This window comes from Micropterus salmoides, unplaced genomic scaffold, assembly GCF_014851395.1.
Source record: "Micropterus salmoides isolate LMB-PRFRI ecotype aquatic unplaced genomic scaffold, ASM1485139v1 Ms_hic_scaffold_4, whole genome shotgun sequence".
Classification (NCBI taxonomy): Eukaryota; Metazoa; Chordata; class Actinopteri; order Centrarchiformes; family Centrarchidae; genus Micropterus; species Micropterus salmoides.
Genome location: NW_024043372.1, coordinates 15,105,440 through 15,226,870, shown reverse-complemented (window position 1 = coordinate 15,226,870; position 121,431 = coordinate 15,105,440). Strand labels below are relative to the sequence as shown.

At 39.3% G+C, this 121,431-nt stretch overlaps 4 protein-coding genes across 7 annotated transcripts; 2 read left to right on the top strand and 2 right to left on the bottom strand.

The window, feature by feature from the left end:
* Positions 1 to 13,276: 13,276 nt before the first annotated feature.
* necab3 (N-terminal EF-hand calcium binding protein 3) lies at positions 13,277 to 61,150 on the bottom strand. The gene is made up of 13 exons (XM_038697377.1): positions 60,856 to 61,150; positions 55,369 to 55,393; positions 40,180 to 40,288; positions 35,653 to 35,678; positions 33,958 to 34,055; positions 32,118 to 32,254; positions 28,634 to 28,755; positions 27,309 to 27,388; positions 25,901 to 25,954; positions 20,027 to 20,139; positions 19,576 to 19,653; positions 18,896 to 18,987; positions 13,277 to 14,418 (listed from the first exon to the last, which is right to left on the bottom strand). Exons 1-13 carry the CDS (start codon positions 60,979 to 60,981, stop codon positions 14,390 to 14,392), a joined length of 1,089 nt encoding a protein of 362 aa, XP_038553305.1. The 5' UTR covers positions 60,982 to 61,150; the 3' UTR covers positions 13,277 to 14,389.
* Positions 61,151 to 63,688: 2,538 nt separating this feature from the next.
* rbck1 (RanBP-type and C3HC4-type zinc finger containing 1) lies at positions 63,689 to 71,912 on the top strand. 3 transcript variants are annotated; one of them, XM_038697374.1, is made up of 13 exons: positions 63,689 to 63,895; positions 63,985 to 64,032; positions 64,383 to 64,527; positions 64,804 to 64,900; positions 65,285 to 65,447; positions 65,695 to 65,858; positions 65,963 to 66,136; positions 67,385 to 67,545; positions 67,732 to 67,828; positions 68,711 to 68,890; positions 68,983 to 69,081; positions 70,050 to 70,193; positions 70,306 to 71,912. In XM_038697374.1, exons 2-13 carry the CDS (start codon positions 63,993 to 63,995, stop codon positions 70,384 to 70,386), a joined length of 1,545 nt encoding a protein of 514 aa, XP_038553302.1. In that variant the 5' UTR covers positions 63,689 to 63,895; positions 63,985 to 63,992; the 3' UTR covers positions 70,387 to 71,912. The 3 variants fall into 3 exon arrangements, with proteins under 3 accessions (XP_038553302.1, XP_038553301.1, XP_038553300.1); XM_038697373.1 differs by having other exon boundaries at positions 63,690 to 63,883; positions 65,249 to 65,447; XM_038697372.1 differs by having other exon boundaries at positions 63,690 to 63,895; positions 65,249 to 65,447.
* Positions 71,913 to 72,536: 624 nt separating this feature from the next.
* On the bottom strand, positions 72,537 to 80,738 carry tbc1d20 (TBC1 domain family, member 20). 2 transcript variants are annotated; one of them, XM_038697375.1, is made up of 8 exons: positions 80,305 to 80,738; positions 79,856 to 80,041; positions 79,597 to 79,677; positions 77,584 to 77,770; positions 77,256 to 77,357; positions 76,610 to 76,751; positions 74,946 to 75,124; positions 72,537 to 74,707 (listed from the first exon to the last, which is right to left on the bottom strand). In XM_038697375.1, exons 1-8 carry the CDS (start codon positions 80,366 to 80,368, stop codon positions 74,449 to 74,451), a joined length of 1,200 nt encoding a protein of 399 aa, XP_038553303.1. In that variant the 5' UTR covers positions 80,369 to 80,738; the 3' UTR covers positions 72,537 to 74,448. The 2 variants fall into 2 exon arrangements, with proteins under 2 accessions (XP_038553303.1, XP_038553304.1); XM_038697376.1 differs by having other exon boundaries at positions 80,317 to 80,738.
* Positions 80,739 to 81,536: 798 nt separating this feature from the next.
* Positions 81,537 to 97,136, top strand: znfx1 (zinc finger, NFX1-type containing 1). Its single transcript, XM_038697371.1, is given in 20 exon segments — positions 81,537 to 81,693; positions 82,558 to 82,644; positions 82,726 to 83,579; positions 83,834 to 84,059; positions 84,198 to 84,553; positions 84,702 to 84,881; positions 85,267 to 85,373; positions 86,267 to 86,505; positions 86,678 to 86,809; positions 87,102 to 87,250; positions 87,540 to 87,683; positions 87,789 to 87,906; positions 88,501 to 88,739; positions 89,563 to 89,702; positions 90,274 to 90,406; positions 91,491 to 91,658; positions 93,388 to 93,498; positions 93,668 to 93,763; positions 93,985 to 94,291; positions 94,294 to 97,136. Coding segments are annotated over 19 exon segments (5,889 nt in total). The 5' UTR covers positions 81,537 to 81,693; positions 82,558 to 82,598; the 3' UTR covers positions 96,438 to 97,136.
* The last annotated feature ends 24,295 nt before the right edge of the window (positions 97,137 to 121,431 follow it).

Genomic DNA, 121,431 nt, shown 5'->3' with positions numbered 1-121,431 from the left:
ATTGAATTTACTGCACAAATTGTAATTAGGGGTTCCTCTCAGAAGCAAAACAAGTCTCTAATTTTGGCATCCTCTTTGTCTCTTAATGTTGTGAATCATTGAGTGACTCCTGATAAAATATGCAAGAGGTATCTTTGAATTCAGGTATGAAGTAATGAGGAGGCTCTCCTAGAGACTGAATTATTCTGAAGTGGGTGGGAGTTCATGTATAATGTATAATGTTTTCCACCTCTGAAGTTAATTAATATGCAAGTCACTTCATATTGAAGCTCTATATTAAAAGGAACAGGGATTGTAGGAGATGATTGACTTCAGTAGTTTCTTTAGTCGTCGTTGTCTTTTACATCAAAAAAGCAAAATATTACTTCAAAGGCTAACATGCAGTAGAAAGATGCAATGACATGTGTGACCACGAGGTGGCAGTATAAGCTATATTTTAGTGTCATTGCTTTACGCCTACATGGAATGTTAGAAGCTCCCACAGTAGTTGAGGTGACTTGTTGCAAACAAATTTATGCGATAAAAAGTAGGTGCTCACTGTAAATTTGTCCACAATTCTTTATATATGAAATAATTTCAGTTGTACAGAAAAATCCAAAACATTACTTTTTTTTTTAAATGTGAAGAGCTTTCTGTCTCACAAAGCCGAGCTGAACAGGACTCAAACTAAGTTATTCTGAAATATCTTCATAGAAATAGTCCAATGTTTATTTTAATGTTACAGCTGATCCACATGGTCCTGAGTGACACCAGCTTTAACACTATTTGGAATCTAAATTTATAGCAATGCATTATATTTTATTTATTTGAATAATATATTGATCTACAGCTGCCAAATAAATGTATGAACAAAAAAGTTAAATTTTAGTCACACCAAATGAAAACACTTAAGTACCAGTAATGTAGCGGTACTTACTACCTGTGCCTTACTTGAGAAAATGTACTTACTTTATAGGTGGGCAGCTGTGAAAGTAATCAGATCCTTTACTTTAGTGAAAGCTGTGAAAAGTAAAAGTCCTGCAAAATTACTTAAGTAAGTATTGAAGTATTATTAGCTAAATGTACTTTAAGTAGAAAGTAAATTAAAAAAAGTTTTAAAAAGGTTTTAAAAAAGTAAAAGCAATCACAATCAGAAAAAATATATTATTGATAATATTGGATTATTATCACTAATGCATTCACGTTTAAAGAGTATTTTACGGCTGTAGTTGGCAGAGGTGGAGCTAGTTTTAACTACCATGTACTGTTGGCTAGCATGTATAACAGTGTATAAAACCTAATAAACCTTAGATACATATAACAGATGTTTGTATCATATGAAAAATCTTAATCTGAAAACAAGTAAGAAAGTGCAATATTACCTAAGAGTAAATATACACCACTGTAGGTATACAGGTATATAGTTCCCAGTTGCTTGTAATAAAACCTGACCAGTTGTGCCATGATTCTTTAAAGCATCCATCTATAAAAGACCGTGATTAAAAAGGGTATTTACTGATCATTGATCTAAAAATGAAGCATGACTCATCTGTTGTCTAGAGATAATTACGTGTGTCAGCGCGTGTGCCAGAATCAGTGTTGTTATTTATTTCGGTGCCTGTGTAGTAGCAGGATCGTGACGCTTGCTTTGTGCTGAAGATAAGTGTTGAGTGCTTTCATGCTGTGGCTCAGATGTTACACGGACACAGCAAAATTCTGAAACAAGCATGTAGGTTTTCTATCTGGTTATAAATATGGATCTGTACATGCAATTCTTTACACAGTATATATATATACATATATACATACACACACACACACACACACATAAACACACACTAGCTTTCGAGTGTTTCATTTTGTTCTGTTCTGCATTTAAACCCCTTTTTTTGTTATAATTTGATGAGTTGGTTGCTGTTGGGCCAGAAGACAATCTGAAAAGCAGCTTCAGTTGTTTTTGTGCGTGAGTTGGTCTGTGTTTATCGGGGACAGAGGGGTTTCTCAGTTTGTGGTGAGCTACTCCTGCTTGTTCCTTGGAAAAAATGCTTCTACACAATGTTGTAATAATTGAGACTGATTAATTGTGCCTGGTTTCTATCCGGGCCTCTTGCTGGAGGCAGAGTAATGGAAGTCACTTTAGATTCTGCCCTTGTTTCTCACGATGCCAACAAAACAAGCTACAGTATGCAAAGCGTTGAAACAGAAAACATGTTTTTCTCCTTCATTCACTCCCTAGCCTTACTCTCTTTTCAGTCATCTCTTCTTTTCTCATTATTTTCTCACTTCTGTAGTTTCTTACATCATCTACCTTGATAACAACAGGAGTGAATCATTCATGTAACAAACACTAAAAAAAATTTTATATCCTATCTGACGTTCTCATCACCAGCTTTATATCTTCTTCATTGTGGTTTGTTATTTGATAAAATCTAATGGTTTTACTTTATGAATCATCAGTCTCCCACACAGTTGAGAGACTGCATTTGACAATTTCTACGATGACATTTAATGATGTCACAACAATTATGTCACAACAACAAAATTACACTGAACCTTTAAACAAGTTAATTACCTGTTTGTCTCTCCAAGTGTGGAATACTTGGCAACAGCTCATCATGTCAAAGAAATGTTCAACTCTTGGTTGTATTTGACACTATTTAGTCGAAAAGGAAATCTTGCATCATGGATAGAAACATATAATTGTTTTAAATGGCTTTTGAGAGATATGTGTATGTGTTTTATGTGTATGTATATGTGTTCTTGGGTCCTACAGCATCATGTGAAAGTCTTCAGTTTGAGTTGCTCACAATCTAGATATATTTCTCAAAAAACAAAATTTGTTCTAGATAATAAATGAGATACAGATACAAAGGTTGCAGCAGAGTAATGTGAATTAGTGCAGAAGTAGATGATACAGTAGCTGCACTGGAAAACAGGATTAGTACCAAGTAGAGTACTTGTACATTTATTGCTGGCCAATACTGTATAGCTGCTATCCTATAAAGCAGAGTGTTCAAAGGGTTTCACAGAAAGGCATAAAACCAACATAAGGCCTATGCATCATGAGGAGATGAGAACCATACACATTAGAAACAACATATACAGCCATGCTAGCAGATCTTTGAGGCTGCACATCATGCTGATGTAAATAATAATACTAATACTAAAGTAATACACATTATTTATATAGTGCCTTTCAAAATACAGTTCAGTGCTTTCAAATAAAAAACAGAATACATTTAAAACAAAAAGAGAAAAAAAAACACATTATAAACAGAGTAAAATGAACTGAAATGTCATAAAACATAAATTAAATCATCTCCTCAGGCCACAGTCTCGGAGCTCTAACCTCAAATGTTAAGTTTGAACTTGGACCAAGGAACAACCAGGAACAATGCATCCGAGGATCTCAGGCAGCAGGAAGGAACATACGACACTAAAAGATTTGCTAAATAACTTTGGGTCTCTCAGGATTTTGTAAGTAATCAATAATTTATATAGAAATCAATTCTAAAACAACAGGGCAGCCAGTGTAGAAGAATTCGGCTTGGTGTGATGTGATTCTTGGAGTCAGATGTTTCTTAGATTCAAAATCCTGGCTGGAGACAGAGCAGAGGTATTTCTTACTGATGCCAGAGAGCAAGGAATTACAGTAATCTAACTGGCTAGTTATGAAAGATAATGAGATGATGAAAGCAGGATTGAACCATTGATTTAACCTGTTTGTCTAAATTGAGGTTCTGATTAAAAATGACACCAAGATTTCTGCAATGTTGAGTGATTGAACAGAGAACCGAGACTAGAGTATTTGCACAATCTTTCCCTGTGTTCAATATCTCTGTCTTCCCAGCATTTCGCTGCAGAAACCTTTGTGACATATCCACTTTTGGATGTCATGAAGGCAGTTTAGCAGGTTGACAGTGTTCTGTTTTGCAGGGTCACAGCTTAGGTGGATGATCGAGTATTGTCTGTGTAAAAATGGAAACTGATATCATGTCTACGTATAAGGTGGTTGTAAATGGAAAAGAAGGTTGCCCTGGGGCACCCCACAGTGCACACCTGTAGCAGCTGACCTGGCCATCATGCCGCTGACAAAAATGTCTGTCTTTAAGGTAGGACCCATACACACCATTGCAGAACAGTGTCACAGATACCCAATCCCAGATTTCAAGAAAAGTCCCGGAGGATTTCAAGGCCAATGGTATTGACTGCTGCACATAGATCCAATAATAGATCATACATACATAGATCCAGGCATAATGTATACCTTTTCACCATCTAGCATGTTAGCATGCTAACATTTGCAAAAGATCACAATGGAATATCATTAGTTTTACAGGTATTTGATTATTAACCAAAGCAATGAACAAATAAAAATTCTAACCCAACCAGGCCCTATGAAAACTCAAGGGTTCCCCAAAGTTGGTCATCCTGGGAGGAACACTGATATCGGTCAGTTTCATGGCTGAAAGTGAAAGATGTCATCTTCAATGTGGTGCTAGAGGAAAACTCTCACCAAAGTCAGCAGGATTCATCTTCTGAGGAACATGTACCTAATGTCATGTCAGGCCATCCAATAGCTATTTAGATATTTTAGTCTGGAATTAAGTGGTGGAGTAACCGGCCGACCGACCAAAGGACCGTCATTACCATCTCTAGGGTTATGCCGCTAGCATGGCTAAAAAAAACTTACAGTAGGTTAATAGATTAATGAATTTATCTGAACAAACAAGAAACACCATGACCACACGAGTTGAAAAAAGTAGAAAGTGGCAGACCTAACACCACCACTCAATGACAGCACAGTAAAGCGAGAATATAATGTCCCCAAAATACAGTCTAAATTACAGAGACACCACACAAATCCAGTGCACTCAGCAAACAAACTCAGTAAAATGTAGCGACACATTAGGAGCTAACGTTGTGTCTGTCACCTCTGCTCAGCATGATGCTTAAATTATATGATCGGGTTGGAGGATCTGTCACAGTACATCATCACAGAGATGCAAAGAGGACATTGGAGCTGTAGCTTCCTTCCATGCTGGACCAGACAACCTTTTTGATGATAAAACTCTCCACCCCCATCTGTCTTTTTCATATCTTTACATCTCAACTTACAAACATTTTTCTTTCTTTCCCTTCTCTCTCTCACCCTATCTGACCCCCTGTAAAATTAGCAAGTGGCTTTTGACAGAGTGCTATTACGAACACTTATTGTTCTTCAAAGTCAGGAGTGATTGATTTTGAGTCCAGGACCCACATCGAAACAAAGACATGATATGTAGCTTTCGTATCGGCCGCATAACGCAGCACTTACAATACTGTTACACAATTAATACAGAAGAAAGCTGTTAAATCACTATAGCTTCGGATAATAAATTGTGTAGTTTAGCAAAATCCAAGTCAGTATGTGGAGTCTCTAAGTCAACGAGGACAAGTGACTCAGTCTTTCAGAGACGAGACGCCCTCTGAACATGTTATACCTCCCACACATTCAGGTTTCCAGGGTGAAAGAAATGGAGATACTGAGCCATGAAATAGGACAACAGCTGTTGCTTTGTCACCTTTGCCCCCGGTCTTTGGATTTCTGTGGAAATAAGTTGCAGCTGAACATGTCAGAACCACAAGAAACAATTTATTATCTGGTGCCCCCCTTTAATTTGTTGTACAATCTTTAAATCTGTTGCTTCATTTATGCATCATATATGATATATTGCTTCTCTGACCTCAAAATATATCAGTGAGCTGACTTTGACACATTGATTACGTTTTAAAATATCTAAAATACCTTTGTGTTGACATTCTTCAAGGTATTCTGTCCTCCCCTACATTCACAACTTTTATTCCTCCAACACAAACACATGCTTTGACTTTGGATGCCTTCTGTGTGTTGCCTTCTGCACAATAAAGTAACCAAGGTGGAGAAAATGGCAATAGGGAGGAATGAAACAGGACAACAGATGTCTTTCGGCCCCCTTAGCCCTGGCCCTTGGCTCTCTGAAGTGATGAGATGTGTTTGCACACATCAGAGCCAAGGGCACCAGCCTCAAAGAGTGAATTAAAAAAAGGCCTCTATTTTTTATTCTCTCCTGCTAACGGAGAGGTGCGCAAAGAGTGCTGTATGATGTGAAATGCTTGCACAAGGTTTTAACCTTGATTTTGGCTATTCAGTGGTGTCCCACAGTACTTTCAACACAAAGTAAAGTGTGTTTCACAACCATGAAATAAATAATAGGAAAACATAACTTAATAAAAAAAGATTATGGAAATGTACCAGGGCTTAATGTCAACCTTTTAACTTATTTTAACCTATGTACTGAATACATCAGTGCTTATGTTGTTGCAGTATCATGTTGGAATATATAACTGCAAGATGAAATTTCCTGAGAATCCTGGGTTGTATTTTGAGATGATAATACATATACACATTTCTCATCCAGCAGCAGCAGCGCAGAATATACATTGTCTGGAAAAATGGAACAGGGACTAGGCGAGTTAATCCCTGTTGTATCTCCAAGATGTACAATAAATCAGTTAGAACACTGTCTCCACACTGTTTGGAGTGGGGAACAAAAGCGGGAGATGAATTTATATCTTGTGTATAGCAGGACGTCTATAGGTGCTGGATATATTTAGTTTTAGTTTAGGTTCATGATTTTATTTGGTTTATTTCTTTCTTTGTCAAACTGCACATTGCTGCTGCAACTCTTATCATCGCGTGTGTTACACGATCTGTTTTAGCTACCGAGTGTTTGTTGGGAGTTGCACATGCATAGTACCTAGTTAAGGACTACTAGCCAATCAGAGGCAGAGTAAGGCAGGTCCCTTCAAACCAGGTAGTGTGATCCAAATCAAAGCTGCTTCAGCAAGTTCAGCCATACATGTTTGAGCCCAAGTCGGATCCCGAAACACAGGTAGAAGAACCTCAACCAGCTTCGCAACCTAGACTGGAGCAAGAAGTTTCAGAGAGGTAAATTATTCATTTGTAACAAATTTATCTTTCATAGGTAACGATTTAACTGTGCACTGTCTCTACATCACAGTAACAACTTTATGTCCACTGACTGTCTGTTATGACGCGTGTTACACAGTGATGGGTTACATAAATAAAGGCTGGACTACAATTGAGCTGTTTTCAAGCAGTTCTGGAGCAGTATTTTTTTGTGGGAGATGGTAACTCCCTTTGGGATGGACTTTTTTCAACAATAGCTAAACAATGTCTTTACATTTTCTAAATAACTCTGGAGGCTAGGGTTAGAGGCACAAGAGCACAAGGGTTTCACAGGAAGGAAAATTGCTGTCTGTAGCCTTATATTTAAAGGAGACCTACCATAAAACTTCAATTAATAATAATTAATAATCCTACCTCCTTTACTGGCCTGGTGTGGGAACACATTTTGACAAATAAACGCCTGCCTTAATTAAATGCCTGGTCTGGTTTTTATAGAAGTTCTTTGGATGTATAAAACCTCTTAAACCCCGCGGGGTTGCCTGCTTTAGCTGCTTCTAAGCTGCTCAGATTGTTCATACAAATATTAATGTTTAAACGTATTGTTAATATGGACATCAAAAGAATCAAACAGCTTTTCAGAAACATTTATCCAAGTTGTGAATCCTGTCATGTGAAGTCCATTGCTCTCTGTCTGCTAACATCTCTCATCCTGCACCTTGTTGTTGTTTTCGTGACTTTGCTGCCTTCAAAATAAAAGCGCATAAGATGTCTGTCGGAGCTAGATCAAATGAATGACGTGTAATTTGACATTATTTGATAACTTTTACACAAGTATTATTTTGTTTGAAATAAATAAACTGTTTCATAGTAGTTTCAGTTTTGTGTAAAAAGAATTAAAGGCCTGTCCCATATGGACAAAGGCAGGGTCAATTCATTGGGCTATTATTCAAAGTTTTACAGTATTATGCTTTTCCAAATTTTATGACTTATCTACAATGTTACAATGTGGGATGTTCATGTTAAACATGACCAAAGGTTCAAATAATTAGGTTAAAGTATATAAAAGAAATCCTTGTGAGCAAAAACCTCAGATTTCATCCTGTTCTGAACACTCTGTTTTGAACTGCTTTTTCTACCAACAGCTCCGTTCTATGACACATGGAGCTACACGGAGCCGATATTCCATGTATGGTCATTTGCTCTGCACAGCTAGCTCAGTCTGTCTGTACCGCTCAGCGACAACAACAGCCTGGTAACCTGCTTCAGGTCTTGGCCAGTCAGAAGACAGTGGGCTTGGGGGTCATGTGATGGCAGTGGGCTGAGCAGATGCTTTTGCCAGAGCTCTGTGCCACTCAGTGCTAATTTTCAAATCAAATTCTGACAGAAAAGCTACATAATGAAATTTAACTGAAACATGTTGTTTGGTGGGTCAAAAATGCACTATAATGAATTATGTTTATGATCCTAAATCTGGTTGTTTTTGTGCGCTGCAAATGAACTTAAATAATCTTTTTTTTGCCCACTTCAAGGAAAAGCACTCAAAAGGGTGTTTGTTTATTCAGAAAGGCTTTAAGCCTATAATACTTAGACGTGATATTTTAATTTATTTTACAGAATCGGAGGCCTATTGTTTTCAAACCATTTCATCCTTCTGCCATGTGAGTCGCTGTTTTTCATTTCTCCAGTTTATGTGGGTACGCATGGTTCAGAGAATACTTACAGGGCCACACATTCTCCTGTCAAATTTCTTTTTTATAGATCACAGCCTTTGCTTGGGAAGTGGCGTACGCACGTTTCCAGCCCTGTTTTGTACTTACCCATCGTTTATAAATGAGACCCCATGGCTTTAAAGTGTGGAGCACTCAAGGGCTAAAGAAAATAGGGTATCTATTTAAAGGCAAGATTTTGCTATCCTTTCAGCAGTTGCATCAGTAATTTGGCTTATTTAATCAAGGTGACTACAGATATTTACAGATTGGAGATTTCATAGTTAAAGACACCACCTTAATGACTAATAACACCACTTCATGTGGGGAGAAGGCCCTGTCTCTACAGATTAGTAAGAAATCCATTACTGTTTTTTACAGAGCTCTGAACTCTAATTCTCCTCTTACACAAGCATGCTTGGGAGAAAGATTTAGGCGTTGCTATAGATGATGCTGACTGGCAGGAGGTCTGGTCTCAGGCCATGAACATTTCTGTGTGTAATCGCATCAGATCCATACAGTTCAGAATTGTACATCGTATGCATATAACACCTGTTGTCAGGAACAAAATAGACGCTAATATTTCCCCCCTTTGCTGGAAATGCAATCCTGAGACAGGTAATTATTTTCACTGCCTCTGGTCATGTGTGATTGGTCTAGCACTGTGAATGTGCTATCTTTGGTGTCTCAGTACGGAGGACCCTATGTGCCTGATACTTGGTCTCCCAGATGATTGGATCACTGACAGTAAACACTTTTCAATATATTGACTTTTGTTGCTAGAAACTCTTCTGGATCAAAAATGTTGCTCCAACAAAAAAATCATGGCACAATATTGTTATAGACTGCATTCTTAGTGAATACATCACATGCTTCACTCCAAAATAGATACTTTCTATAAGGTCTGGGACCCTTACTTGCAGCATATTGGGCCCACGCTGTCATCGTCATTGCTTTGCGGACTTCCTAGATCAGCCTAGCTTGTCTTTGTGACTTAGTTTTAAGTGCCCGCTACCTAACAAGCACCTTGTAGCCTTGCTGTTTTGTATGCTCTGTATTGATTGGCATCTGGATACTGCTTTTTCTTGCTGCAGGAGATTGAAAGGGAGGAGACTGGATAGAAAATGTCCCCACTGATGTTTTATTTTTACAGTACCCACATGCCCACATTATGCGTTTTTTCCCCTTTCTGTTGTGTCTGAGCAGTTCTGGGTGTTTTGCATTGTGGAGAAACTATGTTCTATATAATGTAACATGTACATTTTATAATCTTCATCCTTCATCATCTGTCTGTGACATCTTATGTCCACTTTATTTTTAGTTACTTTTGCTGTAATTTAGGCCCTTCTCTCCAGTTGTGGTAATAGACGTAGTGGTGACCCTTGCCCCTCAAGCATTTTGAGGAATAGATAAGGAACAGGAGGTGTGGGTCCACATCCTCTGAGCTGCATCTACATGACTGCCCTAATCGCCACTACAAATTCATTCTGCATCACCAGCAGACAGCCTCTCTAACAGGAGGCTCAAGATGAGAGGGCTTCAATTCTCCAGCCTCAATCATGCAATCAAATATTTCAGGCCCAGCAATCAGTGCAATAATGTGCCAGCCTCTGCGCCTGTGTATGCATGTGTGACTTCCAAATTTGGCATATATAATTTCAGCAATTTCAGCGATGTATCTGTCATAACATGATACTGATTACAAGGAGGAATCTGGACTTTTCATGGCTATTCAGAGTTTGTAATGGTAAGTATTTGACTCAAACTATTCTCATTGTAAAAGGAAAAAGGAAACACGCACACGGACTTCTCTTGAGCTCTCTGTGCAGCCTTCGTTCAGTTCACAATACATTAGATGCATCTCGAGTCCCAGCTCGTTTGCCGCAGTGCACTGCTGCTACAATTGTATTGCAGTCCTTCTGGTGCACCATTGAATAGATGAAACCCTGCAGTTGTATGATGGTGCAATGCAGCGACTCCCATCCTGGGATTGCAAGGTCATTTAGTAGCGTAGGAAATAACGAGAAACTAAATTCTGCAACACAAATATATATTTTAGCTTTACCTTCTCAGGCCTCTAAAATCTAGGGATGCACCGATCCCACTCTTTCTGCCCCGAGACCGATGCCTAAGTATCAGCTAAAGCTGAGTACTTATATGATACCAGTGTAAAATTAATAAACTGTATTATTCACTGTGAGGAAGAGACTTGGAATCATTCTTTTATGTGTAAGACAATATTATAAAAGACTTGGTGCCTCTACCATTTCAAAGTGTAATTCACCACTGTCTAAATAAGGACAGCTTTACACAGGCGTTATGATTACATTACAATCAAAAATCAGCAAATGGCCAACTTTGCTAACACAGCCAAACATCAAGCAAGCGTGACAACATAGACATAGCAACTTTACTTACTAATCCAACTGTGTCCACAGAAAGAATGCCAGCTTGGCGTCTGTCTTGCAGCATTTTATTTCACAATGCTCATGTCTTATCATGTCATAACTTCCTCTGTCACAACCTCTTCCGTCTGTTTGCCTCTGCCAATAGCTAATGTTATGTCCATATGAGCCCAGTTATACTGCCTGCTCGACCGGCTCCGACTTGACACCCCTGCCGCTCTCCCACAGCAGCAGCATAATGTTGCTTGAACTTGGGTGGTAAGCTAGCCAACAAAGCTAGACAGCACCCGACACAAGATCACTTGCAGTAAAGACACCAATGTCCGAGTGTGTTATCTAGTAAGTTTGGCAACATCAACTCGAGTTTTATAGCTGCTAAACCTGTGTCTGTGGAACCTCTGGCTGAATTTGGTCGAGTATGCTAACACAAGCAAACATAAAGCAAGCACAACAACACAAGACATAGCAAGCCAGCTAATAAGTAATGACTTACTAGTCCAACAGAAAGAAGGCCATCTCAGCATCTGTCCTGCATCCTTTCAGCTTTTAGCTCACACCAACGAGTAAAAGCCAGTCTGATATTTACTCTTGTGTGGTCATTTGTTCTCTCTTTTGTCTCTTCACAGCCTCTGCCGTAATATTCATACTGAGAATACCGAGCTAGCTTCTTCCAAAGAACAAAGAATGTTGTACATTATAAACTTTTTGCTTCTTTCTATAGTTAGTTAGTATTCCAAAAATGCTATGTTAGCTCTCCTAGCCGAATGTTCACATCACATAGTACACATGCCATAGTATGCACGTAATTAAATTGAAAAGATCGGGCTGCTTGTCACCAATACCCGATCCAGCTATTTTGAGTCAGTATTGGGCTGATATATTAGTATAGGATTGGTGCCATCCCTACTAAAATCACTGTTTGATTGAACTGCTCATAATGATTGCACGATTCAATGACATTTTATATACATTTCAAGCGTTGTGCTGCTGTTCATATTTAAAGGCACTGTGGAGAATTTGTAGCCCTCACAACACTGATGGATACAATTATTGACAGAATTGAAGTGACTCCTTGCTTTGATCTCTAATTGTGAGCCAGACTTCAGGCATTTTTGGATTATTTGGATTTCTACATCTTACTCCAATTAAGTTCAGGCTTACCTTGTATACCTATGCTATCAACTTAGATACAATGGCGCATCCAATCAAAGCAGCACCAATTGTCATCAACACGTCATTGTAATATATACAAAATGACTGAATGGCCTTCTCTACCTTATCGACAAGGCAATTGTGCACAAATTACCCAATTACCTTTGGATCCTCCTTAACTTTGCTGTCAGTAGTTACCAAACATGGTCTAGAAGCCTACTGCTTTTAAAAAAGTCCCCAGGATTGTTTCCAAGAAATTCTGCCTTTTCATATTGGAACACCTTTCAAAAGATTCTCCACTCCGAGGTGCTGGTACCACTTTGGAAGTTCAAGTCCCTGTATAGCAGAGGCCCTTAAGGAGGAGTGTAGATGTTTCCCATAAGCTGCATTTTTTTAAAATGTATGTAGGTGTCTTAATGTATTGTATTGTCATATGTGTGTCAATGTAACTTTTAAATGCTGTTTTGTTGACTTCTTGGCCAGGTCTATCATGAAAAAAAAGATTATATATTAATGGATTTATTCCTGGTTAAATAAGGATTAAATTAAATTAAATAAACTTCGTATTTGCAGTGAATCAAATGAGCATGTGTAATGTGAAAGCAGCTGCTTATGATGTACCCAGAATCATCACCCAACTTTTTACCCTTTTTAAATTGTTCAGATTTTTTGCTTATTACATGACTGAGTCTGAGCTGCTTTACCATCTGCTTTACTAGCTCTGATAAACCTATTGTAAATTACCCCTTAACACCAAATAACAGAGAGAGAGGTGAATAAAATCAGAGTGAAACCAATGCTAAAAAAGACAATGAATATTTAATTTCCGGTCAACTGACGACCGGAAATGTTACCCCACCGATGTTACTTTTTGTCTGCTGGATGCCTATGTTTGCTAACATGCTGTAATAAGTTGATAATATGTCAGTGAGTGCTGTGTCTGTCAGCTTGTTTGGAATTATCCTACTCATTGGTGACAGAAGATTCATGCAGCTTTACATTTTTGTGTGACAAGGAATCTTGGAATAGGCATTATCAGAGGAAAAGATAGTGTCTCTGTAAAAACAGAAGATTCAGAGGCATTTTCACATGTCAAAACAAATAATTATTAGCTTTAATTATTTTATTAAAGTTGCTTTTGTTCACAATTGGTGTTGTACATTACTGAACCAAAACACAACAGAAATATGAATATATCTCAGTTCCATATGTACAGATGGAATAAACTGATACATTAAATACATTATTTCTTTATAACTTAGTGATGTAATGAAATCTCCTCACAAAGTGTTCATTTCCTTAGACACACATTTTTTGAGATGTTTTTACATTTGAGACCAAGATTGTGTCTCAGACTGAAGATTGAGGAGACGTAACTAATATAAATAACTGACCACTAGTATATCTAGCAATAGATAGATGTCAGGGCGGTTTTGTTTTTTGTTTTGTTTTTTGCATTCTGTGCACATGACAGTAGGATAGCTAAATGAAAGAAAAACAGTGGTACAGTATCATATAGCATGTGCAACCAGGATTTAAAGGAACTATTCCTGAAAGCTCTTGGCCACCAGTCATCAGCATGCATGTTTAGGCTGCAGTGACCCTTAATCTCCTTATCTTCACTGCTTTCCCCTCCTATTTGAATTGTATTCAACATTAAACAACTCCCCCAAAGCACAAAACACTACTGCCATTACTGCCACACACTACTGTCATTTTCATTCCAATTGGATTTGCTCAAATAGCCTATACTAGGGTCTTACAGTAGGTTGTTCTCCACTGGCATAATATCAGACAAACAGTGCAAGAAAGAGGAGGCTATAGCACAAGTGAGAGACAGAGTAAACAGAGACAGAGAGAAAAAAAACAACAATAAAAAGGCTTTTGCATTGCAGAGAATCAGTTACGTTCAAGTCTATAGATTGGCTATGGGGTGCGACTCTCCCTTTTAATATAAGCAGCACAATAATAAGCAGTCCAAGACAGAAGAACAATAAAATATGCTGCTGGAGAATGCTGGATGACACCATTGTCTCTGTCTCCTGTTGCTTGTTTGCCTTTTGAATTCCTCTGGGTGTGTGTGTTTTGTGTATGTATGTGTGTGTGTGTGCGTGTGTGTGGGTGGGTTGATGTGCCAATGCGTCTTTGTCCGTGTGACAGTGTAGGCAGTAGATGTGACATTCTGGGTTCAGTTGTTAGTTGTTAGTCATAATCCACCAGGAAGCTGAGGAAACACATATTGAGAGAGAGAGAGAGAGAGAGAGAGAGTTAGGTCACCACACACCAATCTACTGTATACCTCAGCGCAATTTATGATTCTTTAGGGAAATGTCAGGGTACATTTAAAAGTCATTCGTTTAATATATAATAAGGTCCAGTTTTTCCAAGAGACCAGCTAAACGTTTCCATCAGCAAAATGTGTAAATGATTTATGTAATTTGGGGATGGTGGCAAACAATTTAATTGCAGGAAAATCACAGCTTTATAGATACAGATCATAAGGTCAAAATGTTGTGTGCACACTATTCTGCTGTTCATCATCCAGCAAACACAACGCAGATACAAAGCAAATTCTTTTAAAGACTGTTTAACCTGGTGTCTTTTTTAGTCATAGAGTAGGACTCCCTTGTGCTGTGAACAGATTCTTAGTTGTAATCAAACAAAGTTTGACTAAATAAGCATTTCCTTGAATCACCTGGTTGCTAGTGCAAAGCTCCTTCTGGGAAAAATATGAAGGCAGTGTCCGGTGACTGTCAGTGGCACAGACAATAATAGTCGCTGCTAGGAGCAGCAGAATTTTGTGTTTCATTTATTTTTCTATTGATTCCAGAGTTGACTCCTTCCTGTGCTGCACTTTGGAAATTATCCTCCCTCTTCCTCCCAATCAGTGCCCTGGGGCTTCACTAGTATCCTCAGCAGCCCAACTCATCTGAATCTCAGAGCAAAGTAACCTACTAATGATGTCTCTCTGAGAAAAACTTGCAATGTCTCAATGCAAAGATGTAAGTTGTTCAATAAGAAGCAGCTTAACAGCTGCTTTACTGACAATACTGCACCAAGAAAAAAAACATTGAAACAGAGCATGCAAGCTCCCTCAATGCCATGACCTTCAGTAATGGTGAGTACAATCTCCTACTGGTCTCACATTTTCAAACAAGTTTCACTTTGTGGTTATGATTTCATGTTATTTTCAGTTTTGTCTGTTTAAATGTGTAATTTTCAGGCTTATTTGAATAAGTTTTTATTTTAAAAAGCTGTTTTAGCTTCTAGATTTATCATACACACACAAGTTGAATTACTGCAGTTATCCTCCAGAAGCACTTAAAGTGCAACACCTACTTCAGGTTCAGGTTGTTTTTCTTTTGCGTCCAATCTCTTTTCCAATATATTTTGTTTGTACTGCATGTTTACACGTGACCCATATCTGATTTGTTTGTTTACATAGGAACTGTTCTGTCTGAAACACTCAACTAACATACAGATGTGGAACTAAACAACCCCATACAGTAACCTAGCAACGAGCGCAACCCGTGCAGCCCACACAGCTAAACCACCATCTACAATGGACGCAAAGAGGCAGAGATAATAATTAATGCTATTGCTGTCTGAAGCATATTTAGAGGTCTGCAACAAATTAATCAAATGTCAAGATGAGAGAGAGGAGTCATGATTTTTAACCTGAGCTGGAGTGGCAGTGAGTCATGCTACTCTGCCATGTGTTGATCCTTCAAAGGAGTCAATGAAGAGAAAAATAAGATATGTGCTTCAGATGGAAGTCACAATGCCAAATATGTTGGGTTTGTTGGGTTTCTGTAAATAACATCCCAGAGTGTGGTCTAGACCTGCTCTTTTATGAAAAGTGCAATGAGATAACTGTTGTTGTGATTTGGCGCTATATAAATAAAATTGAATTGAAAATATAAGTTGTCCTGCTGGACGTATTTTCCCATGCAAATGTGTCTAAAAGAGGGCATGACAATATTTGATATTCTTTGTTTTTTTTCTTCCTGTTTATACCTTTATAATACACCCATATGTGTTTTGGGCCATGTAAGCAAAACATCAGAACCGGCTCAGTTCAACAGGCAGTGTTAACATAGCCCAGAATGTTTGAGAATATTCCCTCTTGGATAGTTATTTATTAAGAAACATCCAATATTTGTACAGTAAATGCCTGATTTGAAAATATTTTCTACCTTTAGGCTCAATAAACAAATTCTCAAAGTGAGTTATTGTCATGAGGCTTAAGAAGTCTGAATGAACCTCAGATTTCCACAGATGGGAGGTCCCCCCCCCATATTCATTAAACTCTCATATAAAGTGTATCACTACCATAGGCCTTATATTAACTGTGGGTTACCGGCTTTACCGGAGAAGAATGTGGCAAACAGTGGGTATAAATAAATGGGAGATTTACAGGGAAATATTTTAATGGGAGGACACTGAGGGTTGACAGGTATGCACATTACAGTGATAGCTAGCTAAATCCGCAGTGGTGGCCCATAAGTTAGAAAAGCGAGCTTGTGACCAGGAAGTTGCCGGTTCAATCCCCAGACCAGCAGGATAAAATCTGGGTGTAGAAAGTAAATCAAGCAGTCCTTGCCCTCCCTCATTTACCACCACAGTGCCCACAAGGCCCACAACTCAAACTGCTTCCAAGACTGAATGTGTAATGTGATCAGGGCCTTCCTGCAAAATAATAAATTAATAAATAAAGGTAAAAAAAATGCTAAAAACACTCCATGTACTCCAAGCATGACTTGACAGCTCCTGACTCCAGTCCACTAACCTTTAGAAATCTACGCCAATCAAACACAAGTAATCTGAACAACCTAATCCATGTATTACACAATTTTAGATCCCTTGGTACAGTTGGGGACCTATTTAAGTGCGACACACAACTAAAAAATAATGCTGATCGCTATTAGCTACCGTCATAGCGATGTATTACCGAATACGCCTGCAAGAGCCTTCCCACATTTAGCTGCCAAACGGAAAATCTACCCGCATTTGGCGGTTGGAGGGTGTTAATTTATAGCCCTGGCTGTAACATTAGGACATTAGGACAAATTCCATATTACACACTACTTCTAAGGAAGTTTTAAAAATGCAATGTGTTGAGAAGTGATAAAAGTCCTCTCAAAAAGGTATTTAAGTATGAATGCTTAAAAAAACACTTGAATATTAAGTGTTTTTATATACAATATTGTCCAAAATGCAATGCAAAGAGGAAATGAAGGACAGAGCCTGTCCTCCACAGAAAAACAACAATATAGGTCATTAAAGTCACACAAAATTACAACACATTGTGTTTATTTTTTCACCCAGGAGGCCGGCGTTTGGTTCCCATGTGAAACAAGATTGATTTCTTACGTAAGGTTACGTAAGTTATGTTGCAGTATTAGGTACGTTAGCTCAGTAGAGTTACCTAGCTATGTTAGCTACTTAGGCACTGACAGCCCACATAGCCCCTTACCCTAACCCTAATCTTCACAGGGGTGTGTGCCTAGTGATTGGATGCATGTTGACCGGTGAACCCTACAGCTACACACATAGTGTTCACCACGTTGTGTTGCTGCGGTTTCCACGTGTTTATGTCACGTGATTTCCAGGAAACAGAGTTTGAAATTGCCATTTTGGGAGGCATGGACACCACCGGTAGGGACACTGTTGCATTGTTGAAGGATACGCTCATATGACTCGTATTTGGAAGTTGGTTAAAACAAACTATGTTCTATGTTTAGGTTAGAGGACTTCTTGGAAGGACACAGAGCATACAGATGCAAAAAAAAGAAAAGTAAATAAATTTCAGATAGTGGTTAACAGCTCCAGAAAGATTCTGGCAAACACAGCAACAGCAAAAATGCATTAAATGTAAAACCAATGCACCATTTCCCATTAGTAACACTGTTAACCACATTAATTTACTACATGCAGCCGGTTTGACAGTTAGTACTGACATTTGAAAATTAGTACTGACGTATTCAGTATGGAATGGAGAAACAGCACATGTCATCCAGGCTACACTGGATGATTGGTAGGTAACTGATGGCGTGAGCAGATATAAATATTTTGCAGCATAGCCTAAGATGGCCAAAGATAGGCTGAATAGCAAGTCATTGGCCAATTTCAAAGCCATACAATGTGCGGTGAACATGAGCTTATCCCTGACATGGATACTTGTGGCAAACTCAGTATATCATTTTCAGTTCTACTATCTAGCCAGACGATTTTTCTAAATATATTATTTGCTGTTGACAGAGGCGAGAACCAGCACAGTATGACCACAAATGAGTCTGAAACAGCAAGGAAATGACAGATCACAGAGACAATGAGCAACTGAGGGAACAGGAAAGTACAAATTTCTCAGCACGCAAGAAGTTTGGGTCAAATGTGCCATCACTGTGCCAAAAACTGGTTGTGTGTCATATATGAACACACTAATAACAAAAACAAACAAGTCACAGTGTCTGTTCCTCAACACTTAACTAACGGACAAATATCAGGTTATTTTTCTGGACAGACATTCACACGTGAAGAAGCTAAAGGAAGTGACAAGACCCCACGTAAACACATGAAATTGTACACAACAATATAGGTCTGAAGGTAAATGTCACATCACTGTATACTACAAGGAGATCACACAGTTCACTACTACTATATACATATTTGAATGCACTCAGAGACTGACATATACAAACCTGGAAGCAACATAGTAGAAACTACTTCAGCATCCTCCAACATGTCAATGATGCAGCGCTGGAAATCTTTACTGCTGTTGGACTGCAGGTAGCTAGGTAAAAAGAGACAGATTAGAAGCAATCAGCGTTGAGCATCACCTATAGCAACAAAATGTCCATTATTGTTTTTGTTTAAATAGAGTTTTGTCACTGCATTTTAAAATGACTATTTTGAAGATGCAGATATTAGACAGTCAAAACTGACTTTGGACTATTAGTGAGTTGTTATACAAAGAGTAAATTATTTTGTTTTATACTAATACTATACTAATATATACATTATAATATATACGGTATAAATGTTCATACTTGTTATTAACATCTTTATTATTTAAATCACATTATCAACAGGTCTGTGCAAAATGTTCTGAATGATAGATTAGTATATTTATATTATATTATATTTATATTTATATATTTATTTATTGATATGTGTATAGCATAGATACCATTTTAAACCATTTAAGCAACATCCGTGTGTGTGTGTGTGTGTGAACTGAGAGGTGGGCCATCTGCTCATCTTCACTGGTTGGGAACATTTCCATCAAAATGTGAAGAGTTCCAAACAATCTGCCAATATCTGACACACAGAACACACAGACACACACAGACACACACACACACGCACACACCATACTGACCTCATCCAGGAGATGCGGTCTTGCCAGAACTCATACATTATGTAACACGACTTTCCCGGGAGCTTCTGAACGGACACACTGACAGCAGGATAGAAATGAAAAGTAGAGTGGGGCAAGAAGAGGATTCAAAGTGAAACAGAGTTTGCACTCAGCAAGGATGAATTACATGAAAAAGTTTGTATCTTTTGAGAGATGTCAGTTAGAAATATGCAGGGAGCAAAGCTTCCTGCACATCAGTACATTTCAATATAATAAATTTGTGAGAACTTCATTGATGATGAGATGCTAATTTTTTTTTTCATTCATATCCAGTTTACTCATGAACATTTTAGCACAATTTAGCCCCCGATTCAACATTGCCTCAGTATTCAAAAAGTTACCTCTGCAGCCAAGCCTGACACAATGTTTAATTGCATTCATTGCTTTGCCTGGAAACAAGCAAGACACTCACTGCAGATTGTCAGAGTGGGCTGAGGTGGCATCGACGTAGCCCTTCAGAACTTTCCGGAAGTTGTCCAGATCTTCTCCAGTCACCGACATTTGCCTCTGAACCAGCAGGATGTTCTGTTGGCAACGAGACAACAGACAGAGAGAGGAACAAGATAAGATAACGCATCAATCAACTGACTACCTAGAAAAGCAACATGTTCCTGTCTGTCTGTGCGTGTGTGCATATGTGTATGTGTGTGTGAGGAGGCATCAAACTCTTGTCACCCCCCCGAGGTCCAGGCGTGTGTGCAGATATTGTCAAGATGGATACTTTTGAAGCATTTGATGAGGATACCTTCCTAAGGGTACATATTTCGCTATCCTAACAACAGATGAGATATAAATAATCAAATGTTATGTCGCATGGTTGTTTGTCACTGTAGCTGAAAGCCTGAGTGGAAACAATCAGTAACACGTGGAAAGTAAGATGGAGGCACTAACTAATAAACCAAGTGAAATTTACGCACCTTTCTAAATTCTAAGCTGTGATTACATAACTGAATGCTGACACTCTACCAGCACTATAATAACTGTATTGCCATGATATCTCATCAGTGTCTTTTATATGGAGGACCGATCCTGACACAGGCAGAAATAAATACAGAAATAAATAAATGCTCAATAAATAAACAAGCATCCAATTAAATACACAAAAAAATAAAGTAAATAAATAAATGTAGGTAGTAATTAAATTATACAAGGAGACATAAATGTATATATTTTAATTACTGCCTTTACTTATTCACCTTTGTTATAATTACCTTATTTATTTATTCTCCGTTATAATCTTCAAATGTATTTATTAATTACTAATTTTTTTGATGTATTTATTTATGTGTGTTTTAATATTTTTGTCTGTTTTATTCCTCCTTTGTATTTTTTTACCTTATTTATTTTCACCCATGATATTTATTTCTGCCTGTCCTTTTTACATTTCTGTATGCATTTCTGCCTAATTATGCAAATGAGGAGGGGCTGTGTCTCAAGGGGTCAACTTCTGCCCATTGGTGGACCAGTCAGACAGGAGAGCTCTAGGCCTTCTCTGCCTGCAGACATCAACGAGCTGCTCTTTACACAGTCAGATGACTTCCTCCAGTGCGCTGAGGTGTTTAGCAACTCTGTTTGAAGACACTACCAGCCATGTCTTCCTTCTCTTTTCATGTGGACACTCTGACCTACAGAGTTTTCAATTAGCGACTTATACGTACACAGAACTGCAGGAAAGTGAGCTGTTTCTGAGAGCCACATCAGTTAGCCGCAGCTAAATTTGGAGTGCACTCCTATTTGAGTATTTACGGTAAATGCTCCCAAAATATTAAAACACACACATAAATAAATACATCAAAAAAATTAGTAATTAATAAATACATTTGAAGATTATAACGGAGAATAAATAAATAAGGTAATTATAACAAAGGTGAATAAGTAAAGGCAGTAATTAAAATATATACATTTATGTCTCCTTGTATAATTTAATTACTACCTACATTTATTTATTTACTTTATTTTTTTGTGTATTTAATTGGATGCTTATTTATTTATTGAGCATTTATTTATTTCTGTATTTATTTCTGTCTGTGTCAGGATCGGTCCTCCATACTTTCAGAGCAGTTTCTTTATGTAATATGATGACAGCAGCAGCAGCTGGTAGGCTGATCAACTAAATGTGCCATGAAAATATTCATAAAACTTGTGTCTCTCAACATGGACCTCCTGACCAAGGAAAAGGAACGACACTTAATAATAATAATAATAATATAAGTTGTTTTTTTTATATCGATCGATGTTACCAGTTAACGAGCAACATCTCTGGCAGCCATTCAGTGTCCTCAAGAAAACTGGTCTAGAACTAAGGTCCTCTGTCTGGCATGTGGTCTCCCCATGCACCGCGTCAACCTGCTGTCCTCTTTTCTTTCTCAACAATTCAGTGTTTTCAGTGTTCAGGGTTTTTTGGTTGTATGTCATGTTGTTTTTGTTCTGAAAGATTGTTTTCACCAGCTCAGGACAATGGAGGACGGAATTAAATTTATAATGCTCATAACATTTCAATATGACATTTAAAGACTGAATAAGCCACAGACCTCTCTGTGAAGACCTTGTTATGATTACTTTCCACCAAACAAAATGTACTTATTAAAACTGCAGTTTTTCAGTTTTCTGAAGAGCAAACTCAATTATATTTAGCTTAATTGTATCACCATGACAGAAACGTTACAGGTGGATACCTCAATACCTCAGCATATAAATTCTAAACAATCTGCATGACCATTCTCAACTAAAGGTGAAAATATGCAATTTGTAATTTGGGTTAAAAAAAGAAAAATTTAGATATTGTGATTAATACTGTGCATGGAAATACACAGTAAAAAGGGACAAGGATGTATCCATTGACATTGCTTGTATTTTTTTGTTGGTCACTCATAAGGATTATTTATTTAAATTTAGTTTGCTTTTTGCAGTGTTGCAGTATTGTTACTGCTGCATTACTGCTGCATTACTGTGCACGTCCTTATACCAAAACAAAATATATTACTGGTCCCCAAAACAACATATATAGCTATTGGAAAGAAAAGCTTGGTTAGGGGTAGGCAACAAAACTACTTGGTTAGGTTCACAACTTCCATCCACCTCCTTACGTGTACTTTCCCATCTCCACTTTCTCCCTATTTACTCTATTTCACCCGAATTCCTCTTTTGCTACCGTCATATGGCCACTAGAGCTCTCGGCCTACCAATAAACGTAAATCTACAGCAATGCATCATATTCTTTAAGATCCTAGTATTTTTTTTGGTGTTGCTGACCTGTAAGAACAACATATCTCTAAAGTCATCTTTTCAAGAGCTCAGAAAAACAGCCCTCCAAGGGGGGTTAAAATCTCACAAAGGGATACTTTATTAACTTTTTATCACAAACATTCAAAATCACCACATCAGGAGAAATGAAGGGTTTACATTTGTAATCTGAAAAGAAACTAGATACTGAACCTGTTAGATAAATGTAGTGGAGTAAAAAGTACAACATTTGCCTCTGATAGGAAGTGGAATAGAAAAACAGTTACTATAAATACTACATTTATTCATTTAGCTGACGCTTTTATCCAAAGCGACTTACAATTGCTATACATGTCAGAGGTCACACGCCTCTGGAGCAACTAGGGGTTAAGTGTCTTGCTCAGGGACACAGTGGTGGATGTCTCACGGTGGGAATTGAACCCAGATCTCCCACACCAAAGGCAAGCATCTTATCTATGCGAAATCACCACAACAACTACTACTACTAGACTACTGTGTACTTCACATTCTTTACAAATGTTCACCATGAGGCTGTTATAGATTGTCATAGCTGGAACGAGCTACAATGAGCCTACGTGTGCCCAAAACACAGACATTAGAATTGCTGGTACAGACGACTGTGCTATCATTTGGTTTGAGGAGGAAATGGGTGTGCTGCGTAACATTTAGAATGAGGACAGTGAACAAACTGGATGAGTAAAATGCATTTTCTAGAGAAAACGATTGCTGAGTGCAGCTGAAAAGAGTTGAAATAATATCTTGTCAGCTTTTTGGAACATACTATAACTACTGGCAGTGCACGCATTCAGAAAGAGTAAAAATAAGAGTAACTGGGGTAGAATCACAAGTTAAGCATGTAATTGGAAAGGAATTATGCTAGCAATAGTGAAATGTTTTGAATAAATTAATCTTTTTTAGACAGTGTCAGAGGTATTGAGTCAACTGTTTGTGCACTCCTTGTATTTTATGTAGAAATATGTTAAATTAATGTTAAATGAAAAAGAGCTGAGTTTAGTTTCTTTTCAAAACATTTTGTTGTTCATGATAATGAGCAATTATTCACTAAAGTGAGTCCTTTGTTTGTTTGGACTGCATGTCGCAATCAAGCCACTGGACAGTCTGCCAAAGAGAGAGGTATTCTGTGTAATAATTCTGCTGTGCAGTAGACTCAGGCAGAGAAGTGACACATTACAATACAAAGGTCTTACCATAAGCTCAACTTTGAGTGTTTGGTTGCTGTGAAATGCTGTCAGTAAAATTTTAGTTTGGTTTATATGGACAAAAAAATGTGACATGAGCCTTTCTGGAGTAGTTCCTGTCACATTGCTAACAGGTGCACTATGTTGCATGTCAGACAAACTCACAAAGGTTTTTGCGTTTCTCTGAGTAATGTTAAGTGTATATGCATAGTAAGCACATGTAGGTAGCTAACCTGCAATTTTGTATACATTGTTAATAAAAAAACACCCAGCGCATTTATTTATTAATCCCATTCAAATTAATCTGTTATTTATATTAGAGGTGACCCCGAAACAAGGATCATGTCATTTTGGAGGACTCAACCTCTGATTTTACATAGAACTACCAGTTTTCTCCCAATAAGTTAATATACAGCCTATTATAATATACATTTCAATGTTTAATGCTGTAAATAAACATGCAAAAAGAATAAAACTTTCAATAAATGTTTTTGAAGAGGTGAATAAATCCAAAATTGTAACCTTAACCCTGGGTCGTCAGTGCGCATGTGTAAGCTTAGCATGTATGCAGTGGCAGTGGAGGAACACTTGCTGAAGAGACAGAGCTCCAGCTTCACTGGTGTTGTGCCGAGTTGTCCGCAACTCGCGGGACTTTCGGATAATTTATCACCGTTGATGAACCACGCAAAGAATATTTTATCGTTTTTAAATAGCCGGCTACTTGAAATAGACCCGCAAGGAACTGTGACGTGCATGTAGTTGTCGGCAGCAGTAGTGCACGTAAAACTCTGCACAAGACCATTGTATGACAGGCGAGAGAGAGAGAGAGCGCCTCAGTTTAGCTGGAAATTTACAGTGTAAGTTGAATGAATAGAGACTGCAGCTCTGTAGCTTTTCGAGATTAAAGCGGAGGTACCGTGAGTAAACCCCCCCCACCCCCCCGGAATCACCGCGCCCCAAAAAAAACACATCTGATTCATTGACTATAGGCAGGACTTGACGATTCTGATTCGACTATGTAAATCCTTAGTCGGGGACAGCCTTAATTTATATTATATGTCAACTTTATTTCGCCAAAATGTTTATTAATGACTTGCGATGCATATTACCCGCTGTTCACAGGTCTAAACTGCCAAACCAAAGTTAGGGCATTAATAACAAACCACTGAAACTCTTGCTCCAGTCCATGTTGCCAAGCTGGTCAGCAACATGTAGCCTACAGCTGAATCGAAGCTGTTTACCGTCTTCTCGCTGCAGCAATGTGCAGTATGACAAAAATACGGTGTTCTTTGAAAATTAAACCACGTAAACCACCGTTCTGGTACAACCCCTAAATAAGATTTTGAACCTGAAAATGAGCATATTACCACCTCTTTAATATTTCTTTGTTACATTTAGAATTATTAGAAATTGTTTTGTTGTTTCTACATTCTATTAGATTGTCTTATTTGATAAGAAACACCTCTGGTTTGTCTGTAAGGGGTAGAAGCATTTCCTTTTTTTTTTAAAGGTTCAGTGCAGGTACAGCCCCCCAGCCCCCAATGTTCTTATGTTCTCTTGAAAGGTTTTTGTTGTATGTCAATGGCTAAGCAACATGAATGTCAAATGTCAACTTAAAATTTTACTACTGCTTTTTTTTTTTTACACTTGGTTTAATTACTACCCTGTGTGTGGCAGCCTGTGGTACAACCCATAGACCACAGAAGTAATCAGTAACAAATGATTCTACGTCAATGGTGAAAAGTGCTCGATAAAAGCTACCTGCCTAAAACAAAATGTTTACTGAGTGCTTCTTTACTCAGGTGAGTATTACAGGGAAATGTTTTGTATAAGTGCTGACTTACAGACTTGTACGTGCTGGCCAGTGTGTCCTCTTTCAGTGGCTCCAACTTGGGACCCTGAAACAAGAAGGTAATAAATGAGAAGAAGCTCTTGGCTCATTTCATTTTTCATTTTCGAAATAAGTAGCCAACATCACCTCATGATACCAACACAGAATGATAAAAGTACAGACTACTGATGGCTTGAGCACATTTACACATGGTCATTTGCACCCTGTGGGCAAATAGCACCTATTTGCAGGCTGCAGGCAAAATGCTCTTTTGCTCTGTTGGTATATTATATCTGATATTTTTATGTGTGTGGTTTAACATTTTCAAAGGCCTTTGTGAAAGACAAATTCCCTACAGGGCTATAAAGGTTACATCCATTAATTCAATAATGCCATTGTGTTAAAAATGAGCAGATGGTGAGATAAAGTCAGTCAAAGCCACACTACCAAGAGTAGATTAAAATTGTACTGCAAAAACAAATCGAAAATTCACCACACATTATTTTTTGTAACCCTCTGATATATACAGTATGTATTCTATAAATATATGATATTATGAATAATGAAATACAGACGTTTAGTAACACAGAATGAGCTTTCTCACTTAAAGGTTACAGTTCTTGTGTGCATGTGTGTACACAGGGAACATAACCTTTGAGGCAGACAAGGCAAACTCATTCTATTGCATTTAAGAGAGCAGAGAAAGGAAGCCAGATGGACAGAACGTGTGTGTGATGGTGGTGGAGTTGAGGTGTGGGGATGGATATTGCACTCAGAACATCCTGCAGGTTATGAATTGCTTTGATATTGCACTCTGAGTCTCTCTGGGTTGGCAAAAATCGAGGACTAGAGAGAGAAAAATGCTTCGAGAGAGACTGAAAGGATGGGAAAAATGAACATCAAAAGATGGGAATAACAGGAGTTAATAAAGAAAAGAACAGACAGAGAGAAAATGAGATGGCGCAGAAGCTGGGGCAGGAGAGCGTGAAAGAGACTATGAGATGTGGTAGTGAGAATAGGTCATAGGATACAGAATGAGAGGTAGAGAGGTGACTTCGTGTTTGATAGACACACAGATCTGCAGAAGAAGCGTAATTTTTTACATGCTGTGAGTGCACCCATTGTTATTTTTGATCATCACAAACACACACCATTATGCTGTCAGTTCAAAGTTGAATAGACGTGTACAATATATAACATGATACACAGCTTATAAGACTGAAAACACGCAATAGGTCTGTCGTTTTACATCGCAGCTAAAACCATTCAACCATGCCACACACTGTATTAACATTTGTATTAATCGGAATGTTAAGCATTAATTTTATCTATGGGACATCACCAGGAGTGTCAAAATATTTACTCATATTTGCTTAACCTTTCAGATCCTGTTTGTTCATGAAGACAGAGCTGTTTCATACCTGACACTCCAGTTTATCCAGCAGTTGCTGCAGCCTGTTGATTTGAGAGCACCAGTTTTCTCCATCTTCCATGCTCACACCTGGAGACAACATGATACTAAATCATCAGAATGACCAAAGAAATGTAAATCTGTGTCCCAGTTCCATTGTGAAACACAGCTGAGAGTTTCCTTTCTGTGTTAATTCATTTGATTGATGACAGGAGACCCCATTCAGTCATGTTCAATGGTGTTAGTGATGGTTTCCATCAGCAGATAAGGGCAAAAACAGAAGTTGTTTCATGCCCTGTGTAAAAAAGCTTCCTTGTCGACATGGTAAAGAAATATCTTACATATATCAATTCCCACTTTGAAAAATCTAAAGAATTGTCTCTTAAAAATGTCAATATGATCTCTGTGGTTGAAATAGTCCCCAGAGAAAGCTTCCGGCCGGCTCTAATTATGCACAATACTAGTGATGACAGTGATGAGAATCATCCATGTGTACGCCACTGAACACGATTCCCCCAGTGGCTAACAAAAAGTGCATCTTAGTATAGATGTGCTTTGCTGGGAATGTTAAACTAATTATTATAATGTTTGAAATGTTCATTTATGGTATTGTGGAATTTGCCCCAGTATGCAGGCTTGGACGTAATGCTGCATGTATTTACAGGTCAAGGACATTATATAGAACAGAAAGCTAGCGTGGGTTGTTGTTCAGAGTATGCGGCTCTGGTTTTGTGTACCTGCTGTCGGGCTGCTATATGCAAGATTTGATTTGCTGTATAGAAATAAGGTCTCCATCTACAAATGAATGTAAAACCAGGGGCTTTAAAAACACATAAATGAGACACACCGTTGCACTGGGTGACATGTTTCTGGGTTATGATGAAAATGTGTATATTATTTTGATTCAGTCCTACTTAAACTATCCTACTGCCATAAATTGACACTAGAAAACAGTCTGCAGGAAATGACTATTTGCCCTTTAGAGAAATGTATCCATCTAAAAAAAACTATATATTTGTGCTCCGTGTTTAAAGATTACATGTTTAGCAGGAACCAATGGGCTTGGGATTTAGAGCTGCAAACAGAGGAGGGAAGTGAGAAATATTGACAGATTGAATCATTAGATTTTGGGTTTTGGTCTTTTGATATTGGAAATAAATAAAGCAAGAATATCAACAACTTTATCTTTTAAGCACTCATCATAATGTAAACATGCTAAACATGCTTCTTAAATCAACAGAAATTTTTGTTTAATGGGGAGTGCTGAGGATAAAAATGATCACCAGCTATCTCCTTTAGCAGTTTTATAATATGGTAATATGATGTTCCACTTACCGGTGGTCAGGATGCCAGAGCAGGGATCTGATGGGGACATGCACAGGTTATTATGGACTCTGCGACCACACCGCCTGCCATTTCTCTGTAGTGCTGTCAGCTCCGGTGCCTTTACCTCTCTCCTGCCATGACAGTGGTGGGAACCCAGGGAAACAAACATCAGAGAGAAAGACAGCAACTGTCAGAGGGGTTTGAGAAAAAAATAGAACAGAAATTGAATATATGGCAGACAGAGGTAGTCACCAGTGGAATAAAACTAAGGAGAAAAGAGAGAAGATACAGAGAAAGAGCGCAAGAGATTGACAGAGGGAAGCAAGGAGAAGGGTAAGGAAGGATGCATTAAAGGTAAATTGTAACTTTTCTGCATTAAAATGTCTATAAAATAAATAGACCTATAGTTACTTGAGGTTTGTACTTGTAAACCCAGAGATTTCTGTAACTTTCATCAAGGTAGCATTTCATTTGGTCACCTGTCAATGGCGTTGTATCTCCCTTACGCATGCTTCAGTGTTGTGGTTGTCTGCCAGAAGCTGCCATAAAGCCACATTTTTACAGTACATGTTTTAGATCTTGGTTGATTTTAACTATAGATTTTAACTGGAAGAAGCATTTTTGGAAGTCAGGATCTTAAGTTATCAGAGAAACAAGCTCAACAAGCTTTAGCAGCAGCTATGGCTCACAGCGTTCAGTGTCCACCAAACAGCATCAGAGAAACACTTATTGTTTGTGTGAAGCTGCTTTATTCAGTGTTTTTGAACACTGAAGGAATCCTAACCGGGAGAAGCTGACTGCAATGAATGCAATGGTGGTGAAGACAACAACCCCCATGATCCCATGCTATTTCACAATGTCATCAAACTATGTGTTTTATTGTTCTGATGTTTGAGATACAGAAAACTGCATATTGTGCATTTAACAACTGATTTAAATCAGAAATTGAGATAATGCCTGAGAGAGAGAGAGTGAGAGAGAGAGAGAGAGAGAGAGAGAGAGAGCAGTCAGTGGTGCAGGGACACAAGAAGACAAACAGCAAGTGTCCAGAATAGAGGTGAAAACGCAAAGGGTCAGATAGACAACATTGCTTATTAACCCACAGGCTGGGTGTTGTTAAGGAGGATGGACCCTTGCATTTACATCTCAAACATTCACACAAGCCCACACACACACGTTTGTTCCTCTATCACACACACACACATACACACACAGCTCTGTCGTAGAAGGAAAAGTGTCTGTAAATGCAGGGTGTCAAGGACAGGACGTCATGCACTCTGTGTGGTTATGAGAGGGTGACACTTGAGACACACACTCGTATCTCACACTACGTGTGTGTGTGCATACTTTGATTTCACTTGTGTGTGCGCCTCTCTGTCTCTGTGTCTATATGCCCGTGCACATGTGTTTTGTCTTGTTAGTGTGTGCCTCTTTCTCCCTTCTTTTGTTGTGTCTTTAAATGTGCATGCTGTTATGTGTGTTTGTGTGTGTGTGTTTGTGTGTACGCAGCATCATGCTGACAGCGCAGAGGGAGCACATTTCTAGGAGGTTCTCATGCTGAGAACAGCCTGGAGCCCAAAGGCCACTGCAACAGACATAAATCCACTGCTGGGAACCAGAGAGAGAGGAATAAGCTATTTGTTGCCAATTCAATATGTCTCTAATTCTGCCCCTCCCAACACTCACACATTCCCTCTTTCTCTTTACAAAATCTATACCTGTTTGAACAATATTAAAAGAGTTATTTGTGGCCAAAAAGCTCCTCATTGTGTCCTTTTGTACGCCCCCTCCCTCCTTTTTTTCTGCACCATTCTGTCATTCATCTACTTTTTGTATTCATCTTTCTTTGCTTTCTCTTTCTCCATGACTCACATGCTCTGTATTTCAATGCCACCCTTATTATCCTTTCTACTTCTGCCCCCCCCTCTGCCTCCTCCAGTCCCCTCTCAATAATTCACCTTGGCTATAACCACTCCATTATTTCCAATAATACCAGTGTGGCACCCAGAGGGGAGAGAGGAGAGCTCTGCTGAGCCCTAACATGCAGCGCAATAGACAGCCCCAGCTGTAAGGTGTGCTACCAAATTGGGTGGCCACGAAGCATGTGGTAAGTATCCTTGTTATTTAAAATGTCAGTGAGTTGAAAGTGTGTGTCAAGATATTGACTTGTGGTGAGATAGATTTCATTAAACGGATTTGATGGATTGTTTCTTTGAGCATCCTGTGCATTGACTTTCTTTAATAAGTGATGCATCAAAGAAGTGCAGGAGCCTGTACCGAGAACTTTGATGAACTACAATGTATAGAAAAAACTACAAAGTAAAGGTTTATCATCAGTTGATACCATTCTACACAGGGACTCAAACACAGTGGTTTCGCAATATAGATCTGTTTTTTATGAGCTACATTTACATTTACTTAAAGCAATATGGTCTTTGACAGAAAGATGGAATTTTAAGCAGTCTGCCTTTTAGTGAGGCAACTGAATAACTGAGAAAGTAGCAGAGCTAAAGCTTTGTGCTGAAAGGCAAAACTGCATCTAAGGTTGTTGAATGCTGAATGCTGCTTGAACAATGCTAACCTCACTGACAACATTTTAATTTTTAATAGCATAGAGGTGGTTCTGAAAATGTATTATGGGACTGCTTTTCTGTTGCAATTTTGAGATTGTAGTGTAGAAGAATAAAGTACAGTAAAGTAAAGCTATGGATGAAAAATACGCATCATATGGTGATCCATACAACTAATTGACAGCTCTCTCCATCAGTCCTCAGACATCAGCATGAACCTTCCAAAACCTCATCTAACACACCATTCACTGGGGTTCTTTGGTCTTCCCCTCCTAATTTCTACCTGCAAAAAAACATGTCTCCCAGGCCAGTAAGGAATATTAAAATGTAATATAGAGCAGTACCATACAGCAATGTGCACGACCTGGTACAGGAAATGTCACTCCAGTTTGCGTGGTGTTCTTCACCTGCATTGCCCTTGATTAACTTCTAAAAAAGTCTCGAGAAAGTTAAAATTTTAAAAGTAAAATTACCTAAGATGACAATTTTGGTTGTTTTGAAATGCACTGACAAACAGGAAGTTGCAACAACCCATATGAACTTTTTCTGGTCTGCTTAACCATCCCCTATGGGTAATGTAAGATTAAGTGTGGGCTTATAATTTACCATTATTGTTGAGGTGTGTTTAAGCTAAGGCACCTAAAACACTTGGTTATGTTATAGAGATACCATGTTAATGATGAAGGTTATAGTAAGGTCACCATGGTTAAAGGAAACCCGAGTTAACTGTTTTTGTTATAATATAAGAACATCATACTACTTCCTGCTTTGGCACTGAATGTAAACAGAGGCCCTATTTTGTTCAGATACATGATTGTAACCGAGCCCTGCCAGCCAATCAGAAAGCCAGCAGGGGGCTGATTGTTGTATAAAAGTATAAAAATAGTGTCTTGAAACACACAGTGTCATATTGCAGTACTAACGGGGCAGGGCTGCTCTGCTCTTCCACTGCCTCCATGGCACACTGCAGTGACCTCTGTAGAGAAAGTAGCTGGCTGGACGTCTCTCTTAGCATGAACCTGGTGACAAACTGGCCCAACACACTGGAACCCTGGTACTCCTGAGACAGAAAGAGAGGTTAAAGGACCAAACGAAGCAACAAGAAAGTACGAGCATCTCAGAGACAAGACAGACCACAGACATGCAAAGAGAGATGATTTGATAAGGTCTCCAAAACAACTACAGGCGCTTATGAAATGTGTGACAGCTGCAATTAAATGGGCTAATTAATTCTCTGAACACATACATTATTCAGTGGCGCATATCCAAATTCCAAGGTGGAACAACTTTAATAGGAGACATAATTATTGCTAGAGTCCCCAAACACAAACGTGATTACACATTCTCAAAGGACTCTTATTCAAACGATGTGCTAATGAAGTAACGGTGCAGTAGCTCTTTGTCAAAACCTATAGTGACAAGTAGCCTCTACTGAAAATGCATCATGGGATTAGCGGTCCAGAGTACTCCGTGAAAGACCACAGCTGCTAACTGGCGATTTCACAATCCTCTATGGATATCCCCACTTTTTAATGCAGCTTTAAAGAAGAGCCAGAACAGAGGAGCAAGGTGATCTAATTAAGACAGGATGCATACTTATTCAGTACACATCTCCTCTTCTCATTGAACAAGCATGGCTGTTGCTATTCTATTACAATTTAAATCCCAGATTCAAGGTTGTTATCTCAAAAAGTCCTGAGGCGATTTTAAAATATCTCGTCAACTGCAATTAAATAATGTATTCACTAGGGAGAAAAATGTCAGGCTGTGCAAAATGGTTGCACATTAATATCTGGGGTTTTTTGTGAAACATTTGGAATATTAAGTGAATAGTTTCCTGGAGCAATTACATGATTCAGAATCATAGATTCTCAAAATAGAGCCGACAAGTATCTCCAACCTGCATTAGCAAAAACCACAGAGAAAACATCTTAATATATATCTCACACTCTGGATCAACTGTGACAGACGTGCTTTATCCTACTAACTGAAGACTAATCATATGAATCATAAAGAAATACTTTGACATTTTGGGAAATGCGCTAATCTGTTTTCTTGTTGAGTGCTAGATGAGAAGATTGATACCACTGCCGTAACTGTGGCTCTACAGTGAATATGAGGCTACCACCAACAGCCTGTTAGCTTAACTTAGCACAAAGACATATTATATCTCCTATATAGACGGGATTTAACCAACAAGATAGATAAAGAGTGAACTTTAGAGGGTTGGTTTTGATATCAATGGACAAAGCGAGGCTAGATGTTCCCCGCTGTTCCCAGTCTTTGTGCAATGGTAAGCTAACCGTCTCTTGGCTGTAGCTTCATATGTAGGGCTACTGAACAGAGTGGCGTCAATCTACTCATGTAGGATATCTCTCTGCAAGAAAGTGAAAAAAAACATATTCTCACAGTGTCAGACTATTCCTTTAAAACCAAGCATACTGTACTACAATGGTAAGTAATGGAAATGTGTGTGGCTGAAGTGTTTTTCATTCCTCTTTTGTTAACGCATCAGTTTTGGGAGACTTGGTGCAGCATTGGCTCCATCTGTGCATGACAGCGTTTCCTCTCAGCACTAAACTAAGCTAACTAACTAACCCCCCCCCCCCCCCCCCACACACACACCACCACACACACACACACACACACAAACACAGTGTGTGTGTGTGTGCATTCAAACAAAATTCAAGCTTCTGCAGTACAAAATGAGTTTTGTACTACAGAAGCTTGAATTAAGGCAAACTCACATACAACTAAACTTACCTCTTTAGTTTTATCCATTGCCTTTAAAATGGCAACATTCAGGCTCTCCAGAGCTGAAAGTACATTGAGATACTCCCCCAGGTGCTGAGAAAAATAGTCTAATTGGAAATAGGAAACAAAATGTCAAAGTCCTTGCAATGTCAGAACAGTGAAAAGTTTATTTTGAGTCCTAAAAGTTTATGTTGCCATGACAGATTCTAATTAAAATAAGAACACACAAGGGCATTGAAAATATCTTAGAAATCGGGGAAAACATATATGTTAATTTTAATAACAAGCTGAGTTAGAACATTTGATGTTCACATGCCTACACCTCAATAACACTCAATCCTCACCATGTCATGACATTGAATGGCCTACTGTGTGTACTGTCTTTAAATCAGTTTAAAACAGTTTCATTCCCACCTGTTTACAGATGGTGACAGGAGCTGTACGGATTAATTTGATACCAGATATATCCAAATAATGAATAAACTCCTACACACGCTCATATTTATGTCGCAAATGATGGAGTTCACAGCACGCATAAACCATTTATTTAAATTAATCAAAGTAAAAGGAAGGTTAAGGATGCGTGGGGAAAGTTCTTGTTCTCTAAACATTTTGTAATACCAGAAAAGTACAGCAGAGAAAGACTGTGCCTTAGTTCTTAATTAAAAACCTTTTACTTTAAACAAAGAGTGGCCTCGATATGACACACAGCGGCAAGGTTAATGGATCAGCAGCGCCTTTTACACTTTCAATTCAATTCAGTTATCCACCTGAATTCACTTCAAATCTCACATAACCAGAGGATTCTGTCATGGAAAACAATCAACTTCTCTTGACGTCAGATGGAAAAGATGCCATTCCCATTCAATAAATTATGCAGAAGAGTTATTCTGGGTACTACTTGTATTTACAAGTCTCTGCCCTATTTCTTCACTTTATTTAGGCCATCTGACACACACATGCATTTTTAAAATGATTTTAAAAAAATAGGTCAATGGATCTGTGCCAGGTTTTCTTTTCATATTTACACAAAGTTATACAAAGTCAGTTTTGCAGGTGTATGGTGGTGTTATTATGGGTTGCAGGGTGTTATAATGTTAATTCACCAAAAAAGAAATCTAAAGAATAGACACAATTTAAAGGGATCCTTTGGAAAATCTGCTTTTTTGCTCAGTTGTGGAGAGTTGAGAGGAGTTATACAACTGTCATGTCAGTACGGTAAATGTGAAGCTACCACCAGCTGCAGAGGGTTAGCTTAGCACAAATGGGGAAGCAGCTGCCTGGCTCTGTCCAAAGGTAACAGAATCTTTCACTAGCATTCTAGCATAAAACTCACAAACTAACATATTATTTTACATATTTAACATGTTTTAATCAAAAAAGGAAACTTAAGCTGTTTGCATCTGTTTGCATCATCACGTTAAGCTAAGCTAAGCTAAGCTAACCGTCTCCAGTCAGCAGCTTCATATTTCATAGACAGATAGAAGAGTGGTATTAATCTTCTCATTTAACTCGCAAGAAAGTGAATAAAGGTATTTCCGAAATGTTAAACTATTGTTTTCAAGGTTTTCTGTGCTTGACATCAATATGGATGCACAAATAAGACAACAACCACTGATGTTGGTGGATGAAGAAAAGAGAGTAGTTTTACAGAAATGACTGTAATGTGAACCATTAAATCAGACAAAGCACTTTTCCACCAACCTGATAGCTTGTCAGTGTCCAGATTGCTGCAGGGCAGAACGCAAGAAGGGGTAATGGGGACAATGTTTTGAAAGTTAATTAGGGAAATTCAAAGTCATGCTGCTCTTTATTTCTACTAACGTTAGATAAATTGTGTGTTTAGACCAACACATTCTCCCTCCTAACTCATCACCTACGTAATATTGCGAAAATCAGGAACATCCTGTCTAAAAATGATGCAGAAAAACTAGTCCATGCATTTGTTACTTCTAAGCTGGATTACTGCAATTCCTTATTATCAGGCTGCTCGAAAAAGTCCATTAAGACTCTTCAGATGATCCAGAATGCTGCAGCACGTGTTCTGACAGGAACCAGGAAAAGAGATCACATTTCTCCTGTTTTAGCTTCCTGCATTGGCCTCCAGTAAAATCCAGAATAGAATTTAAAATCATTCTTCTTACCTACAACGCTCTTAATGGTCAGGCACCATCTTATCTTAAAGAGCTCATAGTGCCTTACTGCCAAACCAGAGCACTGCGCTCCCAGAATGCAGGGTTACTTGTGGTTCCTAGAGTCTCCAAAAGTAGACTAGGAGCCAGATCGTTCTGCTATCAAGCTCCTCTCCTGTGGAACCAGGTTCCAGTTTGGGTTCAGGAGGCATACACCATCTCCACATTTAAGAGTAGGCTTAAGACTTTCCTCTTTGATAAAGCTTATAGTTAGGGCTGGCTCAGGTGAGTCCTGAACCATCCCTTAGTTATGCTGCTATAGGCCTAGACTGCCGGGGGATTTCCCATGATGCACTGAGCTCCTCTCTCCTCTACTTTTTCTCCCTCTCTACGCAACCTCATGCCATTAATGCATGTTACTAACACATCTTCTCCCCTTTCCGGTAGTCTTGTGCTTTCTCGTCCCGCTCCTCTCTCCTCCTATCACGTCCTGCAGGTGTTTCTGGTTCTGGAGCTGTGGAGTCTGGATCTGTGGTTGCGAGTCACCTGCTGCCCCCGTGTTCCTGCTCGACACCCTCTGCTACAACAACTATTGTTACTAGTCCTATTGTTATTATAATCATTAACATTACGATTATTATCAACAACACTACTATAAATATCTGTACCATTTTTCATTTAGTCTATAGCAGCATCACCTTTACTGTCTGTACCTCTGTGTGTATATTGTGTAGGCTGCCTCCCTCCCCTCTCTCCCTCCTTCCATCCCTCTCTTTCTTTCTCTCTGTTCCTCTCTCTCTCTCTCTCTCTCTCTCGCTCCTTCACCCCCAACCGGTCGAGGCAGATGGCCACCCACCCTGAGCCATGGTTCTGCTCAAGGTTTCTGCCTCTTAAAAGGAAGTTTTTCCTTGTCTCTGTCACCTAGTGCTTGCTCTTGGTGGGAATTGTTGGGCTTCTGTAAATAGCATCATAGAGTACGGTCTAGACCTGCTCTTTTATGAAAAGCGCTGTGAGATAACTGTTGTTGTGATTTGGCGCTATGTAAATAAAATTTAATTGAATTGAAAATCACATATGGACACTTGGTCAAGACCCCTTAGCGCCGCTCTATAGCGCAGTATTGCTTTAGCAAGAATAATAATGCAACATCCGGTTAGACTTTCAAACTAAAACTACTGGTTAATGTTGTAAAACGGCACATGTTTTTTTTAAGTACTTGGTTAGGTTTAGGAAAAGATCATGGTTTGGGTTAAAATAACTATGTAACTTATCTTACGTAAGTTAAGTAACCTTCATTTTGTTACTTACGCAACTTACATAACCTTCGTAACTTTTAACTAAAAACATTCAATGTTGACTTTTTTACATGGGAAATGAACAATAGACTCCTGGGTGAAAGTCTGGTTTCTGGACCACCATCCCCCTCAACCACCCCAACCGCCCCCACCGCCTACTTTGTTCTGACTTTTCCACACCTACCTTTAACATTCATAAATTTTGCTGCAGGGTTTCCCCAGTGTGTTGAACTTTAACACTACTGGTCTCCCCAGTGCGTTACAAACTGTTTCTTTCTCTCCCTGTTTGGGTGAGACAGCTGGCTCATAGAGAGACACCGTAGTTCAGGCTCAAGGATCAAAGATAACGGTGTTTTTTTGGCATCTCATATTTTTACAGACTCACTGTCTCTGCTTTGAATGGATTACATGAGGCCTCCAGATTTAATAAATATAAGAGATAAGAAATAAGAGAAAATGACCTGCTCGAAGAATTTCATAACAAAAATGTGTTGGGGGAGTGGCTTTGGAGGGAGGCCTGAAGGGAGGGCTGGGATTTCTTCAGTTGGATACTTTCAAAATCTAGCTGTCACCTGCTAGCTCTCCAAAGTTACCTACCCTAGCTTTAAGTTACCACAGCCTATTTCCTTTGAGAATGGGAAACACAAGCTGAAATATTTGTTCTGCTATGAAAATAAGTGTTTTACACTTTGTCGTTTTACTTGAAGAATATAGCTTTCTGTCCAGAAATGCTTGTTAATGCATTTGTGGTAGTGCCCTTTCATTAAACTCTGCTGTTGTAAAAGGGTCAGTGACGTGACGCCTACATTTTCTGTTCAACTGCATTTTTTTCATTTAAAAAAAAGGTTGAAACCATAAAAACATAGCATATAAATGCAGGACCTCTCCTATATATGTACTCACTTAGGCTTTAAAAAAACATTCGTTTTTTCTGAAATGTTTTTTTTTTTTTCTGATTATTGAAGTGTCAAAATGTCATGTGGTGCAACCTTCTGGCCATGACTGCCCTATTTGCCCTATTTGGCATGATTACCAGTCATCTACAAAATTGCAAGCATCTGTATTTATATTTACATTATAGTTTTATGCAATTTACAGAAAAAAATAATTAATTAACTACATTTAAGAAGGTGAAAAGTAAATACATTGTATCTAAAATCTTTATTTTACTAAGAAATGTTAAGCATGAAAGGGAAATTAATACATTTTAAAATAAATTACAGTCGCACCACATGACATTTTGTAAGGCTACAGACAGTTAATCTAGCTGAAAAAACACTAACATCACTTAATTTAAAAAAAAACATTCATTTAGGTGAACACAGTATACTTAATGTTTGACTGCAATAAATATTTTTATTTGTTGTATTTTCAAGTCGGCCTGTTGAAAAACTTTATATGCATTGGCCCAAAAACATTGGAATCAATACCTCTTTATTTACTAGTCACAGCAGAAATTATTACATTGGAGGCTAAATTGTTCACAATTTAATAAAGTGAGTTCCATTACTGTATGGTTCTCCTGTTGGTTTAATAGCATTTTACAGGTCATTTTCACTATCAGATGCAGTCCGCAAGAGAAGCCGGTTAATGGCTTGTGTTATTAGAAAGCAAAACAACACTTTCCTTTTTTCAGTGGCTGTTGTAAATTTCCATTTAGATAGTGACAATAAGTTCCCACACATCCTGTTGCAGGCCACCATTACAATGACCAAAGAGATTATTTATCTTTCAGCTGAGAGGGAATATTCTCTGTGCTATTATGTGACTTTAAGCATCATCACCAAAGCCTACGCAGGTTTTGGAAATACTTTTGTTTCAGCAGAGATATTGTATAATTAACTGGATTATTCAAAACAAGAACGCCCTTTAATTAGACATAGAAGACTTAAAAGACAGAGCTTAGTTCATGCCAACTGCCTCAAGCTTGGAGCTGGGTACAGAGGCCTGCAGGCTGGTGTATCACATCATTGACAGTCCCAGCATAACATAATGTCGAAAAACTGAAAGAACTTGCAACACAACATAGAAATAAATGTTATTACTGTAGCCAAAGACTTCTCACTCTAATTGGTTAGGTGTCTTAAAATGTCAATTTTAAAACTTCAGTACGTGTATGCGTGAGTTTGTTGGTGAGCGCCATCTTGTGAGAAAAACACAAACAATAAAAGTGAATTAATAATTTTACCTGAGCTGATACATACAGTTTGACAGCCTGAAGTGCTGGTACAACATAAGGAAGTGTGGAGGGGGAAAAGGTTGCAAAGTGTCTCATGAATACAAATCCCTAATCTGCCAAAAAACAATAAAGCTTTATAACAAAGATGACACTTAAAACCATTACATGTACCACAACAGGGGAGGCCGTATCGATGTGAAAATTTTGTGCAGACCAGTGATTTCAGCAGCTACCCTCAGGCTGATTTCTTTGATTGCAATTTCGGGGGAGTATGTTTTGAAGTGGCTGGTGAAGTCCACAGTATTTTATGTCCAAAGGAAGGGGGTAAACTTTAATTCCGCCTGCTTGAGTTTAGTTGCAGGGCTCTTTTTTTTTTTACTGTTTTTAAGACCTTCCTTCAGCTTTGAGGCATTTAGCCTATAACTGATGACTTGAAAGAAACACATTAGCTGTGCCTTTGAGCTCAAAACACAAGCTGTTGAGTCTCTTTTCTGCTTCTTTCTAACTGTAAAAGGCCCCAGTTGAACACTGCTGTGAAGCAATTTAGCGTGGCACTTCAAACAACTAAACATTAATGATACCACAAGCGATTAAAATCAGAGCCCTTTTCAAATAAAAAACTCACTTATTTTGTCGGCCATCTATGGAGTAGAAAAGCTCTTGTAGCTCCTCAGTAGTCAGGATCCCATCCGCAAAGTAAGCATTGAACTCTTCAAATGACAGCTTGCCATCGTCTGAAACACAGGGGAAATACAGGCACACGTTGTCTACATTATTAGAAGGTCTAACATAAATGTGTTGCCTCTTGAGATCATAAAGTTGAAACAATCAGCCCATTAAAACAGTAGTCCACCAAACATTGAAAAAAACATTGTCATGAGGATTATTCTTAGGGAATTTCCTTGTTTATAACATTGAAGACCGACAAGCAAATAAGGAAAACATAACACATAAAATGCCATTAAATTTGTTTTTTGTTTATATTTTAGCTTTATGTTGTCTAAAAGGCATTTTTCTATTATACCAAAATGGTCTGTCCACCCTGTTACGTATTCCATTTGCACAGGGACTGATCCATGGGTGTCAGGCGCCTGGGGTGATGACTGTCAAAGACAACCACCTAAGATACTAAAAAGCACCTGTGTGCCTAACCTTCATCAGTCTCTGAACAGCCTGGAGAGATAGTCTCTTCACTCAGAGAACCATGGTTGCGTACGATCTCACTCAGTCTTTTATGCGCTTCATGCTGAGCAAACAAAAATTTTGGGGATGACTATATCTATCTAAAAAAATACGAGGCTGGTAAAATTGTGTTTGGATTATTATTTTCATAATTGAAGCACATGTTACTAAGCCTAATCTGAAAATGACTAAAATATCTACAAGATTCCAGCTATATTTGATCTCACAGAACACATGTGTAGCCATCACCAATATGCTTCAACAATTTCTCTAGAGACTTCACTCCTGGTAATCTGAACCTATCATTAGTTGTCTTGTGTCTCACCCCCTTTTTTCTATTTCTGGTGTGACAGCACACTAATTTAACAACATGATGAGCACCATTTTAGTGCAAATTAGTTATTTGCTTTCATCTACAGCCTTTCTACTTTGTTCTTCCGTCTATTCTACTCTTTCTCTGGAGTGTTCACGTTGTCATGGGCTGAAATTATTTTTTAAATTTTCAACAAACATGTTGTTTTTCTGATCACAGTCATTTAGTCTATAAAATGGAAAATAGTTCAAAGAATTATCACAATATTTCCACAGTCCAATTTGACATCTTCAAATTACTTGTTTTGTCAAACCAGCATTCCAAAACCCAAATATAGAAAGTTCGGTAATACTTTCTATGAAGGTCATCGCTATAATGACTTATGCATATATTTATAACACGATATAATGCGTCCATAAGAAATTATAAGAGTTGTTATAATCACTTACAAACATGCAATAGGCGCTATAGCAAAGTTCATAACGTATTATGACCTTTTGATTTAATGTTTTATAACTAATAGTAATACCAGTTTATATCAATGTGTGGCAAGAATCTCCGGCCATGTTCCATAGTACATTATAACCACCGACTCTGCCTCGTTATAAATACAATTTGTTCAAAAAGTGAAGAAACATAAATAAAAGTTGTTTTCCTGCGCAAAATGTGTGTCACTTTACTTAAAGCAAATTAGTTCATATGGTATTATGTCCACCTGTAATATATTATACAGGGATAGATATTTTAACACTTTACTTAAAGCAAACAAAGACATGCTATATAACTTTAAACATTACTATAAGCTATTATTCCATTTTATATCACTAATTGTAAATGGTGACTAAAGTGTATTCATAACGAGGCGGTGGTTATAATGTGTTATGGAACATGGTCGGAGATTCTTGCCACACATTGATATAAACTGGTATTACTATTAGTTATAAAACATTAAATCAAAAGGTCATAATACGTTATGAACTTTGCTATAGCGCCTATTGCATGTTTGTAAGTGATTATAACAACTCTTATAATTTCTTATGGACGCATTATATCGTGTTATAAATATATGCATAAGTCATTATAGCGATGACCTTCATAGAAAGTGTTACCGAAAGTTCTAATCACTAAAACTGTATTACTACAGAAACTGTGCAGAAATATTCCACATAACTTAAAATGGAAGAGACTACATATTTTCAGCAGATTGGACTTTTCTACTTCTCCTCAGAGTAGTTAACTGTGAGCACAGCTTGTTGTGACAGACACTGCACAGAAAAATCAATAACAGCAGATAAATAGCTTGGTTGTCATCTGTGAAGAAGTGCTCCTTCGTGAGCCTACTATCAATCTGTCTCCTGGCACAGATTAGATAGATCAGTCAGCAGTTGGCCTGCCAGAGAGGAACTGCGAGATGTTTTAATCCTCATAAAAGAGCCCATGCCAACATATAGACTGGTGTCTGTGGCGAACATATCTGAGCCATGACAGACACTCAGGCAATCAGAAGTATATCAGAGCGAGTTGGGTACTCAGTCAGACAATGTGAAAAAAAAGGCAGTCCAAAGTGGTCAAAGTAATAAAATGGAGCCAAGCTGGCATACGGACACTGACTGTGAAGTATTTGTTGAATCAGGCAAACACAATGGTTTTGTCATCCACCCATAAAGGAACTATCACCTCTCTTTTTTTTTTTCTTCTTTTTTTTTTACTATTTGGCTGTGGTTTTAAACCTTCTGAGTGCAGGATGACTGCTGGCTCCATAACCCCATTGAGTAATCTGCTTAAATAATGAACCTGTCTACACAAAGACAAGGTCAAATGAGAGCAGTTTAATATGCCACGGAGTTCCAGGTGGCTGACTCAGCAAAACCGAAAACTCAAGGGCAAGCTTGAAGACCATCTGTTCAGCTGGAGCCTCTTTGACAATGCTCTTCATTATCACTGACCAGAATATGTAATACGTGGCCCTCGCCACGTTGGCCTTCTTTCTATCTTTTTCATCATCTGTTAGACAGCCAATCAGAAACCAGAGCTGACTGCAGTCATTATTAGACATTATTCAGAATACTGCAATGAAACCATTGAGCTGCTTATCTTTACAGCAAAATATAATTATTTCAACTATTTCTTTATTATATAAATGTCTCCAACACATCCCCTTAGTATATATTTTATACCAAGTATTTTTAGGGAAGCTACATTCATGCAGTTACATCACACTTTTAAGATTTTATGCCTTTTATAGTCAGTTTATTCAGATCTTCTTTTTGATGCCATCTGTAGTTAGCTTGTGGATCTGAGACTAAAGCTCCCTCCCAACCCTCCACATGTCTTTGTCTCTTCTCACAGTGTTGTATTTGGAAGGCTTCCTATATTTGGGGTGCCAAACTATACAGACAGCAGAAATGCTCAGAAGTGACACTCCTGATAATCTGTTTGATGGACTAATGATGGCTACTGGCTGTCTCTTTAATTCACTTTGACAGTGTGGGGTTAAATGTCTTCTTCATGAAAGAGTATGACTGCAAAAAATACACAAGCCTGGGCCTCTATGTGTTTCTTTTCTTCTATAATTACAGAGGTTCATCATAAAAAAAGGATTTTGATCTGCTTTTTAGATGGCTAGTGAGTCATACTTTCATACATGAGCCATACTGATAACTGTCAACACTTAAAACAACCTGTTTGTGCATGTTAATAAATGAGTGCAAAACACACAAACGTGGGTCTGTTTGCGTTTAGTTAAGGGTTTACAGAGCGCTACTGAAAGTGAAGGTTTGCCTGTGATCCAGGACAGGGAACTACTATCACTTTTTGCCCCTGTGTTAGGAGACACCAGAATTATTGTCCTGATAATGCAGGTATGTGTGTTTAGATTAAAGTCATTAAAGCAGATAACTGATATTAACGTGTCTCAAAACACCTTTGGAAATATCATCATTTCATATCTATCTATCTATCTATGTATATATATATAGTAAATTTACCTTAAAGGTCTAGTGAACATTATGTTCTGTGAAAAAAATATATTTGTCCTGCATATGTTAAATGCCAAACAGCAATCCTACCCTTCATCTCACCCAGGTCCTCATAGGATAATGGTGACAGATGGCATCAAAAGATGCCGTTAAGAGCATAATAAAGATATGCAGTCAGGTGGAGGGGGGGGATTATGTGTTTGTTATTTTAAGATTAATACCTGTTGGTCTCCTCTCAATTTCAGTTGATTCATCCTCACTTTTATCACATGCATCTCTTTTGATGCCTTGAGGGATGTGAGGGCGATGGGAGGATGGAGGAATTAATGCAAACGGGACATCAGTCAAGCATCATTCTCAAGTGATGATTATCATTGATGATGTGTTACACAACTGTTTTGTGTATGACTGGGCTTGTATTGGTTGTGCTGTTCTGTGCTGATTTGTTGTCGTATGGCAGAGTTTCTCAACTTTGGGGTCAGGAGGACACCAAATGAGATCACTTAATAAGCAGAATGGGTTGAGAGGAATTTCAAGATTTGATATGTTGATATACATTTTTGATGGGGTTTTGAAAATGTTGTTACCTACCAGTGGCCATATTGCGCTAAGCGTGTCGACTCATTTCCGTTTCCAGTGCTTGTGTGTTGGTACCGTGTTGTGCTGCTCTCGCTAAATAACAGTTACATTTGTTTGATTACAGCGGCCAACTGTTCGCTAAACACTTATTCTTTACAGTAATTTTGCCTAAGCACTCACAGTTCTTTCCATCTTTTAGTGACTGCTGTTCAATCTCATAGTTGTTCTAAAGTTTTGGTAGCTGACGCTACAGTACTTTAGCTTAGCTGTTAGCGACTTTAGCTTAGCAGCTAGCGATGGCTTCTCATTCTCCCTCTCTCTCTCCTACTTTCTCCTGCTCGGTGTGTCAGATGTTCAGTTACTCCTCTGCCTCCTTTAGCGGTAATGGTACGTGTAATAAGTATAGTTTATTTATAGACATGGAGGCGAGGCTCAGTGATTCAGAAGTCCGGCTCCACACCTTGGTAGATCAGTCTTTAGCTACTGTAGCTAGCCAGTTCCCGGTAGTCGGTGCGGAACGGCCTGAGTTAGCCTCTGGTAGCCGTCCCCCGGCATCCCCTATGCAGCCAGGAAGGGGGGGGGGGCTGGGTGACTGTCCGAAGGAGGAATAGTCATAAGCATTCAAAGTCCACGGGGCATCATCAACCTGTTCACGTTTCTAACAGATTTTCCCCACTCAGCGACACACCCGCTGAGAAACCAACTCTGATCATTGGCAGCTCCATTTTGAGAAACGTGAAGTTAGCGAAGCCAGCGGCCATAGTTAAGTGCATCCCTGGGGCCAGAGCGGGCGACATTGAGTCTTATTCGAAACTGCTGGCTAAGGATAAACGTAAATACAGTAAGATTGTTATTCACGTCGGCGGTAATGACTCCCGGTTACGCCAATCGGAGGTCACTAAGATTAATGTTGAGTCGGTGTGTACATATGCAAAAACAATGTCGGACACCGTAGTTTTCTCTGGACCCCTGCCAAATCTGACCAGTGATGACATGTATAGCCGCATGTCGTCATTCCGCCGCTGGTTGTCGAGGTGGTGTCCAGCAAACGATGTGGGCTTTGTTGATCATTGGCAGACTTTCTGGGGAAGACCTGGTCTGATCCGGAGAGACGGCATCCATCCCACTTGGGAAGGAGCAGCTCTCATTTCTAGAAATCTGGCCAAGTTTATTAGTGGACCAAATCCATGACAACCCAGAGTTGAGACCAGGGGCAGAGTCGCAGTTTAACACACTTCTCTGCCCTTCTTTTTCAGCAGTTACCCACCCAAAACCCTACGCAGAGTCGCAGTCTAACACACTTCTCTGCTCCTCCATTTCAGGAGTTACTTAGTGAAAATCCTATAGTGACGGTGTCTGCCCCCGACCATCAAAATTATTTAAAAAGGTAAACAGAAGAGGAGCTGTGCATAAAAACCTCATAAAAATTAAAATCACAAGAGCAATAGTGCAAATGAATAGGAGAGTTAAATGTGGACTCTTAAACATCAGATCTCTCTCTTCTAAAGGTGTACTAGTAAATGAACTAATATCAGATTATGATATTGATTTATTTGGTCTTACTGAAACCTGGCTGGGTGATGGAGAATATGTTAGCCTAAATGAATCCACCCCTCCCAGTCATATTAATACTCACATTCCTCGAGGCACAGGCCGAGGAGGTGGAGTTGCAGCTATCTTCGACTCTAGCCTACTAATCAGCTCTAAACCTAAACTAAACTATAACTCATTTGAAAGTCTTGTTCTTAGTCTTTCGCACCCAAGTTGGAAATCACTGCAACCAATTCTTTTTGTTATAGTGTACCGAGCACCTGGTCCGTACTCTGAATTCTTATCTGAATTTGCAGAGTTTTTGTCAACTTTAGTCCTTAAAACGGACAAAGTTATTATTGTAGGGGATTTTAATATTCATGTGGATGTTGAGAATGACAGCTTTAGTACTGCGTTTATCTCTTTGTTAGATTCCATCGGCTTCTCTCAGAGTGTTCATGAACCGACTCACTGTTTTAACCACACCCTCGACCTTGTTTTGGTGTATGGTATTGAAATTGAACATTTAGTGGTGTTCCCACAGAATCCCTCTTTATCCGACCACTGTTTGATAACTTTTGAGTTTGTATTGCTGAACTACACGCCATTGGGCAAAAATTTCTATACAAGATGTCTGTCTGATAGTGCTATAGCTAAATTTAAGGATGCGATTCCATCAGCTCTAAATACATTATCTAGTCACAAAGTAACGGAGGACTCCTATGCTAATTTCAGTCCCTCCCAAATCGATCATCTTGTTGATAGTGCTGCAGGCTCGCTGCGAATGACACTCGACTCTGTAACCCTCTAAAAAAGAAAATAATAAAACAAAGATGGTTAGCTCCATGGTATAATACTGAAACTCGCAAATTAAAGCAAATATCACGGAAACTTGAGAGGAATTGGCGTTCCACCAAAGTGGAAAATTCTCGTTTAATTTGGCAAGATAGTCTTAAAACTTATAGGAAGGCCCTCCGTAATGCCAGAGCAGCGTACTACTCGTCATTAATAGAGGAAAATAGGAACAACCCCAGGTTTCTTTTCAGCACTGTAGCCAGGCTGACAGAGAGTCACAGCTCTATTGAGCCAAGTATTCCCATAGCTCTCAGTAGTTACGATTTCATGAGCTTCTTTAATGATAAAATTCTAGCTATTAGAGACAAAATTCACCAAGACCTGCCCTCAATTGGCACCGACTTATCTCTTAACTCAGGAACCTTAGAAACAGCTGTAGAACCAGATACATGTTTAGACTGTTTTGCTTCCCTCAATCTTTACCAACTAACTTCAATAATTTCTTCATCTAAACCATCAACCTGCCTCTTAGACCCCATCCCGACTAGGTTGCTTAAAGATGTTTTACCCTTAGTCAGCACTTCTGTACTAGATATGATCAATCTATCTTTATCAACAGGCTATGTACCGCAGTACTTTAAAGTAGCTGTAATTAAACCTCTTCTGAAAAAGCCCAAACTTGATCCGGATGTTTTAGCCAACTATAGACCTATATCTAACCTTCCATTTCTCTCTAAGGTTCTGGAGAAAGCAGTTGCTAAACAGCTGTGTGACTTTCTACAGAGCAATAGTTTATTTGAGGATTTTCAGTCAGGATTTAGAGCTCATCATAGCACAGAGACAGCACTGGTGAAAATTACTAATGACCTCCTTATTGTATCAGACAAAGGACTTGTCTCTGTACTGGTTTTATTAGATCTTAGTGCTGCATTTGATACCATTGACCATCAGATCCTATTGCAGAGACTGGAATATTTCATTGGCATTAAAGGAACCGCTCTAAGCTGGTTTAAGTCCTATTTATCAGATCGAGTTCAGTTTGTACATGTTAACGATGAGTCCTCCATGCACACCAAAGTTACTCATGGAGTTCCTCAAGGATCTGTCCTCGGACCAATCCTCTTCACTTTATATATGCTTCCCTTAGGCAATATTATCAGGAAACATTCCATAAGCTTTCATTGTTATGCAGATGATACTCAGTTATATCTATCGATCAAGCCAGATGAAACTCATCAGTTAGCTAAACTTTAAATGTGCCTTCAAGATGTTAAAACCTGGATGACCTGTAATTTTCTCATGTTAAACTCAGATAAAACTGAAGTTATTGCTCTGGGGCCTAAGCACCTCCGTGACGCATTATCTAAAGATATAGTTTCCCTGGATGGCATCGCCCTGGCCTCCAGCACCACTGTGAGGAATCTTGGAGTTATCTTTGATCAGGACATGTCGTTTAAGTCTCACATTAAGCAAATTTCAAGGACCGCCTTTTTTCACCTACGTAATATTGCGAAAATCAGGAACATCCTGTCTAAAAATGATGCAGAAAAACTAGTCCATGCATTTGTTACTTCTAGGCTGGATTACTGCAATTCCTTATTATCAGGCTGCTCGAAAAAGTCCATTAAGACTCTTCAGCTGATCCAGAATGCTGCAGCACGTGTTCTGACAGGAACCAGGAAAAGAGATCATATTTCTCCTGTTTTAGCTTCTTTGCATTGGCTTCCAGTAAAATCCAGAATAGAATTTAAAATCATTCTTCTTACCTACAAAGCTCTTAATGGTCAGGCACCATCTTATCTTGAAGAGCTCATAGTGCCTTACTACCCCACCAGAGCACTGCGCTCCCAGAATGCAGGGTTACATGTGGTTCCTAGAGTCTCCAAAAGTAGACTAGGAGCCAGAGCGTTCAGCTATCAAGCTCCTCTCCTGTGGAACCAGGTTCCAGTTTGGGTTCAGGAGGCAGACACCATCTCCACATTTAAGAGTAGGCTTAAGACTTTCCTCTTTGATAAAGCTTATAGTTAGGGCTGGCTCAGGTGAGTCCTGAACCATCCCTTAGTTATGCTGCTATAGGCCTAGACTGCCGGGGGATTTCCCATGATGCACTGAGCTCCTCTCTCCTCTACTTTCTCTCCCTCTGTATGCAACCTCATCCCATTATTGCATGTTACTAACACAACTTCTCCCCTTTCTGGTAGTCTTGTGCTTTCTCGTCCCTCTCCTCTCTCCTCCTATCACTTCCTGCAGGTTTTCTGGCTCTGGAGCTGTGGAGTCTGGATCTGTGGCTACGGGTCACCTGCTGCCCCCGTGTTCCTGCTCGACACCCTCTGCTGCAACGACTATTGTTGCTAGTCTTATTGTTATTATTGTTATTATAATCATTAACATTACGATGGTTACCATTAACACTATTATAAATATCTGTACCATTTTTCATTTAGTCTATAGCAACATTACCTTCACTGTCTGTACCTCTGTCTGTATATTGTGTAGGCTGCCTCCCCCCCCCCCCCCCCCCTCTCTCTCTCTCTCTCTCCCCTCTCTCTCCCCTCTCTCTCTCCCTCTCTCTCTCTCTCCCCCAACCGGTCGAGGCAGATGGCCGCCCACCCTGAGCCATGGTTCTGCTCGAGGTTTCTGCCTCTTAAAAGGAAGTTTTTCCTTGCCTGTGTCGCCTAGTGCTTGCTCTTGGTGGGAACTGTTGGGCTTCTGTAAATATCATCACAGAGTATGGTCTAGACCTGCTCTTTTATGAAAAGCGCTGTGAGATAACTGTTGTTGTGATTTGGCGCTATATAAATAAAATTGAATTGAATTGAATTGAATATTCTATAACTGCTCATTAAAGTAAATGCTATTGTATTTGATGCTATATTTCTCTAAAATGTATTGCTATATTTATTTTTTCCATATGTTCTGTACATGCTAGTAGTACAGTGTGTTGATCTTTTATTTGATCCTTGACTTTTTTTCATGCTTTTTGATCCAGCACCTGTAGAAGGTTTTTTGTCTGTGCTTACCCAACACCCTTTTTCTCTTTGTGTCCTTCCACAGAAATCCAACTGTATGATGCACATTTGACCTTAAATCAACACATGTATAACAGCCACCACTAAATAAGTATTTTCTCAAATACAGAAATGTTTAAAATGCATTTAAACATCCAGCCATCGATCAATGTTGTTTTATCAAAAATTGTGAGCATTAAAATGTCAATTACTTTCATCTACTCTATATCTCATATCTTATATCCCAAACGCTAGGCGGTGCCTTTAACTTAATAAATCATTCATGCATGGCCTAATGCCACATAAGAAACACACACAGGTTCTCTAAGCCTATCACTGATTCCAGAAACACTCATAACATACACATTATGTATATTATGAACACAACTTAAGAAGCATTGCTCCTGTCATGTTTCCAGTGACTGTGAAGCTATTTCTGGAATGTGTTCACAGAGCAAAACAATTAGTTTCCTTGTGAGTAATGAATCACAGTCAGCAAATGAATCACACTCTGCATCAGTAACTGCTGACCTGGTTTAAAGGAAACAGGAAATATTTAAACAGACACAATACTTTTTTATGTCTTATTCACTTAAAATTAGACTATAAACTTTTTATTTCATGTTATCTATGATGTTTTCAATGATGCTCTGATGTTACAAGGTTACCTGGCTTGAAACAGAAAGGCTGCATGGGGCTTCAAGAAAACAATGTGCATTTAGTTAGAATCATACATAGTACATGGATTAGGCCCAACTATAACTTTTATTATTGAAGGAATTTGTCTGTACAGTAAAATAAACCACCAGTATGTTGAACGCAGATGTGGCAGAGAATATTCTCAGCACACCTGAAGAATAAGGCACGATGTGATGTCCTTCTTTAAAGTGAACCAAAATCTAAACAGTTAAAGCCTTCAGACCGCACACTGCTGCACAGGAAAGTCCATTATTACTGCAAAAGAAATCATACTGTAGGTTGAGCCAAACACAATATGCAAAAATTGCTCTTTAATACTGAACCAGAAAAATCCCTTAGGAATTTCAAGGTGAGGAAAAAATGTTTCCATAGAAATTGTTAAGCTGCTGGTTCTTCTATACGGCAGGACAAATACACAGTATGTGGCCCTTTCTCCTTTATGGTTGAGAAAGAATAGTCTAAACAAAGTGCTCAGAGGATCAGCGTAAACAAAAACCAAATGAGCAATTGAGAAAGTCCTATAAAGTAGGGCACAAAGTAGGCCGCGCTCTTATCTCTCCAAAGGTTAGTCCCATTGCAGCCTCTCCTAAGTGGTTTCTAAATTCCCATGGATGCATCACAGCTTCAAAAGCAACTAGCATTACTAAGAGTCTTGGTTCTTTACGGTACACTCCCATGCACTACTGTATACCCAAACCATTTCCAATTCTGGTATTCTTAGTATCAATGCTCTACTTAAGTTCCACCAGGCCATCTGTGACAACGTACGTGATATCAGCTGCCTTCCAGATTCCATATCCTTTTTTAAGCCTGTATGCTACTTTTAGATAGCATATCCTTCTGCTTCTCTATTCTCCACCTCACTAATGGTCTGAAGCTCCATGGCTTTTTCCTCCACATTGGAGCAGATGTCAAGCAGTGAGGTTCATTGAAAGCTGCCACACCAGAACGTGCGTTCCATATCTACAGGAAATCTGGGTATCTGGATAAGGATAAATCTGAATCTTTTATAAGGACACAGTTTTTTTAAACCTAAATCTAAGCTGCTATATGTAAAATATTCAAACAAGATTACTGATCTGTGACCATTATGCCAATTAGGTTGTGAAGTTGTGGTGTGAGATGGCTAATTATCCTCAGGATTTCATGCACTAGGGTAATAGTCAGTCTTAAACCATTAAATGTTTGGAGTACAAACTTTGAATTTGATGGATAAAATTTTTTGCAGTTCTTTCACCTCTTTTTTTTATCTTTAACAAAACTATTCCAACTCCAAGTCCACAACTCGCCACAACTTTGTAGTTGAAAAATACTGTACAATTTGGTGATACTGTTAAAAGTTCCTGCTAAGTTTGGGTGTTTGTTTGAGTAGGCAAGGCTAAATTGTTTACCAATTCACGTAATGTTCTAGCTAACGAGTTGCAGCTCTCACGCCCTGCGATGGACTGGCGACCTGTCCTGGGTGTACCCTGCCTTTCGCCCGATGTCAGCTGGCTCCAGCCCCCCGCGACCCTGTACGCAGGATGAGCGGTTGACGATGGATGGATGGATGGATGGATGGATGGATGGATGGATGGATGGATGGATGGATATTTTCCACCTATGTTAAGTTTTCATTGGTTGTGCAGGAAAAATAATAATAAAGGCTTTCAGAGTTCAGCAAACTGTTAGTTAAACATTAAACTGTTGGTTACTTTAAAACAAACTTTCATCTGGTTGATCACAGGGATATGTGAATATTTGATCTGTTAACTGATTGCCTGTCAGTTTTATCTCATGACTCATTAGACAGAGAAATGGTCGATCAGCTCGGTCAGTGCTCTTGTGAAGAGATAGACCAAATAGGCCTATAGATGTATTGCGAAATGTTTTCATGGTACCTTGGAAAAATATTGTTGAAATACAAAAATATAGCAGTTTATTTTGATACATAGTGTGGCTGCTGTAATTTGTAGTTTATTTTGACACTTAAAATTAGGATATTTGGTGTCTTATTTTAAGATATATTTTGATTTATTTTTGCCCATCCCGGGCATTCTATATGTGTTTTCCTTTTAGATTAAAATACCTCCTTCTCTCTCCCCACCATCCTTTCTCCACAACTGGTTCAGTGATGACAGTCATATCAGCAGAGCTTATTATAATAAGAATCTAACAGTGAATATATTTGGCTTGAAGCCACAGAACAATTCAAGACTCATCGAAGGTTAAGAGCTGTTGAGAAGTAATTTCTGTTTGGAGGCGTGCAGATTCCAGCCTCTGTAAATGCAACAATGTCCTGTTGATCTCCACGCTTTGTTAATTTGCTTTGGCACCTGTTAGACAGAAATATATATCTTTTTAGGCAGGGCATTCGTAGCCACAGCACCAGCAGAGGACAGTTCTTATTAGAATATTTAAAATCTCATGTGTGCTAAAGTAATATTTCATTGTAAATATGTTATTTGTCAGGCACCATCTGTACATGGAACATTCAAGTTAGTTCTATTTTTTTTCTATGGTGCGATGTCAAAGATGTGTAAGATATGGCCATATGAACTAACATTAATCAAAGACATCTATGTGTTGCACAGATATCTACTGAACTTAGCATGCTAACCAGCTAGCCCAGGCCTGTCCTGTGTTACAGACAGACAGACAGACAGACAGATAGATAGATAGACAGATAGATAGATAGATAGATAGAACTTTATCGATAAATTGACACAGATTACAAAAATTTTGTCTTTGCACTGTTACAACGATCACCAACTCTGGTTTGGTCAAAATAAACCATACAAAATAAGTATGTTAGTTATATCACATGACTTACAAACGTTTGGTTTCACATGGGACACAAACAGTGGTCTCCTGGGTGAAAGTCCTGTATTTGATTATGGCCACTAGAGGGTCTAACAATAAACGTAAATATGGGTCATAATAAGCTGCTTGCACAAACAACCTATACAGCCATATTTTCGGGGAGGACGGGCTGGTAAGCCAGTTTGTGTCCCTCCTTCTCTTCTGTACTTGATATCTGCACTCTAAAAGCTTTAGCTAGCATTTGCACTAGAAAACAAATGCCTGTTGTTTTGCCAAAGGTATTAAGACAAACATGGAAACATTTTGTGCCATTACTGCAGGATAGTTTAAACACAGAAAAAGTCAATCAAAACAACGACAAATTTCAGTTATTGATATCCATCTCACAGAATAAAGGGCACAGGATTTTGTTCTGAACTCAACAACAGTAAGTGTTTTAGTCCTCGAGGAAACACAACACACGGGTCTTCATTTCAAGAAAAGCTTTTAGAGATTTACTACGAATCTGACCACACATACTGCATAACCTACAGCTAAACAAAACAAGTTCAGTCACATTTCCTGGGGCTTGTTCAAAACTGCAAAGTCAAGACAATAACTTAAGCAAAACTCTGTCAGTCATTTTGAAGCAGACAAAGTTTCCCTCATGTGCAAAATCAGAAATACAAAATATAATTTCATAATAAAATGTTTAATCAAATTAAATGTTTATGTTCTATTATACAAGATAAGAGTGTAAAATAGTGTGTCATGCACATGACTGACATGCAGTTAGAGCATGATCAGGTCATGGTTTGAGTGTGTGGAAAAAGCACAAATGCGACCAATTTTTCTAAATAACCGTCGCTGGTTTACCATATAAATATAACACAAATAATATTTACTTGAAATTACTGAAAACTCAATGATGATAAAAGGATGGTAAATAAGCTTTTATATTGTAATGTGTTGTACTTGGGATTAAAGCTGCAATTTATATATTTTCAAAGTAAAAAAAAATTACTGTAAATTTCCTAAAATAATAATAAGACATAACTAATGATGTTTTGAGAAGAAAGAAGTTAACATTTTTTTATTATAGTTGTTTCTTACAGTAGTTTATTCTGCTTCAGTCAGTAGTTCTTGTATGCTAAATATATTGGTAGGATTTAAGGCCCCTATACACTGCGCAATAAAAGTGATCTTACAAGGTCATTGTATTTCACTGTGCGACACAGGACTAAAGAAAACGTGCAATCTTTGGCAAACTGTATAACATCTATTTTGAGGGGTGGATGTTAGATGTAGAATGTCTGGACTGCCTGGATACTATCGTATTAACAGAAAATAGCACTTAACAATTGATACTATATGTCATCCATGATATATGCATGCCAGTGTGGTATGTACAGTAGTCTTGGCCAGTGTATTCTGTGTCATGTCATGCCATAATCTGATTGGTTGTAGACATGGTCATAGCAGCAGTTCTTTCATTTCATACAATCTCTAAATTGGACATAAGTGAATGTGACTTTTAGTGCAACGAAGGACCACTGACTACTTTTCTCGAAACCTAGGTTACCTTGTTTGCACCTAGTAATAAAGCCATGTTATTATATTGTTATGATTCACTGCTAGAAAAAATAACTTTGCTCAGCCTGCGTTAACATGACTCATTCATTTGTAAACAGCACCCAGTCATCTGCGTCGACGCTGACAGAGAGATTGTGTGACACGTTCTTGCAGTCATGGCTATAATCCAGCATCTTAACATCATTTTAATTGGGCGGAGAGACTTGTTGGAGCATGAAGAGGAATTCATGCAAATCCATTATTTCTCCACCCAGATTGTCTGAGGCATAATAACAAGTGGAAGAATTTGGGGAAACAACAAGCATGCATCATGGCAAATTATTCATCACCGAACATGTTATGTTCTGTTTACTCACCATTTTTGTCTGCTCTGCGGAAAATCTAAAAAAAAAAAAAAAAAGACAGAGAGGGGAGGAAATGGTTATGACCTGTAGACAAACATCACTAAAGGGATTCTCTCAATAAGCAGGTACAGATTGTTAAGAATCATGGCAATTTGTCATAAAAACACAATAGGATGTTTAACATCTGCTGTAGAAGGTTTATTTGTTCTGCTGCACCGAACAGAAACACCACATGGACAAGAAAAACAAAGGCTGTTATGTGTGAGTCAAGTCATGATGAATGCCAATTGGTAGTACTGCATATGACAGCTCTAAAATAGGTTTAACAATTATCACTTCAGAAGTAAATTTTAGAAGAAGTGTGAGGCCACTGAGTAGCAAAGTGGCTAAATTGTCATGTGTTCCATTTGTTTGAATGTCATTTGTTGGGTTTGATTAGATTTCGGGGCTAATGGTGATTTTGTAACTATTAATTAATGCATATAGTGTAGGTGTAAACATTTGTTAATTGTACTGTATACTTTGTTGTTGCCAAGGTAACAACTAATAGGGATCCAGATTAACAATAAACAGAAGAGAAATGGCCACAAGCTGAGGCTCATCAATGGCAGCTGATCTCCCTGAGCACTGAAATTCACTGTGCAGAGTGGCCTATTTAAAAGGTTTGGCTCCATGCATCCATCACTGCTACTGCTGCTAGCGGCTCCTGTGACAGCTAACTGCATTCACTGGCCGGTGGCTGCAACTGCAAGCTGAACACCCACCACTCCAGGCTTCACCCATATGTGAGTCCACACATCCTGAGGATATGTCTGCGGGCCGTTTTTCCAGCAGACATTTTAACGAGTCATAGAAGGAAAAGCACAGGTGCAATTAATGATGTTAACGACAGCTGAATTAGGTGTTCCAATTCCAGAGCCGATGCTATCGTGCATGCTGGCTCATTTACTGGTTCACAATTAAACAGAGCCATTATTAGTGTTGCACCTGTGCTCTTCCTGCAGCCACAAAATCTGCTATAAAAAATGCCCACTTGAGATATTGCGGCTGCCAACTGTTATTTCCACCGCTGTATTGCAACCTTTAAATACTGAAATGTTATTCTGTTTAAGCTGATTCATGAACTGTTAGTTCAACTTAATTAATTATATCAATGTGTTGGGGGTCTTCTTTGTGGTCTAATTTGTTGACATATGTATACAGACAACAACCCTGACGTATTAGGCCTTGCTACTTTCACTCTAATCCCACTGGGGGTCTCTGGTGCACTATGAGATGGCTTGTGATTTGCATGGGAGGCCACAAAACTGAAGTTGGTTGTATTTGTTATAATAGCAACTATGATGCTTCTGAATGAACAAGGTATAAATGAGCACTTCACAAACTCAAAAAATACCACCTCAAAAACTCAAGATTTACAAGATTTTGTTGCCATTAAGGCAAAAAAATCTTTTATAAGCTTCACAAATCTCTTTTTAAATTGCACAGATATTGTTTAGATACTTTAGGTTATATGCATTCAGTCATGCATAGTGAAAAAAATGCAAACCCAAAAACAAGAAGGATGAATGCAGGATTGGTTGAAGGAAAATTACAGTTTCCAATTGCAGTCACAACATCAACACACACAACATGATTTTAAAAGACTAAATTGCATATTTTACATAAAGATTTGTTCTGCAATGAGCGGCAAATGTATTAGTTACTTACTGTAAGGTTATATATTGGTGTTTGAGGTGCAACGTGATGAAAGTGTCAAACTTAGGAAAAAGTTCATTTTTTTGTTGTTGTACTGGTTAATATGTAATTCACGTCAACTGAAGCACAACGAAAAGTATGGACATTTATATTGTTTATTTTGCTGTGCTTCCGTTCTAATGTATTTACTTATGTTATTATTCCATTTAATATTTTCTGAAGATGTGGTGATATCTTACATACTTGAAAGTACTGTGAAATACCTGATGCTACAACAAGCATTTTGTTTTATTACCTCAGGGACCACAGACTGCACTGGGCAACCGCACAAACAGTCAGGTTTTAAATAAGTCCCCAATGTAACCATAATCACTAAACCACTTCCCTGGGCTGAAAACAAAGGTTAGTTAGTGCCCTCCAAATGCCTATTACAATCATCCATTGAATTGTTTAGTTAGATGCGCACACAATCAAAGTTGAAGCAGTTTGAAGGAGCTCTTGAAAATCCAATAGATGTTTACAATTGACTGCTTGGGTGGCAATTTTAATGCCCACCTTAAGTCCCTCCCTGTCACCCCCATGTAACACCAATAAAGCTAGTGACTAAAATATTATCATGGCCAAAAATATAAAAATAACCTCTGCATTTAACCTATAAAACTATCACAATTCTTCAACAAATGCCACATTTATTAAATCAGCAGATTAATACCACTTTATTACAAATACAAGCAGCACCGTTATCAACCAGAGGCACAGAATACAGCAGGAAACCTACATGAATAAATCATCATTGATTTTGCAAAGAAGTTATGCCATTAAAAAGAACAAAATGTGACCTGTTGTATTCTATTGATTCTATTCCGTTCCCTTTGTTTGGTGTTTCCATTGTTGGACAATGGTCAGGACTGACATGCTTGTCAGTTGTGACCTACAGGTTATTCATAACAGTAGAACCTGCCCCTCACTTTCATTTTCCATAGGTCAACAAGCTCAAGGTCTGCACTTCTGCCCCATTTGTCAATGTGTATCGCTCTACAGCTTCAGTCAACTAATAACAAGAGCCATTTCAAACCACTCCACAACACACTCATAGCTCTATTTTTTATTCACCTGTCTAGACTCGAAGATGACTGTAAAGCTGCAAATTGCTGTCCACCAATTCATATTGTACCTGTAGGTATGCCACATTATTGCTTTAGGCTTCTGTGTGCTGTACAGCACATCTTTTCCCTTCTTAGTCATCAGGCTTTATCCTTTGGCACTGTAACCCATTAATGCAGTATTTTTCCCCCTGGTGCTCAATTTAATGTAGAAGAGATACAGTACTGTTAAACTTGTTTGCTGTTTGGCTGTTTCTTTGGGTTCTCTGGTGTAAGGAGACGATAATGCTTCATTTACAGCAAGCTCAGAAAAGGTCAGACCTGCTTCCCAGAGAGCTGCTGTTCTGATGTCATGGTGGCAGGTGTTAAGACAGTGGGTTCTCTCGGGCTCTGCTGACATACTGTTTAGTGCAGACCTTTGAGATTTTTGCATTTTAGAAAGAGGAAACCCGAGCTAATGATCATATTTTATATATTTTAGTATATTGTATGCGCCACATTTTCTTCTTGCCTTTTTTTTGGGACATTCTTGGTGATTCACTTAGATGTGTCTTTTTCCATTTATCTTTCCTTACATGCCAGTTTTGTTTGTTTCTCCATGCTAGAAAAAACAGCAAAGCAAGAGAAGAGGTAGAAAAGATGAGCATCAGAAGAGGGAGGACAGAGATGCGAGAGAGAGAGAGAGAGAGAGAGAGAGAGAGAGAGAGAGAGCGAGAAAATCAGAGAGAGTGCTGGTGATCAAGAGAGCGTCAGAAATGCAGAGCCACAGGATACACAAAACAAAGGCATTAAAAAAGCCAAACCTCCCACGACCATCTCCAGCATCATTAACTGTCCCTGGCCTCTGAACATGAATTTTGAGACACTGCTTTGTCTCTCACCCTGGGAATGTGAGTCAAATACTGTAAATCGCTAACATTACGGACTGGCTAATTGTGTGAAAAGGACTCAATATAAACCTACTAGTGATGTATTGATCTCTCTATGATCAAAAGAGTATCAGTTTGTTGTTTTTACAACTGGGCAGAATTTTTTAAAAAGTAAATTGGTTTGATTTTTACAAAGAAAATACTTTTTACATTCATTAATATCCCCATCGACTGAGTAATTCTACTGCGCCTCAGGCAGACTACTGAAAATCAATGTGAACCTCTGCACTAATAAAGTTCATCCCCCGGCATTATCTCTGAAAATCAATCACCATCGATCTGCTTTACAATTTTCACTCCAGGCATACAAAATGTTTATGCTTGTTTTTAGGCTTATTGGCTGAACATTTGACTTTTTTCAACCTAACTCCTCACACTGTGAGGACTGGTGGAAATACAATTGCAGCATAGCTAGCTAATTTTGTTGTACAATTTACAATCACAATAAAGGCATTCACTTCCCTACCTGATTTAAATAAATGAAAAACCTGTCAGCTGTCCCAGTAGAGAAACTGGCAACCTACAGGCAGGAATAAGATTTCCAATGTGTGTACATCGCTTCTCTTTTACCAAATAAGAGCAGAAAGACAAAAACAGAATAAGGTGAAAAGGGACAAGCACAGCAATCAAAACCAAGAAATGTTCTTGTCTGGCAATATAATATTTACTATTTCTAGACACTATTATCTCCTATACCGGCTGTTTTAGGCCTTTTAATTCAAAGTCAGTTCTGTTTTTGAACAGGGAACCATCAGGCAGACCGTGCCTGTTAGCCTGCTGCTGCTCCATCAACAGAGAAACTCAAGGTTGAAGACTAAATGTGGAGGCACTTTGGTGCTGTACCTTGTTCAGGGACAGCGTGCACAGATACAGTGTCAACTCTGCAAAATGTGATCAATGTGTCCTTATTTAGACAATGCTGTCTGCGTACTGCATTAGTGGCAGAGTAGACAGAAAGCTGTCAGTTAATAAGAGCCCAGATTTGAACACAGCACTACTAACCAAGGAGGACAGTATGTGATGGATGGAACTACTGTGTTGACGGACAGCTTCTACTGCAATGTTGCAGGTTTATCAGTCTGCAGGTGTTATTGGTTTAAGCTCTAGTTGTGGTAAATGTGTCTGCATGCATGTTTGTGTGTATTTATGCGTGTGTCTTAGAGATATGTCATAGCAATAACAAAAAGAGTCTGTGGCATAAAACAAATGACATCAACATCCTTTAGCGATTCCGTTAGATCTATTCACTTGATGATGTTTATAAAGCATACAAATATTTGTGTGTGTGTGTGTGTGTGAAAAAAAAGAGAAGAACCCCCAGCAGCCCCTAAACCTGTCCGACTGTGAGAGCTTAATTTATCATGCAGAGGCAGCAGCTGCAGCTCTTCCTACACTCCTCTGATACACACACATACACACACACACACACACACACACACACACACACACACACACACAGTCAAAAACTGTATCATCTTTGGGTGTGTGGGGTGGGTATACAAGAGAACATTTGATGAAAGGTTTCTGATTTCACTTTCAAGTAGCCTAATGTTTTTAGAAAGAAAGAAACAAAATAGTCAAAATTAACAGCAGGTCATTCATATATTTCCCACCCTTTATGATTAAATACATGTATTTTGACTTTTACAGTTAAAATGACACTTGACGTATATTTTTGGATTAATAATGGGGATAGCTAATAGCTATTATCATTCGAAACATAATTATCACTTTTCATCATGTATGAGTAAGAGAGTCGAGCCACTCACATCATGAAAGATAGTAAGCCCTTGTCCGGCGGTGTGCAGCGGCTGTTGTTGCTGCTGCTGAGCCCGAAGATGCTTCTGTTTGGCCGACTGCAGGCACATAGTGATCATCTCCGTACAAGCCAGCATCTTGAGGTACACCTTGGCCGGGCAGATTGCTCAGACTGTTGACGGGGAAAGGCTGAAGTAAAGTAGCGGCAACGTTTTGGAGAAGAGGCTGGCTGCAGGTGAGACAGATATCAAGTGAAACCAGAGCAGGCGGAGACTCGGAGATGCTGTGCAACTTTGTGCTGCGCTGCTGAGCAGAGCCGCCAGCCCCTCCTGCTGGGGCCGCTGTGATTGGCCCGTTTATCTGCGCCGTGCATCTGGATCAAACTGTTACCTTCATCAGGACCAAATGCTCCCTATAGCCTCTGATAGTCTTTTCTGTGCCTATTACATCCGTCAATGCATGGACGCCAAGTCAGCTTGTATTTAAATGCTTTACAATCAGAACTAAAACCTATCTGAATATAAATGGGGTGCAAGGAGAGATCAAATATCACTTTTAAAGTTAATGACACTAATAAATTGTATTCTCTTATGCCGTGTATCTATAAGGCAAATTTAGATTTAGAGGTAGAATATAGGCTAGCCTACTGTCAGGCTAAAATTTAAATTGAATGTAAAGTTTAACCTTGTTAATGTGAATATTAGGCATATTAATAATAGTGATGCATTCATGTCGATACCAACTTTTAGCTGTAAAATTCCACTAGACCAACTTTTGACAGACACCGCCATCTGCTGGATGATGTGAGCCATAGTTTGAACCTTTTTATATATATATATTTTTTTTATTATTGTGATTATATTCCATTACATTCGCTTTTCTACACGCTGTTTTAATTTGTTATTATAAACATGGTATTATGAAAGCAGATCATTTGAACTGAAGAGCTGTAGCCTAAGACTAATAGTGTTGGCTAGCATAATCCTGTGGTCTGTAGCAGTGGTGTAGTCTATTTTTCTGTAGTGAGTATACTGTGATTTTTCCCTCCCAGCCTCATACTCCCCCGTCCCAAAGCGACGTCCCATAAGCACCACTACACTCCCTAATACATACAGTATGCATGTACATGTATGTAATAGAGAGCATTCCGAAGGACTGCTTAGGCTGTGTGTTATCAACACTGCAAAGACTTTAACAGCCAATAACAGTTACAAGTGGGCAAGGGCGTCACTTTGTGTTGAAAAGTGGTGGGGACATTTTAGGGCTCAGATTAGAGTTGTGACAAAACACAGCATACGAGATGTGACAATCCAGAATATTGGGGTCACAAGAGCACGACTAGAAGATATTTTAATACTATTTAAAGAAATATTCATTGATGAACATATACGATTGGGGGATCTGGGGGTCCTTCCCCAGAAGATTTTGAGCATTAAACACTCTTAAACACTCTTAAACACACTATTTATATGAAGGGGAACAACATTCAGGTGACGAGTGACAATTGAGAATATAAAAAAATAAAGGAATATAATGCAGTAATCAGTAAATTATTTTTTTCCATCCATCCGTTGTCAACCGCTTATCCTGCGTACAGGGTCGCGGGGGGCTGGAGCCAATCCCAGCTGACAACGGGCGAAAGGCGGGTTGCACCCTGGACAGGTCGCCAGTCCATAGCAGGGCCAAATTGTTTTTTTAGCTTATGTAATTTTTTGGGATAATTCAGATCTGTTTTTCTATATTTACATTGCATTGCATGTTTTCTTATTGTGCAGCTCCAGTTAGGAGGCAATTTTCAATGCACATTTATGAGTGTAAATTGCAACTATTATTAACAATAATGGAAAGCTGAGGCTCAGTATCAGTAATAACAAGAACATAGGCACCTGTGCAGTTCTGTCACCAACACTCATTCATTACAGAATATTATGAACAGTGAGGACACAAAAAGTGGTCCACATCATTTCAAGCACACTTATCTTCCAAAACCATTGTCAAACAAGCATCCAGGAACTGATGCTTCTACTGCGCGCGCGCGGGCGCACACACACACACACACACACACACACACACACACACACACACACACACACACACACACACACAAACACAGTACCTATCATTGATTGACCATTGATCCACCACATTAACGTTAGTTAAGTTAACTAGTAATAGATGCAACTTCCGTTAATGATCACGTATATGCTACTTTCACTAACCAGGTAACGTTAAGATAGCATCAGCCTCAGCTGGCTCGTTTCCTGTAACGTTAGTTTCAGTAACCTTAACGTTCGTGTCATCTTCTGCAGCCGCGGTGTCACCCGGTGCGGCAGCAGATTCAGCTGCAGGCTTACCAAAATACCGAACAAGTATAGTTTGAGTTTGCTCGCGTTTCACATCTCCTTTCGTGATTCACATTAGTTAATGTCAAACTTGCGCAGAGTGACTGCCACGCAGCTGTGTTGTTGTTTGGTAGCCGCAAACGTCAGTTCAGAGCTTCGCAACACAAACGGGGTGAATTTATGAATGAACTTGTGAAAGTTCTGCCACAAGATGTGAAGGTTATGTTAGGTATCATCTCGCCATTTTAAGTGGGTATACGGAAATCTTTGACTGTTCCTAGTGGGTATACCTGCGTATAACGAAGACGACACCACTGGTCTGTAGTGATTTTAAGAGGAGGTGAAGAAAACGATAAAACGAATTAGATAGGCCTACCTATTATTGTGTATTCAAAACATCAACAATATGAACTAGAACACTTTCAGGAGTGACATGAGGGGGCGGAGCAGAGCAATTCCACAACGACCCCTTTAAAAAAATTCTCTTCCTGAACTTGAGTCAGTTTCACTTTCTGTTCTACCTGCCAGCGGCGGAGACGTGAGGGCTGGGCGAGCCAGAAGAGGAAAACAAGTAGTTTTAGTCTTCACTAGTCTGTTATTTTGCCTCTAACATCACCTATAAAGTACCCTCCTTACCATTAAGCCGAATCGAGGACGTGCCTGTTGGATGCAGACAGGACTGCAGCGACGCGACCTGGTTATAGCCTACGTAACTGTCAACATGTCTTTTATTGGCAGCTCTGTTTTGTCATAACTGCAATGTTGGCCTGATACATTTTGTGTTACCTGCCGTTTCAGGTGTAATTATGGCTTCTGAAGTTACACCGGGAGTCAATTTGAAAGAAGGTGAGCTGCTCGACTTAGTTTCGATTTTGTTTGTTTGTGAGCGAACTAACCCGGTTTCACGACACATATCTGACCCATATGAGACCTCCCCGCAAACACACACACACACACACTCTTAATTGACTAAATGTCCCAGTGAAAATAATGTTTTATATAGGCATTTTACTGTTTTCAACATTGAATTTTATCATATGATAGTGAATGTGGGTCATTGCTTTCATTAACTAACACCACAAACGGTGCCATCCAGTGCTACTAACAGCCATCAGTAAGCAGAAATCAAATGTGTTGATAGTGAGGTTGATAGTAATCACGTGAGGTTAGGAACTGTTCCCTTGCTCCTTGTGCAGCAGAGGAACTGGCCCTCTCTCTGAGTGAAGCCCTCAGCAGCGGGGATGGACAGGAAGCAGTCAGGCTGTGCCAGAAACTGTCACAACTCTATGTTCCAGTGTCTGTCAGCATCAACAGTCAGGCCTACCCTCAGGACTCCATAAGGTGGGGACTGTGGATGTCACCGTATCTATGTGTGACTAACTTGTTTTAGCCATAAAACAGAGAACCGTAAATTTGTTGCCCATGGGGAAGAATTTCCCTCTTTTGTAGGGCAGTGTTTATTTCTGAAGTGAGTTATGTCTTGAATCTGGATTATGTAATGTGTGAGAATGAAGTATGTTAGCAAGAAAAAAACAAAAGTGTGTGGTGTTTGATGTGTGATGCAATAAGCAGAAACAAAAAATGAGGACAACGGTGGTTGTTTTGTTTTCTCTATAGGTTGTGGGTTGGAGTGGAGGATGGTCAGTCAGATACCTACATCCCAGTAACCATTGTGGTCTCTTGTGACATGACAATTGCACAACTTAAAGAAAAGGTACTGATGTTGCAACATTAACTGCAGATGATCTAGCACAATTTTCTATTACTTTAATATCCATAACAGTATACTATAGTATGTGGTAGTAGGTCAATGGGCCTCTGTTATTGTCCTCAAAGTTTTATATTTTGAATTTAATTTATAGTAAGAAATGTAATTTACAGATTTAGTGTGTGTGTGGCTTTATTTAAATGCATGTACATGAACACTGGCACAGGTACAGTGCACACGTTTCCTGTTCTGTCATGATTACAAGTTCATTCAAGTTAAATTCATTAAAAAAAACAAATGTGAAGTCAAAATTCCGTTGAATGATCTGTCTTGTCCATCATTTTATGTGCACAGATCAGCCATGACTTTGGGTTCTCCCCCACGCTGCAGCGCTGGGTGATAGGGAAGCGGCTGGCTCAGGACCGGGAGACGTTGTACAGCCACGGTGTCCGTCAGAGTGGAGACAAGGCGTTCCTGTTCATCCTCTCCGCTCATGCTGCTCATCTCACACGGCAGCAACACAAACTGGACCAGGAGCAACAATGCATAGAGGGTCAGTAACAAACACACACACACATCATGGCTGCTAACAATAGTTGTATTCTTTGTCAGTTAATCTGTTAAATTATTATTTTTTGTAACGGTGCCTATTTAATATTTTTGAGTTTTTGGAAGGAATAACAACCCATTTAGGAAATACTTATGGATACTTACGAATTAGTCTCACCTTGATTACAGGTTGAATCAACAAATAATCTCAACAGTTAAAATAGTTTTATTGAATGATAATCTATTCTTAGGCATTGTGGAGTCCATGGAGTCTATGCAGCTTTTACCCAGAGGGCTGGGCGGAGGTGGTGGTGAGAAGACAGCTCCTCCCCCAGACACTGAACAAGCTCCTCCTCCTCCTCTTCTTCCTAAACCCCCAACTAGGACTAAACCTGCTGTGCTTCCTAAACCTCAGGTCAGAAAACAGGCTATGCATTTAACATTATGTCTGGAAGACTGTCAACATAGTGCTTGTCCTGGTTCTGTGCAAGCCTATCATATATCTGTGTTTGTGTGTAGTTGGGCTGGGCCTGTGCTATGTGTACGTTCGTGAATAAACCAACGCGTCCAGGCTGTGAGATGTGTGGAGGGGACAGGCCAGAGGATTATGAGGTGCCTAACATCTACCAGCCAGACCAGGAGGAGGTTCTCCGAATTCAGCAGGAACAACTGGCCATATTGCAGTATGAACAGGTAACGGTACTGTTCATTAAAAAGCAGGCAACTAGGAGTCCTGAAATCTAAATTTGACCTAACCCTTTGACCTAACTTATTAAACATTATGGTTGTTGTGTGAGGCAATATAGACTGCAACACAGTGCAGCTGACATCTTAGAAACTTGAAAGTATGTATACACTCAGTGGCCACATTACACCTGGTACACCTGTACTATCCATTGCAATTCAATACGATAGCTCAGATTATTATTGAGGTTGTAGTACTGGATGGCATAATACTAAGAGGTGTTTCTAATGTTTTGTCCTCCCTATTCACTAGGTTTAGAATATTGAAACCCCTCTCAGTAGTCCAGTCCAGTATGACATCATGACTAACTACTGTATAACCTCAGTGCTAAAACATATAATTGAACACGTCTATGACAGTATGAAAAAGGAACTTTGTAGGCATCATAAAAGTGGACTTTGTAGCAGAACAGGTGTATTGGATTACATTAGATTGCACAGGTCCACTGAGTGTTTAGTACATTTGGTTCTGTGACACATTTTGGTTATATTCCAATTTTGAAAAACGATGATGCATGTACTAATTTTGTAAAGTAAAAAACTTCTGTGGTGAGCTAAGTGCTCTTGATGTTTATCGTCGCTCTCTTGTACAGAAGAGGGTGTTCAATAGTAACACCTCTAACTCCTAACCTCTAACATGCACTTCCTGTGCTCTTCTTCTTCTATCCCCTTACAATTGTCATGTATTCATTACACTTTTTTGTTAACTCTCCCTTCTTTCCCTAGGTATTTACCCCATTGATGCAATATGTGCTATGAGCTCTTACTAGTATTTATTGCTGCTCTTACTAGTATGTGTTGTCAGTTGTAGATCTCGTGCTGTATTTGATGCTTTGTTGATGATTGTATGTTGTTTCTCAAATGTGAGTCACTTTGGATAAAAGCGTCAAATGAGTAAATGTAAATTATATGTGTGATAAATGCAGAACAATTACATTACACATACAATCTACACTGATAACCTATACAGCCTAATAGATTGAAGTATGTGAAGTAAACATAACACCAACACCACCACAGAGTAGAGTCCAAAAAAACTGTCCTGAGGCTCTTGGAAACTATTTGTTTCCAACAGTATTCTGCTGTTTCACTTTCCATTTTCTGGAAACGCGGGATGATGATGTTGATAACGGGTCATGACAATTTGTGATGAATCTGTTTAATGTGACGGCGTCCCTCCATTTCTGGTTGATGAAGGCTCAGAAGGAGGAACGAGAGAGGAACTACCTGTACTTGTTGGCAACAGAAGACCAGAACCTTATCCTCAATACCACAGAGACAGACTGTCCCATCTGCTTCTCTACCCTGCTGCCAGAAGAGGGCGTCGTGCTCAGGGAGTGTCTACACACTTTCTGCAGGTCTGAGAGCAGGAAACAATTTTGTAGCGTTGTCCTATGTTGTTGAAGTGATAAAAGTATTCTGTCTGCTTTCTAAATGTCTACAGTGGCCACACAAATGTCATTATCCCCAAATTGTGCAAATGTTAGTATTTAATGTAAATGTTCATGTATTTTTATTATGTTTGTGTGTGTGTCCTTGTTCAGGGAGTGTCTAAAAGGGACAATAGTGAACAGTCAAGATGCTGAGGTGTCCTGTCCTGACAAATGTGAGAGCAAGCTACTGGACAGAGAGATCCAAGCGGTGAGTGTAAAGCTGGAGAACAGGAAACTTTCAGCATGGGCAGTCAAGAAATCACAATCTTAAAGTTGATAGAGAAATAATAACATATAAAAAATAATAAGAATCCAGACGTGTTACAACTGTGACCACATTTTCATTTCAGTTGTTGCAGTAGACAATGATCACAGAAAATGGAAAATTAGCATATTAGCCTTTGACAGCGTAGGCCTGATGTAATAAGACATTTCACTGTGGACGTATGTCTGCGCTGCCATGTCGGTCTAATAAAAAAAATAAACAAATGGTTTCTGAAACTTCTTCTTCAAACCTGGCTATAAAATGTAAGAAAGAAAGTAAAATGATGTGCAATAGAAGTAAGTCTGCCGCCTAATAACTTCACGTCAGTTAGTCGCAAAAAAACAACTCTCAAACTCCATTTGGGAGTTGCGCCTTATCATTAGGGGATTGTTGCACAGAACTTTTCTCTTTTAAGGAAGTCACAGAGGGCACATTTGACAACAGGGAATACAGTACAGAGGTGATTTACGGTGGCTCTGATCAGGACTTTTACTCTGGGTCGACGACAAGTTGACTAGTAGCTTAAGCTAATGACTACTAATCGGCTAGGAAAATAGTAAGTCTGAGGCAGCCCTAAATAAAAGTTAAGCATGCGTTTCCGTCATCCTCAGAGAAACATGTGGCTTAACAGCACATTTTTAATCTTAATTATTTAAGAACATCTGTTCAAGTAAAGTAGAATGATTTCAACTACAGTAAATGGCAAGCCAGTCAGTGCAGGTGGGGAGATTTACTCAAATGTCAAATCGGCACATTTTAATAAAGATAAAAAACCCACATAATGTATACTTTTACTCTGTTACCATTATATGATCTTGGTTACAGCTGCTCACAGAAGAGGAGCACCAGCGGTTTCTGGAGTTGCGTCTGAGCATTGCAGAAAGCCGCTCGGAGCACAGCTTCCACTGTCAGACTCCGAACTGTCGAGGGTGGTGCATCTACGAGGATGAAGTCAATGAGTTCCACTGTGAACTCTGCGATGAAACCAACTGCATTCTCTGCAGGGTAGTTTTCTGACATTCACTGTTCTAACTGACTTACAATTTCTTACAGTGTAGTAATAACAGAAGCACCAAACAAAGTTGTTGTGTTTGCAGGCAATCCATAATGGCATGAATTGTAAGGACTACCAGGATGACCTGCGCATCCGAGCAGAGAACGACCAGGCGGCTCAGCAAACTAAGCAGATGCTAGAGGTAGGTCAGCCTGTGTTATTCTGTGATGATGTGGCACAGGAGTGCAGAGCTTTGCAGTCTATTGCACTTCTGATGCGGTTTGACAATAAACAGTTGTGTGCTCCTTAGTGCTTGTGGATCAGTGTGGATAGAGAAACACATTTGTAACAGTATCAGCCTTGTTACACATAAGCAAAAGAAAACAACACTACAATTCTGAACCAGTGCACTACCCAGTATGCCATAAACCAATACGGGAAGTTTCTTTTTTATATCCTGTAGCAGTCAACTAAAACACTGGTAAAAATGACATGTTAATATTTTACAATTTATAAGATATCGCATAGAGCATTCATTTATTTAATCTTGTCTAATGGCCTGTAAATATTTTACGATGAATCATGAATAAAACAGTATTGGAGTGTGCACTGCATTTGCTTCTAAGATAGTCCTTTGTTTACAAACTGGGAGGGCTGGTGGAGTGTCTGTTTCATATACATTTGTTTTAAGTGCTCTTAAGTAAGGTTCGTAAGTCCATTTGAGGGATGTTTTCCTTCCTACAATCTGCAGTTATTTCGACTTCCAATCCTGCCCAAATAATGTTTAAAAAATGTGTTTTCTAAGTGTCCTGGCACAGACACTGGCTTAGTTAGTTGTATGTTTGATATTTTACTATCCATTTTAAAATCTCAGGGTTTGTGTTCTTAATTCACACTGATTCCTTCAGTTTGGTCCATGCTTTCTTAGACTTAAAGAAAAGTGACCAGTTGGTTGTCCCATGATACAAGATCAGCATATTATTTTTGAGTTTGATGGATGACCGGTATTATGTTACTGTGTAATGTTGCTGTTTTGTGTACTTTTTTAAAATCACCATCAGGCAAAATGCAACATTATTCAGTGTTCATTCTCTGTTGATTGTAGTTGTATTTTTGGGCATGTCTCCCTATGGCTACTTTACATTTTCATTTTACTGAATTTCAATACAGAACCTGCTACAGAATGGAGAGGCCATGAAATGTCCGCGGTGTGACATCATCGTCCAGAAAAAAGACGGTTGTGATTGGATCTGCTGTTTGATGTGCAGGACAGAAATCTGCTGGGTCACCAAACAAGCTCGCTGGGGACCAAATGTAAAAACATTCACTTACAAAACAGTTTTTCAGTGTTTGTTCAGTATTCAGGAAAGTTAGCTCATGTGTTTGAGCTGTGCATATAACCTTCTCCTTTTGTCGTATTTTACAGGGCAGCGGCGACATATCTGGGGGCTGTAAATGCAGAGTGAATAATCAGCCTTGCCATCCCAACTGCCAAAATTGCCATTGAGGCAAGCACACTAATGAACACACATACACAGCTGCAAGCGCTTGCACTGTCTGAAGAAACGCAGACCTCAGTCATTGCATATGCTGGTAGCTTAATGCTGGCTATATTAATGTGTTCTTTCGATTTATTTTACTCAGTTTTAGTCTTGGTTTCAATGGTATAGTCACTGAGACACATCTACAAAAATATGATATACACAAGATATACAACCTGCCAGCTATTGTACATCTCTGCAGCCAAGGATAATTACTGTCAGTGTTATAATGATACAAATATGACGAATTAATGCTTAATATATGGTTTGACCTCTGGCTACTACTTTAATGCATTTTGATGAGCCAGCAATTATACTGTGTTTACTTAAGTAATGAGTAATTGATCAAAGACCATTAAAAAAAAAATAATAATAATAAAATACAGTAAATAAGAATGTCACTCTAAAGCTAACAATTACATGAATATGGAATTGTTTCCCGTGTGTAGTACGCTACAACTCATTAACTAGAACTGACAATAACTTCATAATTTATGAATGATTAAAAGTGGAGTAAGCGATTTGGAGAAATTCCAGACCATAACAAATACCATGATATATAACAAATAAAGTAGCTAACGTTAGCAAAGTTGTAGGTTAGCAAACTGTTACTAAAGTTTCTGGTGCGAAGCTAACATGCAAAGAGGACGAGATAGCCCCAGAGTCAACACACCAGATCCAGACGGTGATACAACTTTTCTGCTAAAACAGCATGTCTTGGAGAACTAGAAAGAAAGCTGAATGTCAGTGGGCAAGTCATCTAACGTTACCTGATGCACAAATCATGGTTGGAACTGCTGGATAGTGTTGTGTCGATCAGTCCGAGCCACTTTGTTTCCCATTTAGAGAGTCAGGTCTGTGTAGAAACACCAGATGTTCAGTGCACACACATAACGGACAGCGAGCGGCCGTGAGGAGAGATCCGCCGAATTTGACAAAAATAATTCTATTTGATTGGAATCGTTTACCGCATCTTTTAATGGTTTGTTTTCCCAAATGATCATCTAGACTGATCATCAAACACCAGAACTAAAGTGTTTTATATCCTTTATATGTTTGATGTTTTAGCTTGATAAGTGACCAAAATGATAAATGTTATAAGAATTATGACAGCAATAGGTTTTCTTTCAGTCGACTAATCAGACTGTGGTGAAGGATGTTTTAAGTGTTTACATTGAATGAATGTGCTCAACCAAGCTGCTCTGATGCACTTAATAACTTAGTATCAGGATGAAATATGTTGTTATGGACAAATGCTGGATTATTCAGGTATTCAAGATTTTATCTTTATGTCTTAATAACTATATTAACCTATGTACAGAAACATTCAATTTTGTTTATGTCTTGTAACTATGAAGTTTGGTGGGTTTCAGTTGGTTGTTTTTTTGAAGTGACATGCCTTAACTCCAAAGCATAATAGCTAAAGATGGTAAGTTAAGCCTGACAACGAATAGTTCAGTCTGAATAAAGTTTAGTCAATGTAGTGATGAGCCTTCCTGTTTAAGTGTCTGTAAATGGCAAATCTACCATTAGAAAGCAGTTTTTAAGGAAATGTAAAATTGACAGTTTACATGTTATCAGGTACATAGGAATTAGTTTACACCATGAGTAACTGTGTCCAAACTAAGGATGGGGTTAATTTGTATTGAGACTGCTTACCGATCCGATTCTTTATCAATACCACTATCGATACTTTATTATTATTTAGTGATGGTTATTTGGTAAGACCAGACCCAACGGGCATGAGGTAGGCCTGCACAGTATGAGGAAAATATTCAGTGTGTGATAACGTTATATATTGACATGACATATCACTTGCGATAAATAAACATATTTAACTTAGCTTAACCCTCACCGTATTCCACCGCGACGGCGCAGCCTCTCGCTCTGCTGCAGAGGCGTGTGTGTGTGTGTAGGAGCCGACTGAGAGCAGGCAGAGACTGCAACCTGATGATTTTCTTATCTATTGCGTTTAAATCACATTTGACACTCGAGACATAACGTTACATCATAGCCAGCAAGTCTCGATAAGCTCGAACCTTACTGATTTTCAGGTTTGGAGAAATTTTGGAACCAGGTCTTGATCCCCATCCCTAGTCCAAACAAATGCGTCTTAACAGTTTCACTCTAGTTTATTAGCATTCTCTTGTACATCTTTACATTAGTATGACAGATTCAATGTAAGAAAATAAACAAAAGGCAGATAAATCATTTAGTGCAATGAAAAGAAATAAAAACCACTGAGTGCAGATACATGGTGCATTACAATACTGCCGAAAAACTATACTCAGGCACCTCTAAGCGTCCTTGGACACGTTCCAGGTCACCTTCATTTTCAGATCATTTTGTAGATCCCTCACCAGCTGAATCAGTGGTTCACTACAAAGGCAAGAAACCAATCAGCCTTAATTTTCGGTTCCTAACACAGCAAGAACAACTTCTCTCAACGTGGCACTCAATGCGCTCAACTCAAGTGAGAAGTTTAGTTGACTGGTTGTTGTGCCGTAAAATGTAAGTGACCTCGAATTCTTCTGATGAGCAAAACACATAAAATATTAGACAACTCAAATTAACTACCTTAGAATGAAGTGCTCTGACAACCTACTTGCTATGTATTTTCTGATAAGAGTTTAGGCTATTCAGGTGATGGTATTCTGCGGTTATTCACTGTAACCTGAGCAAGCCCCTACTACTTTAAATATGTGACCGAATGAAAATGAGCTGAACTGCCTGTTAAATGGAAATGCTACACTCAAAGCAATCCAACCTAACTAATGTGTGTGTAAGTTAGCATTAATTTGACATTTGTGTTAGTTATGTTAGCATTTCAACCACTGTGTTTTTTTTTCTGGAAAGTGCCTATGAAAATAATTTCACAAAACTAATGCAGCTAGAGCAATCTGGGTCTCAAACTGTGCCAACACATGGACTACAGTGTCCAATTGGTTTTACTTGCTATTTATCCCAGCTTTGATATTTTCTGTGACCAGGCAGTGAGTGAGTGTGCTGATAAACTACACGGAGAGATTTAATCTACTCCAGGAAATGTGACGCAGAAAACATACTCTGGTCATTTGAGGCTATGAAACACAGACACATTTTTTAGGTTGTGCAACTAAATAATTAGGTGAAAATGCAACTGGAAAGCTCTAGTTAAACTATTTCAATATGGCTGATTTATTTACTTCCTGTACTCCATTCTGGGACCTCATCCTCAAATTCAAGATTGTTGAGATACAAATAAAAATTCAAATGTGTAGTCAAGGGTGTCAACTGCTGACATGTTTTAAAGACACTCGGCCCCAGAACGGTCTTGACCAAAAAGGCGTATTCAAACAACTTAAAGTGACAAAAAGACCTACAAACATAATAAAATTGTGACCTTAAAAGGTGCCTGTGTGTCATGATCATATCTTTACACAGCTGCTTACATACCTATAAATTAAACACAGTACATTATACAAAAAGAGGGTTCTAACAATCCTCTATTTGGTCTCTGTCCAGGTATCAAATACATGACAAATAGGTTTGCACGCACACACACACACACACGCACACACACACACACACACTTAATTGGCAGCAGTTTCAAGTGTAGTGAGTTCACCAAGCATAAATCTCTTATGTGAGCATAAATCAATATCAGATTATCGTAATACCATATATAAATAAACTTTAATAATGACACCGTCAGTAATAGTAATTAGAATTACAGTCCCTCCATTATAACAGGGTGGATTCTTCATTTCAGAACACCAGCAGTTGTTGCTGTTATACTGGTGTGCACTCTTCAGTTACTTTTAAAGGACCTTCAGCTGGGGCCTTCATAGGATGTTAAGACATCCTAGGAGGCGAGAGAGGAGCGTTAACGTTCCGTTTAGAGAGAACACTCAATGTTCACTCAGTGACAGTGTTATCGACTGCAGGGTTTGTGGTTTAATTAATTAAAGGGTTCTTGGAAACAGACCCACCAGCTAGATTCAGTCAAGGACAGATAGGTTAGAACGTAGGGGTAAAAGAGGAGCATTTCAAGGAAACAAGTCCAGTTTGGGGGCCCACTCCAGGGCAGTATTGACCACAGCGAGAGCTGCTGCCCCTAAAGCCACCGTCAGACCCATGACAGCCAGTCGAACAAAGCGGCGTGCTGCTGAAGGTTGGGCCACTACAGTGTTTGCTGCTGTGCTCTCCAGCGCAGCCTGTTTCTGTCTGCGTCGGCGTCGGAGAACAGAGTCTGGTCGCTGTTGAGTGGACGCAAGGTCAAAGTCCTTAAAGGTAGAGCTTGCCATGCTTAGGAGTAAAAGAGACAGAAACATGAAGAGACAGAGAAAGACAGAAAAGCAAAGTGTAAATGAAAGAACGGTGACTTACTGGAGTTGTTGAGAAGCACAAGAAAGTAAAATATGAACATTTTACTATTTATATAACAATAGCGTGCAGATGTAGAAGCAGAAAAACTAAACATTCCTACCACTAAGGCAGGTAGCGTCAGTAACGGTAAGGTGGAAACCCCTAAGGAGTTAACTACCTTTCATGTGAGGCAGCCTCTCTAGCCAGTTCAGATGGAGGGAACTGGACAAAGAGGTCTCCTGCACGGCTGATGAGTGTCTCATATGGCAGGTCCTGGGGAATCTGAGATAGCAGGTGATGAACCATGGCCATATCGCATTCACACTCCAACACTTCCTCCTCTCTGTACAGTACGATCTGCAACACAAGTAGCAACACATGGGGACATATTTGTAACTGCACATTGGTGACTGAACAGGCTTTTATCCTTTCAGAGATGAAAGGACATGACTGAGATGATCAGGTTAGCCAAAATAGATTTGTTGTCATGGTATAATACAGCTGCAGTGACTTGATTGTGTGGGGATAGACCAATCAGCCATGGATAGTAATGGGTCAACTGCTCAATCAACAATCAAAAAAACAACAGAACACCTTATATCTGCCTTTACCTTTGTAAATGCTGGAGTGGCTACGGTGTCATCACATTTTATCAACCTACACTGTCGACAAAAATCGCCCACTTACTGAACAATAAAATTAGCAACATTAGTGACGCTATTAAGGTCAATACGACCTAAAACCTCTAAAAGTGTGAGAGCATTTCACTCAGCCATAAAGGTTGTGAATTGCAACATTTGCAAAGCATCACTGTGGGTTGCATTCAAATTAATCTGAACAATTCATGGGTTTGTTTCATCTCATTTGAACTTGACCTTTGGGGAACAAGTAACAGTGTTGTGAAACTGTGTATTAAAATGCAATCTGTATCTGGATAAGTTACCCGGTATTATAACCAGTGCAAAATGTGTTGCAACTGAACTTGCCCCCGGAAGTTTCAGTGCATTCTTGTTATCCTCACTGAGATCTGACCTCTGTGCTCCAAACCTGCACGTTTATAAATTGTTTATAACGATTAACTTTATAAACTTTGTGAAAAGTTGTCTACAACAAATTCTTAATTATTGTTCCCTTTTGTAAATTCGGAAAATCCACTACATTAAGTTATTCCTTTCTTTGTACAAAAATATTTTGGCAGTACTGGCGATAAGCTACTCTGTCTCTAGATAAATTATATGCCTTGTTAACAACCAGCTGCACAGGAGCGTGCAATGCACACCATTGCACACGGGTATTTCTTACTGTAGAAACCTGTTTGGTCCATGACATTTTTTTTGTTACAACAGAAACATTTATTAAAATATTTACTTTTGAATGCAGTATTCTTTTTATTGTCAGTACTGTTAATTAGCACATGCCTAAAACAACCTCAAGCCAAATTTAAAAGCTGCTAGCTAAATAAGAGGCACTGAATAATTGTGCAATTCATAATTCGAATAGTCGATTATTGATTTAAATAATCAATAGATTATTCGACAGTCAAAATAGTTGTTAGTTGCAGCCCTAAACAATAAAAACAGACAATATAGCCTTAAGCCACAAAGGATTCTTGCACAGTGAAAATACTAATGCGATGTGTATGCAAAGCCTTGAAATAAAAAGGAAATCTCTCACCTCAACTGGTAACTGATAACTAGTAACTCAACAAATGTAGCTCATACAAATGTTCTTGCCATAATTGACTGAGTAGACTTAGTTCATGTACTGTACATGAAAGATACGTTTCTTAATCAGTCCATCTAAAATGCAACAAACTATGAGTGCTGATTATAGGAAACTCACCACAGCAGCAAAGTAGATGGGCATCAATGGATGGCAGGCCAGGAAGAAGTCATACAACCGGACAACATGGCGGAAGTCTGACAGAACGTGGCCAAACCAGGTGATCAACCAACTAAGAGCAAAGACTGTACCCACCTCAGCCCTAAGAATCAATCAACACATGACAGAGATCAACTTACATCAGCACACAAAAACTGTAATGTGGGGTCATGCTCCAGTTTGAGGACAATGTATGCCTCAGGCTCAGGAATGATTAAAAATGGGAGTTATGCTATGGGATCTGAACTGAAACATATAAAAAGGTATCAGTCATGATAGCCCTCCAAGCAAACTACTTAATGTCCTGTGTTATAAAGCCTTTACAGATGCACAATCCTACACAATATTAGGCAGGTGATCATACCGTTACGGGTGATCGGTGTAAATGGTATTACATTTCCTAACCATAAGGAAATCTGTGCTGGCTATGAGCCTTTTAATATTCTTAACGTTCCACCTTTATGAAAAGCTGCCTTAACTTGCAAATTATGTTCACACTGGATATAATGACAGGATGGATTTTTCTTTTTGCAAAGTTTTGTGTCTTATAGGTAACATCTAATAAAGACAGAAAATCATTTGATTTGGACTAAAACAGTAGTCTTACTGTTGCATGAAGTCATGCACATCAGGGTTGACCCTCTCAATGATGGGCATCAAATAATTAAGAATGTGTTTTGTGTTGTCCATGGTAGGATCCATGAAGTCCCTGAAAAAAAGAGGACAAAACGGAGAGCATTTTTAGAGCCTCCTTCAACAGTGGTTGAAGGAGGAAGGCAGGGAGGGAAAGGATATTTTTTATTCTGACATGTGGACACATGACAAAGAAAACCTGAAAAAACAGGTAAAGTTGCTGTAAATGTATCATTCATATATATATATATATATATATATATACACACACACACACACACACACACACACACACTAAACACCTGAGGTGATGTGTTGAGAGCTTTTCCACAAGAGCAGTTGCACGGCGCTCTCCAAGGACCAATAAGAAGGTGACAACAATGTCATGGTATCCTTGGTAGTAGTGCAGCTGGGGATTACGTTTCAGAACTACGAGGATGATGTCAATTAGCTCTTCCTGGAGACCCTCCCTCTGCTCATCTGGCATTCCTGTACAAGTCCACACAAAATAAAATACAGGTGTTAGTTTAAATAAGCTTTGGGTATGTCTGTACATTAACTTCAATCCATCAGCAGCAATAAACTTTTTCATAACCAATTCGGTTATATTTGGTTCATGCAAACTTATACTGGTGTATTACTGACCAATGCAGAGACAGTGCTTATTGTATTATACAACTCAGTGACGTGAACAATCTGGATGTTTGCAAAGTCCCTTACCCAGAAACACAAACCGGAAGGTGAGCGTATTGAGAGGATCAAAGGCAGAAACTGATGAGGGCCTTGCTAAACTTCAGTAACACTCCTCAACAATAAATGTGTCGCTCAGACACCTTCCAGACCTGGTACAGAGACTTTTATGATCAATCTGTCATTGATGTATGGACAGAGACTTATCTTTGGACATCGTGGATTTATCCTCAGCATAGAATAAAATCTATAAGCTCCACTGTCCTTTCTTTATAACACTCTGGACATTAAGGCAGCTGTCAGGTTAGCAACAGTTGCACAAAAACACTTACTGTGAGCTACATTACTGCAGTAATCACTGTTTAAACTAATCTGTACAAAACTCATCAATGAATGTAAATGTAAATGCTCCGTACTTGTATAGCGCCTTTCTAGTCTTTTCGACCACTCAAAGCGCTTTTACACTACATCTGCATTCACCAGTCACACACATTCATACACTGAGCCTAAGTGCTCAAACGGAAACTAACATTCACACTCACTCATTCGGGGTTCAGTATCTTGCCCAAGGACACTTCGACACGCAACCAGGGGGAGCCAGGGATTGAACCGCCAACCCGCTCAACCTCCTGAGCCACAGCCGCCCCAACATGAACAGTAACTTTCATATTTTAGTCGCACTGATTGGAACATTCCTATCGTATTTATCATACTGGAGATAATGTGACTATTTTTGAGTGATGATGACTGTGGTGCAGCTGAAACAAAGAAATATAGTTAAAAAGTGAGTTTTTCATTACTAGCTGCATAGTCTGAATGGGGTTTGATAGTATTTCATAAAATACGAAATGAGCAAGATTTTATTCATTCACAGTCAGTTTGAACCTAGACACATTTTCCACTGCAAAAAAATCATTAATAGGCTAACCTACTGAGTGGGACTGTGACTCCACAATCACAGGTCCATGAGTAGGCTATAGCCTAAACTATGTCTAATCTGTTCAATTAATATTTTCATCTTCAGTTAACCTATTGCCAACAGCATTTTGTTCCGTCAGGTTACAGCTGAATAAATACATCAATACATCATAAGCTGAACTCAAAGACCAAAGACTTTATGTACACAAAAGGTCTATTTCTCTCATTGTTCACATATCTGTGTTAGTGAGCACTTCTCCTTTGCCGAGATAATCCATCCACCTCACAGGTGGGTGGTGGATGGTGTCGAGTGGCTTTTTATTGTGGCCAGCCTAAGCCACACCTGTGAGGTGGATGGATTATCTCAGCAAAGGAGAAGAGCTCACTAACACTGATTTTGACAGATTTGTGAACAATACTTGAAAGAAATAGACCTTTTGTGTACATAAAGAAAGTATTTGGTCTTTGAGTTCAGCTCATGATGAATAGGGGCAAAAACAAAAGTGTTGAGTTTATAATTTTGTTCAGTATATATCAACAAAGAAAGCAAAGCAGACCAGTCCAGAGAATTTGGTGCTCAGGACTGGTCCACCACAGTTTGGTTGTGCTGGTGTGTTCAGTTGTGGGTGTATCAGTGTTTCTGGAGGAACCTACACACAGCAGGGCTTCATGAAACACTTCTCTGAACAGGTAAGGGTTCTACTCACCTGGTGGGAACCTCCGCAGTGAGCGCTGGACATCCAACAACACCTGGTTGTAGTCCTTGTTATTCTCCCGCTCTACTTTTTCTGGACAAAAGATGTGAGCATCAGCATTACCATAACTTACCCTAGTCAAATACTGTATGTGGGGCAGCTTGCACCTGCTAGGACTCTGTCATGAATAGTGGGAAAGGAATAGTATGTGCGATGGCCTATGTAGCTGACATCTGTTTGTGCATAAATGTAACGTTGGCTAACATAATACCTGGCTCTTGATCGAAGATGTGAGGGGGGACGTTGAGAAGCCGAGGCCAGACTTGACACCGTATCTCATCAGTCAGCAGTCCTCCTTCACTGATAGCCATCCTCCTCAAAGCTGCCACATCCACTGGAATCACACTAAGGGCCTGCGTGATGTCCAAAATTTTCCTCTTCCGTCTGGTGTCCCAATCTGAGAGACAAAACGCCGTGTTTAACTGCTGCTAGCTAGAAGTTAACCTGTGTTTACTTTTATCTTGCAAAAGATCGCGTTCATTTTTCAAGCAGCTAACACATTTGCTGAGGTTATGGAGGACATAAATTAGTTGGCCAGCTCCAGCAACAGACACAAGCGATCACGTTTTGGGCATTAAAAACAAGCAGCTGAAATACCCCAAACATTTGATTAACTTACCCATATTGAAGAAAGCTAACGTTAACTTAGCTTTAACTCACCGTTAACGTTACCTTTTTTCCCATTCACAGGGGACGTAGCACCAACACTTCTAGAGTTCTTCATTTTTCCCCTCCACTTCTTTGCGTGCCCTTGTCAGATAATATTTTTAGCCATCTTCTTTTGTTTGACAAGCTAGCTGTCTAATTAGCGAGGTTAGCCTCCATACAACACACGGCCCGATAACGTTAGCTATCCAAGTTAGCTATTCAGTGTTAGCCAAGTTAAAGCTAACGTTTGTTATCAGGCTAGAACGACGCTGCTCTGGTTCCGAAGATATTTTCTTCAGCAACACAGCCATCATTATTCGGATCACTGACACACGGGTCAACAATCATGAAACACCGCTCAATGCGGCTACATGTTTACACTGACGGAAGCGACCAACAGAATAGATCAGCTTTAGCTAGCCTCCCCGCTCAGACGGCATGATGACGTAGGGTCGAGGTGATGGAGGGAGGCGTCCCTTGCTGTGTTGTCGATCAAACAATAATAATGATAAAGTGATAATATTTATTACTTTATGTATTTGATTGGTAGATAGATGGTTTGATAATTGTTTGGTCGATTGATGGATTGATTTGTTAGGCATATGCTATTTCCAATGGGGAAATATGCTGCGTTGGGCTAACGTTAACGTTACTCATTTACCTTAATTGAGTATTTGCATTGTTTTCCCTACTTAATTGGACATCTTCCACTCTACTACATTCCAGAGGGAAATACTGTATTTTTGACTTACATTTGCTTTATTTGACAGCAATAAATAGGCTAGAATAACACTGAATGCACGTTAAATGAAACACATTCATGTATCAGTAATAATAATCCTAATTCAACAATTGCCCATGTTTGCTATTATGATTGGAGCCATTATGCTATAGGCCTATAGGCTACTTTAATACTTCAATTACTTTTTGCTGATAATGCTGCATAGTTTTACTTCAAAATCAAATAATTTGAATGCATGGATTTTATTTGTAATGGAGTATTTTACCACTGTAGTATTAAGTAAAATCTCGGAATACTTGTTCCACCGAGCCAGACCTGTATCTGTATCCTGCCACTCTCGCTGTGGGCTGCTAATGAATAGCCATAGATAGGCTACTGAATAAAAACTGAAATAATTTGTTGTGTGCATAGGTGTTATTCTCGTGACTCTGAGTCATAAAGCCTTTGCTGCTGAGGTGTGGTGTGTTCTGATGAAACGAAAACGAAAATGACGGAGCATTTAAATAGCAGCTTCCTGCACCAGGCAGTGTGAGCAGCGGGGGAAGCTGAGGCTGAAACTCCCGACTGAGCTGGATAGATGCTGTAATAATAACAGCACGGGCCTGCTTCCTTTTACAAGCTTTGATGTTGGTGGTGATATTGAGTGGATTTCAGTTGCGGTAAGTTATTTCTTTCTTTATGTCGCGGTTGGGGAGAAGGAAGGTAGAGACAGCTGGTTGAGTTATTATGAAATGTGAATGAAATTTAGGACTGATAATAATAATGACAAAACATGTCCGCATAATAAATGTATAGAATCATTGCGGAGTAGGCTACAGAACATGAGAAATTAGAATAAACAAAAGGCTTTTAACAGTCTAGCCTGTTGGGTTAGTAGGCTACATGTAAAGCCTCAGGGTATTTGAGAGGATCCGTTAAAATATGTCATGCAACCACAACGAAAAGCTCCTTTCCGATTTCTGTCGAAAGGAAACCTACACTAGATATTATGCAAGTCCTTCGTGCATCCAGTAGAGGGCACTCCCTTCGTATGGGTAAAGTCATTGCAAATGCAAGCGAAGTACACTCTCAACAAGTGTTGGAATAGTATGCGTTTTAATTAAAAAATGTCACACATTTCAACTTTCAAAACTTACAGAATAGTTCAAATGAAGCTTGCAACTATTCCATTCAAATGCACACCACACAAAGTAAAATTTTTCTCGTGAGAATGAAGAGACAGGCAAGCAGACACAATGGTTGCTTCTTTTTCCTCAGAAGGTATAAACAGTGAGATCACTCCTTATCCTCATCCTCCCTTATCTGACTCCAACACTCCTGTGCTGTGACCTTGTAAATCAGACTGACAAGAGTGAGAAGTATGAATAGAACACAGTGCAGTGAAAGTATAACCACTTCTAATGTGTTTTTCTGGATTTATAGGCTACATAAATTATGCATCCTTCAAATTGCTGTGTAATCATGCTCAAAATGTGTTGTTTTCACTTTCACCTTATCATTTTATGCCTCTCAAAAATCATCAGTGTCACCAACCTAAATTTCAAAAGCTACCACATGCGAGACCATGGAAAGACTGACTTTAATAATGGGGAGAAGAGGAGCTAATAATGGTAATTATACAGGATGAGAGGCAATCAAGTACAAATCTAGCAAAGTATTTGTTAGTATATGAATGTTGTTTTTTCTCCCAGGTACTGATACTGGCCAAAATGAAAATGCTAGAGGAGGAGGCAGAGGGAGAAGACAAGGAGGGGCACAGGGAGACAGGGTGAGGGGAACAGGGGTCAGAAGAAGAGCGCAAAGTCATGGGCGAAGTCAAGCTGAAAGGGAGGAGACAGATGGAGGAGGAGGGGAAGGGATGCGTGGGAGAGGCAGAGGAAGAGGGGGAAGCACACACCAAGGAAGAGAGGGTGAAAGAGGTGGTGGAAGACAGGGAGGAGGAGCCAGACAGAGAGGAGGAGGGAGGGGGAGAGGTGGAAATGGAGGAGGAGGAGGAGAGAGAGATGAGCCACGAAGAATTGGAGAGCAAGGTGCAGCTGAAAGAGAAGGAGAGAGGAGGGGTCCAGCAGAAATTGGTAAAATGAGAGGAGGACATAGTGTGGACAGAAGAGGAGGCAGAGGGGGTGAGAGAAGAGATGCTGTGGGAGACAGACAGGGGAGGAATGGAGGGAGATCAAATTCTACAGGCAGAGCCGGGGCACCACGGGGTCATGGGCTGGGCTTTAAAGCAATGGAAGAACTCTCTGGAAAAGACCCATCTGTAGTGGCCATCACCCTGTCCTGTAACCCTGCCCTACGAGATATCCTGAGTGGGACAACAATGAGACCAGACCTTGTGGAACTCCTCTCCCTGGTGCTGAGTAAAGCATTCAAATCACGGACAGACCGGGGCACCCTGCAGCACCTGGCTGGCATCATAAAAGATTCAGGGTTCTTCCGCACCATCCTGCCCCACTATCTGGTGGGCATGGAGTCAGAGTTCAACCCCGTCCGCAGGGAACAATACCCACGACATCTGGAAAACATCCTGGCTATTCTGTCAGAGGTAAACAGAGGAAGGAATGATCAAAAAAACCAATACGTTAGTAAATTCAGCTAAAGGATAAATGAAGGAATACAAGAAAATTAAAGTTGTTGAATAATTGAGTTGTCTTTGACAATTCACAAATCTCTCATGTGAAATAACCAACAATGTTCAAACTTTTATTTATCAGTTTGTGTTCTTGTAGAACTTCCATGCCTCTTGTAGCAAAGAAGCTAATATACATGAACTAATTATTCTCGATATCTGGTTATTAGGTCCTCAGCATCTTCCCTGCTAGTTCTGTCCAGGCAGTGAGTTTGCTGCTGACACTGCTCCAGGCCTCCATCAACAGCCTGAGGGCGTCAGGAGTGGACATCCAGCATCAAATGGAGGAGAGTGTGGAGGGTGTTCAGGGTCTGATCAGACACCTCCAGGAGAGATCCAGGGAGGGTACCCTGCGCTCAGACAGAGACACTTATGCCCTCCTACCCAATAACCCAGGTAATGGCCACTTGCAGACATCTCTAGTGAAATGCTTTTAAACATTTTGATATCCTGCCCTGGAACCAACACTTCACAATTAACCAGAAAAAGAGTTTTATAGATATGTAACTGAAACTCCCACTCTTTCTAACCCAGGTGAAGAAGAGCAACAAAACTTCAGGACCATACCCATCTACCCAACTCCTGAAGAGTTCCACCAGGACCACAGGCCCTTCCTTAGACCCAACCTCACCTCTCAGCGCTATACAAACACCCACCTCTACCTTGACACACACTTCCGGCTGCTGAGAGAGGACTTTGTACGGCCACTCCGTGAGGGGATCCAGCAATTGCTTCGGAACCAAATGGGAAGGGAAGGAGGAAGTGATAAGTCAATGAAGACGAAGCGCTTTGATGATATCAGAGTGTATTTTGACACAAAACTGATGGTGCCCAAGTGCACGTCGACTGGACTTGCCTACATAGTTCAGTTTGACATTCAGCCACTTAAGGTTAGCCTCTGGATGGATTTAGATGTTACATTTAGTGTTCATATGTCATTATACAATCAAGCATATCATTCAAGAGATACACTGGTATTTTGCTTACTGAATGGAAAATGGTTGTATATTGACAGTACTTTCCCCATCTATCCTACAGTTTGTGCGCTGGCAGAACTCGAAGAGGCTGCTCTATGGTTCCCTGGTCTGCCTGTCGTGTGATAATTTTGAGAGCTTCTTGTTTGCTACAGTGTCAGATCGAGATCCCAATGGCCTGCAGAGGGGACAGGTCCAGATTACCTTTACTGAAGAAAGCAGAATCAAGCTGGCCAGTATTCAGGTGTGGCAGTAATCTGTGTTCAACAGCTGTTGATAAGCGCAGCATGCACACAGTTGCTAAGGAAATTTGATCTTACAGTCTAATTTCAGACACCTAAGCTACAAAATCTACAACTGAAAAGTGCTTAGTGGTGCCAGTTTATTTCGGTACATTTAGTTAAAAAACGGTCAGGTGTTTCGAAAATTTAGTCTACTCTCACTAATGTAAATTAGGTGGAAAAAATACTCACTGTAACTGTATAGCACCACAAACAAAAGTCGAATCAAAACCTCACCAAAACTGTTCTGTTCCTAAGGATAGGTGCAGGGAGGGGGAATTTATGGTTATGGTTTTATCTAAAATGGATATACAAAGAACTAAACTCATGATATCTCTATCTACACAGAAAGGGCAATTGTTCCTGATGATTGAGACCACTGCCTACTTTGAGGCATATCGGTATGTTCTAGAGGGCTTACAGGAGCAGGAGGAGGACAGCTTGCCCTTTCAGAGGTAGGAGTATGTCTGTGTGTAAAGCATGTGTGCTATGGAGGAGTTTCAAGCCTTGCCGTCAAGGTCACAGTTTTTGTATAATCCCACAGCACGCCCAAAACGAGTTCACATATTCAAAGGACAGCGGGGTACAAAGCAAGTTCAGCAATCACACTTTTAATTGGCATGAATTAATTATATCGCCGCAGTATTCCCAAAATGCTATCACGCATGGATGAGTTCAAAAGTTTGGTTATTGTCTGCACTCCCAGTGCCCTTCATGGACACCACAAAGTAATGAATTATATGAGACACTTTGTCGGCCATCTGTCGCCCAGAACTTTCTTATGGGAGTGCCTGAAACAACTTTAAACTGTTTTGGGAGTTATTGATAACATACATTTATTTATATTATATATATATATATATATATATATATATATATATAGCTCTCTTTTTTATCTATTGTTTTTCTTGATGTTTTGCTTAATGTTAGGTGCTAATTTGGGTCAGCGTTGCAGTAAAAATTGACAATCATCTACAGTTTTTCCTGGTAAATCTTCAAACAAGCCCTAGTTCATCTAGGGGCTATTCTCCAGCTCTCCCACTGATTTCCTTTATTTGTCATAACTAAATACATGTGTTTGAGCTTGCATTTAAGGACGATGTCAAATCACACATTCTTCCTCTTATAAATGAAAAGCTGAATTCATAGGCAACAAAACGCACCACACTCAGGGGCTTTTGCAGCTGATGCCTTGCTTGGTCTGGTATGACCAGTAGCTTATGATTGCTACTGTAAGCCAACTTTAGATAGGTAATTGACATAAATGAGTCAGTCCAACTGTCCAACATCCTCCTTTTACACAGATAGTACACACTAAAAGATATAATCCTATCCATAATGCTTTCAGGTACATCGTGGAGTGCAGCACAGATGTGCACCCCCCAGCTTATCTGCAAAGAAGAGATATCTATGACCTGTCATCCATTGCTGACCCTAACTACAAGGACAGTGTACGGCCCTTTCACAGCCTGGAAGAAGAGGCCTGGCCGAGAATGGAGGAGTTGGGGCTAGATGAGTCTCAGATGAGAGCTTTCCAGCTGGCCCTCACAAAGGAGCTGACCATCATACAGGGACCTCCTGGCACTGGTGAGGCATTGTAAAGCCATTGTCACAAGGATGACTTCAATCATTGTGAATGAAAAGTGTAAAATGTTTTTCTCACATTTGACAAAATGACAAAATCCAAAAAGTTGCAAAGTTTCACGTTGCTTCTGAAATACATAAAAATTAAGCTACTTTGCTTCCTCAATTTTCTTAGGAAAAACCTATGTTGGCCTTAAGATTGCTCAGGCTCTGTTGACAAATCAGGATCTTTGGAGAGCTAGATTTGGCACGATTCCGATGCTGGTAGTGTGTTACACCAACCATGCCCTGGATCAGTTCCTTGAGGGTAAGCAGTGGAACCAGTTAATAATATCATATATGTTTTACGTGATGTTCAAGTATTTTGGAATTTAAAAACACAGTATCTAGTCAACAAAAGTGGACATATCTATTTCTAGTTCAATCAATAATTATTCGGAGGTGTATTTGTTTATATTCTGAGACATCCACCTCAAGCTTTATTTGATTATTTTGTTTTTGCAAACTCCTGCTCGGTGACCTTGAATGAGCGATGTAAGACAAATGAGCTCTCTGTTTTGGTGGATGTGAAGTGCATTTCGTTTGCCTCTGCATTTAAGGTATTCATACATTTCTGCAAGAGGGCATAGTGAGAGTAGGAGGCCGCAGCAACAGTGAGATCCTGAAGCGTTTCAATCTAAGGGAGTTGACACGCTCACCTGACTTCAGACGTTCATTGCCGCCTTACCTGCGTTCTGCATATAATGAGGTGAGCTGGTGTTGGTGAGCTGCTCACGCTACTCACCAACACTGTGAAACTTAATTTGATGTTTCAAGATGCTTCACACTTTTTTTCTCTCATGCATAGCAAAGGGTTATATAATATATGAAAGAATATAATATGTTTAAATAATTCCCACAAATTTAGCCATTTTATATTCTATTGATGTTGTGTTTTGCACATTTTGGACCTCACCTTTTTGTCTCGCACATGCTCATCACTTTGTCACTGTGTAATTTCTCCACCTAATCAGTGTATTCATAACTGGTCTTAACAGATTTACAGGGAGCTGTGTCAGGAGGAGAGGAGGATCCAGAGTCAGAGTATGAGGCTGGAGTGTTCTCTGAAAGGCGTCCTGCGTGAAAGCTTCTTACAGAGGTTCATTTCAGACATACACTGGGACAGTCTGCATCTTCCACCTGTGAGTAATACTGATTTAAAAAAAAAACAAGTATATGTGTAAACTGAGCTAGACAGAATAGAAGAATGTAAGCTCATCCGTTTGTGTTTATGAAATGATTTGTAGACACAGGATGGTTTTGAGACCTGGAGTGAGAAGAAGTCCAGTCTGATAATGGAGTGGTTGGGTTTGGGTTCCACCGTCTTCCTGCAGAGGGAGACAGAGAATGCAAACGGAAATGAAGGTAAGGCTTTTAGCCTAAGTGGCGCTTCACTGGAACAATTTTAAGTGATCTGATAATTGGCTTCTTTTCACTGATATGCTGTGCTGTTTACACAGTGTGTGAGAATTCATGAATTTCATTTATAATTACCGAACTGTTGATTATATTTAACCTCATACATCAAACCTTACATATAACCTCAATTTAAAAAATGTGGATGTTTGATAAAATATATGCTGAAATGGAAAATATAACCTAGCAGCAGGAAGCCATAAGAACTTTTGTAGACTGTTTTCTGGAATACACCCAGGTATTTATTGCATTGGTTGTGATTGTGGCATAAAACATAAAGCAGTACTTGTCTTGCAGCCAAATATCAGTTAAATATGGACAGTTACTTTGGAAATGAAACTGGATTTTGTCATTGTGTTTTCACTTCCAGTCCACAGCAGTTTGTAAGAACACTAGCCGCTATCTTTCTGTTTTTCAGACCCTTTTGTTTTGTTGTGTGTTGTTATGCTTCATGCAACTTTGTAAGTTGTCTCTCAAACCTAAAATTCAGTACATGAAGTTAATGAAACCATTCTCATACTGATTCTGACCGCAATGTGTTAGATACAGGAGGAGCAGAAGCAATGGAGCTGGACGAAGAGGACCTCATTGAAGTCGCAGAGGAAGCAGATCTGATCCAGGCAGAGAGGATCATTGAAGACAACATTGGCCCCAGAGTTGGTAGAGATGGCAAGAAGAAGGGAGACAACGATGAGGCTGTCAGAGCGTTAGAAGAACTGATGCTGGCTATGAACCTGGATAAAACTGAAATACAGGCTGAGCAGAGCGAGGAGGGATGGGAGGTAAAATTAGGAGATTTTCAATTAGAGATTATAATGAGTTTAACATTTCATGAGTTTTTGCAATCCCTATTCAATCAGACAAATTGATTTAGAATGCTATTATACAGGCCAATAGTAAACTGGTTTGAGAGGAGTAGATACATGCACATGCCTACAGTAATTCTAAGAGCTATATAATACAGTTGCTGTACTGTATTTAACTTTTCCTCGCTTTTCGTCCCAAAACGGAGGTCTTGAGGTCTAACCAATGTGCTGAATGTGTTACCTTCCACAGAAAACATCTGAAAAGATGTTTATTGAAAGAATTTGTAACATGCATTGCTTACATTCATGTTTTCTTGTTAGCAGCTCGCATTTCTTGGCAAATTGCTTCATTTCTTGGCACATCACTAAAGCCATTGGCAGGATTGTGCCTTGCGGGTCACGCACACATAAAAGCAGGTGACGTGACCTGCTTTGACGCATGCATGCTCGGTGGCCTTGTACTACATTGTACTTCATAAAAGCATTGCTGTATAGCACTACTGCTGCTCACATATCACTCAGGGTACATTTTAAAGAACAGTGCAGCACCTGCAAAATGCCTTGCTTAAAGGAATGCTTTACCGGCAGAAACACATTTTGAGTATCAAATGCTCACCACCTGTAGGCTTGAAAGGTGGTTCTGAAAGGTTTGTAGCTCGCTTGTTGCAGAGGACGATTTGAATTCACAGCCGTACAGACATACAGTGTATTCAAAGATCCAGAAGGATCCAGATTAGCTTGAATTTAATACACTTCAAGGGTATGAAGTTCAAAGTTGACCTTGTTCTGATCTGTACAGATGCAACGGGACCAGAAGAAAAAGATGAAGAACAAAATCAGGAAAGAGCTGGGGAAGAGCTCCGCTATGACTGATGCAGAGGAAAGTGCTGTCTTAGATATTTGGATGCTTAGCCTGCCAGAGAGATGGAGGCTCTATCGGTAGGTCTGCATCTGTGTTTCACTTTAATTTCCTTTGTTCACTACTAAACATTTTTCAACTCTTACTTTCCATTGACTCTCCTGGTACCTTGCTTATATTTCTGTTCTCCTTTCCTCCTTTTTAATTTTTCTTCCTTCCTCTCCCTCACTTCTTCTCCTTCCCCAAGCTATCAGTCTATCAGTCTGCTAGAACTAGTCTATTCCCAGTGTGTGTAATTAAGTCAACTAATCACCAGGAAAATGTATCCCAGAGGATCTTCTCACCTCAGAGAGCCAAGATGCAACTTCTATTACTGTGAAAACAGGACTATAACGACTTATGTTTACATAATCTTAATTATCATTTAAAAAACAAATAGGGCAATTTCCTTCCAAGACAGATCTAATATGTCTTGCTGTAAGTGGTTAATTATACTTACAGAACAATCAAGAATGACAGCATCATATTTTTTGACCTTGGGTCTGAGTATTCTTCCAGATGCTATGCAAATAATGAGAGTCTTCAGGCTTCGTTGTAATTGAATCAGTTGTCACAGTGTTTTAACATTATTAATTTACTTTGTGTCTGCAGGTTGTGGGTGGCACGCTACAGGGTAGAAGTTTGCACCAGAGTCCTAGAGTCAGAACAGGCCTATCAGACTGCAGTGGACAGATTGGCTGATGTAAAACGCCAAGAGAACCTCTGTGTCCTCAAGGAAGCCACGGTACAGTATAATTGCAGTAATAGATAATATGAAATTGGGCTGGGCACTATCGCAATAAAAAGGTTCAAAATATTTGAAATTGATAATTATCATGATGGAATGTCAAATCCTTATTCATTACAAGTTTAAAGGCTGTTTTTTTTCTCCTGAGTGAAAGTTGAAGAAACCAGATGGTTGTGGTTTTAAAATATCTACTATCTGAGGTAGAGCATGCAAAACAAGTATGATAAAATCTTCTTTTCAACAAATAGGCATGATTCAAATTAAGTAAAATATTTTTTCAGTCCCTTTTCCTCAACAACAAAAAATATCTTAATAGAAAAATTAAGTACTGATTTGTTTCGTGATTCAAACGAATTAAATCAAACATTTATAGAACATTTTGATATATTGTTGAGGATAATTATATCGCGATAATTATCATTATTGTTTTATTGCCCAGCCCTAGTATAAATAGTATTTTTTTATAATGATCCTGAAGTAGATTCTTCTTTTTTATTCAAACCATTATCACAGTGAGGTAAGTAAGACACTTCTTTGAATTCATGTCATCAGCTTAATGTTGCCTACAGTGCAATATCTGGAGAGGATAATGGAGCATTTTGCTTTACTTTGCCTTGATACATACACATTATGATAGTGTGCCTTGCGGTCTTGTGGTCTTGTGTGAAGTGCTCACTATATTTAGAAGTCTGGACCTGGGTAAACCAAAGGAACGAAAGTAGCGAAAATGCTTCAGTCTCTTGATCACTGTGAACCAAAAGTGTCCTTAGTATTTCCTAAAAATGTCAAAGGATTGCTTTAATAAAGCAGTGTAAAATATACCTGGTGGAATTGAAGGGAATGGTGCATTTGAAATAATACATGTTGTACTTTTAAATTATAAAAAGGAAGTTAACTGTGGGGCAAACTGTGGGTCTTGGATATAACAGGTTCATGGAAAGGAGCCGGCATTGTAGTGTCTTGGTATAAGCCCCCCAAAACTCATAACACCATCAAATAGGCTGGCAGCAATACAACTGTTGGTTGTTATTAATCACAAAAATAGCAGAGGTGTGTATTTAAATCATATGTTTCCCATCAGGTTATTGGCATGACAACCACAGGGGCGGCCAAGTTCCGTAAAGTTCTGCAGGACGTGCGTCCACGTCTGGTGATTGTAGAAGAGGCTGCAGAGGTTCTCGAGGCCCACACCATCACCACACTGAGTGAAGCATGCCAACACCTCATCCTCATTGGAGACCACCAGCAGGTAAGAATCCACACAGAGAAATAGGGCCATGTTTCCTAAATTCTTAGTGGCATATCATTAAACTGGTGTATTTTAATAAACCATTGTGCTCTGACTGAAATTACCCTATTTACATGCCTAGGTGAAAATTTAATTCATGTCGTGCCCTCAGTCATGAGGGATTTTTTGTATTTGTGTGTTTGTCTGTAAGTTTGTGTGTAATGCTTTGGTCGTAATGGCAAAAAATCATCCCAATGCCAGCCATTACGAGAGAAAGAGGAGAGCGAGGAGTGATATGCTGGACATCAGTAGACTATTACAAGAACTTGTCAGGGCCTGCCAAGGACATATGGCCAGGCAGCCTGTCTAGCAATCTGCAGAATGCGATCACGACTACGCACAATTCTGTCAGACATCTCAATATTCTGTCCTGGTCTTTTCTAGCTGTGTAACTTCTGTCTGCTCTTTTCCTAATATTTGCTTGTTATACTGCGTTTTATGCATGAATGTATGCATGCACTTGACTACACAAACAGACCTGACTTCCTTGCAGTTGTACTGAAACTTTGGCAAGTACAGGAATAGAATTTAAAATAGAGTTTTACTTGAATATTGTTTTTATTGTAAACCAGGCTTGGAAATCACTGGTCATTTTTATATATCAGATTAATGAAAAAGTAATTTACCACTTTGCCTCAGGCTCCATTCAATGCTTTAGGGGATGCAATTTAACTTATGTTGACTTAAAGTGCAAAATAAATCAATCAACATTATAGTATGTCTGATTTATCAAACTACATGAGGTTTTCTGATGGCACAAATATGAGTTAAAGTTTTTTCATGGGTTTAAAGCCATTTGATAGTATTTATTTTCACTCTATGAACAAGTGTTCAGAGCTTTGTTTTTGTGGAGCCCAAAGTTGAATCTGTGCATATAATGGAGGTGGATGGATCACACTTTCTGAGTAAAATAAGCTTTGGCATTGTTGTGCTGTTCATTAATCACAGGTTTGGTGTTGAATCGAGCAGAACACAATGCTTCACATTTATACTAGAATTTTCTTGCCTCCCCCACACCCCTCCCACGTACATGCACAATCACACTCTGTCCTCTAGCTAAAGTAGGCTTGCAATCACACGCAGACACTTACACGTACACACACAAACACACATACAGGCAAAACTTAACAGGACAGCAAAAAAAAAAGTTAGATATCATTTGCATACATTCAGTATTCCTGGCCACTTACCCTAAAACAGAAACCCATGCAAAATATTGTTTTTCCCTTCTAGGCTTGCTCCTGTATAGATGGTTGCTTCCACCTGTGTCCAGGAACTGTGTAAAAAATCTTCACAAGCATTTACATAACGGGAAATGGTCTGACCACCTGACCTTGAAAGTCATTCCTCTATTCATCACTTAGATGGTCTTTTATACACTTACATTTTCCAAAAAGAAGAGCGTAAACCTACCAAATTTACTTAATCACCACTATATGGAAGAAGCCAAGAGCTGTAAATAAGCAAGTCTGAGGGTACACATATGCATATTATACAGCATGTTTTCTAGATGAGAAAATGCTATATTGATCATAAAAGCACATTTCTTGCCCTAAAACCTCTCTATTAGGCCACAAGAAGACCACAAGTTCTTAATTTGTACAAAAAAACAATAACTAAGGCATAATTTCTCTTTTTTCTTAACGATGCATAAAAACTGTATAAAATAAACATGTGATTTTTCCTTTAGCTGCGCCCCAGTGCCACAGTATATGATCTTGCTAAGAACTTCCACCTGGAAATGTCCATGTTTGAGAGGCTGGTGAAGATGGGACTACCTTTTGTCAGACTCAACTACCAGGTTTGTGTTTCTGCATCTATTAATGTGTTAATCTTATCGCAGGATCAATCAATAAAATGTAGACATGTTCAGATGATGCCTTTAAAGACAAAGTTCAGAGCATTACACTTTAATTGGTATGACTGTAGGTACCTTTGTTTATCTGTGTTTGTTTCTTTTTTATCTTCAGCATCGCATGAGGCCTGACATTGCCCGTCTTCTGACCCCACACATCTACTCAGAGCTCGAAAACCATCCCTCTGTGTTGGACTATGAGAACATCAAGGTGCGTATTGTATTTGTTCTCCTACTGTTTCCATTTTCCATTTTTTTAGCAGTGAATATTTGTTTACTTGCCTGCATGGGTAAAAGGTATCTGCATTTGTCTCTGACTTTTAAATGTATTTTGAGTGAAAGTTGGGCAATGTATTAGGAATACTGAATTCAAAAGATAGTCTGTCAAAGAATAACATAATATGTTTTTTTTAATTAAATGCTGTCTTATAGGGCCTTAATACCAATTTATTCTTTGTGGAGCACAACTACCCTGAAGAAGAGATCAAAGATGGGAAAAGCCATGAGAACCGACATGAGGCAATGTTTGTAGTCGCTCTTTGCCGGTATCTTCTCTTTCAAGACTACAAACCAGAGCAAATTACTATCCTGACGACTTATACCGGCCAGCTCTACTGTCTGCGCAAACTTATGCCTGCCAGCCAGTTCACAGGTGTCAAAGTGCACGTAGTGGACAAGTACCAGGGAGAAGAGAATGACATTGTCTTGTTGTCACTGGTTCGCAGCAACCTGCAGGGTAAAGTGGCTTTTTAAACATTCCCAACCGTGTCTGTGTAGCCTTGTCTCGTGCCAAGAAAGGTCTCTACTGTATTGGCAACAGTACAATGCTGGGCCAAGTCAAACTGTGGAGCAACATCTTCTACACCTTGAGGGAAAAGGACCAGGTTGGGAATGCTCTGACCCTGTGCTGTCAGAATCATCCAAATCGACAGGTAACAGCTTCTCACGCTAATGATTTCAAACAAGCCCCTGAGGGGGGCTGCACCCAGCCTTGCAAGTTCCGTTTGGATTGTGGTCATGTTTGCTCAAGAGTCTGCCACCCTTATGACCCTGAGCACAAGGAGTACAAGTGTGGCAAGAAGTGCCAGAAGATTTTATGTGATCTGGGACACAGGTGCACACTTGTGTGCCATAAAGCATGCCCAAAGAAATGTCCCGTGAAGGTTGAGAAGATCATACCCCAGTGCCAACACACACAGATGGTTCCTTGCCACCAGGACCCGAAGACATTTGTATGCCAAGAGCCTTGCCAGAAGCTTCTTCACTGTGGACATCCATGTGATTCGTTGTGTGGGGAAACATGCACCAGTATGTGCAAGGTGAAGGTCACCATAAAACTAAGGTGTGGCCATGACCAGCAAGATGCTTGTTTTTATAAAACACAGAAAGAGGAGCCTGAATGTAGGACCCGGTGTGAACATCAGCTAAAATGTGGCCATGCCTGCTGTGGTACCTGTGGCAAGTGTTATCAGGGACGGTTCCATTTCCAATGTTCACACCAGTGTGAGCGTCTCCTGATTTGCTCTCACAAGTGCAGGGAGCCTTGCACTCGTGATTGCCCCCCTTGTCAGAGACCATGTGAGAATTGCTGTGTCCACAGCAATTGTAAGAAGCCATGTGGACAGCCCTGTGCTCCATGTATTGAGCCCTGCACTTGGCAGTGCCCTCACCAAAGCTGCAATAAGCTCTGCCATGAGCCATGCGATCGTCCGCCATGCACCGAACCCTGTGACAAGACCCTGGATTGTGGCCACCCATGCATAGGTCTGTGTGGAGACAAATGTCCAACCAAATGTCGCATCTGTAATTACAATGAGGTCACAGAGATTTTCTTTGGCACTGAGGATGAGCCTGATGCTCACTTCATCCAGCTAGAGGACTGTGGACACATCGTTGAATACACAGCCATGGACACATACATGGGGATGGATGATAGCCAGCAGGCAAATGGAGAAGAACAGGTGGTCATAAAACTGAAGGAATGTCCGAAGTGTCGAACTCCAATCCGCAAAAATCTACGCTATGGATCTCAAATCAACAGCAGTCTGGCTGAAATCGAGATCGTAAAGGCAAAGATAAATGGATGTCAGGCAGATATTGAAGTACACAAGAAGGCCCTTCAACATCAGTGGAAGGAAAACCTTCTCACATATGAAATGCATCAGCAAAATGAATATATGCGTATCAATGACAGACTGGGAAAAAGTTATCTCACAGCAAATGATCTGTGGATCCTGGAAAACAAGATGTATTTCTTAGTAAGAGTTGCAAAGCTACGGAAGATCCAAAGGGAAAACATGTCATTCAGGCAAAGCTCCAGATTAGAAAAGTGTTTTGAGGAGTTTGTGCGCTGGCTCGGCAACAGCCACCAAAAATTCACAGAGCAGCAGGTCTTTGATTTGCAGAGGGAGTTACAGAGACTCACCCTCCTGACTGAACTCAACGCCCGTTGCCATATGGCAGACAAGAGATGTCAAAGTGACAAATTTCAATCTGAGGTACAAACAATAAGAGCGGTTTTGGAAAAGTCTGACCAATTCACTGAGCAAGATCAACACAGAGTGAAAGAAGCCATGAAGGAACTCGTCAAAAAGTTTCCACTCCCAGGCTTGGGGATCAGTGAGGAGGAGAGAAAGATGATTGTCTCGGCTGTGAAAATGCCGCTCGGACACTGGTACAAATGTCCTAATGGCCATGTCTATCTTATAACAGACTGTGGAGGGGCTATGGAGAGTCGATGCTGCCCTGATTGCAATGCTACTATTGGTGGGAGCAATCACAGACTGGCAAGTGGCAACCAAGTTGCCTCTGAGATGGATGGGGCACAGCACCCTGCTTGGTCTGAAACCAACAACCTGCTAAACTTTAATCAATTTGGCTTCTGAAAGTTGTTTGCTGTTGCTTTCTCAGTCCCAACTGTTAAGAAAACATCAAAAGTGCAAAGAAATAACTTCTGTTATGAATTGACCCTATATAAATAAAACTGAATTGAATATGAGTGGCAACAGGTCGTGGTTTTACTGTAAAGACCACTTTAATCAATGCTGGAGGGATCTCTACAAAAGTTACTGTGCTCTGTAATTAAAGGGAGATAATGCAGCTGTCTATTTCATTTTGCTGCAATCAAGTCACGTGAGTGATGAATGGGGCAGAGCACTCTGCTTAAGACCATAATCTCCTTGCATGAAACTGACTTTTAAAATCCTTTACTGAAAATACAGACTTTAGTAGGAATAGCAATAATCTGTGACAATTTTATATCAACAAATATTCACTTTGTTACTTTCTGTCATGCCATCACTGTAATGACTTTGCTTTAGACTTTGTGGGTAGTGGTTTTGTTTGTTTTGTGTTTTGTTTTTTTAAAAAAAAAAGCATTTTCTGCAGAAATCATGTTCCAAGAATCTGTAACAAGTTTTTAATCAAATATGTAACTCTTTCATACTGTATGTCCAAGATTCCTTGTGTAACAGTCCTGTACCTTAACAATAGGTGGCAGTAGAACACTGTAAAAGAATACAAAGAAATTACTTGATAGTTATGCTTGCAACTTGCTAAAATGGAATAAAATGTATCTGAATCTATGAGCATATTCTTTCTTAATTTTATACACATTCCATAATGTAAGAAATACTATCATATGTATATTTTTTTGTATTTTATATATGGGCCTTCATTAGCATTAAGTTCAGCACAAAGGATTAACATGTAAACTTGTAATGCTGCTACTACAAGACGTGTGTATGTAGAATGTGGATACAAGGAATAATACCTATTTTTATTTCACTTTTAGATTGGCTGATTTGTAGAAATATTAACCACCTAATGCATTAAAACATAAACATTCCTCACATTACAAATTTAAATTCTCTCTCCAACCCTTCCTGTCTCTCTCTCTCACACACACACATGCACACACTAAACTGTTACTAGCAAGAGTTAATCATTTGCTTCCATAACAGGACATCATTGGCACGGAAGCCAAAAGAACAACCCTGAAATAAATACAATTCCTCTTCACTACTGTACAGGACTCATCACTGAGTTTCATTTCGGCATTTTGTAACAGCTTGCATCATTTTATTGCATGATGAATGTGTCCCTGTCACAAAACCAGCTCCAATGCAAACTGTGCTGTCTGCAATAGGGGAGAAAAAGAACAACAAAAATGTACTGTCAAGACAAGTGTTAAAATTGAGCAAACTTTAAAAGGGTGCCACTCTTTCAGAATTTATAGGATTCAAGCACCAGGCTGAATGAGAGTTGGACGAAAGGCATTGCAGAAAAATGGTAATATCCTACAGGGTGGACTATCTCATCTATCATGTCAGGTGGCCTTAAAATATATTATTGTCAGAGTTTCAGCTAGTCTGGCCCTGTAATAAAACCTACCAACTACTATTGTTTGATTACTGTCTCTATCAGAACTGATAAGACCGTGTGGGTGGAAAAAGCATAGTTGAAACAAGGAGGAGCTGACAGGCCAAGCAGTGATCTGTGAAGAGAAACAACTGCAAGGAAGGTTAAACATCCTCAAAGGAACATTTGCTTTAAAAAGAGGTGCCATCTACAATTTTTCCTCACATTAGAACTACAATAGAGATTTTGTGAAATTGTTACACCTCGTTCAGGGAAGTATGCAATAAAAATGTAATTAAGTGACAAAAGTATAGAAACATGAACGCAAATGTATGATGTAAGAGATGAAGTTTGATGATCTTGGCACGGTCACCCTGACAACTTCAACATATAGTCACACTGGTTATGTTGTATGCAAGTAAAGAGTGGGAGTTGGAAACATCAGTGTCACCTCACCTCACCCCTTATCTTTTAACTGTTAGAAGCAACAGTTAGCCAGCTTATTGTCAGAAGTCATGTTGAAAATGTAAATCTCAGGTTCCAAAATGCATTGAAAAGACATCTTGCCAGTAAAAACATTTCAGGATGAGTGAGCTTAGCAATATGTGTTCATCCTACCCAAGGGAAGCCATTGCTTCATATACAATGAAAATGGTGTCTATTGCGAAGGTGACTGAAACTTAAATTTTCACAACAAACATGTCTATTTTGAGAATTATTCCCACGGCACAGAGGTGATGTTACGAACCTGCTCATTGTAGAGAGCAGTAACATTTGATTGGGATTGAAAATGAGGTGGAAACGACAACTGGAATGTTTCTGGTTAATGTTAACATGTTTAATTAACCATGGGACCATGTGCAAGAAATATAACCAAACAAGAGCAGTAGGTGCTGACAAAAAGCTGTTAACAAATAAAACAAAAGAGGGTCTTATCCGAAGACAGTTAATTAGCTTTCGGCTCAAAATACACTTGTTATACCATAGAAAAGTGGTCAGCAACCGTAAGCTTACAAAAACAAATACAAACTAGCAGATATTCTGCAAACACAGATTCTGAGGTCTCAACTGAGAGTGTCCAACACTTGGTAAACTACAACGAAACAAAGTGAATTACAAATGGACCTCTACAATGACTGAAGCCACTCTGACAGGGAACGGACAGGCAACACTATGAAATACAAACACTAAACACTCTCTGGACAAATCACAATGATACGCAACCCCATGGTAAGGCGGACTGACCACTGGTTCACAGCTGTCCTGAGCTGTGGACACACAAGCTCTTTAAGGTGCAGTTGAGGTTGATTGAAGACTTCTAATTGGTAGGTTCAGTCCGACCATAGCTACACCAATCACTGACACCAGCGAACAGCAACCAGAATGAAGGCGGTCTCATCTCCAGAGGGGCCAATCATCCACAGCTAGGTTTGCATAAACAGCAGACACTCTAATGGGACCAACAAAATTAATACACACTAAATGGCAGTCAGGCGGCCTTAACAGTGACAACAAAAAAAACTACTGAAATTTTTATATTTAGCTACCAGCTACCACCAACAAAGTGTAGTAAGAGAAGGTAATGGAACCAGGATTTTCAAAAATCCTTTGGTTAAACAACAAGGTGTTACTTCTTCCATTAATACACAAATGCTTTTTGTGTGTGTAAGTTCAGAAGTTCTTATAACTTGAATATCCACCAATCTGTGTGGTTAATGAGGAGCTGGGAAGATACCAACAATGTGTTGTAGTTAAAGAGGTACTTTTTTGGCTTTTTAGGGAAGGCTGCCAGACATCTAATCTCAGTTGAATAATGTATGGCTATTTGCTTAACTCTTTATTGAACATGTTAAAAGACAACAACAACAACAAAAAACAAAATAAAAACAAACAATCAACAAAAAAGATCATCAGCAGATGATCCAAATAACGGTCATGTTCAAAGGGGGTAGGAAAAAGTTGGAATAACATTTCTTGTCCTATCCCCACTTCAATGATATATTTATTTTTATTTTTTTTTAATAAATAGAAATATTCAAACTAAATAAAAATCAACAAAAAGAAAATCACTGTTCCAGCTCATATCCGTCAAGGATTCTTTTTTTATATAGAAATTTCAGTTGCAATATATTTTTACATAACTTTAAACCGTTATTACTGTTGTTCCACAGGATAACACCCTGGGTTGTTATACAGCTAACTATTTGTTCGACTTAACGGTTTACTAAACATTGATATTCCTCTGAAATTGTACGTGTTTTCACGTAGTTGAAAAAGCTCTTTGATATTTCTAGGCAATTGGCTATTGTGCACATAATAGAATAGTTTTGTATTAATGTGTATATCTCTGGTGTATGTGTTTCACTTGCAGGTTAAGCAGATGACTGTAGTTTGTCTTATCTCTGCCTCACACAAAAATTTGACAACATCAGGTACTTGAAACTAATTTTTCAGTAAAGGTTGATCAATTCTGTTCATTCAAAAGTGGCAAAGCAAGCTCCAAAGTCTGTCAGCATGAGATGTTGATGCTGAATTTAAATAGGAGTTTATATTGAAAAAGTTGGCCTGGGAACCAGACCAATCTGTGAGCTCATGTTTTATTTGCTCTGTAATTTGCATTTGCAAATTGGCCTGGCGATGTCAGGCTATGAAAAACTACCTTTTGTATGAAAAGTGAAATTACAGACGGCTTATTTGAAACTTGGGTTAACAAGAATCTCCAAGGCCACTGGTAGATATAAAGGCTTGGCTAGGAGTCAGAGGTCTGCAGTCTTTAGTGTGATAATAGTTTGAATGCAAAGATGTGATTATAATGATGAATAGCAGAAAATACTTGACAAAGTATTATTTAAACCATTCTTTTGTTATTAAAGTTGAATAAATCAGATGTTATGGGTAAATTAGGTGTCTTAAAGAATGTTCAACTTTTGTTTATATACTGCATTTCATTCCTGCCAGACATCCTTGTTTCATTATTTTTGTATTGTGTGTTTTGTTTTGTCAATAAAATCTAAATCAGAATTTTAAATGTTTTATGTTTCTATTTGTTAGCTGGACTTGATGGTATAATTTTCACCTCGTTGCAGTTAAAATGTAGCCAGAGAAAAAAAGCCCAGTATTACTCTACCCCTGAGACAATGCAACAAGGTCTATATTCACAGAATGAACTGTTGGTATTATGTTGGCTGCAAGGGTAATTGGTTTGTATTATCAGAAAATTGCTTATTAATGTTCCCTTGGAGGCTTTTCATCAGTAAAGCTGGTTGAGGTCCAAGGTTTCTACGTAGACAGAAACTGTGTGTGATGCAGTGTCATAGGTGGAATACACAACAACTATGCTCTTTTAGCAGAAGATCTAAAGCAAAGTGACTAAAAGATTAGCTTTAAGTATCATGTGTTACCTTCATATGGGATGAATTGTGTCTCCAGTTAAAATAATAAATGAGAGGTTTGAGAATGTTTTGATAGAAAGGACAACACCACTTTACAACACAATGTTGTACATATTTAGTAAGGAACAACCTAATAAGTGATTAATCCTTAACAAGTACTGTAGTTCCAGAATAACTAAGAATCAAAGACTATATATTTGTTAATAATGAGTTACTAAAACAGAGTGGGAGATACCATATTAATGAATCATTAGGTAATGATTAGTTCATAAATATCTGTGAAACACATGCAGACCACTTCATTCATAAGTCACTTCTGATTACCAAATGAACCTGACACTGAGCGGCACAAAACTAGTAAAGACTCATTAATTACCCATTACTTAATTATTAGTTGGGCACCCTTAAGTAAGGTGATGCATCAAGTAGGACAAGTAGCTACTGAGTTTTAACTGGGAAATTCACAATTAGTGAACCAGAAACAGCAGGATTCACAATAAAATCATCCTATTCAGACCACATAAACATTCATATTTACATCCATGTCATATTCTGCATTATAAGTGCTGCTGATGCCTAAAATGTCATAAACAGGGTATGACCATGGAGATGATTGGAAAGGCCATAACTCCAAACAAAAACTGCTTTCACAAAGAGAAATGCCAGGCAAAATAATAGCCTAAAAATAAACTGGCTCATGAATGAGCTGAAAAAAATCAAAAGGGATGGTTATTGTTGATGATTGTTATATTGGATTTTACCTTCTCCAATCCAGTAAATAGATTTTGGAGACGATGAATGGAAAAAAGACACTTTACTGTTCCCCTCCCCAAGGCCAGCACTCCATCACATCTCTGCTCACTTTAGTTCCAGGACAGATAGGTGACAGTTAGGATCATGCTATGTTAGCAGAGCCTCACGTAGTTTAGCATTAGCATGTTTACTGTTACCAGAAATGCTACCTGCTTTCTCTGACGTTTACAATTAACAAAAAGTGCATCTTGGGTAGATTTTGCTTGAATTAACTTGAATTCCAGTTGTGAGAAGATGCTGTAGTTTCTACAGTGTTTCTACAGTTGTTGTTGTATATGATGTGGATGTAAATATTGATGTATATGTGCACCAAACATGATGATTAAAACATTTTATCTGGGGGTGCACAGTAACTAATGATAAGTAATGAATAATTAATGAGTTGTTACTAGTTTTGTGTCGCCAGTAGTGACTCATGAAGAAAGTGTTCAGCATGTCGATTCAGATATTTCTGAACTAATCTTTACCAAATAATTCATAAATATAGTATCTTCCAGTCTTTCACCATAAACTCATCATTATCTACTATGTGGTCCTCAGGAACTCTTTATTCAGGAACTATTAACAATAAATTTTTTCCTCACTTGTTCCCTAGTAACTACCCACAATTGTGTCTACCATACTTTGAAGTGTAACAGAAAATACAGTCCTCACACTTTCATTAGGTGTCACCTTACAACTCTTTTGTCTCAACTGCCCCACTGGCCCCAGTTTCCTTCAAATTTGTGTTGTGGTGTGAGTTTCCCACTGAATAGATCACAGGGGTCTTTTTCTCCTTCTGGATGACAGTGGCAGGCTCACTTAGCCTCAACTGGCCATCCATACCTTGCCACGATTTCCATGGATGCTTTGGGCTCTGTTAACATGCTGGTCACTTCCGACTGGATTTGCCTGATTCCCACCAACTGGACTGGAGATACAGGGACAGCCACAAAAAGAGACAGACAGGAAGACACGCAGAGGCCACAAGCATACACTAGGGGTGCTCCTAACAACTAATTTATTTGTTGATTAAATAAAAATATCAAATTAAAAGTCCAAAAAGAAAACACTCAGAAAACATCCAAAACGATATCGCTAAACAATGTCATTTTGGTTTGCTGAGTGTGGCTAATGTTAGCTTTGCTAGCACCTGCCGTCTGCTCTCCTTGCAGGTTATGCACCACATGTCTATGCTGAATGTGGTTTTACATTGCTCCAGTCAAGTGGTTATGCCATTTTATTCCGAAACAGCCTACATACAACCTTATTTTCATTTTCTAGATTAAAATACTACCAAACTGCGCTGGTTTTTAGGAGATGTTAGCAGGCAGAGGCCGCAGCCTGCCGTTGCTGCGTAACATCTTAAGACTATTAACCAGCATTGTACATTAATAAAATATTACTGATTAGTTTAACCAACTAGTATTTCTGGTGCTGACTAAGTAAGGGTAGGGTGTAACCGAATAGTCGACTAAATCGCGCACATCACTAGCAGAAACTGAAACAAGACAAGCGAGAAAGAGTCAGACTGGATGGGAAAGGGAATGTACTGGACTGATTGTCTGATCTGTTTTCAGTCCACGAGAGACTCTGCTGATATACGGAAGACAGAGAGAGAGAGAGAGAGATGATATGGAGGGAAAATAGGCCCGATTTGATATGAAGTGAACAGAGTAGTTTGACTGATCCTCCTCTCCACTGGACCAGTGAATGTGATAGGGAGCGAGATATGCAGGCAGGCAGACAGGAAGCAAAAAAATCGAAATGAAAAGAAAAAATGGAGGTAAAAAATTTAGGAGGAGCTTAAAACCAACAAGAATAAAAGTGAGGCAGACATTGCAGATTTAGGTTGTCAGACTCAGCTCAATATTGTCAGGCTACATACTCTTCATCCTCAGCTGTACGTGGGACGTGATGGCCAAGGAAGACACATTTTACAGTAGAACTGTAGTATTCTTACTGACATTTTTGTGCTGAACAGCTTCTTACGTCTGAATCTATAGGAAACTACTGTATACCATGTCTTACTGCTCGGTGGTGTTTCTAATCAGAGACAATAACAACACATGCACCATCTGGATCTGGATGTGGCAAAGTAATGTTTTAAGTAATGTGATTAATTCAACCCACCTACTGCAGCAGGCTTAATTTCTTTCAAATTTGAGAATATATGAACCTTGCAGTTACAATTGACAAAGCAGCTGTTGGGTTTTGAGATGCAGAGGCTTACTCACTGTCAACCACAGGAAAAATCTGATGATTGTCTTTCTAGGTGATCATACTTGCAATGAAGACTTTGCTTACATAATTACATTCAAGAAAGGGACATGTAATTTATAAAACTGCTGATTGCCTGAAACAAAAAACGTATGCCACCACAGAAAAATTATTTTCAATAAACTAAAAATTTCTTGGAAATACTTTCAGTTAGAAGTGAGCTAGAAGCCAGGAAGACGTTTTAAAGGTTTAGAGTCTGGTAATATGTCTGACACACAATCTGTGGTTTTAATTGGTGCTTAATTGCAGCGTGGGCAGTACATTAATAAGTTATTACCGTGGCCCTCTCTTGAGATACTAGCCAGGCAACTTCTCACGGGGTGTGTGCCATCACATCAAAACTTTGATTAAGGCAGAGGGTAAAGCACAGACCCTGATCACATTTTGTTCAGCTTCCAGGCTGATTTAAATGTAAATTAATTTTTATTTCAGCTCCTCCCATCTTGACAGTGTCTTGGTATGTGAGCAGAGAGGGAGTTGACGGGAAGAAGGTGATTCTGCCCAGGTAAGCATATTTAGCTTGTGAGTGTTTGATTCTAAACTAATTTGAATAACTGTGTGAAAGCCAATTTGGTTTAATTGAGCTCTGCTCTCTCCTGAACACCTGCAACTAGATTAGTGACTGACATTAAGTTGTTTTGCTGCATTGGGCCTCCAAGTGCTGCTCCTGCCGCTTCATAACTTTGGATTTACCTCCAAATGTTTAATACAACACCATATGTGCTTTGCAGAATATGCAATGAGCTTGGCTTGGTGTTTCACAGAGCAGCAGTGAAATATGGCCAAGAAAGGGAAAATAATACCCGGGCTAATCCATTCTACTCTCCCATGCCTGAGTGCTGTGACAAAGGTGGTTTATTACCATTACCACCAGTGTATGATTATCAATATGTATTAGGGCATCTCACCATCGAGCAAAGCCCCAACAGGCCATGACAGGCCTAAAACAAACTATGTTTCTGCTCCATCGAGGGAAAACATTAAGCAAAGATGCACATGCCCCTGGCACCAGCCCAGCACAGCTGAATCTGCCAAAGAAGTTGAATGGGTATTTCTGTTAGCTCACACCAGCACACACTCTGTCCTGGCTTCTGTCAGCTTTTTGTAAGCCTGTGCGGCTCTATGATTTGTACACCACCAAACTCATTGATCCGCTCCTGTACAGAGCTACAGTATCACTGCTGGCGTGCTCGCCTGCTGTAACTCAATGCGCATAGCCATAGCTATGCTCAGAACCCCCTCTGTTAACTTTTTTCCTTCTAGCATAGACACACATATACTTAACAGTCGCTGGTGCTGTCACTGGCACAAATAACACAGTGCCTTGTCATCACAAATGTACTGTGCAATTGGTCTAACACTCGTACCGTAGCACATTATTACCGCCACTTTTATCCTGCTTTTATTTGTCAACTTTTACTTATTCATTTTTAGCTTGTGCCCCATTTTTTAATTGATAATTGCCATTATCAAGAGGTGGTACAGTCCGTTCCAGCCACCGTCCTCTCCTGTGCAATGTTTATGAAATAACAGAGTGGGTATCATGAAGGTGTGTTTTCAAAAATAAATTCAGGCTTTTGGTCCTAACAAGCATATAAAAACACACTTGGAAAAACTGCGGCTATCTTTCCACATCCTACTTTGAGAGCGGTCTTCAGTCGAGTTTATGTAAGTATAACCACTTAGAGTCAGTCATACTGTCAGTATTCAGTAAGCCTTACCCTGCCTGAATGCTCCTTTCCCAGCAGGGAGGACACACCAGTGTCTTGTTCATGCTTTTATGCTTTGCTGGGTTCATTGATATGTTTGTACTGTTGTGTCGTCCTCATTCCTTTGGCATATTATGACAAATGCTAGGCTTTACGTAACACTAAATTAAAGGGAATGTTTCCCTAATTAAACAAGATATTTATGGGTAAATTGTAGCTTAAAAGTTAATGCTGCGTTTGCTAATAATCCAAAGTGGCAGAGGCGTCGTTCCCACCCCCTGTGCATTCAAACTACTGAGGTGGGAAAAACAATGAATGCCTGCAGTTAAATGTCTCTTTAGTTGCTTATGAGCACCAGAAACATTTATGTGTACAGTTTAACCCAACTAATGTTACTAATGTACTGGCGTGTTGATGATTTAAAACCATGCCATGCTGAAATTCACCAACTAACTTTTGTAAAAAAAAACAATTTTGTAAAAATAATATTTGTTTACAGTTCACTATGCCATGTTCATTAGGTGTTGTGCCAGGTACTGGGGTTTTGAGAAACACTTGACTTTGAAACAGCGTTCTACAAAGGCTCAGAGAAGCAGATCAAGCTTCTTTTAAAAGGCATCTTAAAAGTCACTTGATTTCTTTGACCTTCAATTGATTTCATAACTTTGTACTCTTAGTGGTTTGCACATTTGTCCAATTGCACACTTGTCCTTGTTCTTATAAATCATCTCTGTCTCTTTTATCCCCTGTTTTTCTTTTATTTCATCTGAAGCATGTTGTGACAAATGTTTTGAAAAGGTGCTGCAGAGTACGAATTTAATAAATCTGGACTTAACGTCTTGTGATTTAAGACAAATATAGGACATTGTTCAGCATGTCACATTCCAGCACCTCAGATCAGCTTGAGGGGAAGGTGATTCAAGGTGAATTCAAATTAATTCTGCGAGCCTATAAGTAAGACATTAAGTGGAGTCAAATAGTCATTAAAAATACTACAGAATACATTTATATGTAAGCAAAGCCTCAAATAAGTCATAAAAACCTGTACGTTAAAGTAGCAGAATGGTTAAGAGCAGCAGTAAATTATTTGAAGTCCATGGTTCTAGTGTGGGATTTTCAACCATAGGCCTTTATTAGGAGATCTAGCCATGGTCTCATTCTTTCTGTTTCCTGGATAAACTGAGCGGAAATGTTCTGCACATTGAGCACTGTCTGAGCAATGAGAATGAATTTGGACAGCTGTAAAGCCACAGATAGTCACATTGTGCTGCTACTGCAAAATGGGATCCAGGATAGAGGCCATTGAAAAGCCCCCTGTTAGACCTGTTAGTGACAGAACCATGCCTATGCTGACAGAGACCAGACACTCACCTGATCGCTAATGTGACACCTTCTGATAATGCTTAGGCGACATTCAGTGTACATTACACAGACAAACAAAGTAAGAAATTAATTAATCAGTCTACTGACTGAAGCATATGGTCCTGTTTGTTCAATGAGTATTAATGTCCCCCTTTTAAACAAGCCCACACAGCGTTGCTTGTGAAATGCTGCCGATCGTTCCCTTTACAACAGTCAACATTTAGGAGGATCCATCGTGCTTTTAAGCTTGTATTTCACTCTAGAAGCAGAAACGAGCAAGGTAGGTTAGCTCGCTAGTTAGTTGGAAGCTAGTTAGTTTAATTAACGTTACCAATTATTACCTTCTATGTTTGTGTGTTTTAGTTATTATTATTATTATTATTTGTTGTCTGCCACGCCGGCTCAAATTCCCGTGAGCTGGAATGAGCTAGAAACATGAAACTTGCGGGAATACCTGGAAATGGTGTGCATCAGCTTCCATAGAAATATGAACCCAATCGGCCACATGGTGGCGCTATAATTAAGGCTTAAAAATGCAAACTTTGAAAGGCCCCTTACACCATAAGTCCAATTGACTTGAAATTTCTCACACAGGTGCAGCTCAATGTGCTCTACAAAAAAGCCTCAAGTACTATTAAGGTCCGCCTATAAACTTTTTCCACCATTTTGAATTTTTTGAAAATCACATTTTTGACATCTCCTAGACCGTAGCTCTGATTGCCACCAAATTTTGAATCATCATTGGATCAAGTCTATTAAAAGTTGTATAAAGCATGTCGATATCTCAATTACTTTTCAAGATATGGACCAATGAACTTTGTAAGGGGCGTGGCTCTGGACATAGATGACCACAAATCAGCAACCGTAGGGCTGATCATCACAAAACTCAAAGGATATGTTCAGATAGGTGCCCCGGATATGTCTAGATAAGGACCTCACACATACACTGCAAGTCTCATTCAAATTGACCACTAGGAGGCGCTATAAATGCACAAAAGGAAGCTATTGATCATAAAATGTTTGTCCCATTCAGTGGTGTTTTTTTTAAGAGAGGCCTACGATTCGTTCATGTAGATGCCTGTCACCTTTCTAAACTTGTGATTGGTTAAGGGGCGGGCCTAACAGGCAGAGCGGAACAGAGTTACGAGTCAGCCTGCTGCTTCCAGCATGTTTTTCTCTGGAGGTAACTTAGCCAGAAGCTGCAGCAGACAGAAAGGTGTAATTTAATAATTATACAGACAATCAGTAGCCTGGCTGGTGTATAATACGTTTGTCACACTGCTACACAGTTTTGTGTACTGTACTGTGTCTGAGAGCCATACTAGTCTGCAGATAGCAACAGGTTAGCAACATCGCTAACAGCCAGCTAACGTTAAACGGACACTGTCTCACTGACAGCACCTTGTGTGACCTGATAAGCACCTCTGGCTTTGAGGGAGACCATCCTGTACTTGTCTTCATCTTCATCTTTCTGAAAGGATTGCAAAACATGACACCACCGGGAGTTATCTGGACGATGCTGTGAAACTGAACTTACTTTAAAGGGTTAAACATAGCTGCCCTACAAACAGGTGCAGGAAACAGCTATGAGCTCAGTGACGGTCCGATGGTAACGTTTATTAAACTCTGTGGAAAATGTTAAACAGCACTGCGGGCCGCAACGAGTCTGCGGGCTTTCTGAAAAACTTCAGTCCTCCAGAAGTTTGCCTAGAGGAAAAGCTGCTGCTGCGGCTTTCTGCTGAAGTGAGCCTGCTTTGGTGAGTGAAGCATCGTTAATCATCGTGACTCTGTGCTGCTGCTCTGTGTATGGGACAAACTGTTGTGCTGGATCAGTTGATACCAGGCTATGGATTGCGCTTGTTGTCATGTAGCCGCTTTCATGCTGCTTTATTGTCCACGGTTATTACGCCATATTGGCGGCTGGCTGCTGCGCTGGATCTCTCTCTCTCTCTCTCTCTCTCTCTCTCTCTCTCTCTCTCTCTCTGTGTGTTTTGTGGAGTCATGCTGTTTGTTGACATGTTAGAAACATAGTAGCAAGAGAGAGTATTGTAGTTTTACTGGCATCTATATTTTCAAACCATTTTAATGAAATAGTATGGTTAATAATACTAGTATTTACATAGCGTATATTTCAATTAACTTATTATATAGTCTAATATGAAAGAAAAATATTAATGCTCCATGATGTCTGTAATCCTGACTGGGCTTGTTCCCAGTAAATGTTTTGTTCTTTGCAGTCAGTGCACTCCTACAAATAAAAGCTGTAGTTGATTTTTAAGGAAAAGATCAACTGGCGTATTTGAAGAACTATTGCCCAACACACACAGATACATAACACATTAAAACAGGATTTTTATGGCTGCTTGCCATAATGCAAACACATTTTTTACATCTCCTCTTAGACCGTAGCTCCAATGGCCACAAAATTTTCTCTGGATCATCATTGGCCTTAGCGTATATAAAGTTGTATAAAGCTTGTTGATAGCTCCTTTTCGTTTTAAAGATATTGACCAATAAACATGTAAAGGGTGTGACTCAGGACATAAATAGACAAGAAGCCGCAAGCGTTGGTCCAATCATCACAAAACTCACAGGATATGTCTACATGAGTGCCAGATATATGCCCTGACAGTTTGATTCAAATCGACCACTAGGTGGCGCTTTAAATGCATCGTAACTGGATGTGGAATGATACAAATCAAGCTATAGATCAGAAAATGGTTGTCCAGTTGTTACAAAACTTGCATGATATGTTTTATAACAATGTTGAACCGTATGTGTGAAATAATTTTGATGGTGATATTGCAAAAAAAGATATGAACCCACGAATCGACGTTTGCGACTGTATTTCTGAATTGAGATTGCTGTTATTACTCTGGGATTCAAATCCTACACGGAGTAAATGTGCACGGTCACATAGTAACATAGGGAGTGTTTCTTGTGAAATGGTCATGTTAAAAGTGAAAGACACGCTGACAGATGCTTGGAGAATTGCTGGTTTTGTTTTAAGTACGCTAACAGAACATGTGCATGGGAAAATCAAGTAAAACTTGAAAATTTGCACAGGCTACAGAAATTTGCAACCTGAGGCTAAAATTGTTGAGCACTTTCAAGTACTCAGTATGCCTATGACATTTACTTGCAATGCTGTAACAAGTCATTTAGGTGGACTTGTTTGAACTTTTTTGAGCATTTAATGCACCACCCAGCCAGCATGCTACCCTAAGACAAATCAAACACACCCAGTGTTGCATGACAAACAGGTGCATTCTGGGTCTGGCTAAATGCTAACATGCTCATGGCCTTTCTGATGTTTTTGACAACAGCTGTGACTGCAGAGTCTGATTCAGCTCAGAATGTTTAAAAACTCTGAGGAGCGCAGTGGGACAGACAGGCTGAGTGGACTGGTTATATTTTACTTTGAACGAGCGTGGAGGACTTGTTGAAGGCTCACAGATTGATGTTCAGACCAGACAGGTGAGTACAAGAACAACGTTGTCACCCTCTCCAGAGGAGAGCGTCAACATTGCTAGGTTTGTGCATGTGTGTGCACACTACATGTTGTGCAAACACTGTGCACCTCTCTTTTTGCTTTAACGTGGGTTTGTGGCTGCAGCTGCCAGGGCGTTTTCATTGTCTATAGGCCCACATCTCTGTGTTATTTGCCTTGGTAATGTTTTCTTATGTTAATTCTAAGAAGTGGCAGGCATTTTTATCTATGTGGCCTATAGGCTAATCCCCAGTGGTGCCCATATGTTTTTATTTATTGTCGCTTATTTGTGTTTAATTATCTGACTTTTCTGGTTAATTCCAGTAAGGCTACACAGAGGAAGGCTGTGTAAACTACTTTTTATCTCAGTACACTGTACATAAGTAATTTTACTTATGTTGTAAAATTCTTCTTGATCACACACATCCTTGGAAGAGACATATTACTAAGCTATAGTGGTGATTAGTTCATTTTGCTTTTGTACATTTCTTTTTTGCAATTACATTTGCTTGCCTAGGGCTATATACACAAACATTAATCTAGCTCTTGGTTGAACCAATCACAGAGTGGGTTTTCAGGAAGAATTAGGAGCAGTGGCATCATCAGAGTTGTAGAAATTACTGAAAATGACTGAAATGACTTTGTTCTGACCTGTTTGTACTTGAGGTTAATTGTGATGTGCTTAAAAAAAGGGGGGGACAGGTTTGTTGGAGTCCAGAAGGAGCTGCAGATGAGAGTAGAGTACGTTGTGTGCCACTAAAGAAGAGCTGCAATTTTCTTTGATCTTAAGTTTTCACTCAAGTGGGAGGCACCCTTCTGTTTCCTTTGGCACAGCACACAATTGCATTTAAATCCTCACAAGAATTTTAAATATAAAACTTCTCACAAATGGCGTACATGGCTTGCTCCTGTGAAAGGCTAAAATACAGTACTAAAACAATAAGTAGGGAGTTTTATTCATGACATTAACGTGTGCACAGTTTTCATGTAAAGATGATCTACCTAAAAATGTAAATATAAACAACAGATTTCCTCTGTAAAAAATGATGTTCAGCAAATGACTCTGAATGACTGGGCCACTGGTTTCTGCCATGCAGTCTTGTCACCCTGACAAGCATAGGCAACACTAATATGTATTTTAGGTTATGAACAGTGACGTTTCCCTAATTGGCTCACCGCTGTCTGTCCTGATTTACAAGTGTATCGAAGCTGCTTTCTCACGCCATGCACATTCTAAACAATTGGACATGGCTCTTGCCCTCCAGCTTGCTCACAATTACTTCCCTATTACTCATTCAATCTCCTGTCTGTGTGCCCCATGGTGCGGCTGTGTATGTCTGTGTTTGTGTGTATGTCTGTGTTTGAAAGAGAGAGAGAGAGAGAGAGAGAGAATCTTTTCACACACTGCTACATTTCATAATTTTACATAAGTACAGAAATTTTTGAATTAAAATATACTCAAAATCAGGCATCAGAATGACCCAATGTGAATGTGTTATATTATAATATTGAACAGTTACCGATTCTTTTAATATTGTAGTTTGACAAAGTGAAGCTGATTTTAACAACTTTATATAGGCTACTGTAGAGTAGTTTAATCTTTAAAGAACCATATTTCATTATCTATCTATCTGTCCATCTATCTGTCCATCCATAGTGTCCCTAGTGAGTCACATCTACTTATGATGTCAAGCAATAACACACAGACAATTCTATTGACTCAGCACACACCCACTGAGGCATTGAGGACAAGAAAGTTGAGCAGTGCAACAGATTAAGAAAAAAAAAATCCGAGAGGGGAAGTTTTCCATTTTATTTTTCATTTTCATTATCTGTCTGGTGGAAGTATAAATGCCAGGAGGATTAGAGAAATTACATGGGCTCTCGCCTTTCCTGGCCTGGTGCTTATCCTCCTCTCTGCTCATCTCTCTCTCTCTCACTCTGTCTTTTTGCATCCCTTGCTCCTTTACCTTCTTCGCCTTGCTCTCTCTGTTTACCCACCATCTTTCCCACTCCAGTGTCCTTTTCTCTCTTCTTTGCCCCTATCAGTCTCTTGATGTCATAGCTGCTCCGTTGCCCTCTTCACCTAGCTCCTCTGTGACATACCCCTATTTCTATTTCTCCCACCCCTATCTTCATTTTTTAGCCATGCCACTGCTTCACCTCTCTTTTTGTAAGTGTGTTGCTCAAACCATCCCACTGGTAGTCCCTGTGCGGCTCCCACTGGATCAGCATGACTGGGCCTGGCCCCAATGGGTCCTGTTTGCTGGCCAGTTCTCAGCAAAAAGAAGTGTCTTAAGAAGGGCCCCCTAATCCTTAAGATCTATTAAAGATAGCAGGGCTGACACAGGCGACAGAGATTAGAGGGGGCAGATACTGACTGTATTGATTGGCCTTCTCATCCCGGGGCCAGCCCAGCAGCTTGCTCGTGTAATAGCACACTGTAATGAAATTCAACCAGTACGTCAGAGCCAGCAGCCTTAAATGCATAAAGACTTGACTGAATTGTGTACCACTTTAAGTGGAGGTTAGCATCCCTGCTTCACCTCCTAAAATATGTGCTGGCCCACAGTGGCCCAGATTTGCTGAGAGGGAAAACCACTCTATGTTTGGACCCATGGGTGATTTTTTTATTTTTTTTAATGTGATGTCACGAACTTGTGTTTTAGTGAGCCGTTTGTTAGAGTTTTTTCTTTGGCAGTCACATTTAGGCATGGTTTGGGAGCCAAAAAACAAAAACTAGCTGGACCACTCACTTTGCAGCCCATTACTGGAGGTTAGAAGGCCAAATTCATTTTGTGCTTAGCTTGAAAAGATGTGTGCCAAATTCTTAAATTTTTGGGGAATTTGATAAATGTTGGAAGGGCCTATGGCTCATTTAGACTGGTACTTTAAAATTAGGATCAGAATGAAACACTAATTAAACTCCAGTGGGCATTATGCCCCAAAGGGTATGTTTCACCTATGTAGATTTTGCCTTATTTTGTATGTTTTATGTAAAATTATAATCTAATTTGCACTTGAACAGCTTTATGTATATCTATACCATTCGCACATAAAAGCACATGTTATTGAGCATTTTTTGATTCCATCGAATGACCAGCCGTTGATGCATGCAATATAAAAATAAAATACATAAAAAAGCACGATTTTTCACTTATTTAAAAGTAAAAAAACAAGCATAAAAAAATTTTACTTTGTGATTTAATAATAAAAAAAAAAAATCTAAATCTGTTGAGTACAGTTACAGTATTTTTCAGGAACAAAATAGGTAGGTGCTATATCTGTAAATGTGATGGGATGAGTTCAATTTTCAAATTGCTGCTAATGTCAGAAATTACACTATTGACATTGGGAACATACTGTATACACCGGCACTGGCTATGTGACAAAAGAGCTCAGAGAATACACATAAAAACCTTAATTACACTGCATGTGGTGGAAAAATGTCAATGTTCAAACCATAGTGACTAAATTAAAGAGCTCCTGTTCATCCTATGTTATGTTGTCTAGTAATTGTTCTGGGAGGTCAAATGCACTTTTCATCAAATACTTACAAGTTTGAATGTATATGAAGTTGTGCCAAAAAGACAATATATGAGCTGCTGTGAATCCATACACTAGCTTTTTGCACATCTCCCCTTGCAGTGGTAAATCTACAGCATAAATGGCTGACATGTTGTCAAAGGCTGTGTGAAACAAGACCACAGCCATGGGCGGACAAGCCATTGGGGCGTGCGGGAATGTTCCCGAACGGCCGGTCCATTTCAGGCCGAACCGGCTGGGTGTCAAGAGTTTTTAAAGCAGTTTCTAATGTTTTACTTAATGATCAGCGCCGTTGGCTCAACGATCAAAGGAGTTTACCATCTGGGGTGTGTTTTGTCGAAGGTGAACTCAGAGCTGAGTTGTGTGATAAGCCAACAGAGATGGTAAATGTAGCGAAAAGAGGAAAAGAAATGTGTGGTGTCGAAAAAATAACAATTAAAAATAGTTTTTTTGGCACAAGCAGCTAAATGCGCCAAATTAACCAGCAACTTGGCAGAAAGGTTGAGGCAAGACCCTGCACAGGCAGAGACAGGTGCCCAATTATGAGGCTAATGCATTTATTATATACTGAAATTATTCATATATGCATTTATGTATTAGGCATATAGGCTACATTAGGCTATTTATATAGCCTATATTATAAACAACAGTTTGCAATGTGTTATCACACAAAGACAACATCCATCTATAAGCAATGAATCTCTGTATATTTGTATGTATATTAGCTGTTAAGGTCAGTGGAGGTGATGGAGACAGACAGGGTGATGATGACCCTCATGTTGATGAGGAGGGAGAGAAGGAAGAGAAGGAACAGGAGGAGCAGCAGGAGGAGGATGAGGAGGTCAGTGGAACCAGAAACAACAGTGACAGGTTAAGGGGCAGTGTGCAGGGCTGGGTAGGCAATCATATTATTCATAGATAGAATTAGAAAATGGGTTATTGTTAGTCATATTCATTACTGATATTCTTCTCATGCATGTGTAGCTGTACAATCAGTAAAAGCCGAGTGGGGGCCAGCACAGGGAAAGCTAAGCCAGGGATAGGCCTACTTAGAGCTGAAGATGAGGGATTAGATTTTTATGCATACACATACACACTGCTGTATTTTATGGGAATGCATTGTAGATTTTGAGTATATTTAAGTATTTTAGCACTCCGACTGACTCAGGCTTGCCTGACCTGGTCTTGTTCAGTGCAGTGGTGCCTTGTTTATACAAACTGAAGAGGCAGGTGTCATCCTGAAATTTATTGAAGGTCTTCAGAGTAATCAGCCAATGGAGCCATTAAACATTAATGTGTCTTAATGGCATCATTGGCTGAAGAATAATCAAGAATATTTTCTGAGTATGACGCACATTTAGGAAATGTTTGACATGTTTGCATATAATCGAAATTACATAATAAAAGTAATACAGTTAGTATTAGTTAAATTTAAATGATTTTAACAATTCAAGACAAACAAAAACACTGCAAATGTTTACTCATAAAATAATAAAATAAGATGAAAAAATCAAAAAAGATGGGGTAAGTACAAGTATTTTTAAATAAATGTCTATCTGTCTATATATCACTGTCCTACTGGTTGTCTCTTTTGTTGTGGCAGGAAGTGACATATTTAGCAAACAATAAAATTGATTGATATTAGAATTGATTGTTTATTACCGGTATTTATTGTAATTTTTTATTCACAGCTGGCGGGCTGAGCTCAGGTAGGGGACCATTGGCAGATCGTGTTATGTTAGCAGTGGAAGTGAAGACTGAGGGTTTATGCTATGAAAGAGCTAGTTCCTACGACGTGTTGTACAACCACAAATAAAGTGGTAATAACAATAGTCAAACGACCATACTTGAAGGCGGCAACAAGTCCTGCAAATAAAACAAAAAAATATGTAATTTGTCCATGTCCACTACAATGCCTTGCAAAACGATTAGAAATCACCGTTCGAAAAATAAGTCTGTGACGCTATGGTTAAGGTTTGGTTAGGTTTAGGCACCAAAAACAACGTGTTTAGGTTTAAGGGAAACATTGTGTGTTGGGTTAGAATGACTACTTTGTTAAGATTAGGGGACCTTTGTCATCATGGTTACTATAATACACACGTGGTCAAGGTTGGGGAACGATTGTGGTCTCCCGTGTGAAAGTCAGATGTTTTTCTGACCCATCCATCCACACGTATAAACTACTATAATACATCACTGGACTCACTCATTTGCCTCTGAAGCTGTTTGACTATTGGACAATCAGTTCTGATGAGGCCTCTACTGACAGCTGACCGCACCAGTATCTAAGCTATTTACTATAGCACAGTAAACAGCTTAGATTCTGGTGTGGTCCTATAGCTGTAACTAATGAGCTATTTAGCCTGCAAACTTAGTGGTGGATGTTGGTTTGGTTGCTCATTCAGCACCAAGCCAAAGTACTTGAAAAGACATTTGTCCTTGTTTATAAGTTAGAAGAAGACATTAGCTTGAAAGCTAATGTGGGTGGTTGTTTTTAAAGTCTATGGCTCTTGTGTTGTGTAGCAGGCTGCTGTCTGACTGTAACCACCTGCCTGCAATAGAACAGTGACGTTACAGCTTTAAGCATTTTAAAATTAACAGATTATTTAGCTGTAAGCTCTGTAAATAGTAGGTAAACTAACAACATCCTGCAAATAAAGGAAGTATAACCAAATATCAGACATCTATACCAAAGTCAGACGTGAAAGAAGGTTTTACAGGCACTGTCAACCAGGACAAGTGCAACACAACATGTTAAATTTCTCAATAGCTAAGTAAGGAGAACATCTCCAGCAATGAGAAATGTACACAGATGGACAGAGGACAGTAACAATTCAAAGTAGCCTAAGTTAGTCCTGAAACTTGAAACATGTTGAGTTTTTCAGTTTTAGTTATTTATTGTACGACATATTAGACACTAATGGACAATTTTCTCAGCAAACTATAATCCAGAACTCCACTGACTAATGTTATTAGTCTTGGTTGAATGTGCAGTTATAGTACGTAAGTGATGCTCTACAAGCTCTTGATGTACTGAATATTGTATGAGGGGTGCATCTTAATGTGGTTCATTTTATTTGGATAATTACTTTTTGCATTTGCTTTTCAAACTGAAAAGTAGAACAAAACTGACAGGTCCCACAAGACCAAATACATATTCAATATTCAAATAGGTCACCATTTTCAATTTCTGCCTGCTGTCTGCATTCTTCATTGGTATTTTTCATTTGACTGTAAAAGCACTGCATGTCTCAGGCTCCACCGGTGCTGTTAACCTATAATAGAAAAAAAGTGTCTTAGCAATTATCCTGATTTGCTGTATTACCCTACTAAACAAGACACTGTTTTCACATGTTTACAGTCATTCACAGGGGTGAGCAGAGATTACATGTTGAAAACGTTTGACTTTTATTTTTGGCATAATATTGTCAACAATCTATAATCTATTTTAGAGGCTTACTACATTTGGCCCTGGTTAGATTTGTTCCAGCCTCTTTCTCACGCAGTCCTCCTCCTCCTTGGGCCTTCATGCTTGGAAGGAGCAACAGACCCCCCGTCCCCTGGGTTTAGCTTGATACAATGGATTGCCAACAACACGCTATAGCTACAAGGCCTCTGCTAATCACACTATTGATCCTGTAATTCTACCCATTTGAAACTCTTTACTTCAGTGGGCGGTATCAATGAATAAAGCCCAACTCTCTGTTTCTTCCCTTGTTCATTGAAGCACCTGGTGTCTCTGGGGAGGTGATTGAGACCTGTTTGCCTTCTCCACATCACATGCTTGCTCTCTTTTTAGTATTCAGCTGCCACAGACTGCACAGGAAACTCTGCCGCATTGAGAACAAACACAAACGCGGAATGGCTGATTGACCTCCTTCCCTTTGACTGCTTATTTGTGGGAACTGTTGTGTTGTGTTGGGTTGTGCTATGTTGTGTTGTTTTTTTGTTGTTGTGCAAGTAAAGATTGTCACATCAGTGCAAAGAACTGGGATGCAAGAGAGGAGAAGCCTTAGAATGTGAACTCTCATGGAATATCAATAGGCAAAGTAATGGCCTGGTTTTCAAGATGGCAGAGAAAGCTTTGGTCCATTGCATGTCATTTCAAAAGCTGGGCCCATAGAACAAAAACACGGACACATCTTATTGTCCCAACAGCTATCTTGTGATCACACAATGTCCCCAAGCAGTTAGTTAGTCTGTCATCTTGTCAGTGAATTAGATTAACTGTGACACACCTCCTTGACAATAATTATGTTTTACTAGAACAGCAGCAAACTCAGCAATGCGTACCCTCCTGGGAAAAATCAGGCTGAAATTTACGGCATTACTCTGCGTGTGCACCCTGCAATAACGCAGATGGCGCAAAGCAGCTAATGGTGGGTTTAATTTTTCTCAGCACTTTGCATTCTATAATTGACCCTTTTACTGTAGATCTGAGATGAGATGAGCTTGAAGTCCCAGAGTCATAATATAATGTTTTGTATGGATTTTAATAAGACAAGCAGCATTAAAGAGAGAGAGGAGGAGGAGGAGGAGGAGGAGGAGAAGTTGGTAGGAAACATATTGCAGTGAGTGATGCCATATCACTTATACTTGTTTACATATTGTCCTTGAGTAAATGTAGGTCTGAGAGAATGCGTTTTAGGATGAAAAGGACATGATGAGGAGGCCAGGGAGTTAAAAAAGAGAGAAAGAATGTGGCATGGGAAGAGACACGGAAAGAGAAGCGGAGATAGAGAAATGAGGATTATAGAAATAAGAATAACAGGAAAGGAAAAAAGGATTTACATCTGAATGTAGTTCTCAAATGGATTTGCAGGGAAAGAGACTATATCTGATGGATTTGGGAGCGTGTATCAGTGGTTCTGGGAATATGTAGGTGAGCTCTGTGTAATGTTGACGTCAGGATAAAAGTATTACATGAAATGAGCTAAAGTACTGTAGGCAGAGAAGAGCAGATGAAGTGGTGTCATTTGGAATAGGATGTAAGTGATTCGGTGGAACTAGAAATATGGTTCCCTCTTTCACTCCTAAAAAAAAAAAAAGCATAGAAGAGGCAGCGGACATATGATAGCTGGAAGGGATTTCAAATAAAGCAGCTCAGGCAAAAAATGATGGATAAGAGAATTTGACATGGCCAGTGTCCTTACCTTCTTCAGAGGATTTACAACATGGCTTGAATTTTTGTAGCTTTGGCCATCATTTCTAACAGTTATGATAAGATTGTACACGCCAAAGTAATTCCTTAGATCTCTGAACCCAGCAATATTTCTACAATGACGCCTGGAGGGGCAAAAAACATAAACGGTCAGATGATCACACAGGCTGTAAACAAGCCAGTTACTCAGATTACCCAAACCAAATCTAAAATATATCTACATAACTGCATTTTATTTTCTTTAAAGATGTTTTTTGGGCTTTGTGTCTTTAATCACTAGCACAGTAGAGAAGAGAGAGAGGGGGTGACATGCAGCATAGGGCAACAGGTCAGAATCGTCCGTGCTGCGACAAGGACTCAACCTTAGTACATGGGGCATGCAGTTTACTAACTGAGCTAACCAGCGGAAAAGTTTGATGTTTTGGGAAATATGCTTATTCAACACTAAGAAATTACTATTCCCTACCAAGAAATATAGTCCGGCACATAACCTGGTGTAAAACAGTGAATAGTCGTGTTTACACTTCAGTGTGTAAGTTTTAGGGGCGTCTAGCGGTTAGGGTTGTGAATTGCAACCAGCGGCTCACGGTGCATTCACGTACTCCTCAGATGGTCCCATTCTCCGGGTTGTGAAGTCAGTCTTCCGTCTTCAGCATGTTTACAACCTGTCTGATTGTCTGCCAATTATATCTTTCCCCATCTAACTTCTCAGTGTTGCTGCATTCCTAAATTGCCAAAACTACAAAAAATGGGACCCAAGTAGTAATAAAACAGAATTATCCTTTAAAAAAATCTATAATGCCAAACGGAGCGCAAAATATTGGTCCGTGAAGAAAAGCAGAAAGAAGAATGTGATTTGCATTGTGTGTTAATGTGGTAAATGCCACTTGTCAGATTTAGGCATTTAGCCCAAGCAAGTGACAGCAAGGCAGTGTTGTCACACCTGTTCTCCAAGGTCATGAAAGTGTACACCTTATTTCATGGGTCTATGCTAAACCAACTGTAACCCCTCCATCTGCTTTTTTTGACAGTGTTACTAACGGATTGAAATTCCATGACACCATTTTCTCAGTACTTTACACCATGGCTTTAGCAGACTTTTCATCCATCCAGTTATTATTAGCTTCTGCAAATCACATGGACCTCTGGATGATGAGGGATTGCCATTGTTCAGTCTCTTGCTCTGTGGTTCATGTGCTGCTTCCTTTTCATTATGGTCCAAAGAGATAATACCACTCAACAAACCCTAACCGCCCATCCCTTCATTTGCTCTCATCATTATCGAAAGTAGTGATTGTACTGCTGAGGCCCCCCCCTTTCTCGCCCTCAACTCACCCTCTTTCGCTGTTATAAGAGGCGCTCTTTGCACTCAGCCACAGGCCATTAAAGTTGTCCCACAGCAATAAGCTTTTGTCTGTGACCAAACAGTTGATGCTTGATAAGCGTAATCCTGGCCTGTGTTTTAGTCCCCTGAATGGTGTTGTGTGGGCTGCGAGGCCCTTCACAAAGCAGCTAGCGCTAAATTGCTCACTCTTGCTTGCCTTTTGTCTCTGCATTTGTGAAACACTTTGAGCCGCTTTGCAGTTCTGAAGGCAATGGCCTCTGTGGGATGGAGTTTACTGAGGACCGTGTTTTCTAGTCAAACTGACCACACGTAATCAGGGTGTGGTCCAGTTCCAGTTTATTGGTTTAATGCAAAAGTTGAATTATGTTTTTTTTAGGTATATATTTTAAAATTAAGTCTTGGTACAAATCAATGAGCTCAGTGTTTTATAATAGCATGCATCA

Bases quoted from the DNA above. Each gene is read 5' to 3' on its own strand.
- tbc1d20 (XM_038697375.1), bottom strand. From the start codon at position 80,368: ATGAAGAACTCTAGAAGTGTTGGTGCTACGTCCCCTGTGAATGGGAAA. The intron at 79,678-79,855 runs GTATTATGTTAG...TCTTTTGTCCAG, and splicing joins CATCTTCGATCAAGAGCCAG to AAAAAGTAGAGCGGGAGAAT. The intron at 77,358-77,583 runs GTGTTTAGTGTG...TCTTTTTTTCAG, and splicing joins CTCTCAACACATCACCTCAG to GGACTTCATGGATCCTACCA.
- necab3 (XM_038697377.1), bottom strand. From the start codon at position 60,981: ATGCTGGCTTGTACGGAGATGATCACTATGTGCCTGCAGTCGGCCAAA. The intron at 19,654-20,026 runs GTGAGTGTCTTG...TCCTGCTGTCAG, and splicing joins GCCCACTCTGACAATCTGCA to TGTGTCCGTTCAGAAGCTCC. The intron at 14,419-18,895 runs GTTTGTATATGT...GTGTTTCCTCAG, and splicing joins TTCTACTATGTTGCTTCCAG to CTTCCTGGTGGATTATGACT.
- rbck1 (XM_038697373.1), top strand. From the start codon at position 63,993: ATGGCTTCTGAAGTTACACCGGGAGTCAATTTGAAAGAAG. The intron at 65,448-65,694 runs GTCAGTAACAAA...ATCTATTCTTAG, and splicing joins GGAGCAACAATGCATAGAGG to GCATTGTGGAGTCCATGGAG. The intron at 69,082-70,049 runs GTAGGTCAGCCT...ATTTCAATACAG, and splicing joins AAACTAAGCAGATGCTAGAG to AACCTGCTACAGAATGGAGA.